This window comes from Mytilus trossulus, chromosome 3 (assembly GCF_036588685.1).
Source record: "Mytilus trossulus isolate FHL-02 chromosome 3, PNRI_Mtr1.1.1.hap1, whole genome shotgun sequence".
In the NCBI taxonomy this organism is placed as follows: domain Eukaryota; kingdom Metazoa; phylum Mollusca; class Bivalvia; order Mytilida; family Mytilidae; genus Mytilus; species Mytilus trossulus.
In genome coordinates this window covers 39,679,253-39,823,431 of record NC_086375.1, presented here as the reverse complement: position 1 = coordinate 39,823,431, position 144,179 = coordinate 39,679,253, and the positions used below count along the sequence as shown (strand labels likewise).

General features: G+C 31.9%; 7 protein-coding genes across 8 annotated transcripts in view; 1 reads left to right on the top strand and 6 right to left on the bottom strand.

Moving 5' to 3' along the window:
• Nucleotides 1-4,384: 4,384 nt before the first annotated feature.
• On the bottom strand, nucleotides 4,385-15,159 carry LOC134709420 (uncharacterized). The gene is made up of 7 exons (XM_063569581.1): nucleotides 14,948-15,159; nucleotides 14,193-14,484; nucleotides 11,955-12,041; nucleotides 10,177-10,404; nucleotides 9,628-9,960; nucleotides 5,618-5,959; nucleotides 4,385-4,681 (listed from the first exon to the last, which is right to left on the bottom strand). Exons 1-7 carry the CDS (start codon nucleotides 15,053-15,055, stop codon nucleotides 4,512-4,514), a joined length of 1,560 nt encoding a protein of 519 aa, XP_063425651.1. The 5' UTR covers nucleotides 15,056-15,159; the 3' UTR covers nucleotides 4,385-4,511.
• Nucleotides 15,160-21,614: 6,455 nt separating this feature from the next.
• LOC134710763 (SCO-spondin-like) lies at nucleotides 21,615-62,471 on the bottom strand. Its single transcript, XM_063571159.1, has 37 exons — nucleotides 62,280-62,471; nucleotides 60,656-60,826; nucleotides 60,290-60,460; nucleotides 59,451-59,621; nucleotides 58,439-58,609; nucleotides 57,936-58,106; nucleotides 57,336-57,506; nucleotides 56,165-56,335; nucleotides 55,609-55,779; nucleotides 55,092-55,262; nucleotides 53,259-53,429; nucleotides 49,271-49,441; nucleotides 47,307-47,477; nucleotides 46,836-47,006; nucleotides 45,567-45,737; nucleotides 44,943-45,113; nucleotides 44,472-44,642; nucleotides 43,887-44,057; nucleotides 41,700-41,870; nucleotides 36,529-36,699; nucleotides 35,595-35,765; nucleotides 35,237-35,407; nucleotides 34,281-34,451; nucleotides 33,014-33,184; nucleotides 32,557-32,727; nucleotides 31,601-31,771; nucleotides 30,923-31,093; nucleotides 29,929-30,099; nucleotides 29,156-29,326; nucleotides 28,597-28,767; nucleotides 26,618-26,788; nucleotides 26,108-26,278; nucleotides 25,369-25,542; nucleotides 24,668-24,973; nucleotides 23,311-23,625; nucleotides 22,499-22,656; nucleotides 21,615-21,815 (listed from the first exon to the last, which is right to left on the bottom strand). Exons 1-36 carry the CDS (start codon nucleotides 62,458-62,460, stop codon nucleotides 22,502-22,504), a joined length of 6,432 nt encoding a protein of 2,143 aa, XP_063427229.1. The 5' UTR covers nucleotides 62,461-62,471; the 3' UTR covers nucleotides 21,615-21,815; nucleotides 22,499-22,501.
• A 2,486-nt stretch (nucleotides 62,472-64,957) lies between these two features.
• LOC134710762 (uncharacterized) lies at nucleotides 64,958-88,762 on the bottom strand. Its single transcript, XM_063571157.1, has 16 exons — nucleotides 87,849-88,762; nucleotides 82,967-83,171; nucleotides 76,583-76,695; nucleotides 75,976-76,043; nucleotides 75,007-75,248; nucleotides 74,502-74,654; nucleotides 72,346-72,458; nucleotides 71,936-72,003; nucleotides 71,222-71,463; nucleotides 70,638-70,790; nucleotides 68,570-68,740; nucleotides 67,799-67,969; nucleotides 67,256-67,426; nucleotides 66,428-66,598; nucleotides 65,590-65,760; nucleotides 64,958-65,010 (listed from the first exon to the last, which is right to left on the bottom strand). Exons 1-16 carry the CDS (start codon nucleotides 88,632-88,634, stop codon nucleotides 64,958-64,960), a joined length of 3,051 nt encoding a protein of 1,016 aa, XP_063427227.1. The 5' UTR covers nucleotides 88,635-88,762.
• An 8,798-nt stretch (nucleotides 88,763-97,560) lies between these two features.
• LOC134711460 (uncharacterized) lies at nucleotides 97,561-114,834 on the bottom strand. Of its 2 annotated transcripts, none has more exons than XM_063572061.1 (9): nucleotides 114,652-114,834; nucleotides 110,304-110,417; nucleotides 103,743-103,901; nucleotides 103,045-103,235; nucleotides 102,616-102,715; nucleotides 101,952-102,052; nucleotides 101,355-101,521; nucleotides 99,186-99,326; nucleotides 97,561-98,297 (listed from the first exon to the last, which is right to left on the bottom strand). In XM_063572061.1, exons 1-9 carry the CDS (start codon nucleotides 114,727-114,729, stop codon nucleotides 98,191-98,193), a joined length of 1,158 nt encoding a protein of 385 aa, XP_063428131.1. In that variant the 5' UTR covers nucleotides 114,730-114,834; the 3' UTR covers nucleotides 97,561-98,190. The 2 variants fall into 2 exon arrangements, with proteins under 2 accessions (XP_063428131.1, XP_063428132.1); XM_063572062.1 differs by lacking the exon at nucleotides 114,652-114,834 and adding an exon at nucleotides 113,864-114,029.
• Nucleotides 114,835-114,857: 23 nt separating this feature from the next.
• LOC134711459 (uncharacterized) lies at nucleotides 114,858-125,169 on the top strand. Its single transcript, XM_063572060.1, has 9 exons — nucleotides 114,858-115,327; nucleotides 116,908-116,960; nucleotides 117,409-117,481; nucleotides 118,746-118,899; nucleotides 119,372-119,509; nucleotides 120,159-120,582; nucleotides 120,927-121,082; nucleotides 121,702-122,551; nucleotides 124,251-125,169. The coding sequence occupies exons 1-9, from the start codon at nucleotides 115,069-115,071 to the stop codon at nucleotides 124,547-124,549; spliced, it is 2,406 nt and encodes an 801-aa protein (XP_063428130.1). The 5' UTR covers nucleotides 114,858-115,068; the 3' UTR covers nucleotides 124,550-125,169.
• Nucleotides 125,170-130,087: 4,918 nt separating this feature from the next.
• On the bottom strand, nucleotides 130,088-137,155 carry LOC134711458 (translationally-controlled tumor protein homolog). Its single transcript, XM_063572058.1, has 6 exons — nucleotides 136,996-137,155; nucleotides 135,780-135,853; nucleotides 135,208-135,392; nucleotides 134,224-134,342; nucleotides 131,030-131,136; nucleotides 130,088-130,437 (listed from the first exon to the last, which is right to left on the bottom strand). The coding sequence occupies exons 1-6, from the start codon at nucleotides 137,021-137,023 to the stop codon at nucleotides 130,435-130,437; spliced, it is 516 nt and encodes a 171-aa protein (XP_063428128.1). The 5' UTR covers nucleotides 137,024-137,155; the 3' UTR covers nucleotides 130,088-130,434.
• Nucleotides 137,156-141,259: 4,104 nt separating this feature from the next.
• The window catches only part of LOC134709419 (uncharacterized), a 7,462-nt gene continuing 4,542 nt past the window's right edge, over nucleotides 141,260-144,179 (bottom strand). The window contains exon 3 of the mRNA XM_063569580.1: nucleotides 141,260-141,988. Coding sequence (XP_063425650.1) covers nucleotides 141,331-141,988 — 658 coding nt within the window. The 3' untranslated portion in view covers nucleotides 141,260-141,330. The remainder of the gene's footprint in view (nucleotides 141,989-144,179) is intronic.

The following is a 144,179-nucleotide window of genomic DNA, read 5'->3' as shown; positions in this document are numbered from 1 at the left end:
GTCAGGTAACATGTAATTTGATGCGAGTCGTGTTGGCAGAGAATGGCGTCGGGTTCTATGAGGACATCAATTGTTGATAAACTACTTTCGCTTTCCACGAGTATCGAATGAAGTCAAGACAATGGCGGAAATTCTTGACTCTGACAACTCAAAGTAAGGTTGAAATTAACAATCAAACTACTATGTTTAAGACATTGGAAGTCATTGACATATCCTGAATAGTTTGTTGACAGTTGATGCCTTTATTAAGAATAACAACATAAAGGTGCATCCTTTTTAAAAGGTAGATTAAGTCCAGCTGTCATTATCATCTGATGGTCAATTTTCACTAATATCAACATGGTCCCATCAGAAAATCATGCGACAAACTAGCTTCAATGACATATATAATATCATCTGCTATAAAACTATCAGCATGTACTTTCATCGTTATTTAAACAAAAAATCTCTTTAGTGAAACCAAGGATTTGTATAGTAACTATACAAATCCTTGGTGAAACATCTTAACATGTTCCGACAGAGAATCTGGCCATTTGCCTTGAGAGCTGGACTTTCATGTACTTGTTTTAAGAATTTTGAAATTATTTGCTTGAAATCGTTATCTATAGAATAAATCTTAAAATCTTTATAGAATTCATTTAAATCATAAGAATATAAAACTTGCTTACTTTATATTATTTATTTGAAAAATTGTGTTTGTGTTGATTACAAATATCACTGACTGTTGTCTCGAAAAAATATTAAAAAGGAAACTGTCTACTAAAAATACGACAAGGACTTCCTATTTCAACTAAATTCAAATCTCCCGATAAAATTCCCTAATAATTATAATACTATAAATGCATTGATATGTATTGTATTATACCGAATTTATAACTTGTAAAGTTTGGTACGTAATACATTGCACTTAAAATTTAAACAATCGAGAACACATTGAAATTCTAATAATAGTTTATTTTGTTCCATTTTTCTGGCATAATTTTATTTCTTTTTATTGATGTTCCTAGCATCTTGTTTTTGTCTATAAGTTGGTCTACTGAGTAAACGCAACATCCCTTTTGAAGCGTATATTCCGGATAATTTGCCATTTGTCAACTTATATCATGATAAGACAGAAACAACATGTTATAATATACGTATTTCTGACATCAAGGGCAAACACATAATATTTAAGGACACTTTCAAAAACACCGATTATTCAATCGCTCCCAGAAGATTTCTCATATTGTTCGTGTTACTGATCTGCTGCCATATTGCGACAACCAACAATCCTCCTGGCGCAGACTATCACTCCGATTTCCGTCTCAGAATGACCAATCATCGTCTTCGTCTCTTCTGGTAACAGAAACCAGACCTAGAATTGGCATTTTTAAAGACAGAATTATGCAGTAACGAGACGTAATGTTTGTTTACAAATTAGTTGATTAAGTTAATAATGAAGGGTTGAGATTTTACAATAGCTCGTCGACACCGTTGTGAATAAAACAATTAAGGAACAAATTCATCACAAAAAAATCCTGATGAATGGGTTGTACCATTAGTTTGCCAAAGATGAATTTCTTGTCAAATTGATCAGCGTAAAAAGTATTGGAATTTAATTATTATATTAAACACCATTTAAACATGGGTTACTCATTGAACTTTTCATCCATTTAACAACTACAATAATTATGAATAACAATGATTTTGTATTTTTATTTGTCAATTTGTTGTCATGGATACCAATGATTATTATTAAAACATCGTTAGGGTATAAATAACACGCATGGTACTTATTTCAATATTCAAACTAAATTTGTTTTACTTTTGTCTTTCGTGTATACATAAAAGGCGAAAAGAGGTATTTGCCAAGTTACATTAACCCAACAACATAAAACTGACATCAAGAGGCAGTGGCGGATCCATAACTTTCCATATGGGGGAGGAGAAGCTCTGACTGACCTAAGGGGGGCCGCTCCAGTCATGCTTCAGTGATTACCTATATAAGCAACCAAACTTTTCCCACGAAAAGGGGGGGAGCCGGGCCCGCAGGCCCCTCGATCCGCCTATGAGAGGTCAACATATAAAGGTTTATAGATGGATCATTGAGAGGCAATCACGGTTGACATAGTAGACGTATTGTTGTTTCGGAGTTTAGTTAAAGACATTGTTGGTACTATATATAATAGCAGCTAGAAATGAGAATCTTGGTATACTTGATATTATTTAAAATTGGACAGAGTCGCGTTATAGAATGGTAGATTGATATATCATAGATTTATTTCTTTCGATTATAGCTTTTAATACGAAACATAAAAGATGATACAAACACAATGTTTACAATGTCATCAAAGCAAAAAAAAACATAATAGTACAACACAAATGAAGCTCTCATATGTGTATATAAAAGTAAATATATAAAAAGATATATATATATATTAGCCATGACGTATTTTTAAAATAATTTACGTCCGGTTGTGGGATTTTCACACTGCGTTAAAGATCCATTTGTGGACTTCGGCTGTTGTCTGCTCTGTGGTCAGGCTGTTGTCTCTTTGACATATTCCCTATTTCCATTCTCTGCTGATAATTAACATACTAGGATAGTTAGTAAGACATGTACAGCTTTTATTTTCAATTGGTAATTGGAAGTTAAATGCAATTTATGATGAAGACGTTTTAAAGAAAACAGAAATTGAATGAAAACTGTAACTCTGAGGACTTAGGAGTTTGCAGCTTTAGACGAGACTAGAGCAAAAGCAAAATTAAAAGTCGCTTTTTATGCTGCCTAATGTTTACTTTTATGACTCGAATGTTAGTTTCATGTTATTCAATGTTATTTTCTTGGCATAATTTTTTTTTACATATTACTTGTAACGGTCATATCAGAATGTTTTTTCCTATTTTCATTTTTTTACAGTATTTACTGGTTTCGTGTTACTCAATGTTTAGTTGTTTGTTCTTTGATGATTGTCATTATTTATTCATTTATTTTACATGAAGTGACGAAATTTTCAAGGGACATGTATTGTCCTAGTGTAAGTGTATCATTCAAACGCACCCTTATTAACGTCGTTCAAGATATCCATCAGAAGACGTAAGATATAACATTTGTATCCAAATACCTGTTAAGGACTTCTTGCATGTTGCTTAACACGCGCTAATTGAATTAATAATCAGAAAATTGGTTTGTAAGTAGCCCTTATTCAATCATACACACTTCTCACAGACATAAGATAATAAATATTTATAATGTTTGTGTAAACTTATCTTCAAGTCGTGATTTAGTTTACCTGACGTTTCCTAAGTTTATTGGCTTGTTATAAAAGATGCATTATGTTTAGTTTAATTAACTTCATGATTTGGAACATTGGATATCCTATCGGCTATCCTCGGGTGATTACGCTTCTCCCCATCTATCTTAGATATAGTGGTACGGAATCGACCGATTTGTTACGAAGGTTTGGATACTGAAAACTAATGGAAGATGCATGGGTACAGCAAAATTATTTGAGTTCTCAATTTAATTTATACTTTCCAAAACGGGTTGGTTGATTTTCTAGTGCTTATTTGTGGTTCGACAATCAAATTATCAGTTTTAATTTCGCAAAAAAATCCTATTAGCGTGGTGTACACTGGATTTACTAAATATTGGAATAACAACCAAACGGAAAAGGCAACTTCTAGACTAACAATGTTACATAGAAAGAACAACACGTTGTCCTATGGTCTATATATGGTAACCTTTTTGTCAACGTTACCGCATTGTTTTATATAATACAGACGAGAAAAAAATCAAAGCTTTTCCTCGGAGTTCAGTATTTTTGTGTTTTTACTTTTTTGATACATGTATATTGCTTTTAAACCATTCAAGAGAATAAAAGGGTCCATCGCTTCATCTTATATGATGCATCATATATCTTTATTTTCAATAAATCTATTCAAGCACCAGCAATTAAAGGTATCGTTTTCACGCTTTTCAATTTACCTTTAAGAGTAAAATAAACAAAATAAACAAAATCCTGCATGTTATAAAATAGTATTAGCATACAAAGGTGCCTACATGCAACGTGTCAACACAAGAGATATCTTAAAAGATCTTAAAAATGTGTAGTTTGACAAAATGTCGGAGAATCAAATGTTAAATTTATTTTTACCATATGAGTTATCTCCCGTTTAATAAGAATAATATACTAATGGGCATTACAAATAATGTATGCGCATGTTTTACGTTGATACTTTTAAGTAAATTAAAAAAAACATATTCGGAGGCCTCTTCTATATTTAAAACTACGTTTTAATGCAATATGAATTTTTATACTAGACTGTATATATATAATTTTATTTGAAAAAAGGAACAGATTTGTAATAGTACTTGTATAAAATCAAACACTATTAAAACGTCTTAATACTGATCTGTTTATTTAAAGCTTAATGAAAGCATGCCACATTTTTTTAATAATCATATAAAACAAGAAATGGTGTTATCACTTTCCCATGATATTTTCAAATGTTTTCGTATCCATGCATTTTTAATAGTACTCATAGTTTATTAGATCACACTGGGACACATCCTCCATAAAGCACGTGTTCTTTGGACATTCATAGACATCCATACGATCAGGGCGACATCGTACAAATTTCTTACAAGTATATGGATGTGGCTTATAAGCATCTCCAGTCAGTTCGTCACAGTAATTTTCTGAAATAGAGAACTTGCCTTTAATATTTTCTTTGTAAATATTAAACGTATGTTTAGAAATTGTGCTATTAAAACCAAATATGATAACACTGGTGCGTTAAATTCTGGCGCCGACAAATATGATTGTAATAATATATTCAGCTCTTCATCTTTGTTTTTATAAGGTCTCTTAAGCCATAATTTTCATTTGCAAAAGACTCAGAAACAAGAATTCGAGGCTTTGTCTAATTAAATGTTTTGAGACAAAATAATAATGGTTGTTTTATTTATACGTCAACTTTCAAAACTATTTCAAATGCTTTTTTTTCCGTGAAACATTCGAGGTCTGAGATGTGTACATTTGTTAAGTCAATGTATCGAGGATGAATCTAATCCGCATGATCTTTACCAAGGTTTGAATATAGCGGTAAATTTATGTTGGTTTAAAAAGCCCGCGTACAAGGATTTACAGCCATAAAACCTTCAGATTCGAGTATCGAACAGTCTCCGGGACAAGTTTGCAATTCCGCTGAGAGCAAAATTGGTCACCTTCATTTTTGGAGTTAAGTCAAAAAGAATTGATTACTTGGTTGGTATAGGTTCCCTAATATAAGTTTTAAACTCTAGCACCACTGTTGAAAAATGCCCCTTTTTTTCAACAATTTCCTTAGAGGAAAGTAGTTTTCCTCAGGGGAAATTGGAATTTCCCTTTAGGAAAAACATTGTTCCTCTAGGAAAATTGTTTTTTCCTCAAGGGAAAAAGATTTCTCTTTGGGAATTTGCTGCATAAAGATTTGCTTTTAGGAAATTATATTTCCTCTGAGGAAGTTTATAGCTTCAAATTTGCCTTAGAGGAAATTTTATTCGAACTCAGACCTAGAACACGCATTTGGTACTCCGAGTACTGTATAAAGTGTTATGATTGAAAGTGCTTGAGATTTTTCAATATAGTTTTACCTGGAATCACAAGTATGTGTTCCATCCCTGCCTGGACACCATCGAATGACGATACAGCGTATAATATGGTGTTGTTCATTTCTAGGGTAGGCTTAAATTTGACAATACTGTTTATGTATGTTTTACAACTATCCTCTCTTATTTTCATTCGCCATGATAGGTCGGCAGCTTTAAACGTCTGTGGTGCATCTGTCAAATTACCTCCTTCATCGTCTGAATACAGCCATGTTATGTTGCCAATCGGAGTGGGATAACCGCCTTTCCATGTAGCCTCGATTTCAACGACCTGTCCTTCTATTATTCCAACAGGGCTTTTCATTTTGATACTTGCTGAAGGTTTACCTATTTATAGAAAATATTTTGGGTTTTATTTTTTTAAGGTTTTTATTTACTTTCTTCTTTTTTTATTTTCTACCTCTTACGTGTTTTACAACTTGTTTCATTTTAACTGCTGAAGTAGACATATTCGCTGTTGTCTGTTCTATGATCGGGTTGTTGTCTCTTCCACACATTCCCCATTTTCATTCTCAATTTTATATTGAAGATCTGGACATGTTATACAATGACTACTACAAAAATAAAACATTCTAATCCTTTAAAAATAGCATATAATCATTAAACAGTGATACAAAAACGAAACATATTTGTAAACCAAAAACATAATATTATAATACATTTATTAAACTACATGTATGCCAACGTACATTGTATCCTACTATCACCATCGTACTATCCAATCAAAAACGGGAAATTGATCAGAAGTATCATAAAAAAATAATTATAACAGAGCACAACCAACGACCACAAACTGGTCAATTCCAAAAACGGGTCCGTATTGTAGGGTGAAAATCAATGGAACAACTGTCAAATATAAAGGTAAAATATGGCCATATGCATGCTTAGCTATTCAAAGGCCCTGGATGGTAAAATGAAAAATAATTCATCATAGAAAATAAACTGCCTGATTTAATCAAAAACATTTGACAAAAACAATACAATACTGGTTCAATTTATTGATTGGTCGTGTTCGACGGCATTTTTAGCACTATTGGCTGTATCTTGGTGGTCAGTTTTCATTGGCTGAAGAAACCAGAGGGTCCAGAGAGAGCATGGACTTTCGGCAGAAATCTGATAATCCTTGTCAATTGACGTTGGGATCGAACGAAACTGCCTAACCCTCAACATAATGGTTGATAAGCTTAGTGATATATCGTTGGACTACATACTAACATAACCCACTCGGGCACCGAATCCTCAATCATGATAAATGAACAGCAAGCAACAAAAACCAATGTACTAAAGTCTTCTATTTTGGGACTTGCAAATAAAGAAAATGTGTTTGTGTAAACATAATAGTGTCTGACCAGCTACGACAGTGGCGTAACAGTATAAAACGCTCCTCAGTTGACACACTGAAATCTATTTCTGTCAGTCAAAAAGCCACAAGATTTCGATTGACAGGTTATGGAAAGGTTGTCTTATTATTAATAATTAATATAATTGAATTATGATCTAACTTCAAGTTGATGTCATATTCAAAAGTTTTTTGATTTACATTGTATATATTTTTTTTAAAGTTTTTCTTCTCACAATGAATTGAACATTCCAAGTTTCAAATATTTAATGAATATATCACTGTCATGTAAAATAAACATATGTTTAATATAGGAAAATCAAAATAGTTGGATGCAAGTTTCACGTTTACCTTTGGTTTTATTTCATTAATCTGTTAACGTTCTTACTTAAAATGATCACAGTATTTACGTGTAGTTCAGTAATTTAGTACCTTGGATAGTTTGTACTTATAGGATAACCGCATCGGTTGTCTCACGGTAACATGGCCATATTTGGATTGCGGGAGGTCGCAATTCGATCCTAGACCGGGTCAAACCAAAGACATGAAATTCAATACTTATTTTGTTCCCATCAGGTACACGACATTTTTTTAGTAAGAGCAAATACTGGTCAGCCAGGAGTCAGAACAATGTGTCCGGATAGTATGAATTGTTTTCCTGTAGGAAGGTTGTTTTCTTGTGAAAAAGCAAGCTAAACATCGCTCAGCGAATAAGTAAGGATTAAAAGACTATACTGGTATCCATGTAATTATGTAAAACACTGAAATATGAAAACAGGCCTTATCAAAAAGGATGTAAATATTTATATTTTTTTTATATTATATTATACATCAAAGGAGCACACTCACAGCGATATGATTATTCATATTACTGTTACAACATGACCACTATACTTAAGAATTGAATGCTTCATTTTGTAAATTTATAGGGGTGTAAAAGCGTTGACCGAAGTACATTTGCGCTTCATACTAAAAATGTGCGCACGGTCAACGCTTGTACAACCCTATAAAGTTACAAAAAGAAGCATTCAATACTTATAATTACATTATTTATCTATGATCATGAAAACACGAATTTTATAATTTTTGTATTTTTTTTTGACTTGTGCACTTTATTGTGGGACCACGTGCTATCATGAATGAAAAGTTTTATTGAGTGATGCAATTTTTTACGGAATAACACGTGATGTGCAGTTAACCAATCAAAATAAAGTATTATAATGAAACATACATCTAATGTAATTATATTTAAATGTTGATATAATTGCTAATGAAACACTATCCAAATAGTGCAAATGACGCTGATGCAAGTACAATGTAGATAGGATAGACTGTTTCCCGAGGGTTCAATCCGCGCATGAACCAGTTCTTCTATATTAACAGCGAATCTTTGATAAATTTTTATTAAATATATTGTCAGTAAACTTTTAAATCGTACTTACATGGCAGGATAGGTTACAACTCAGTGGTTCAAGAGTGTCTATGCACAAGTTTGGCTGTTTGTTGGGGTTCGAATGCCCACATGCAATGTTTTCTTTAGGTAAATTTATCTGCACTCCTTATTTTTTAATACACAATAGGCAATGTTGTCATGCATGCTAAAGTTTGACTGTCATAATTGAATTGAAACACCCTTAATCAAAGTTGACCACACAAAGTTTTGCTGTCCTTTTAGTTTTGGAACTCGCTAAAGCAAACTTCCCAATATACATGTTTTGTTTTCCTTTTGGTTTTGGAACTCCATAAATCAAAGTAACCAATACAGACGTTTGATGGTCCTTTACGTTTTTGGAATTCCACATGCCAAAAAGTTATTTTAAAGAATTTTGTTGAAAGACATTTCAGAAAAGAAAAATGATTCAATTCTGAAGACTATTTGTACTTAAACTAAGGTTATACCTCCCTTAGCAAAATAGGCCTTGCGCAATCGCAACTTTCAAAAAATGTCTTACACTTATCATTCATATAAATGAATAAAAAAGGATCGTAAGCTGTCTTATTAAAAAATTTCCACGATAGTCATTTGCCGTGTATTTCTTTGACAAAGGAAGCCGACAGAACATTTTTTATCTTTTAAAATTATTGGAGTTCATTGTAAGAATTGAATTCTTCTTTTTGTAACTTCATTGGGGTGTAAAAGCGTTGACCAAAGTACATTTTGTTTCCGCGCTTCATTTTAAAAATGTGCGCACGGTCAACGATTTTACAACCCTATGAAGTTACAAAAAGAAGCATTCAATACTTATAAATACATTTTTTAGCTACTAGGATCCTGAAAACACGATTTTTATCAAGTTTTTATTTAATTTACCTGTGCACTTTATTGTGGGACCTCGTACCATCATTGTATTGTGTAATGAAATTGATTTACGAATAACGTGAGATTGCCGTGTAGCCAATCAGAATAACGTATATATTATAACGAAACATGCAGCTAGACGTGTAAATCAATTTTGTTGCACCTTGATATTTTTTTAAAACTATATAAAGTTTATAGAGCGAGACAAAATCGATGACATAAAACCGCAATTAATACAAGAACAACCATGATGGAAGAAACGTGCATACCTTTGCTCAAGCGGCATCCCGCTCAAGCTTATAAAAAAACTGGAAAGGATATAAGCTTAGTTAAATGTGTTTATTCATTACGACTTACGTTGTACTATGAGCTTTCCATGTTTCTCTGTTGTTGTCAAATTATCCGTGAATCCGCAAACAAAATCGTCTTCGTCTTCACATTGGACATCTTGTATTAACACTTTTAGCGTTAATTTTGTCATATTTGAACCATCCATGAGTTTGAAACCATAATCATATGTTTGCCTTGGCTGGAATCCGGAAGCTATAGTTTTATGTGATTTTGTAAAATTCAGCTTAATAGTTTTTCCTTTTAGGTATACAGAGTCCCAATTATTTGTTTGTATTACGCAGGGAAATGTTGCTTGCTTTTTGCCTATAGCTGTTTCAACATCTGATATAAGTACTGGTTCTGTAAAATTATTTAAGAAATTAGAGAGTCATTATTTTAAGGTAAACAAAACGAATCATGCTTATAGTTATAATCTTACTAATGAATGCGGATTTTTTTCTAAATGATAAAGTTCAACTAATTAAATATTACACAAATATTTGCTATCAATGCTTAGAAATAAATCAAAGATAAAACAATAGTCTTTCATATCAGTTTATTGATTCAGAGACCTACCAATTGTTGGAGGCGAAGGCGAAGGAGAATACCATTCCACTGTTTCCTCAGTTGGTGTCGGTGGAATCAGTACTAACTTCGGCTTTTTTGTTGTCGTCGTAGAAGTGGGTTCGTTCTTCCAAAATGACCCTTTTCCTATTGGTTTTGCTGGAGAAGTAAACTTTAATTCATGTTCAGCATCATTTAAATCAGTCATATACTTTTCCTTAATGATGTTCGTGTTGTTATCTGAAATGGTTTTAACATATAAACATGGCAATAGTTCAAAGATTGTGTTTTGAAAATATCAATAGATGTGGTCTTTCTATCAGAATTACCACCTTCTACTGTAACTGCCCCCCCCCCCCCCCCCCCCCCCGGAGGAGTAGACTTTAATTGATTTTCAGCATCTCTTTAATACGCTATATATTTTGCTTTGATTGTACTCGTGTTGTTATCTGAAATAGTATTAACATTGCAATCGTTCAATGTTCGTGTTTAAAAAATGCGCGAAACATGCTAACTAGAAGATTCTAGTACCAAGAAGACGACGAACAAAGGGTAGACTAGGAATGCAAAACGTATCCCCACTTTTCAAGTCAATGTGTTCAAATGAGATTATTATAAAATAGGCTAGATATACGTATTTAAAGTGTTATAAGAAGTTGAAAAAGACTTTTTTAAACATTTTACTCTCTGATCTTGTTATATGAAAATTATATATACGTGGTTATTCGACAGAAAAGAAGATCAACTGGTTCACGTAGGATATAAAATTGCAGATAAATTGATTAAATTAGAGTTTAACCACCATTCATGGCTGGTGTCACAACCATTTTCTTGGATATTTTTGGCAAATATGGAAGTATCTTGCTTATTTTCGATAAGAACATTTTCTTAATCAGGGGTGGTGTTCTCGAAGCTATCTTAGGATTAGGACGTGTCCTAAGTCTATCTTATGACAAGTCTTTGTCCTAAGTCGTGTTCTCGACGCTCTCTTAACTTATGATATATCTCATTTTTCGTCCTAACTTTAGGACACCCAACAAGGTGTCTTAAGAGCATCCTATCTTCATCCAAGTGTAATAAAGTTTGGATTTCGCTTTTTGCTCATTATTTTACGTGAAAATAAACATGAAATGAAACGCATCATCGGTTATTAACTCGTATATAAAGAAAAGGTGCATAATTTTAAACTTTGAACTTCGTGTTTCACGATACGATTTTACTAAAAATTAAATTCTCTTTTCAAAACAAATTGTTTTCCATTTTAAAAAACAATCTTTTTTTATATAATTACATTGGTAATTATGCAATTTATTCTGTACATGTTATTTTAAAATTCGTAAACAATTGTCTTAAATATTTTCGTCATTAATAAATGTTTTATCAACAAATATCTTTAACGAATTACAATTTCGACCTAGGATATGTTTAGGACGTCCTAACATAAGATTCGTCGGAGATAGCTTCGAGACACAACTTAAGAGTGTCCTAAGTTGATCTTAAGTCCGTCCTAAAATTGGTCTTATCTATGACTTAGGACGAATCTTAGGATACTTTCGGGAACACCACCCCAGGTGATGTATTTGTTATAGTAAACGACAAATGTAATTATTTAACCCTAAAATAAAGGTCAATTCAAAAGACATAATGATGATTGATGTGCTCACACTTCAATTTAATACTAAAACGATTATGTGTGCATGTTACTATTTTGATAAATTCATTCATAATGATTCTATTTATATATTATGGGACTATCTTGTCATCATGACTTGTTATTAAAATATTCTTACCTTGAAGTATCGCTAATGTTTCATTTGCTGTAAAATTTCCAGAAATGTGAATAAAATTTTGTCCACTTTCTATTATTTCCCTTTGTGCTAAAATTTAAAAAAAAATACAGTTCATTTGGAGTAATTATATTTTTGAATATTTTCTATGTATAACACTTTATTTTCTTCACACCAAAAAAAACCCCTTGAAGGCCACAATCATTAGGAATGATAAATTATACTTGGGTGGAGAGTTGTCTCTTCGGCACTCATACCACATCTTCCATATTTATCTAATATTAGAAAAAGACCATAGAGACCCGTTTTACGTCTAGTGCCAATTAAGGTCTTGGTGGTACCCAACACTCTGACTAATATTAATTTGGCGCGTTTAATTTTTATCAAAAGTTTCATTAATTTTACCATTTGACAATTATACAAAAATTTCAAAAAATTTGAACCAACTTCTTTTTCAGAAAAAAATTCATTTGTTATATATAGCAGTTTGAGAAACACTAATGACCACTAATTTTGATCACTGAGAAGCTTATTATTTCCTAAAACTATACAACATTATTAAAACGTTTAGTGACTGATGTTTACAGAGTTATCTCCCTGTAGTGTTAGGTACCACCTTAAATGAATAAATGTAATGACGAGATTATTGTTATGTGATATAGACTCGTACTATACCAATAAAGTAAGCCGTTCATAGTAACAGCTCGCAGCAATATAACTCATTCTATCCAGACATATAATTATACTCTTGACTTTTCCTTACTTCTAAATGTGTCATGTTTAGTAGATATAGGAAGATGTGTTATGAGTGCCAATGAAACAACTCTCCATCCAGGTCACAATTTATATTTATTTTTATTTTTTATTTTTATTTTTATTATATTTATTTATTTATTTTATTTTTATTTTTATGTTAGAAGTAAACCATTATAGGTCGAGCACGGAGCCTTGGCTCACACCGAACAGCAAGCTATAAATGGCTCCAAAAACATACTAATACTAGTAACAAACGACAACTACTGAACATCAGATTAGTGCATGTTTAGTAGTGGAGAATTAGCAAAACATAACCCACCAGCACTTTCAAGTCTTATGTTTGACACTACCGGCATACAATTGATTTAAAGCTATCTTGATATATTGTACAGATTTCCGCATATTGGTCTCTGGGTGTCTTTTGATTATATGTGACGTTGGAACCCTGTCTCACACCACATCTTCCTATATCTATGGTCTACTGAAAAGCTCAATGTTTTTTTACAGTAATACTATTATAATCATCAATTTGAATTTATAGATTAAATTATATTTATTAATTATATCCTGGCATTCAATCACATATAATGTAGTTTAACTGTTTTATTGAAACATGTTGACTTCAATTTGATTAAGTTGAATTTAATTTTCAGGAAATATTTAACTCCAAATTGCCAATTTATTCATTTAGAGATGTTTTAATAAAAGAGATTAATCCAATGCTAAAATTCACCGTTTTGCACTTCAGAGTGAAAAAAAAGTAGAAAGAACTTGACATGAAATATTTCTGTAATAAAAAAGGTGCTTTTTTTAACAAGGTTTCAGTTTTTAATTTTAAATTTATGGAAAAAAAATTAATATGAAATTATGTCAAATGATTATTCTTAATGACGTACATATAGATTGAGACTAGAGCATGGACTTCATCAAACTTTATTTACGTTTCCTCCAATAGAGTTGATAATACCGATGATGAATAGTTAGACCTCGAGGCTGAACGATTCTGTTTGCAGATACAAACATAAGGCAAGGGTGGATCCAGTCATTTTAAAAGGGGGTTCCAACCTATGGTCAAGGGGGGGGGGGGGGGGGTATTGGAACTGTTTTTCTATAAATTTATCCTGCAGTGAATTATTTATATATAGAAAAACATTTAAATGAACATTTGAATATGTTAACCAAGAACTTGACGATTTCTGTAATGAGAATTACAAATTAATTTGTCATTCTTACAGCATGTACATATAGTCATGATATGATAATAAGTGTGGTTTAAGCATGATGAATGTAAATTTATTATACAACAGGACACAATTTTAACGTTGGGTTTAATACGATTCCTTTTTCAGTTAATTTGGAATGATACGAAATAAATATCATGCTTTTGTTATCGGTTCTGTATTTTTTGTGTTTTTTGGTTGCTTCCTCATTAAATGTATCCAGTATTTCTGTTTTGTTTATGGTGAATAATTACATATGACTTACTTGCAATGTAGAAATAATGTATAACAAGCGCAACAATTGCTGCCGTCAGTGCAATAAAAGTTATTCCAAAACACACAAAAAATCTAGTTCTGTTTCGTATCTTCTTATAGTCAGTGTCTCGCTGTGATCGCTCAGAAGATACAGATACGGACCGTGGGTGATAAGGAGGTGGCATCTCATCGTCATCTGATTGGAATTTTGGTGGAGAATACCAACTTGTCTCATGCGTCAAAATGGGAGGTTGAATAGGAGTTTTATAATTGCAAGGTAGAGTTGTTCCATTATTAAGCATCTACAATAAAAAAAAAATGGATGTGACTTTCTTTAATTTTTTTTTAGAATTTTTGATATTATATTTTATAATTGGAAAGAGTATGTACGTATGTAAAGACTGTATTCATTAATGTAAATACTCTTTATATTTGAACAACAGAAAAGTTAAAAGAACGAATTAAATGAAGAAACCAATATTTCAGCTAACTTGATGAACTTTCTTTCCTTGAATATGTGTCTGTGTACCTTTGCAGAACTTTGACAACGTAAATGGTTTAAGTGTTCAGTATCTGCAATTAATTGTCTTAAAAGTTAGATGTATGGTGGTCTTTAACTTGTTAAATATGTTAATTCGTAAAAAAATAAATAAGTAGATCTGTTCCCAAAACAACTTCCAAATGTAAAACACGATCATGAATGATTTTAAAAAAGATGTATCATTTCCAATTTTAATAAAATACATGTACAATGATTATAAATACCTGTGATAAATCATGATGCTTCAAGTAGCGCAAATACCTCCTATAAAGTGTACCTTCAAAGAACAAGGTCCAGGCAGGTCGATCGATCTTTTCATCGTCAAAACTCATCAGTGAATATAGGTATTAGTAAATCCAAATTTCAAAATTTTTCTTTGCATGTATGTCTGAGGGGGAAAAAAAGGTGCATTGCTTTATTGGGCGTGACGGACGTGGCAACAAGGTAATTAATTAAGGGAGAAAATTTAACAAGTCAAGATAAATAAGTGTTTTTGAAATTAATTAACTATGTTAATTTATGCAAATGAAAATTACAGATGATGTGTATGTAAACATGCGGAGACTACTCAAGCGTAGGATTTTGTTGTTTTACGTAAAAAGTTTCATAATAAAATATTAAATCTGAATCTTCATAAATGTTAGAATCCGAAATTAACGAGTAATAAATGTGTTCAAAACATTACAAATGCCTAAAATTTGACAGATTGGGTTTGAAATTGTAATGTTTTGTCTTATTCAAATCTGTTTTTATTAATTTGTTTTTTTTCTAATTAATCATATCTTCCACGTGATGACTCTAATTTAGTTACGAACTAATAAAGTTAACTCAGTGCAATGAAAATGAAAAAAAGTTAAAATGACCTTGGATTAAGACATGGGACATGTATAAAGATATAATAGGATAATATCTAATTTACATGGGCGGATCCAGCCATTTTAAAAGGGGTCTCCTAACCCAAGGACAAAGGGGGGATTCCAACTACATGTCCCCATTCAAATGCATTGATCGTCAAACAAAGGGGGTTCCAACCCCCATGCAAACCCCCTGGAGTCTGGCACTGATTTATATACATCTATAAATTTTACCATATCGAACACACAATTTCACAAGTTTATATGGGTCATGTATTTTAATAACAGGATACGGACTTTCCTGAAATCATGTTGCTTTTACATTCTCACAAAATTCAGAACTTGATGATTGCAGTCATTTTAAAAAAGAAGAGGTGGTATGATTGCCAATGAGACAATTCTACACAAGAGACCAAATGACACAGAAATTAACAACTATAGGTCACCGTACGGCCTTCAATAATGAGCAAACCCCATACCGCATAGTCAGTTACAAATGGCCCCGAAATGACAATGTAAAACAATTCAAACGAGAAAACTAATGGCCTGATTTGTGTACAAAAAATAAACGGAAAACAAATATGTAACACATAAACAAACGACAACTATTGATTAACAGGCTTCTGACTTGGAACATGCACATTCATACAGAATAATGCGCGGGGTTAACAACCCTCCCCATACCTGGGACAATGGTATAACAGTAAAACATAAGAACGAACAATAACAATCAGTTGAAAAACTCATCAGATGGACAAAAATACAAATACTACAAATATAAGGGGACGTGGCCGGGTACTTGTACATCTCAACAACAAAAGGGCATTAAATACAGATCTGAGAATACTCGCAGTTACTGACATGTAGTTCAAAACCACTAAAAACTAATAAAAAAAATCATGCATCTTAGACTATAAATTATCAATCAGTTCACATCCATCATCCAATGGATTTAGTGCAAAGACGTCATATACAGTCCGAAAAAAAACACGACCTTGTACAATGCCAAAATACAGGTAATGACAGATTGTAGACCCATGAATGTTTATATGTATATAACAATAATATTAAGTTTGCTTTCAATTTACTGATAACAAAATTAATATCAATACAAATAAAACAATATTCAATGATCTAATACAGTGTTTAATTGGTAACTTTTTAGAATTAGTTTATTTAAAGAATCGAATAATTACCAGGATCGTTTCGAAATATGGAATTTGAAAATGCAATTTTCTAAATATGCTTAATGAATACTAGTGTTTATCTAGATTGAATCGTTGCTTTCCCGTATCATGAATGTATTTACTAGTAATTTTGGGCCCTTTATAGCTTGATGTTCGGTGTGACCTATAATGGTTTACTTTTATGAATTTTTACTTGGATGGAGAATTGTCTCATTGGCACTAATACTACATCTTCCTATACATGTCTACTAGTCAACAACCAGATTCAACGTGATTGTTTCAAATGTTATAACATAAGTGCTTAAAAGACAAGCTATCACCTGAAATCATTATTCCGAATTCTAGCTTTCAAAACTTCAATATAATAGTGGAGAAGCAGCATATACCATTTTTCATATTGACAATGTTGCTACTTTTATTCGAACCATCGACCTAGCGCACTCAGGGTTTACCAAGCAACCACAAAACAGAAGCAGGTAAGGGTTGTCTCCCATTGCATATGATTTTTTTCAGAATTTAACTGCATTTATTCATTTTTTGAGTGATATTAGGAAAATATCTTTCGTATTTGAAAAAGTTATCATATACCTACTTTGAATGTGAATTTGATTTTGGAAATTGTTAATGATGTATTGTGTTAATACTGGTCGAATGCGATAGTTTTTGTCGTTTTCCTTACAAATAAGAGAATCAACTTTTTACATTAGTTATCTAAAACTTCTATGCGTTTCGGAAGATTTTCTTTTCAAATGTGTTTGTATACGTCATTTCGTGATCTCTTCCCTTAGTAACCTTAAAAATGTATGTGTTTGATTTCGTGTTGTTATGAAAGATTTAAGTACCGTTCAACAAAACTGATTAGTAACAATGTATGGTAAAGCAGAAATTGATAAATGTTATGCATTTTAAACTTGTTAAACCTGAACTGTTACACGATAGCTAACCATTAAGCATGTTAAGCATATGCAAATAGTAATGTCTTAGTATAAATAAAGCTAATATCAAAAGTAATAATCACACTCAAACAAAAATTTACAAAATTTATGAAAATTGTTAAAAATTTACTGTAAAGGGCTGAAACTCCTTAAGGGGTCAACTGACCATTTCTGTCATGTTGACTTATTTGTAGATCTTACTTTGCTGAACTTTATTGCTGTTTACTGTTTATCTCTATCTACAATAATATTCAAGATAATAACCTTAAACGGGAAAATTTCCATAAAAATTACCAATTCAGGGACAGCAACCCAACAACTGATTGTCCAATTTGTCTAAATATTTCAGGGTAGCTAGATCTTGACTTGATAAACAATAATATCTCTCTTAGATTTGCTCTAAATGGTTCGGTTTCAGAGTTAAAAGCCAAAATCTACATTTTACCCCTATGTTCTATTTTTAGCCATGGTGGCCATCTTGGTTGATTGGGTCACGCCACATATTTTTTAAACTAAATACTCCAATGATGATTGTGTCCAAGTATTGTTAAATTTAGCCGAGTAGTTTCAGAGGAGAAGATTTTTGTAAAAGTTAACGACGACGGACCAGGTGATCTAAAAAAGAGAACATCGACAAAAAGACCAACAAAATTACACAAAACACAACCCAGAAAACTGGATAACACGAACTTAACCAGATGCGATTACCTTTGATTCAGAAAAGTAAGTAGGTCATGCTCTACATCTTGCACACGTCGTGTTGCTTAGGCAAGTACAAACGCGGGTAAAAAGTACTATGCATTAGGTAATATTCGAGGTGAAAAAATGGAAGGGATTGTCTTTACGACAACTGTTTGAATTTTGCTCATACTATTCTTGTTATTTTACTTTTTGAAGTACAATGACATTGTTGATATTTTATGACTGCCTTGTGGGTCTCTATGTTCCCAGACAGTAAACTTGATTGACACTGATTGGTTTAACATTTCAAGTTTGAAACGAAGAGAAATTTGACTATAGTGGCTCCTGATTAATTCTTGGTAAGTAAATGATGCATAATTTCTTTAGTGAGTTTTTCTCACCACTTGGCGTCCGTCGTTGTTAACTTTTACAAAAATCTTTTCCTCTGAAACTACTAGGCCAAATTTAAACAAACTTGGCCACAATCATCATAAGGGTATCTGGTTTAAAAAATGTGTTCGGTGACCCGGTAAATGTAGGTTTTTGTTTATATCTCTGGAACCAAATATTTAGAGCAAATCTGACAGGGGTAACATTGCTCATCAGTTCAAGATCTTTCTGCGCTGAAATTTTCAGATGAATCAAACAACCCGTTGTTAGCTTGATGCCCCTGAATTGGTAATTTTAAGGAAATTTTGCCGTTTTTGGTTATTATCTTGAATATTACTATAGATAGAGATAAACTGAAAACAGCAATAATGTTCAGCAAAGTAAGGTCCACAAATAAGTCTGATGACAAAAATGGTCAGTTGACCCCTGAAGAAGTAATTGCCTTCTATAGTCAATTTTTAACAATTTTTCGTTAAATTTTTGTAATCTTTTACAAAAATCTTCTCCTCTGAAACTACTAGGACAAAACCCAAACTTGTCCACAATTATCATAAGGGTACCTTGTTTTAAAATTGTGTCCGGTGACTCCGCCCGCAAACCGAGATGGCCGACATTGCTAAACATAGTACAATGGGTAAAATGCAGTGTTTGGCTTATATCTCTTAAACAAATGCATTTAGAGCAAATCTGACAGAATAAAATTGATCATTAGGTCAAAATATGTCTGCCCTGAAATTTTCAGATGAATCGGATAACCCGTTGTTAGGAAGCTGCCCCTGGATTGATTATTTTAGGGAAACTTTGCCAATTTTTTGTTTGGTTATTATCTTGAATATCATTATAGATAGATATAAACTGTAAACAGCAATAACATACAGCAAAGTAATCTGAAATGGTCATTAAGCTATTGCCCTTAATAGTCAATTTTTAATAATTTTTATAACTTGATTTTTCGTAAATTTTTGTAATTTTTTTACAAAATATTTTCCAAAGTAACTACTGAGCCAAGTTCATTATAGATAGATATAATAGATAGAGATAATTGTTAGCTGCAAGTATGTTCAGTAAATTAAAATCTAAAAACACATCACTATCAAGAAAACTAAATTTTGTCATGAATCCATCTGTGTCCTTTGTTTAATATGCACAAAGACCAAAATGAGCGACACAGGTTCTTTAGAGCTTCTAGTTTAGATTAAACTAGAACACACCCGTGATATCGCGGGTCCGTGGCTGAATTAAAGTATATAACTATGCGCAAGACTTATTTTTGTATTAGTATTGTCATCTGATAAAGTCATGCCGATTATAAGATAGTTATCACAGTTTTCGCTGCTTTCAAATCTTTCTGTTTGAATCCGTCTAACTGGAACTTATCAATTAGTGGTAATATTAATTATTTGGAAAACAAAAGGTCCTGGGATGGAGCATTTTTTTTTAATCAACAGCATTGTCCTATATTAGTTATAAATAAAGTTGAATTCTTTGATTCGCTGTTTTACGTCATACCCGCTAACAAATTGAAAACTGTACCTATACGCCTTATTTTTAGTATTCGTATTGTTATCTTATACAGTCTTACTGATTAAAATACTACAATAAGTAACAATTTGACAATTTAGCAGTGTCAACCCTGTGATTATGACCCGTGTATATAGCGTATTCTGAATACACCGTTTGGTGGTGCGCCTGTCAAATGCGGAACGTACAGATAAGGTAATAGGTAACAGATGAATATAATTATTGGTATCGGTATCGGACTGGACCCGGAACTTCTTAATTATTGGCAATATTAATTACGTGGAAAACAAAAGGGCCTGGAGTGGTGTAATTTTTAATCTACACCTTTGTACTATATTAGTTACATATACAGTTGAATTCTTTGATTCGTCGTTTTTACGTGATGACGGCTGACAAATTCGACCTCGTTATTTTAGTATTATAGATATAACAAAAACCATTAAGTGAACTGTTCTTCTAACATATTTTCTGATGGTATAATACTAATTCCATAACGGGAGAGATTATACTTGATATTCATATGATGAAGACATCATTTTTCAATCAGTTTATTTAGGGTCTGGAGCTGGCATGTCAGTAACTGCTAGTAGTCCTTTTTAATTTATGGATCATTGCCATTTTGTTTAGTTTCTTTTGTTGTCTATTCTGACATCGGACTCAGACGTCTGTTAACTGACTTTTACTGTGTGTATTGTTGTGGTTTTTTTTTTCTACATTGGCTAGAGGTATTAGGGAGGGGGGGGGGGTGAAATCTAAAATCATGTTTAACCGCATTTTTATGCCTGTCCCAAGTGAGGAGCTTATAGCCTTTGTTAGTCTTGAATGATTTTTAATTTATGTTTCTTGTGCATATTTCGGAGTTTATAATATGACGTTCATTATCACTGAACTATATATACATTTTCGTTTAAAGCCAGCTGAAGCACGCCTCAAGGAGTGGGAATTTCTGGCGTCGTTGAAGACCCATTGGTGGCCTTTGGTTGTTGTCTGCTCTTTGGTCGGGTTGTTGTCTCTTTGACACATTTGTTATGTCCATTTTCAATTTTATTTTAATCTAGTCGTGCACTCTATCTGTAAGAAATCGCCTTTTCTAACAAGGAATGATGGAAGAAAGACATTAAAGGCTTTCTTAGCTTGTTTCATTTGTTTATAAGTTTTGATATATGCAACATATATTATGAATCTGCTGAAATTTTATAAGATAAATAACCCGAATTATAAATGTCGAACATAAAAATAATTGACACAAGAGATACAATCAAAGTAATTTAAAGTATCTGTTGTGAAATGTCTTTGTTCCTAAAGAATGAAAATGCAGGACAAAAATACAAAAAGGAATCCTTTATTAAAAATAAAATTTGGAATGTCCAATTGTATATATCATTTCAATGTCATATGTTTTGGAAGGCCACATATTTTCTGTCATTTGCATATGATTCGTGTGGCTGTTCAAAGTTGTTCTACACCAGTTGAAGTCGCTGGTTCAATCTGTCAATAAACACTGTATGTTCAATATTGTGGAGTCTGAAAAAAGACAAGAACATATTGAAATATCTTTAATTGAAGCAATATCTTCATAAGAGCGTTTAATCAAAATATAAAGTGGCAGGAATATTAAGTCATTCACCAAATGGTTATGAAGTCCCGAGTTATGTCGCTTTGTGTGTTTAGGAAGAAAACACTTAGTTCATTAAAATAACGAAAATAAAAATATATGAATTAAACATGTTAAAGACAACAGTTACATACATATTAAGGCAACATCCATAATAAGAGGAGTCGCATTCATTTCAAGGGGAAGTCAACACATGTTCAAATGTCGCATGTGACAGTTGCATTCGACCTCAATCTTAATTGACTACGATTGCCAGTTTTTCACTCTTGCTGGAGGTCGGTTGTTCACTCTGACTTCCTTCTTCAATAAAATTTGGCAATGGAGTTATCAGTAATTTTTGTCATTTGAGTTTAAATATATCCCGTTGGTATCTTTCGCCTCTCTTTTACAACAATGCGATTATCGTTTCAATACATATTTTATAACTTATAACTGATTTCCGACAGTGAACATACCAAGTAATTTAAAACATACAAAGACAAATATTTTATTGGCACACACAGTTTATCATTAAAACAACCGCATCAACAACTAAATCACTGCATGATTCAGTTACAAAATGTCACATTTCCAAAACCAGTTACTTACTAACCTCTCACTGGTAAACGCACACTTGTGAGTCCTCACTATAACATAGTCCCTCAGGACATTCCATTACATCAACCTTGTCTTCTAAACATCTCATGTACTTTTTACATGTGTAGGGATGGCGAACCGTCGAAAACAATGGAACAGATTCGCAGTAGTATTCTGAAATAATAATTTATGATTTTTTTCAATTATGGCCAAAAAACAGTTTCACATTAATTATGTCAGATGTGTTTCAATTTGAAGGAATAAATGTTCTGGTGTTTACTGTATAGCATACGAAGACTCGTAAGCTATTTCTCTCTGGCAACTACAATGATGGTATTTCATTTCATCATGATTTATTTCCAACTCCAAAGGAGGATTGAAATAAATTACAATCATCTATAAGATATTTGTTCAGTTCCCATTCAAGACTTATATAAAATTTGTAATTTCCTTTTTGTTACGTACATTTTTATACAACTGTCTTATTACCGACCAATATAGCAAAAAAAAAACAAAAAAAACAGCCAATGAATACCAAAGGGTCTCCAACATAGTGAGAAAATGTATATTTTTTTGGTAATTTTCTCCAAATATTACAACAATTAAATCAATACAGACATTATAATCATTCAAAATATGTTCCTGTTAAAGAGTCACAACAATATATGTGATCAAGATGAACTTATTTTACATATGTATGAATGTTACACCCCAGTTTTTGGTGGAGTTCGAGTTGCTTGGTATTTAGTGTTCTATGTTATGTCTTATTATACCGTACGCATGGCGGTAATGAAACAATGTATTCTTTATCTAATTAAACGTTTGTACCTGATATCAGCCAGATTTCCCGTTCTGTATATTCTTCAGAATCCGGGGCTTGGCAACGGATTTTAGCACCATTCCACTTCATAGGAAAATGGAAGTCTACTTGGACGGTTTCTTGCCGACGACAATTTTTATCTGTTACCGTTCTTACTGCACTATGAAACCTATACTCTTCATACTCTGTTTGATTTCTGAATTTTACCCAAAACTCGAGATGACCTTTCGGATACCCTGGATTTCCTGTACAAGAAAATTGCACACTTGTCTCCCCAAAGATTTCAGTATTTATATCAAATTCCGGTTTGCCGATAGGAGGAGCTGTAATATATATGTGTTTATTTTAACTAATATCAACATTTAAAAATATGATATTGATCCTATAGGAATTTTCATTAAAAATTATCAAAAGCATGCATTGGTTATTTTGTTTCTAACAGGTTCAAGATTATGTCAATATATGTATAAATGATGGTGAAGTCATATCAATCAAAGTGAGTTCATACACCAACGTATTTGAACAATATAACAGGAATTGAATGTAGAAAACTGTTTAATAGATAATGATATGTCTTTTAAAATCATCAAAAGTGATATATCTCCTGTTTTTCACGTTTTGAAAGCTTATGGAACTTTTGATGTTTTGGGTGTTTCTGATTGACATGTTTCTAACGATATTTTTGTTATAATTGAAATAGAATTGAGAATAAAAACGGGGAATGTGTCAAAAAGACAACAATAAAATTGAGAATGGAAATGGGGAATATGCCAAAGAGACAACAACCCGAACATAGAAAAAACAACAGCAGAAGGTCACTAACAGGTCTTCAATGTAGCGAGAAATGCCTGTACCCGGAGGCGTCTTTCAGCTGACCCCTAAAAAAATATATACTGGTTCAGTGATATGAACGCCATACGAATTTCCAAACAACCCGACCAATATAGCAAAAAAAAAACAGCCAATGAATACCAATGGGTCTTCAACACAGTGAGAAAATGTATATTTTTTTCGCAATTTTCTCTAAATATTTCAGCAATTAAAACAATACAGACATTATAATCATTCAAAATATGTTCCTGTAAAATAGTTACAACAATATATGTGATCAAGATGAACTTATTTTACATATGTATGAATGTTACACTCCAGTTTTTGGTGGAGTTCTTGTTGCTTGGTATTTAGTGTTCTATGTTATGTCTTTTGTACTATTGGTTTTCTTTTTTTTCTTCTTTATCCATGGCGTTGTCAGTTTAGTTTTTTATCTGTGACTATGCATGTCCTCTGATATCTTTCGTTTTTTTTTATAAAATGATTGCTTACAAAACAGTTATTTAATTTTAGGGTTCCATATGAAATACATACTTTTAACTACTACATCAGCTGACTGATGAAATCCCCTGTCCACAGAACAAACATACGTCCCTTCATCCTTGCAGCTAAATTTATTGAAAATAAGCTGGATCTCTGCATACGTGTCTTGAATATCACTGGATACATCAACAGTGCGCCCAAGGTTGGAGCTTGCAATTCCCTTAGATTGCAGAATTACCATTTCCCTCGAATTTTTAGCAATTTCTAGCTCCTGCCATGATGTGAAATTTTCAATACGACATTTTGCAAGAACGGCAGAAACCCCTTCGAATTCTTCAGTTGGCTGGAAGAGCAGTCCTACAAATATTATTGAAAAGTTTATTTGATTTGGTTTATAATGCAAATGTTCTATCATAGAACTCATTAAAAACCCATCCTGCACCATCACCTGTCTTTGGTATGTGAAGTTACAAAGTTAATTTAAGTGACTCTGTTTATGAAAAATTAAATGCAAGTGTTTCAAATTACCATCATATCTTCTAGAAATTGAAACAAATTCAAGTTGATAAAATAAAAAAAAACCCAGAAATTCCATGTTTGTTAAGTCCGAAGTTACTGCTGACTACTGAAATATCATGATTGTTTATAAGCCTATTGCTGGTGACTACTTTCTCTCGTTTTACAATACTCAGTTGATTCTATATAATCAATCATGAAAATATTGCTTTTGGGAAATTTCCATGTTAATTTACCTGGACATCCTAAATCGCCACAATCTTGGACCTCAGCATTATTTCCATTACAATCTTTTCCACCATATTTCGCAAGTGGATTACTACAGGTTCGTTTTCTTTGCTGAAATCCACCACCTCCACAACTAACAGTACAACCGGACCACGACGTCCATTCTGACCACTGCCCATCAACTATATAAACAGTTATCTCAAATTAATAAAGATTGATTATATTTTTAAAATATTAGAAATCAACAATAACTTTACATGAAATAAAAATCTTTTTCATAATAATTGCGAAGATGAATAGCGTTGTAATCAAAGATCACCTATTATTGGTTTTGTTTCTAATCACACTAACAATATCAATTTTGCTGCGCAAAAACACTAACAATATCAATTTTGCTGCGCAAAAACACATTTAGGCAATAATATCTCTTTTGTGATGCTGGGGTCAAAATAATTGAAATTCCAAATTTTGTAGTAGTGTTATTTTAGAGTATGAAGATTACCCATATCAGAGGTTGTCTGCTTTTCTTATTTTCTGTTTTGTTTTCATTGCATTCGTGTTATGTTTCTTTTTTTTGTGTTGATCATATATATACTGAAGTGTATATGGTTGTGTAATTTGTTGCTGTTTCATTGACATATAGCTCATACCGTGTTTTATATACAAATCATAAGTAAAGTTATATTGTAATTCAACTCCTCAATGGAAGGTAGTAAATAATACGTAAATATCTCATTTAAGACTTACCTGGACAATTGTTTGTGTTGCAAGCTTTGTTTTCTTTATCTTGCCCTGCACATTTGCTTCCATTATACTGCGGAGCTGGATCTGAGCAACCTCTTGTTCTTGCTGATTCTCCCCCTCCACAGTTCACTGAACATTCTGACCATGCAGCCCATGAAGTCCATTGTCCATCAACTAATGATAAAATAAAATGCACGTAGATAAAAAAAGAAATATACTGTATGTTCTAAATGTTAGTGTTTGTTCTTAATGTTAGTGTTTGTTCTTAATGTTAGTGTATGTTCTTAATGTTAGTGTATGTTCTTAATGTTAGTGTATGTTCTAAATGTTAGTGTATGTTCTTAATAATAGTGTATGTTCTTAATGTTAGTGTATGTTCTAAGTGTTAGTGAATGTTCTAAATATTAGTATTTAGTGTACTTCCTCGCATGTGCTACCATTTAAACTCTCTAACAATTGATGTTTAGTATTTACATTTACATTCTAATTGGGGTTGGTATGTTTTATACTCACTTGGACAATGTTGTGAATTACAAGGCTGGTTTTCTGTTTTTTCTCCTTCACATGTGGTACCACCATACATCGGTGCAGGATTAGTGCATTTTCTGCTTCGTGAGTGATGACCACCTCCACATGAGACTGGACAAATTGACCATTCACTCCAAGTAGTCCAATTACCATTTACTGAAATAATAATATATACTATACTATTGACTGAAGTGATACATAGCATCAATTAACATAACTTGAAATTATTGTGTTTAGTCTAAGCATAAGATGATGATATTTTTAACATACACGCCACGTAGATCGGCACTATAATTAAACACCAAAAAAGTCCTGTTTACAAGTTTATCTTTAACGTATTTTATTGAACACAAATAATATTCAATCACATAGATGTGAACAAAAATACAGATGCCCACTTTGGCTTGAATTCAAAATGAGAAAGTATTCTTAAATGTGCGTATGATACAGCACACTAGGTACCATTGTATGATATAACAACTGTAGAATTCCCCAAATATGTATTATTTTGATTCATAAACTGATATTGTACACATATAACCTTTGTATGAGGTCGATACAAGGATATATTGACCTGAAAGAAGTATATTGACTCAGGACGAAGTCCGAGGTCGATATATCCTGTATTGACCTCATACAAAGGCTATATTTGTTATATTATTAATTTCCGACCATGCTTGTAACAAAATCGTCATTTAGATTTGTTGGAACTTTATAGATATTACATTGTCTCCTTGACAATAACAACATATTAGTTGTTATTTCATTTAGCTTTTTTTGGGACATCTTATGTATTTGAAAAAAAAAATCGTCAAATAATCGATCACCAGTATCATTTGCTTCAAAACGTCAAACAATATCCTGAAATTCATTACACAACGTAACAAAGTATATCGGTTTTTAGAATAACCGTGCAATATGCTTTTTGCCGGTCAATATGCTTTTTGCTATCCGCCGTTTTCTCTCTACCTTCGAAAATATAGTTGAACATGTGACTATCCCTTAACAAATCATATTTGTTAAAATATGCGAATCAATAATATAAATTAATATAAAATATGCTGTGAAAACTCGATAAAACTGATAGAAGATAGCTATTTCATAAAGTGGAAGAAAATCAAGGGGGGTATAAATAACCATCAATTAAATGCAAACGGAGAAAAAAGTCCGAAACGAAAAGGGAAAATACTATCCACAAATCACAACACGAATTTTAAATAGTGAAAACATGAGCCTCAACAGCAACAACAAAACTACAAATTACGAAATAATTCCTTCATGTCATGCTCTATGCTCATTTTAACTTGGGTAGGCATTATATTTGTCGATATTTTACACTGAGCGTTAGCGAGGTGTAAAATGTGGTCAAATATAATGCCTACCCATGTTAAAATGAGCATAGAGCATGACATGAAGGAATTATTTCGATTCTAACATGACAAATACAATATATTTATAGGTCGAGGCGTACGAAAATACCGTAAGAATGTTTGGCTGTTCCCGTTTCCTCCCCGAGGAGTATTTTTTATTACATTTCATATTTGATAAGTTTAAAAACTACGAGCAGGGTAAATATATGTTGTTTGATAAAAATATATGATAAAAGTTTATGTCAGCTGCTTAAATGTAAATATTTCCAAAGGATAACTATGGAAATATTGTTAATATAAAAAGTTTGCGCGCATGTGTCAAACATATTTGTTGTGCTCATTAGAACACGGCTTTGTTAACAAAGCGTAATAAGGACGTCATATTAGAATGACCAGTGTCCCCTCCACTAGTTAGTTCCTACGTGTTCCTCTCTTTTGATAATATAAATGCATATATTTTTCGAAGATGAATAAACCTTGAATTTATCACATGACGATCACTTGTATGTTCAATACCATATTTGATTTCGGAAACGACATTTTTGGATAAATATGATAAGGCATCGACTCAATTTACCAGTTTGCATTACTTACTAGGACATGGCTGAGTATTGCAATTTTCAGTTTGGTTTTCGTCGCCAGGACAATGTTGTCCCCCATATTTCGGTTCTGGTTCTGAACATGATCTGTTTCTACTATTCTCCCCTCCACCACAGGTCTCACTGCATAATGTGAAATCACTCCAGCTTGACCACTGTCCATCAACTGAAAGAATACACACGATAGTGAAAGATACAACTCAATACGCCGCCCAGGGACCTCCCATTACGACCAGAAACATTATTTCTGTGTTCATCAGTGTTTTGCGCCATTTTTCGGTTGTTTTATCAAAGATCAAATCGTTTTTAGGTGTTGGTTTGATTTTTTAGTGGTCTCTGTTTCATTTATTTATTCATTTGTCATTTCTGGTACTATTGGACCTGTCCTTATTATCTCATTGACACATACCTTATACTCTGATACCTCGCAATCTTTTATGTATTTTTATGGATAGACCGTATCATACGACGCTGTCATTTTTACTTAAAACTGACAACCATGTTTTTACTTTTATAAGATATGCACATGTTTCTAACGAGTATACCAAACTAACTAGGACAATGTTGAGTATTACAAATCTGTGTATCAGTGTTATTTCCTTCACAATCATCCCCACCATACTGCGGCTTTGGGTTTGTACATGATCGAGTTCTTGTGTGTGTGTTCCCTCCGCAAGAAACAGGACAATCTAACCAACCACTCCAAGCGGTCCAATTACCATTCACTGAAAAGGTAGTTTGTTTCGGTAAATATAAATTGATTGAAACAAGCTAACCATCAAACTTATACAGTATTTAACTTTAATTACTGCAAAGAGGAAATTATAATTATTTTCACTTAAATTTCATCAGAGGTTTATCTCACTTTCTATTTAAATGACGCAGAAAGATGCTAGAATCATTCTTGAATGCAGAAAGATGCTAGAATCATTCTTGAATGCAGAAAGATGCTAGAATCATTCTTGAATGCAGAAAGATGCTAGAATCATTCTTGAATGCAGAAAGATGCTAGAATCATTCCTGAATGATTAACACATGCAATGCTTCATAGACAATATGTATTCTTAATCTTATAACAGAACTGTTCGAACAAAGAACAATTCAGACTTGTTTTGTTTGTTCAGTAAAATAAAATCGAATTGATCGTAGTCGATTTTGCCTTTTATCTTATTTGGTTTTTCTACCAATTTGTGGTTCTAAAGTCGACGAGACATGCGTTTGGAGTCGTTAAGAATACACCGGATATCTTTGATACGTTTTGGTCATATCATTAGAAATTGTTTTGCAACTGCATGCATTTTTCTATTCAAAACTTTTGTATATTTACCTGGACATGGATGCTTGTTGCATTCATTAGACTCAATCTCGTTCCCCAGGCATTGCTCTCCACCATATTCTGGTTTTGGAACGGAGCATGATCTATTTTTGTATTGCATACCTCCTCCACAAGACTGGTCGCAATCTGACAACTCACTCCAGGGTGACCATTGACCATCAACTGAATTTAAACAATAAAATCGTCAAATTCGAGAGTAAATTATGACAATTGAATTGTGCATATGCTATCAATTTGTTTTTACAAGAAAGTTATGATTCCACTTTACAAAATTCAATATTTGAATGAAGTTGTACTTTATGGTCGTTTCAGAAATCGTTTGAATTTACGTTTTTGTTTGAATTGCTTTATCCAACAATGTACAAGAAGTTAAACATGTATAGAAAAGTAAACAAATATATATCTTAAATATAAGAAACTTCCTTAACCTAGTTTTGTACACTGTAAAGTTGATATGATACAAAACTAAACGTCGATTGAAGAAGAACCTTTTTGATACCATAAATGAATAAATGATGTAGTAAAAAGACTAGGGCTAATCTTTTCTTGAAAACGCATTGCTCTCGTGGACGTTTTGAACTTATTTTTGACTATTTATTATAGACAAGTAACTAAATAATTTTCATGGTTTTTTTTTAATATATTAACAGCACCATATTTAATAACATTGAAAGAAATCCATACTTCCTACTTTGTTTTTGCTGCTATACAATTTTGTAATTATTTTGAACTACAGACGGATCTTCCTCACGCACATCTCTCATTGAGTGTGCAGGTCAAGGCTTACTGTTGTTTTTAAGCCTTTCACCGTTTGCACACAAGGGTTTAGTTGAATAAATGAGGAAAGTCAATTTTAGGAATCTTTCAAACAAAATATCATGCAAGGGCAAGACAGAAATCAATAAATCAAATAGTTAAATCGATTTGACCAAACCAAAAGGCAAAGTATAATTCAAATTGTAAATGAAGTAACGTAAAGACTCACTTGGACAATGGTGGAAATTACAAGACTGTGATTCAGTATCGTTGCCGTCACAAATATCACCACCGAACTCAGGCTTTGGGTTTGTACATGCTCGCATTCTAGTGTGTTGATCCCCGCCACATGACACTGGACAAGAATTCCAGTTACTCCATTCCGTCCAATTACCATTTACTAAAAATAAAATAAATGTACCACTTTTTTGAAAAGCTACAAACAACGAATATTAACATTACACTTCACATCACTTAAATGTAAAAAAAGGCCCAAGTAACAGTAAGACATGTTGTTAAAATATGTTTGTTTATAATAGATAATTAAATCTCAAATGTTTGAGTATGAAGTAGTAGAATATAAATGTTTTGATTAAGAACTATGTATACTGTGCAAAAGTTTTATACTAGGTACAATAACATGTGCAATCTACACACTATATTGTTAAATGTTCAGAGCTCTCCCTATTATCATGAGTGTCAAAAACCCGGCCGTTTTTAAAAGTAAAATGTATCAGGCACATCATTCATTTTTATATTTTCTGTTAAGGAAGAATTGAGACGAACAAAAATGTTAAAATCACTAATTTGAAAACCCTATCTCGTGTATTTCAGGGAATCATTACGGATTTATTGACCTTCTTTTCACTTCATGATAATGAAAATTTTTAGATCACTGCATACATACTTGGACATGGCTCATTATTACAACTGTTTGTTTCATTTTCTACTCCAACACAATAGTCTCCACCATATAATGGTTCAGGATCAGTGCATGATCTATTTCTACTTTGCAGTCCTCCACCACAAGTCTGGCTACAGCTTGTATACTCAGTCCATTGTGACCACTGTCCATTGACTGAAATATAGAATTATGTGGGAATTTAAAGGTATAAACAAAAGGTAAGTTGATACGTATTAGAAATCTTTGCTTTAACCCTAAACAGATAAATCCTCGCCGAACTCTATCTTCCCATCCAATATCTACAAGTTTTCGGCTATTATACATTTTGTGAAAAGGAATGAACTTATTTCGAATTCACGTATATATTTTAAAACATGGATATTAAAATCACACAATCTATCAAGAAAATTCTAAAAGGCCATCTTGACATATAAAGTAAATATACTCTAATCCATCCCCAATCAAAACGTAATTAAAGCAAGATGAAAACGAAGACATACATGGGTAGACCAAACGCGCAAAACATAATTTATTCAAATAAACAAAAATGTGTCCTCAGTACACGAATGCCCCACTCGCACTATCATTTTCCATGTTCAGTGGACCGTGAAATTGGGGTAAAAACTCTAAGTTGGCATTAAAATTAGGAAGATCATATCATAGGGAACATGTGCACAAAGTTTGAAGTCGATTGGACCTCAACTTCATCAAAAACTACCTCGACCAAAAACTTTAACCTGGAGCAGGACAGACGGACGGACGGACGGACGGACGGACGCACAGACCGGAAAACATAATGACCCTCTACTATGGTAGGTGGGGAATAAAAACATCGTTATCACATACAAAAAGTATCAAATTGATAAGAGTATTTTTATTTATATACTTGTGGACTGGAAACATAAAATCTAATCAGATTATTTTCAAATAATAAGAAACCATTTTTAATTTATTCTTACTTGGGCATGGGTCTTCATTACATGTCTCCGACGTTGTTGCATTTCCAACACATGGATTTCCACCATACTGTGGTAAGGGATTTGTACATGCTCTTTCCCTGTCTTTCAAACCACCTCCGCAAGAAACGCTACATTCGTTCCAAGATGACCACTTTGTCCAATTTCCATCAACTGAAATTAACATTTAATAAATTAAATGATGATAAATTAATTAAAATCATAAAATCCTCGAAAATAGATAATGTATAAATATTACCTAGTATTCTAGCTTTCGGAAAAAAAAAAAACACGTTGAATAAACGTCCTAAATGACAATGCTAAAAAACAAAATACTCTTTTAGAAAGGATTATGCAATATCAGTACTAACTGGATAATTATTGAAATTAGTTAAACATGATCGACTAGATGCTTTATATCTAATAAGTCTCCTTGAAGATATACTTGCGAAATACATACTCGGACAAGGATTGTCTGAACATTTAGAAATATGGGTATCATTTCCTGTACAATGTTTGCCACCAAATTGAGATTTAGGATTTGAACATGTCCTGTTTCTAGTCTTGACTCCACCACCACATGTTACGCTACATTCTTCCCATTCACTCCATACAGACCAATTGCCATCAACTAAAACGAGATAAGACCAAGACACTGATAGTGAAATCTATTTTATTGAAATAAAAACTAAAGTCATATGAAACGAGTGAATGCTGAAAATTGAAGTTAATCCAATTCTTGAACAAATGCGTGCATACATCATAAACTTCGTCTTCTGTGCACGATTTTATCATTTTTACGCATCTATCCATTTCGTATAACTTGGTATTATGTGCACTATTGTATCATTTTTTTCGCATCCATCCATTTTGTAAAATCGTCAAAAAGATATTTTACTCCGTCAGTTTTGTTGTGAAAATATGGCAGCTAATAAATAGTAGTGTTTTAAAGCCGAAGTTTATCGATTGTGACCTTTGTAAACAAACAACAAAGAAGCATGGATATTCAAGTAAGCAAGAGTATAACATGTACAATACGATTACTTTGATGACTTAAAGATGTTAACGTTTGTTAACTCTCTCTGCCAATTTTGTTTCCCCCTTTGCACTTGCGTAAATAAAGGCAACAGTAGTATACCGCTGTTCAAAACTCATAAGGCCATGGACAAAAAACAAAATCGTGGTAACAAACTAAAACCAAGGAAAACGCATTAAATATAAGAGGAGAACAACGACACAACACTGAAATGTAACACACACAGAAACGGACCAAGCATCAGACAAAATCCCACGAGAATAACAAATATAACATCAAAACCAAATACATGAATTTTGGATAGACCAGTACCGTGCCACGTCTTATCTTAATATCTCAAAAATAAGAGAGAGTAATTTCGATCTCCGGATTTTAACGAGAAAGGTCACGCTGAGGTAACTGCATACGGAAAACATGTCGGTGAATTGTTGACGATACAATTTCTACTGAATTTGGATAAATTTTAAGAGTTTTCTTTTGAAAAAAGTATATGTACACAAGTTTTATAATGAAAACTAGCCATTTAGTTATAACAAAAACATATGCATCATTCTTTTTTTAATTTGAAGTTTCATATGACTTTAAATTATAGAAAACAAAATGATAATATAAACATGCATTAATGAGTTGATGAACATTTCATTAGTAAAAATTGATTTCACGATCAGGTACATTGCGATTGTTTTCTTACTTGGACATGGGTCATCATTACATGTTTCAATATTTGTGACATTTCCGAAACATGGATCTCCACCATATTGCGGTACAGGATTGGAACATTCTCTGTCTCTGACTTGCATGCCACCTCCACATAAAGCGCTGCATTCATTCCAGGATGACCACTCTGTCCAATTACCATTGACTGAAATTGGCACTTTATACTGTTATCAATCAATCCACCAGCATTAATGGTACAACATGCTGACCACTAAATGTAACATTTGTAACATATGGACCATTTTACAGTAACACACAGATTAAAGAACAATCTAAACATGACATAATTCGCAAGATGTATAGATTACCAATTTCAGAACTTGAAATCAGAAACATATGCTGTTATTATAAATGTGAATATAAAATGATGTTAAGGTTGTCATTTGATGATTCTCCTGGTGTGTGAGAATATAATATGTGTGTGAATACATTACCTTCATACTGAGATAGAGGATAACGTTGATAAATTTTGACTTCCATACACCTATTGTTATTTCCCTTGTAAATAAAAAGCAAAATCACAAAAATTCGGTAGGAAGTATGGTAAAAGAAAACAAACTTTTTAATATTTTCTAAGTCATCGAAATTGTTTTCCTTACTAATCATTGCGAATGTTTAAAATTTGAAGAACACATTTTTATGGCTTACTGTGTATTCACACAGTCATACTTTGATTACAATAACCACTATTATTTCACAAATGTATTACAATCGATGATTATACATGATAATGAAATAAAACGTGGTGATAACATTTACTGCAAATTACTTCTTATTTTTGATTAAGTGAAAAGTATATCAATAGTGCCCAACTGCATATTCGTACAGACAAAAATTGAAATACTTCATTTTATATCGTCCCAAAAGAAAAATATTAACATTGCAAAAATCTAATTCTTTTACATGAAGATGTACTTGCGCAATACATACCTGGACAGGGTTTTTCTGCACAATTAGAAATGTAAGTATTATTTCCTGTACAATATTTGCCTCCAAATTGGGGTTCAGGATTTGAACAGGTCCTGTTCCTATTCTTGAGTCCACCTCCACATGTTACGCTACATTCCTCCCATTCACTCCATTCAGACCAGTTGCCATCAACTACAAAGAGACACGAGCATTACAATAATGACGAAAACTGTAGCAAATTATTGTGTTTCGAAAAAGAAATACATATTTATCTATAGAAATCAAAATAAAAAAAATGTAATAAAAACATGCATTAATCAGTAAATGCGTTTTCCATTAGACAAACATTTAGTCATCAGAGTTTTTAATGTTTTCTTACTTGGGCACGGATCTTCATTACATGTTTCAATATTTGTAGTATTTCCAAAACACGGTTCTCCACCATATTGCGGTACAGGATTTGAACAGTTTCTGTCTCTGACTTTCATGCCCCCTCCACAAGTAACACTGCAATCATTCCAGGAAGACCACTCTGTCCAATTCCCATTGACTGTAAATGGCACATTATAACTATTATGATACAATCCGGATAGTTAAAACTTGCTGATCATACCATGTAACATTTGTAATACATTGCACAATTTAATAGTAACGTAATAGCAATGAAAAATTTGAAAAGACAGAATTTGCTGGAAATAGATTTTCCATTTCAGAAATGCAAATTAGGAATATTTTCTGTTATTATAATTTTGAACATAATTTGATGTCAAGGTTGTCGTGTGAATATGCCATAAATATGTGAAAATGTGATTTTTGTATGAACACAGTAAACTCATACTGAGATATAGACAACGCTTATAAAGGAAGACGTTTATACACATATTGCAATTTCCTTTACATGTAAATTCGGTACAAATTTTGGAAAAGAAAAAAGCTTTTCCTTTTTAAGTCATCTAAATTGTTTTACTTAATCAACCAATGCGAATATATAATATTTGAACACCACGTTTTTCTAGCTTGCTGTATAAACATGAAGACATATATTATTTAAGATAATAACTGTCTTTTCACAAATACATTTCTTATCATTACCTACAAAATAAAAGTAGCACTACTCAACCTTCGTAATAAGATCCCTCACAAAATACATTTTACTTTTGGTTATGTATACAGTATATCAATATTGCCCAATGCATATTCGTACAGACAAAAATGTAATACTAGTACGTCATTTAGTATCTTCCCCTCAGACAAATATTATCACTGCATTAATCTAATTCTTTTTCATGAAGATGTACTTGCGCAATACATACTTGGACAAGGATTGTCTGCACAATTAGAAATGTTGGTATCATTTCCTGTGCAATATTTGCCTCTATATTGGGGTCCAGGATTTGAACATGTCCTGTTTCTAGTCTTAAGTCCACCTCCACATGTGATGCTACACGCCTCCCATTCGCTCCATCCAGACCAATTGCCATCAACTACAAACAGAGAAAAGCGTGGCATAAATGACGTAAACTTAAAAAAAAAAAATTAAAAAATTATGGTTAAAATAAGAAATGAGTATTAAACACCACAATGCAAAAACAAATAATAAGATCATTTAAAACATGAAGATGTGGTATGATTGCCAATAAGGCAAATTTCCACAAGAAACACAATGACACAGAAATTAACAAATATGTGTAAAGGCCATACCTCATAGTATCTATAATAGTCTACTATATGACATTTGTAAAACAATTCAAACAAGACAATTAACGGCCATGAATTTAAAAGATGATCTGATATCGTGTCTGATGATTTGAACATGGAGTTTATAATGCCATATATCAGGCATAATAGTCCGGCGGCTACAAGCATATTTCAGACGAATTGTGCACATCCTGTTACAAGCATGAAATTTGGCATAGACCTTCCTCAACTATTACTCTTTTATTTCAGATAGGGAGGCATTTGAAAAAAATGTCTCACTTCCGGTAAAATCCAAAATGGCGGACGTCATACTTAAATCAGCCAAATATCGAAGGCTAGCGTGTAAAAATGTGTTATTATCATGCTACTATCATAATATTTGGTAGAGACCTTTGTATTTTACTACTTTTGGATAAATTAAATAGATAAGATGTCTTCAGAAATCCCAATTCCGGTTAAAATCCAACATGGCGGACATTGTACTTAACTAAGCTTATTTTTTAGGGAGGGTATTTGAAATGTGTTTTAACGTATTGCTACTATCATTAAATTGTAAAGGAACCTTTCTTTGGTGCTTCTGATGGATACAATGTATAAGACATATGTCTTAAAAACCCTTACTTCTTTAAATACCCAAAATGGCGGACACAGAAATATCATTTTTTTATTCAAATTTTTAACTTTTTTCAAAATGTAAAGAAAAGGATTTTATTTTGTGCTGGCCATTAAACTTTTGGCTTAAAGTTATCACCAAAACCACTTATTCTAGCATGTTGTAAATGTTTAGATATAAAGTTGACACTTCCGGTAAAAATATGACGTAAATTTCAAGGATGAGTCCTCAATCTATTTCTTCGATGTAGAGTTTTGGATAGATTGATTAAAACAAAATAAAATTACCTTATTACTAAAAAATATTTAAAGTTACTACTTTTTGGCCAAGAATACATTTTTTATTCACAGTCACCATGACATGCACACATCGCAGTGCACGGGATACCCGATTTTCAACATTAAAAATAACCGCGGTATCCTTTCTTACATCACCATTGTACAAAATTCTGACAAAATGATGAGGTCTCAAAACGAGTTTTTAAAAAGCTATCCTCTTTGTCCTCGCCTTGAGTGGGTAGCATAAGAGCCAATCACAAGCTCGTCTCCCTAAACACCTACCTAAGTATATTGCATGATTTACATGCTGGAAAAGACATGACCAAGTTGAGGGATAGCATCAAAAAGCCTTCCCTTTTGCGCAAATAGTTATTTTCTTGCTTCGTTAACAATGTTATACCGATCTGTTAAGTTTGTGCGAGCTTACAGTAAAACCCCGATGATTTAGTCTGATTAATCATCATTCTTTTTGTTAAAGTCATATCTTCAAATGCAATCAATGTTTCCCACATAGTCTTTTTCCCCTTTCAAGCAAAAAGAGAACCATATCACAACAGGTAAAGGCATGGATAACAATAAGTGGGTCAGATCACTCAGATCACTCATTACCTAGTGCATTTGAAAGGCCATTGATAGATATTAATCCAAAGTCTTTTGCCCTCCCAAACACAATCCATAGTTCGTCTACCCCTATGTTACAGAATAGCGAAACAGTAGTGACAGCATCATCATTAACGACTGTTCGAATCATGACTTGTTTAAGTTTGTGTTTGACTGCATCATACACATGCACAATGATTTTAGTGTCTGCCTCTAAATGTGAACTTGGTGCTGAACTTGAAATACATCACGTGGTGGATAAGATAGAATATCCTGACCATTTGTTGCTATAACTACCATACGCACCCAAGACTTCATCCACTCGTATTTCAGTTTCAAGGTATTTTATTAAGGTAAGGGCATAATACCCAATCAGCATACTCGGTAGGCCACAATTCACAATCGGAGAGCTGATTTCCAACATTTACAAAGACTGTGGTATTGTTTCTCACATCGTTAAATTCCAAAAACACATATTTTCTTGCCTTGTTAACCAAATCTGTTTCTTTTTTTCGATCTTACAACAAAACCACGTATCGTTTTCAATGACATTAAACTTATCAAATCCATATTGTGATGTTGGCTGGTCAATCATCATTCTAAATGCTATAGTCACATCTTCAAACTCCATTAATGTCACCAATGCAGTTCCTTTTCCAGCAAACGTGTTATCTTTTAATGCCTAGTGCATTTGAAAGGTCATTGATTGATTTATATCTTATACTTTTTCCCTTCCAAATGCAAACCAAAGTTTGTCTGCCCCTATGTCACGGAATAGCGAAACAGCAATGACATCAGTATCTGTTTGAGTCATGACTCATTTAAGTCTGTGTTTCACCGCATCAGACACATCGATCTTGATTCTAGTGTCAGCCTCTTCGTGTAAACATGGTGCTAAACTTGAAACATCATCAAGTATTGGATAACACTGAACATCCTGAGCATCTGTTGCTTCAACTACATTGTACTCAAAATTGTATTGAGCAAGCTGCTGTGAATGAAAAATTAAAAGTTCTTTCTTACTGTCGTCATCTCTCAGAAAACTTTGCCAATTTTGAGGATGTTTTTAATCCTGGATTCGTCTGTGTATTCCCTTTCCCCTAAATGTTGCTCTTGCTTCTTTTAGCAGCTTTCAAACTACCAGTATTGCCTATGTTTACATCCGACACTACATCCACTGTTGTTACAGTTTCAGGGTGTTTCCTAACGAGTATGATGAAAGGGTATTTTGTCCTTAATACCTGAATAAAATACGTTTAAACTGTAACAAGAGTGGATGAAGTCTTTGATGAGTATGGTAGTTGTAGCAAAAAATGCTCAGGATATTCTATATTATCCACCACGTGATGTATTTTAAGTGTAGCACCATGTTCACATAAAGAGACTGACACTTAAATCATGGTGCATGTGTCTGATGCAGTGAAACACAAACTTAAACAAGTCATGATTAACAGTCACTGATGATGCTATCAATACTATTTCGCTATTCCGTGACATAGGGGCAGACAAACTATGGATTGTGTTTGGGGAGGCAAAAATCTTTGGATTAATATCTATCAATGGCCTTTCAAATGCACTAGGCAATGAGTGATCACACACACTTATTTCTGACCCATACCTTTACCGGTTGTGATACGGTTCTCTCTTTGCTTTTAAAGGAAAAAAAGACTGTGTGGGAGACATTGATGGTATTTGAAGATGTGACGTTAACATAAAGAATGATGATTGATCAGCCTTACTCACCGTGGTTTTTATTGTAAGATCGTACAAACTTATCAGATGGAGCTAACATGATTAACGAATCAAGAAAGTCAATTTTTGCACAAAATGGAAAGCTCATTATAAGTGAGGCTATTCCCACGACTTGGCCTAGTCTTTTCAAGCATGTAAAACGTGCAATATACTAATGCAGGTGTTTAGTGAGACGAGCTTGGGATTGACTCTTATGCTACCTAGTCTAGTCATTAAAGGATTGCGAAGGGACAAAGAGGGTCCCTTTAAAAAAAACTCTTTCTGAAACCTCATCATTTTTTCAGAAGCTTATACATTATGGATGTAAGAAAGGATGCCGCGGTTATTTTTAATGTTGAAAACCGGGTCTCCGTGCACTGCCTTATCTGCATGTGGTGGTGACTGTGAATAAACATGTATTCTTGGCCAAATAGTAGTAATTTTAAGTATTTTTTAATACTATAGTGATTTTGTTTTGTTTTAATCAATCTATCCAAAACTCTACATCGGAGAAATAGATTGAGGACTCATCTTTGAAATTTACGTCATATTTTTACCGGAAGTGTCAACTTTATATCTAAACATTTACAACATGCTAGAATAAGTTGTTTTGGTGATAACTTTAAGCAAAAAGTTTAATGGCCAGCACAAAATAAAATCCTTTTCTTTGCATTTTGAAAAAAGTTAAAAATTTGAATAAAAAAATGATATTTCTATGTCCGCCATTTTGGGTATTTAAAGAAGTATGGGTTTTAAAGACATATGTCTTATACATTGTATCCATCAGAACCACCAAAGAAAGGTTCCTACACAATGTAATGATAGTAGCAATACGTTAAAACACATTTCAATTACCTTCCCTAAAAAATGAGCTTATCTAAGTACAATGTCCGCCATGTTGGATTTTAACCGGAAGTGGGGTTTCTGAAGACATCCTATCTATTTAATTTATCCAAAAGTAGTAAAATACAAAGGTCTCTACCAAATATTATGATAGTAGCATGATAATAACACATTTTTACACGCTAGCCTTAGATATTGGGCTGATTTAAGTATGACGTCCGCCATTTTGGATTTTACCAGAAGTGAGACATTTTTTTCAAATGCCTCCCTATCTGAAATAAAAGAGTAATAGGTGAGGAAGGTCTATGCCAAATTTCATGCTTGTAACAGGATGTGCACAATTTTTCACAAAGCCGCCGGACTATAAGTACTGTACCGATTGTTAAATCTCATAACTCGATTTTAAAGGTTAAAATCAAGATAAAAACGAAAATTGAGAAACCTATGAGTGTGATGACTAAAAAGTTGTCAAAATCAAAATGTAAAGTGATAAAACCTAACTTCAGTTTATAAGCATTTTCTGATATAAATGAAACAAATATCTGTAATTCAAGTCCAACGTAGTTGATCGCGGATACTATAATGGAGTTCTTTGTTTAGTAGTTTAAAGGTTATTGCTTCCTTAATGTGTGACGTTATGATATCATTACTGTCATGTAGAACTTTATCCAAGCCAAAATTAATTACACTATATGGTACAAGACAGGAATTGTTTTCTTACTGGGGCACGGGTCTTCATTACATGTTTCAATATTTGTAGTATTTCCTAAACACGATTCTCCACCATATTGCGTTACAGGATTTGAACAGTTTCTGTCTCTGACTTTCATGCCACCACCACAAGCTACACTGCATTCATTCCATGATGACCACTCTGTCCAATTCCCATTGACTGAAATTGACACATTATACATAAAATGACGCAGTCCACCAGTATGGATATTACAACATACTGACCTACCCATGTTACATTTGTAACATTAGGTTCCTTTTAACTTTAACTTACTGTGTAATGAAGTTTTAAAATGGCATACTTCACTGGAGATATTAATTTACCATAATTTAAGAACCGGAAATCACGAACATCTTTGATTAGGATGAATTGCAATAAAATTTGAGGTGATGATAGTCGTGTTAAGATTGAAATGTAGTGTGAAAATATAATTGAAGTATGAACTCATGATACATGCATGCTGAGATAGACGAAAACGTTGGTAAATTTTGACTTTCATTAAGCTAAAGTAATTTCCCTTTTATATTAATTTGTCGAAAAGTATGGTTAAAGAGAAAATAAAATCTCTACTATTTGCTTCGTCATTTACCGGATTTGTTATAACATAAGCAACAACACGGGTGCCACATGTGGAGCAGGTTATGCGTACCCTTCCGGAGCACCTGATATCACCCCTAGGTTTTGGTGGGGTTCGTGTTGCTTAGTCTTTAGTGTTCTATGTTGTGTCTTCTGTACTAATATTTGTTTGTTTGTCTTTTTATTTATTGTCATGTCGTTTTCAGTTTATTTCAATCTATGAGTTTGACTGTCCCACTGGTATCTTTCGTCCCTCTTTTATGTTGTTTTCTAGTATTCATTGCGTAAATAAAATTTGAGCTACACATTTTTCTGGAATTCCGTATAAAGATTATTCAAGACTACCACTATTTGTTTTTGCAAATATATCTGTATTATCATTGCTTAAAAAAAGGACTCCTAACTGATTCAAACAAAAAATTCTCTGAAACCGATATTATCAAGATGCTTGATTTCTTGATTGACAACATATTTGTTACGTTCGGAGGACGTGTTTTTCAACAGACTGTTGGCATCCCAATGGGAACAAACTGTGCCCCTCTACTTGCTGACTTGTTTCTTTATTATTATGAGGCTGACTTCATGCAGGAACTTCTTAGGAAGAAAGATCAGAATTTAGCAATATCCTTTAACTCTACTTTCCGCTATATAGATGACGTTCTTTCACTAAACAATTCAAAATTTGGTGACTATGTGGATCGCATCTATCCCATCGAATTGGAGATAAAGGATACTACAGATACAGTTAAGTCGGCTTCATATCTTGACTTACATCTAGAAATTGACAATGAGGGTCGGTTGAAGACAAAACTTTACGACAAAAGAGATGATTTCAGCTTTCCAATTGTGAACTTTCCATTTCTAAGTAGCAACATTCCAGCAGCACCTGCATACGGGGTATATATCTCCCAATTGATACGATATTCGCGTGCTTGCATTTCCTATCATGATTTTCTTGATAGAGGGTTACTGCTCACAAGGAAGCTATTAAACCAAGAGTTCCAAATGGTGAAGTTGAAATCATCCCTTCGTAAATTTTACGGACGCCATCACGAGTTGGTTGACCGTTATGGAATAACCGTTTCACAAATGATATCGGATATGTTCCTTACGTCGTAACTACAATCCCCTTCCCTTTCATGAATTTGACCTACCGAATTAGACTATTTACCGGATTTGTAATCACATAAGCAACACGACGGGTGCCGCATGTGAAGCAGGATCTGCTTACCCTTCCGGAGCACCTGAGATCACCCCTAGTTTTTGGTGGGGTTCGTGTTTTTTATTCTTTAGTTTTCTATGTTGTGTCATGTGTACTATTGTTTTTCTGTTTGTCTTTTTCATTTTTAGCCATGGCGTTGTCAGTTTGTTTTAGATTTACGAGTTTGACTGTCCCTTTGGTGTCTTTCGTCCCTCTTTTTTTTGCTATGCAATTCAACTAAATCTACCATCTCATATTAGATGAAGATGAAAGTATATCTTTATTGGCCAACTGCATGTTCATGCAGAAACAAATTGTTAAATATATTTTTTTATCTTCACCAATCACTACTTTTAACATAGTACTTTTCAATGTTGATATACTTGCGAAATACATACTTGGACATGGATTTTCTGCACAATTAGAAGTATAGGTATCATTTCCCGTGCAATATTTGCCACCAAAATGGGGTTCAGGATTTGAACAGGTCCTGTTTCTGGTCTTGATGCCACCTCCACATGTGACGCTGCATTCCTCCCAATTGTTCCATTCAGACCAGTTGCCATCAACTACAAGCAAAGAAGAATGTGGAACTTGTGATGTAAAGTATAAAGACTCCATGTGATTTGAAAAAGAAATAAATATTAAAGTAGATAATGCAAAATAACATTGTAATCATGCATTTTAGAGGTCATATAAAATCGTAACTGATGATTATAACTTATAATTTCAGATTTGATGCAACCGTGCTTTTGCAATTATAAGACCTTCTAAATCAATTCAAGAGGTAAATATCAAAACGACAAATAAAAACTAAGTGAATTGGAAGAGCTCAAAAAGAAACTTGAATTAATAAAATCAAAAAGGAAACGAGAAAACTCAAAATTTGTAGTACTAGTAATAACAATAAACTAATGGCCAGGGAACTTTCCATTACACAAAGTAAGTTCACTCTTAAAATCGGCATTATGATCTTTTCTTACTTGGACACGGGTCTTCATTACATGTTTCATTATTTGTAGTATTTCCTAAACACGATTCTCCACCATATTGCGGTACAGGATTTGAACAGTTTCTGTCCCTGACTTTCATGCCACCACCACAAGTAACACTGCAATCATTCCAGGATGACCACTCTGTCCAATTACCATTGACTGAAATTGAAATATGGTATGATATACATAATAATACAATCTGCCACCGTGAATAGTAAAATCATACTGAGATATACAGGGAATTATTTCACATATATATAGTATGTCTCAAAAAAAAAATGCACCACACAACGACAGTTTAAAATACAACATATTTAGGTTGTTAAATTTATGAAAATTTCAAGAGAAAAGAATATTCCAATAGTAAAGGATTTTAACAGATTAATTACAAAAGCAGGGGATTCAAATTTAACTTGAAGAACTGATCAAAAAGTTATTTGTTAAGTAGGATTTTCTTACTTGGGCATGGCTCTTCATTACATTGTTCAGTATTTGAGTAATTTCCGTAACACGATTCTCCACCAAATTGCGGTATCGGATTAGAACAGTTTCGTTCTCTGACTTTCATGCCACCTCCACAAGTTACACTGCATTCATTCGAGGATGACCACTCTGTCCAATTCCCGTTGACTAAAAAGGACATATGATACATACATAGGTGTCTCATTGGCACTCACACCACATCTTCCTCTATCTATTGACACAATCCTCGAACGTTTATAGTAAAGTATATATAGACCCATTGGCCAGCAATGTTAAATGTCATAAATTGCTTTCAAACAAACAATTTATGGTAGCAATTCCTTTGAAAAAATTGGGGCTCTAGATCATTTCTGTAATTATTAACTATAATAAATTTCATTTAAGGAATTCCGTTATAGGATGTGTGTAGTTTTAAAGCTATCTTATTGATTGTTTTTAATCCTAATAATCCTTACAGCAAAAAAATGATATGAAAAAAATAAACTAAATAATTACAAAAAATGATTATTGTCAAGCGTGATTCGATATCTTTACCAAAAAAAAAGGAATTCCTATCACTATTTATTTGTTCAGGTATTTTCAAGGTTAAAAAAAACATACTTGGGCAAGAATTCTCTGCACAGTTAGAAATAAGTGTATCATTTCCTAGACATTGAATGCCACCAAATTGGGGTTCAGGATTTGAACAGGTCCTGTTTCTTGTCTTGATTCCACCTCCACATGTGACGCTACATTCCGCCAATTCGCTCCATTCAGACCAACTGCCATCAACTAAAAACCGAAAGAGCAGTGCATAAATGACGAAAACTATCCTAATGTGGTTTGATAAGAAATAAATGATAAAGTAGTTTAACTTCAGAAAAAAATTTAATCAGATGCTTATGTATTTAAGAGATCACATTACTTGTTAAAGGGGCAATAGCTACTAGATACATAAAAAAACAAGAGTATGACTTGTTTTGTTCAATCATTAATGAAAGTGAAATAGTGAAATAATAATTTGCTTTTATCAGCTAAAATGGTTCAATTTTGTCAAGTTACGCAAATAAACATTCAAAATGACTTATTCACTTGTAAGTGAATAATTCGACCTCATTAAATTCATATTCATGTGAACTCCGATTTAAATCCGTAGAAAGAGATAGAATAACGAATGCATTTGTCCGTATTTGGGCATTTAAAGGAAAAGAATGTCAACATTGAAAGTGAAAACAAGAAAATAATTTATAAGAATGATTCGATCCACACAAAATCATTCTTATAAATTTAAAAACGACGATAAAAATAATGTTTTAATCTACAATACAAAATTTAACATACCTATAAAAATACAATTGCACGAGTTTTTTAATCTATTTATATCTATGTGTATGTTTACATCGTTGTTATGGTCATAGATAAGAAGGTCAACTCGATAGTTAATTAGATGGCATCTTGGCTAAAATCCACACGAAACGAAGTTACGTCCTATAAGTTGTTTATTTTATACTTTTGATAGTTTGGAAAAATGCTTTACATTGTTATAAATACAATATGAGTATTTGAGTCAAATTGGCGAACATGAATTTCCGATTGTAAACTTCAAATCGTGCCTCGTACAACATGAAACTTTAACTTAGCAGAACAACAACTATTAAGTAGAACACTACTGCAATTTGTAATCAAAACAAGAAGGGTTAAGAGCAATATGAAAGTAAATTATGTGCCCTAATTAAAAGTTCTTATCCTATCCATAGAATAATTGTTTTGTTTTGCAGTTTATACGTTGTTTGTACTTTCCTAATTCGTTCAAACGATGGTGGATCATAATTGTAACAAAGAACTTTCAATAAGACACGTCAGGAAACATAATCAGGATTGCTTTCTTACTTGGGCATGGTTCTTCATTACATATTTCCAAATTTGTTTCATTTCCGAAACACAATTCTCCCCCATATTGTGGTTCCGGATTTGAACAGTTTCTATCTCTGAATTTCATGCCACCTCCACAAGTGACACTGCATTTATTCCATGATGACCACTCAGTCCAATTTCCATTGACTGGAATTGAAAAATATTAAATATACGGACATTGTCAACAAACGCTTTGAGCTATCAATTAAAGATTTATTTGTACAAAGTGTGCTAAAGAGTTGCTAGTTGTTAATAAGGTAAGATTAATGAAAGGTTTTTCCTTATTTTCCTTTATGCATACTGAAATATAACATAAATATTATTGAACAGCTATAATAATAGAGAAAAAGATCACTGTCAAACATCACTTGATATCTTAACCCACACAAAATTCTTATCAGTGAATTGAATGTAGTCGTTTTTGGAGAAATGCATTAAAATACATACTCGGACAAGGATTGTATGCACAGTCAGAAATGATGGTATCAATTCCTATGCAATATTTGCCACCGAATAGGGGTTCAGGTTGTGTGCAAGTCCTGTTTCTTGTCTTGAGCCCACCTCCACACGAGACACTACATTCCTTCCATTCACTCCATTCAGACCAGTTGCCATCAACTACAAGCAGAGAAGAGTACAATAATAATGCTGTAAACTATCACAACTTGGGGAAACTCGAATACGAAATAAATAAATTATTTTCAGAAAGTAAAATAATTGTATGATCATGTATACCTTTGTATACTATTTTAATCATCATTGTATGTATACTGTGTACTATTGTATTAAAAACCCTGTTGCATTATCTAGAATCGCTGCTTCATATGACAATAACCAATAATATGTAGATAAAATATTGCAAATAATAAATTGTGAATATGGTGGCTAAAATATTTTTTTATTCTAGTCAATACCGATGCTCCTCATCTTGGGTGTTTTACCCTATAGCATTCAATTTGACGGTACTACAAACATGACTAAAATATATCATTTGTCATCTTCTACTCGGTGAATAGTTATTTAAGGTACCATGATTATAATTTAATACGCCAGACGCGCATTTCGTCTACATAAGAATCGTCAGTGACGCTCAGTTCAAAATAATTATAACAATAACAATAGGCAAACAAGAACAAATTGAAATTGATAAAAATGACCATATGATTGATATTCAATTGCTGACTACCTTCCGGGACGAAACGTCCACCAGCAGTGGCATTGACCCAGTGGTGTAAATAATTATCAGAGGTACAAGGATCATAATTGAATATGCCAGATGTCCATTTCGTCTACATAAAACTATATAAACCTAGAAATTAATACGAAAAATAAGGTTCAAACTCTCTCAGACAAAATGTATCATTTATTTTATTTTGCTGCTTCGTTAGGTCCTTGTTGGTCATATAGTATTTAAGTACTAATACGTTCTTGGTATTACTATTACAATATTACGGTTTGGACGTTCCTGTGAAGGTAACAACAGAAATGTGATTTGGATGAATCACATTTTTAATATGCTATTTCTATTTCCCTTTTAAACTATAACATTTTCATATGCTTAACTTTTCACTTAACTTTTTTTTTCTTAGGAAAGCTGAAACTGCTAACATAGAAAAGATAAACGTATAGAGGAAGTACCCTTCTTTTTTAATTGATTAATTTAGTAACAAGTACAATACACTGTTTCGTTGATAAAGTTCCTGTTTCCTGAAAATCAATGGTATTTTAAAATTCATCTTGTAAAATCGTCATGCGTCATGAATTTACATGAAATTACAATTAGTTCCATTGAATCTAAAACTGCATTCCGACCCATGCATGCACCCAATCTGTCCAACTGTCATTTATTGACATTTAGACAGTTTTATATATCCATTATTTTGTTTGTATAAATGAAAATATGCAAATTGTTCCACAAGCAGTTTAATACGGATTTTCAAGTCAGTTTATCGTTAAATGGTAATTTTTATTCAATTAGAAAGTATTGGGATACATACTATTATTTTCTTATATCTATTTTATCTATCCAAATTCAAATAACTGCTTCCCGTATTCTTACGTTAGTAATTCCTCCTCCACTTACAGCAGTTTATTCATCCCTATAAATGAGTTACCGTAACCAAAGGGTACAGTGGATAGTATACTCAGTATTCTCTTGTTATTACTACTAATTGCATATTACAGTTCTTGTCCATTCGTTTTTGATGCGTTTCGTTATTCGATTTTGCCATGTGATTATGGACTTTCCGAATTGATTTTCCTCTAAGTTCAGTATTTTTGTGATTTTACTTTTTTTCCCAACAAAACAGCTTTTCAACATGAGTATTGTATCTGTTATATCTGAATAAAGACTCAAAATTTGAATAAAAAAAGTAGTGAATTTTATATAACCTTAATTTCATTGGTCTTACCTGGGCAGTAATGTTGGTTACATAAAGTACTCTCTGTGTTATTTCCTTTACAATCGTTTCCACCAAACTGAGGTTCAGGATCTGAACATGTTCGATTTCTAGATTTAAGTCCTCCACCACATACATCAGTACAATTGTTCCATTCGGACCATTCTGTCCAACTACCGTCAACTGTATATAAAAGGAACCATTGAAAATTTGTTTTCGAAACGAAGGTCAAACGTATTTGAGACGTCAACTTCTTTCTGGAGTAAGACTAGACTTTTATCATTCGGACAAAATCAAACGATGAAAATTATATTTGTTAGGCTGACATTACCGGTTTATTGGCTTAATTTGAGTTACGCCTGAGTCATATATCGAACGTATCAATCTCATGCTTGTGTAGTGAATCGTAACTTGTAACATGTGCACATAAAAAGGGAATCATCAGTGTTATTTTGCTATATTTGACTGTACATGAAATGCTGTAAAAAGTAATATCACAAAGATACTGAGCTCCCAGGAAAATTCAAAAAGTAAAGTCCGTAATCAAATGGCATATCAAAAGCTAAATGATAATAAACTATTTACAATTCCACGATGTCTATTTTTACATACTATTGTTTGGACTGGAGGAGCCTGAAGAATGTTATGCTCTATAAAATTTGATTTGAATTCTTTGATCATTGATTGTTCATTACACTGACTGCTTTTTCATACAAAATTTTCATTTTTAAAGACCCGGTTTCACTTTTATCAACTATTTCAGATTAATACTGTGAATATATAGATATAGGAAGATGTGGTGTGAGTGCCAATGAGACAACTCTCCATCCAAATAACAATTTAAAAAATAAACCATTATAGGTTAAAGTACGGCCTTCAACACGGAGCCTTGGCTCACACCGAACAACAAGCTATAAAGGACCCCAAAATTACTAGTGTTAAACCATTCAAACGGGAAAACCAACGGTCTAATCTATATAAACAAAACGAGAAACGAGAAACACGTATATATTACATAAACAAACGACAACTACTGTACATCAGATTCCTTAACTTATTCATATAATAGATAAATGATCTACTGTCTTATGGAAATAAAATCTATTTTCTCTCGACCTTTCATTTCATAAGAATTATAACTATTTTTTATAAAATGTTCTTAAATACTGTGCCATGAACATCGACCTCAACCCGTCCCTTCCACAACTTTTCATTGGAAGTTACAGTAAGAATAACACACTAATGAGAGCATACTTTATTATTGCAATGAGTTACAATACGATTGATAACAGTTGCACATTTTCTTGTCCGTATGTTGCAGTCTCTATGTATTCTTGTATATTCCTTGTTTGGTAATTATCTGTTCTATTCCTTCTAAATGCACTATTTTAATACTATTGAATATTCACAAATGTTAATTCTTGATGCATGCATGATGATAAACAAAAATATGTATCCTGTCAATTTGTTGTATCTTTAAACAAATTATTTAATTGTAGGATAACGACATTTGAATGAATCATATATTTTTCCGGTTTGAAGTTCCTATGTTTACTGACTCCTAACACCGTCATGTGGAGCACCACTTGGTCGTATTTTCATTCTGCAGAATAGTATCATCTTTTACTCTGAAATGTAACACACAGATGAGTTCAAGCCATTCTAAAGGATTTAATCATACGTATAAATTATTGATTTTATCAATAACTTTATACAATATGGTCAGTTAATTTATTTTTATTTACTTTATAATTAAAAGATATATGTGCATTTTCTATTGATATTTGAATTTACAATGATATAATATGAGAGAGATAATAAAATCAAAATCCTTGCAAATTTGTAATTAATTAAGCAAACTAAATACTTCAATTTCAGAAAAGACGACGAAAAATATATATTTCTAGAAAATTAAATAGAAAAACAGATATTAATTGATAATAAAATTAGAAAATAATAATAAAAAAAATTTAATAGCAATATTCCCTCATCACAATAGTTAAAAACGGGTAGATTAAGAGAAGTTTATATCTTATTATAAGTGCTGTTTTAATGTAGATATTATAATCAAGAGTTTCAAATGGACCATATATTTCTGTAACATCACTTGATAGTTTTATTCTTTTATTATACAATAAACTTAATTGTGATTATGGTTATCAAATTAGTTCAGTCAAAACATACAGTGTTTTACAATGAGATTAGAAATTCACGTTTCATATTAAATATAAAAAAATATATTGAAGCATGCTTTATAGTTAGTCAGTAACATTTTAAACTCTTCTAATCATTATAAACTATAGCATTCCAGTGCTAAGTGTTATGTAAACTAATCTTTAGTACAATTTCTTACCTCAATATATAATAAGCCTTTATCTTTTAACTTCCTACGAACAATTGCCAGTGATCATCTATTGAAAAATAACGTGTTTTGTTTTGCGATTGCAAGTTCAAAAACGGCATGACCGCAGGAGTTATTATATTAGCAAGTTTCTGTGAATTTGCATTCTACATATTCATTTTGGCTAGTTAAAGACATCATAAACAAACAAATAATTTTGTTTACATTGAAATAATATATTTTTTAAGTTAAGTTTTCTCATAATATAAAACCGGACAACGGTTTTCATCCAATCAGTTTAGCTGTTTATGGTTTTTGAGATAAGAATGCAATCTCTGAAATATTTAACATCGAAAACCTCCAATAAAATGTGTTTTTTTCTTGATTTATACATGTTATAGGTACGTCTCATGCAGTATCTGATATATTACATATAAAAATTAATATGATGTGGAAAAAAAACCAACTAAATGGCAGTATTTCGAGATAAGAAATATTTATTTTATGAAACCAGAAGAGGGTAACTGTACTCAGTGTTCTTACTACTAGTATATAATATAAATAAATGGAATAATCTTTTTTTTAAGTGTACTTGATTATAATGATATCATCTAATTAAGCCAAGGTTTCACACTTCTTACATTAAAAGCAAAAATGGTCTAATTTTTTTAAATCTTGTAATTCACATTAAGGCTATTTAACTACTATGTATGGAATATATCTTTTTGGGTTAAGATGTTGCTAATATATATTTTAACATCAAACTATGCATGAAAGGACCATCAAAGGTAAAAAAAAAACGTAAATGTCGACTATTACTCAATGGTCAAGTCATAAATCATCTTTAATAAAGTTTCCAGAGTACAAAAACTGGTTTTTTTTCCTAAATAAAATTAGTATCATTTTAAAAAAACTGGAATAATTTTACAATTTTAGCAATTTCAGAAAATAAAACTTGCTCCTATCATATCTCCTACTTTGTTGTATTGTTAAAAAGTATATAACCATATACTTCAATTCTGTTACTTTAAGGTTCATTGATAAACTTTCATTTTTTATTCAAATGTATTAATTTAAGAAAGAAAAAAATCAAGCATCAACGAACATTTTCTTTTTGATGATGGAAGACTCCGATGCAATTTTATGAGTAAATGAAAATGTACAAAAATAATATCATTGTTTAAAAATTTCAAATAGAAAAAAATTGGAATTCAATAGTTCTGTTTGTCTTATCATTATTTTGATTTGCAGAATATCATATTGCGTCTAAAAATCCATTTTCTATGTTTCATCCTCGTGAAGCATTGGTATAAATACATTTTAGTCCATCACACAACCGAAAAAACTTAAGATTCAAGCTAGACATGTTGTATAGACACATGTTTACTGTTGTCACTTCTGAACACATAAGTGGTATTTAAGTCTATGGAGGCCATCCTCTGTAAAGTATAACAACAGTTACTTTTTTTCAGATCCAGGCGTCGAGGCTGCTTCTGATATGTTTGATAATAAATCCAATAACAATTGTGATCATAAATCCTTCTCTTCCAAACCGAAATTAAAAAAATAGTCTCTACCTTCAAATTTGAACTCAAGAAACATAAAAAAAGAGATTTCCTAGATGTAATGTATTAAAAATAATAGCTAAATATATTTTACCTGGACATTCATGTTCGTTGCAAACATTATTGTCTACGCTATTTCCAACACAATCAATTCCACCAAAGTGTGGTTCAGGGTCTGAACATGTTCTTTTTCTAAATTGGAGGCCGCCGCCACATGAATCGGTACAATTGTCCCATTCTGACCATTCTGCCCAACTACCATCAACTGTATTAAAAGAAAATTCCGGTGATTATTAAATTAACATTTAAATTGGATGTCCAAGTCAGGAATATGACAGTTGTCCATTCGTTTTTTATGTGTTTTGTCATTTGATTTTGTCATGTGATTATGGACTTTCCGATTTGATTTTCCTCTGAGTTCAGTATTTTTGTTCTTTTACTTTATTTTTATACACTGTACACTATAGAGGGAAAAAGCTTAAGATATGATATCATAATGAAATCACGAACGTAGAAATATTATAAACAAATTAAAAAAAGTGTTTATCCTCAGTTTTATGTCATAATGAGGTAGGGTCAAATGTCGCGATATTTGTTCAACTTAACAAAGTCAAATTACGAACTTGTTTAAGCCGAGTGGAATTCAAACACAAAACAAAATATAAAGTATACTCTGAAGCAATTTTTACAAATGTTAAATATTCCAATACAATCAAATTGTATTTTAACGCATAATAAAAAAAAAGATAATTTTATTAATCAATTTCTATCTGAAAGACTACAGATGTTTGATGCTCCTCTTTTAAATATTTGGATACAAACTCATATGTACCCAAACATGGTATAAATGCACGTTTAAGCACATTTTGAGGCATTTATAATATGGTTAGATGTTCAAAAATACAAACAAAATGTAAATAGTAATTGGTGTACACATATGCATCTACGATTTTGTTCTACACTGAAGGAGTTTCACAAATAAATGCAACAGTAGTATACCGCTGTTCAAAACTCATAAATCCATGGACGAAAAACAAAATCGGGATAACAAACCAAAACCGAGGGAAACGCATTAAATATAAGAGAACAACGACACAACACCGAAACGCAACACACACAGAAACGGACCAAGCATCAGAAAAAACACCACGAGAATAACAAATATAACATGAAAACCAAATACATGAATTTGGGATAGACAAGTACCGTGCCACGTCTTATCCCAAAAATAAGAGAAACACAAACGACTCAACGTTAAAATGCAACACACACAGAAACGAACAATAATATAACAATGGCCATCTTCCTGACTTGGAACAGGACACTTTTAAAGGGGTGGGTTGAACCTGGTGTTATGGCATGCCAAACCTCGCACTTTAATGGCAAAGTTAAATATAACATTGAAATGACAACATAATATTACAGGACTACAATACAAATAAATAGGAGAACATATTAGACAAAGAAAAACATGATTAATAGATAACAAAAAGCATCAGGTTTAAAATTCAATACGCCAAAACCGCGCCTTGTCCACACAAGACTCACCAGTGACGCCCAGATATAAAGGATCGAAAGTGAAAAAAGTACAAAATAGCTATGCTGTTTAATAAGTTCTGGAGAGACTGAACCAATCTATTTCTTTTATAGTGAATAATTGATTAATTCAGAATACTATATGAAAACATCAAAATATGTATCAAGTGATCACTTCCATCAGACCTTCAACTTCAGAACTCTTACGACTGTAGATGTCTTCTAGACACTTGACAATCCTAACTGTAATGGCAGTACTTGAATCTAACGAGAAAAAAAATGCTATAGAATAAAAAATTTAACGCTTGCTTGTTCGGGGCATTTTTTGTTTCTGTAGCACGGAAGCGATATAATCATTATGTTATTTATTTTTTTGAATTGTATGTATAACCTGGGCAATAATGTGTGTTGCAGGAATCATTTTCGGTTCTATTTCCAATACAGTCAATTCCACCAAACTGAGGTTCAGGATTTGAACAATTTCTGTATCTGAGAGTAAGACCTCCGCCACAAGTATCACTACAACTGTTCCATTCGGACCAATCTGTATAATTGCCATCAACTGCAAAATAAATCGTTAATACAGACTAACTCAACTGATGCCAAAATGTGTCAGAAATGTACATGTATTATCTCAATCTGAGATAAATTGTTTGCTATGCCTATTTGTTTTAAAAATTGTGTTGGTGTTTAATTCAGGCCATGCAACTTAAATCAAACAGCTTCTGACATTATCAACGATTTGTTCAATTTTTTAGTATTTTTTTTTTCATTTAACCGTATTTTTACAAAGTCATATATTTTAATGTAAATGCCTTAAAAAAATCTTGTAAAAACAACGAATTAAGACTACGTTTACTTTCTGTTTAAAAAAAAGTTATATTATAATTTATTATTTTTATCATTACCTGGACAGAAGTGGTCATTACAAATATCACCTTCAGTACTGTTTCCTAAACAATTTTCTCCTCCAAATCTTGGTTCAGGATCCGAACAGGTTCTTACTCTTGACCGAAATCCACCACCACAAGACTGTGTACAATTGTCCCATTCTGACCATTTTGTCCAGTTGCCATCCACTTAATGTTGAAATATTTACAATTTTAAGAATTCAGGAAACAATAAGTAAATATCAAAATGAACTTTATTCACTCGCCTAGCATTTAAAAATGTAACTGTCAATAGTTGAGAGATATCTTATTACACGATATTAGGTAGGTAGAATTTGTTTGCCTTATAAATTTAATAAGAGATGTCTTTTCCATTGCACTGTTCTTCCTTGGTGACATCCTCAGGCATGGCCGTCTTTTATTGTGACGTCATAAGTGAAAATTCAATAGATTTAGAGAAATAATATTTAAGAGACAGATGAAAATCAAATTATTAGACCACAATACATAAATTAAGCTTCAGGAAGGTATATACTTTTCTTTATTAACCATGCAAATGAATATATGTGTTTACCTGGACAATTGTGCACATTACACATATCATCTTCAGTGACATTACCAAGACATTCATTTCCACCAAACTGAGGTACTGGGTTCGAACATGTTCTGTTTCTAGATTGAAAACCTCCTCCACAAGAGTGGCTGCAGGTGCTCCATACTGACCAATCTGTCCAATTACCATCGACTGAAATATATTTAAACTTAACCTGAGCCTCTTGTACCAAATATCACTTTTGTTTCTGGATCCTTATTGTGAATGTGTCCTGTCTTGTACAAGTATAATTCATAATAAAATATTATTTAAATAAATTCTCAAGCGAAAATGTAATGCTTTTGATGATTCTTATTCTTGTATAATCAACACTATGAAATTTGTCACATAAAAAAGTATCTTCTTGTTTTATGTAGTAAATTATTAACTTTATTTAGAATATTTCGCATTCAATTATAATCACCACGGTAAACAATTTAATATTCACAATTTTTTGTTCCATATAAGCTTTTTACATCAAACAAATGAACAGGGAATATTGTACAAAAACAGTAGTTTTTACTCACTGTTATCCCTTACATAATCCCACTGGTATTTAAAGTTAAGGAACACAGGAAGTGGGCGTTTAGCAGATACGAAAAGTGATAAAACGTTACAACTCATTTATGTTCAGAGAATATAATAACTAAATATGTAATTGATCTATTCAGTATTTCTTGAGAACTTGTCAGTTAGACAAATAAACAGACAATATGATTGGTAAATAACAGGTTGATGAGTCCTTATATACTGAATCATTTTATAGCCATGGCTTCCTATGATGATCAAATACATTTTGATATTGACGAATATATTCCAAATTTCATATAAGTACTTCCAAATGAAGACAACGGGTGTTATGATGATTTACTGTGTGTCCAACATGCCATTTGTCATTCCGTTTGCAATTCATATTGTCATTGTCCTACGTTATCCTGTTGTAAGACATGGTTTAGTGTATGTGTGCATGGTTGTGCCATCAAAATTCATTAAGAAAATTGAAATTTAAAGTTGTTTTACAATGTGACAGAGATAACTACAGATATACACGTGGATATTCTAAAGAAGGTAAACAAAAATGAAAAGAGGTATTGACAAACAGTCCATACGATGCTGACATAGGAAAGAAACCTCACTTCTTTCATAATTATACCTGGGCATTCATAAGTGTTGCAGTAATTATTCTCGGTATTGTTTCCAATACAGTCGTCACCACCAAACAGCGGTTCAGGATTGGAACATGTTCGATTTCTAAGCACAAGACCTCCTCCACATGACTTGCTACAAATACTCCATTCTGACCAATTTGTCCAATAGCCATCAACTAAATTTAAGATTCAATTAATATGTTATTATCATATGTCGTTAAATCTGATGCTCATTATGTAGAAAACTGAATAAATAAAAAGAGTTGGAGTTATTTGAATACAGGATAACATTTAGATTCTTAATATGGAAACAGAATTTTAACATTATGTCTTTATCTTCACTAATTGCAACACATTCGTTTTATTTTTTTTAAATTTCATTCTTTCATTCAAGTTACTTCAATACCAGCAAATGGTAGTCATCAGTATTTGAACTATTGATGTAATAAGATAATCAATATACCGTGCTGTAAGCAGCAATGTCATGTCTTGTGAATACAAACTAGTCCGCTTAAAATAACGGCGGTCTCAATTACATTCGGTTCTTAAATGAAATCTTGAAATTTAGAACATCTGAACATAAATAATGCAAAGACTGAACTTACTTGGACATTTATCGTCACTACACGACTTTGTGTCTGTGGCATTTTCTATGCAGTCTTTTCCGCCAAACTTTGGATCTGGATTTGAACATGATCTATTTCTATAGACTATCCCGCCTCCACATGACACACTACATTCGTCCCACGATGACCATGTAGTCCAACTTCCATCAACTACAAATGTAAGAGGTATTACACTTCATTTCTTTCATACTTACATTCCATACATGACGTTATGTCAATTAAAATCATATTTTCGTTTAAAATTCTTTAAGGCTAACATGTTGACCATGATCCATCAACTTAAGAGACAAAATTATCTATTGGTTCATGAAATTGCACAAAAATGCAAACAGTTGAAACATTTAACAAACGAAAGTATGTTAAAATTCATTACAAATAATACTATGTTTTAATTTATAGAGTTTTCATACGCAAATATCATAAAGCATTTCTCTCAATGTCTTCCAAATCCATTGGTAAACTTATCCTTCATACTAACTTACTTGGACAGTTTCGACTTTTACAGACGCTTATTTCTGTATCATTGCCAAAACAGTCCTCGCCTCCAAACTGAGGTTCAGGATTAGAGCAGTTTCTATATCTTGTTTGAATTCCACCTCCACATGATACATCACAGTCACCCCAGTCAGACCACTCAGTCCAGGTACCATGAACTAAATAACAAAATGAAAATTTGCGTTATTTGTGCGTAAAAAATAGTATTGTACATATTTGTGGTAATGATACTGTTAACAAATGAATAGTTGCAATACGGGCCATTAAATGTTAATTTCACATGAACAAGACAGACTTAAAAGAGTTTACATTGTATATTGATAGCTACCTACAAAGAAAACATATTGAATTCTCAATTGTTATCACAGTTATCCTATACAGAGATTAAATTTCATTAACAAGCATAATTTTCAAAAGAAGCTTGCACTCTTTTAAACACTGGTCAGAAAAGACCAATCGGAAACCCAGATATATAAAAAGAGTGACGAAGATACCTTTCCCTGCGAAACGTTTATTTTCAATGTTGCGTCGGTACACGAAATAGTTACGATTGACACACTTAGGTAGGATTGCTACGGATGATTCCAACAGCAAAAGTAGGCGTGTTATACACCATTGTGACGATAAATCAATTTAGATTTACGACATGACAAGTTTAAGTGTGATTGACAGCCGAGAAATCGGCATATAACGGGATTTCGTCACCACCTGACATTTTTTTTTGAAATGCGAGTTAAGTACCTTGTGTTATATTAAGGTATAGAGGGAAAAAAAATTCTGAAACAAGTGCATGTGCTTAAAGCCCGTCTGGAGCGTCTGGTGTTATTTCACAGTCTGAACATTGTGCTAATGACTTGTTAAATATGCTGAACTGTGTTTTCCAGCTTTGTCATTTTACAGAATTTGAATACATAGATGTGAAACACAGTTAATGTTTTAATGTGCAAATAAAGCATGTTTTAAGAATTATTTCAAAACACTGTAATATGTACTTCATACTTGGACAGGGGTCATCGTTACAATTCTGCTCTTCAGTTTTATTTCCAGAACAATGGATACCACCGTACTGTGGTTCCGGATCGTTGCATGTTCTATTCCGTGACTGTGAACCACCACCACAAGATGAACTACAGGCTGACCATTCATTCCAATTTGACCAGATACCATCAACTGGGAAAATAAATAAAAACATAGTAGTTATAAACATAAAGCCCAAAACGATAGTACAGTTAACTGACTCCCGGAATATCCTATCACATATATTGCATAGCGATTTGTTTTGGTACTGTTTATGAAGAGTTTTTTTGTTGTTGTTGAAAGGAACCGTGAAGTGCAATGTTTTTTTTGAAAATGTAACAAATTTGTATACTCTTGAAAATATAAACAGCTTATACAAAATATCGCCTTTTCATCTACTTTCATGATTAAAAGTAAGTTATGTAAGAACTTAAGGTAAAGAGTTTGTAAAATGTATAATAAAATAAAATACCAAACACAAAGCGGCGAGTCCCCTATCAAATGGCAAATTCAAAAGCTGAAACACATAAAACGAATGGAAATCTGCATTCAAATTTCAAGACATTAGAGTGTCGACGAGACATTTTTAAAGTTGAAATTAAACATTGTTTAAGACCAAAGATGTTTAAAATATAGATTTCAAGAATAACAGTATCCCATTTCTCTACATGAGCGCCGCCTTAAAAAAGCTAATTGTAATCGAACCACGAGTGATATCTTAATATCATCACCTTATATTTGATTGAACCAAAGTTCATAAAACTCTTAAATTAACTTGTCTTTAGTTTACATGTAACGAGCAAAAAGTATTACAGTCTTACTTGGACATAACATATCATTGCATATTGCAACTTCAGTATCATTTCCATGGCAATCTGTTCCATTATATTTTGGTATGGGATCTGTGCATGTTCTATTCCGTGTTTTATTTCCACCACCGCATGTTGTATTGCACTCTTGCCAATCACCCCAGGATGACCAATTACCGTCTACTGTAGAAATAAATAAAATGTGTCCTTGCTGTAAAATGTACATACAAGCGACCTTTAAGATATGAAAAGAAACTGTTCGCTGCAATCTCGAATACTAAACAAACTTTAGACTAAGATTCATAACCAGTTAATTTAATGCAGCGTATTTAGATTTTCTTAATGTCAATTAAAATTCATTTCCATTACAAAACATACCTGGACAATTGTTTGTATTGCAGTAATCTGTTTCAGTTTCGTTACCATGACAAACTCCTCCACCAGATTGTGGTGGCGGGTCGGAGCATGACCTATTTCTAGATTTATAACCCTTGCCGCAAGACACTGTACATTCGGACCATTCATTCCATTCTGCCCATTGACCATCAACTACAACATATATTATCACAAGCTATAACCCTTGATATATATTGAGTTAAGATAGAAAAAACGTTATAATTGATTGTCAAAATAGGTGTGTCAAGTACTTCAAATATATTTGTTTGACAGGATATGAACAAAACTTATATTTGTCGGTCAACCTTACCTTAGTTGTATTTGGCAAAACGTTTAGGATTTTTTGGTCCTCAATGCTCTTCAACTTCATTTTATTATTTGTCCTTTTAGACATTTCTTGATTCGAGCGTCACGGATGAGTCTTTTGTAGACGAAACGCGCGTCTTGCGTAGTGTGAAATTTGAATCCTGGTATCTCTGATGAGTTTATTTACGTAATTTGTATCAACTAAAAAAAGATATCATGGATATGGACATGCTTCATTTTCAAACTCCATCAACTAGGGTCGGCTAAGAATGTTAATTATATGACAATTATACTATAGTAACAATAAATACATTTCCTACCTGCTTGTAATCTAAATCGATTTGATTCCTATTTGTGTATTCAAAGGCAATGAAAGTCTTATTTTCTTGTATTTAAAACCTATGAATTTTCTAATGTGATGTAATATTTGTTATTCTAATCGGATTTTGTCTAATGCTAAGTCCGTTTCTGTGTGTGTTACATGTTAATGTTGTGACGTTGTTCTCCTTTTATTTATTTAATGCGTTTCCCTCAGTTTTAGTTTGTTACCCTGATTTTACTTTTTCATCCATCAATTAACGAGTTTTAAACAGCTGAATACTACTGTTGCCTTTGCTTGAAGGCAAAATTAATATACATAGATAAATAGTAGGGATGGCAACGAGTAGTCGAGTACTCGGGTACTCGATCGGAAGGCCGAGTACTCGAGTACAGTTTTAGTAATCGGATACTCGTTTGACTGTTATACATCTTGAGATATTTCTCTAAACATTCCCACTCACTTTAGTTCATTTGAAACACCCCATTCGTAATACTAAATAAAATCAATTAACGACATAAGATGTTTATCTTGAGGCTACGTTTTGTTATAGCAATACCAGCAACGTCCTTTCCTTCCGAGCTAATTTTTTCATATGCTTTAATTGTAACAAAAAATAGAAAGTCAAACAGTCTTTCGTCTTAAATTGCGGTCGGTAATTCATTGTTTTTAGATACACAAAAAACAGAGCATCAAGCTATGTTTGTAGTACGTTTGTCTTTCGTTAACATGTTTATGATAGGTATTAACAAAAATACTGCATCCTACCTAAAATCTAAACTTTTCAATAAACGTTTAAGATTTATCCGAGTACTCGCGAGTACTCGAGTATCATGACCGAGTATCCGAGTATTAAATTTCAGATCTTTTGACATCCCTACATATCGAATCATATGCACCAGAAGACCTGAACTTGAATATCGATTGATACGACTTTTCTACACCCTGTTACACACATCATTAACACATCACTATACATACTTGGACAGGAAATGATGTTACAAACTTTCACTTCGTCGTCACTTCCGGTGCAACTAGTTCCTCCATTTTTTGGCTTCGGATCAGTACATGTTCTATTTCTTTCAGTCTTTCCTATTCCACAAGACAATGAACACTCTGTCCATTCACTCCATCCTGACCACGCTCCATCAACTATGGTCATACAAATTACACATTTTTAGCTCACCTGGCCCGAAGGGCCAAGTGAGCTTTTCTCATCACTTGGCGTCCGTCGTCCGTCGTCCGTCGTCCGTCGTCCGTCGTCCGTCGTCCGTCGTCGTCCGTCGTCCGTCGTCCGTCGTCGTCCGTCGTCGTCGTCGTCGTCCGTCGTCGTTAACTTTTACAAAAATCTTCTCCTCTGAAACTACTGGGCCAAATCAAACCAAACTTGGCCACAATCATCATTGGGGTATCTAGTTTAAAAAATGTGTGGCGTGACCCGGTCAACCAACCAAGATGGCCGCCACGGCTAAAAATAGAACATAGGGGTAAAATGCAGTTTTTGGCTTATAACTCAAAAACCAAAGCATTAAGAGCAAATCTGACATGGGGGTAAAAATGTTTATCAGGTCAAGATCTATCTGCCCTGAAATTTTCAGATGAATCGGTCAATCGGTTGTTGGGTTGCTGCCCCTGAATTGGTAATTTTGAAGAAATTTTGCTGTTTTTGGTTATTATCTTGAATATTATTATAGTTAGAGATGAACTGTAAACAGCAATAATGTTCAGCAAAGTAAGATCTACAAATAAGTCAACATGACCAAAATGGTCAGTTGACCCGTTTAGGAGTTATTGCCCTTTATAGTCAATTTTTAACCATTTTTCGTTAATTAAAGTAATCTTTTACAAAAATCTTCTCCTCTGAAACTACTTGGCCAAATTAATCCAAACTTGGCCACAATCATCTTTGGGGTATCTAGTTTAAAAAATGTGTGGCGTGACCTGGTCAACCAACCAAGATGGCTGCCACCGCTAAAAATAGAACATAGGGGTAAAATGCAGTTTTTGGCTTATAACTCAAAAACCAAAGCATTTTGAGGAAATCTGACATGGGATAAAAATGTTTATCAGGTCAAGAACTATCTGCCCTGAAATTTTCAGATGAATCGGTCAATCGGTTGTTGGGTTGCTGCCCCTGAATTGGTAATTTTGAGGAAATTTTGCTGTTTTTGGTTATTATCTTGAATATTATTATAGATAGAGATAAATTGTAAACAGCAATAATGTTCAGCAAAGTAAGATCTACAAATAAGTCAACATAACCAAAATGGTCAGTTGACCCCTTTATGAGTTATTGCCCTTTATAGTCAATCTTTAACCATTTTTCATAAATCTAAGTAATCTTTTACAAAATCTCCACTGAAACTACTAGGCCACAATCATCTTTGGGGTATCTAGTTTGAAAAATGTGTCCGATGACCTGGCCATTCAACCAAGATAGCCGCCACGGCTTAAAATAGAACATAGGGGTAAAATGCATTTTTTTGCTTATAACTATGAAACCAAAGCATCTAGAGCAAATCTGACAAAAAGTTAAATTGTTAATCAAGTCAATATCTATCTGCCCTGAATTTTTCAGATGAATTGGACAACTGGTTGTTGGGTTGCTGCCCTCCAATTGGTAATTTTTAAAGAAATTTTGCCGTTTTTGGTTATCTTGAATACTATTATAGATAGCGATAAACTGTAAACAGCAATAATGTTCAGCAAAGTAAGATCTACAAATAAGTCAACATGACCTAAATGGTCAATTGACCCCTTAAGGAGTTATTGCCCTTTATAGTCAATTTTTAACAATTTTCATTAATTTGGTAAATTTATGTAAATTTTTACCAAATATAGTTCTCTGTTACTAATGGGCAAAGTTCATGATAGATATAATTGTAAGAAGCAAAATCGTTCAGTAAAGTAAGAACTTCAAACACATCACCATCACCAAAATACAATTTTGTCATGAATCCATTTGTGTCCTTTGTTTAATATGCACATAGACCAAGGTGAGCGACACAGGCTCTTAAGAGCCTCTAGTTTTAGTTATGTAAATGTTGATAGTTGGTTAAAGATCATGATAAGAATATACTTTTTGATTTAAATTTTTGGAAAATTAATAACTGAACTGCACAAATCGCAACATGCATATATGCAAAAATATAGTTACATCTTTCTAAGAACATCAACACCCTCATCTGTTTAATACATAGATATAGGAAGTTGTGGTGTGAGTGCCAACGAGACAACTCTCCATACAAATAACAATTTAAAAAAGTAAACCATTATAGGTCAATGTACGGCCTTCACCACGGATCCTTGGGTCACACCGAACAACAAGCTATTAAAGGCCCCAAAATTACTTGTGTAAAACCATTCAGATATGTATATTTTGGTTTTGTCTTACGGATTTCAAAACTATATGAATACTATATAGACTTTTATTATATGCTGTCCAAGTACTCGTACTATAAGGGCAGTATTGAGGAGCATCAAAACAACTGATGGGAGGAGAAATACATTATAGTGAGGACAGGACACGAACATTATGTAATTAGCTTAACACTTTACAATAGAAAATAGAATAACAAAAAAACAAAACAATGACATTTGAAAATAGCAATACCAGATATCACATATGGCTGGAAAAAATAGTTTCATATCGAATCATATCAGAATTGTCTCGTCGGCTTCACTTCTTGAATATCAATTTTATGTGTAAAGTCTTAAAGATAAAGGTATCACATAAACTTAACAGGATAAATGAACATATTTAATGAATAACCAGAGAGGAAGAAGATTAACACGTTATAAGAAAGACCAGGAAATAAGACCCAATCTTTAAAAGAATAAGAATCAACTTACTCTACATAACAGCATCAATTGAAAAAAGTAAAAGCACAAAAATACTGAACTCCGAGAAAGAGTCAATCTTAAAGTCCCTAATCAAATGGCAAAATCGAAAGCTCAAACACATCAAACGAATGGAAAAAAAACTGCCATATTCCTGACTAGGTACTGGCATTTTCAGATGTAGAAAATGGTGGATTGAATCTGGTTTTATACCGCTAAACCTCTCACTTATATACCAGTCGCATCGAATTCCGATATATTTACAGCGATGCGTGAACAAAACAGACATAATAAATAAAAGTCAAAATATGGGAACAGCAGTCATCACTGTGTTAAAATTTCAAAACGAAAGACATGCAAAAAATGAGCAGAATCTTATTTTCTTCTCCTCTCTCTTTACTTTGATCATTTAGGGATAAAATACTCCCTTTTTGAAAATACAACCACAAACCTGGGCAACTCTTTCCATTACACTCCTTGTGATCGTATCTACCACCAAAACAATCTTTGCCACCGTACTTAGGCTGTGGGTTATTGCATGATCTTTTTCTCTCTTTATTTCCACGTCCACATGTTACTGGACAACCTGTCCATTCACTCCATACTGACCATTCTCCATGTACTATTGAGTTTAACAAATTAATGAAAAGGATACTCATCGTCTTTGTAAAATGTATTTTTTTAGATAGATAGCCAATATGCTACATGTAGTGTGTTGATTGTCAAATACAAGTATATAGAAAGTAAACAATTGCAATGGCTTCAACATTGTTAACCTTAGTACAAATTCAATTAGTTTCAACACTATGATCTTATTCATCGTTAAAATATTTTACATGCGAAATAATACAAGCCAAAAAAAAATTATTTTCACCATTCAACTGATATGGAATGATATATAATATTAATTAGATTAGAGTTTGAGTGGTTTTACAGTAGTACATTTGGGATCCTGTATAGCTTGTTGTTTGGTGTGAGCCAATGCTCTGTGTTGGGGACCGTATTTTGACCTTCAATCGTATAGTTTTATAATTGTGACTCGGATGGAGAGATGTCTCATTGTCACTCATATTACATCTTCTTATATCTATACCTTCCAGTTAAACGCAGATAAGTCGATTTGTGCAATGTTTTAATCTATTATAAATGCGCATGATTCACTGATTTTTATTGATTTTTCATATCCTAGCATTATATATTATATTGTAGTTTGTTCGGAATTTTCTTGAAATGAATGTGTATAAGGACAATATCATCATTTCCCTTAAAAAATCAAATGTAAAACTTACTTGGACAAGGAATACTGTCACAGTGGTTGAAATCAAGATTATTCCCAGTACAATTTTGTCCCCCATACTTCGGTTCAGGGTCATTACATGTCCTCATTCGGTCATGTGTCCCTATTCCACATGTCATGGAACATCCAGACCACTTTGTCCATTCTGTCCACCCACCATCAACTAAATAAACAAATTATTCTAGGATAAATATCGATTTTTTTTTTTACATTTTACGTACGGCTTTGCTACATCTAGATGCGCTTAACATTTTTTTGTTGTCCATCTTCTTATTCTAATTTTAATCTAAAATGAAACTTAAAAATGTATTATGTTTAATTCTATCAAATTGAGTTACACTTACAGACTCTTTCGCTCATGGTTAATTCTGAAAAAGCGGTTCGGACGCACAAAAGTTATTTAATTTTATTTTCGTCAATTACTACCATTCTCGATAGGACTCCAGGTAGACTATTATTTCCAAAGAATATCATCAGATCAGTAGCCAGTGTTTGGTACTAACACGATTAATATGCTATTTGACTAACATTGTTAAAAAATTCTGTCAGAAACTAAGGTTTCTACTTTATCATGCATAGTTGAATTAAGATACAATTATTATCCTGATACGTCCTTTTTTCCTTAATGGTAACATAGTTCTTAACGTGTCGATGTATTTGTAAATCCCTGGGTAACAAATAATTGGGTATGAAGTTTTCTGATGAAGGTTTTACAATTTCGCATAACATTTATGAAGTGTTTGTTATTCTGTAGAAATGAATCCTGCACAATCCCTTTCAATTAAATAACACACTTAGTCAAAATTAATCACTTAAATACCTGGACAAAATTCGACTCCACATTTATCCCATTCCTCTACATTGCCATTACATTCCTTTCCTCCAAACTTAGGCTCTGGGTTAGAACATGTCCTTAATCTTTTCTTGATTCCACCACCACAGGATAGAGAACAATCAGTCCATGCGTTCCATTCTGACCAGCTTCCATCAACTGAAATAACTTTATCAATGAGTAAAAATGCTTCCATTTCAAATACATAGAATGCAAATGAAAATTTTATTTTTAAATTTGAAAATAAGATCTTTAGTATTACAATGGCAAAAAGAATCATATTTTGGAATTATGTGCGTATGCATACTGTCACATAATTTGTGTTCCTCAACTTGAAGTCAATCTTTACGATTTATCAATTTTGTTGTTCTTATATATAATTAATATTATACTACACATTTTTTTTTAAATAGAGGATGTCGAAGAAGCAACATATCAAATAACATAGTTTTTGATTTAGAAAAAAAAAGAAATGAATATCTTGTACTTTTACTAAAATGTTCTTCTGATAATTATTAAACAAAATGTTACCTGGACAAGGTTGGTCATTGCATATGCTTGATGCCATTAATACCCCATAACATGTCCGTCCACCGTATTGAGGACTTGGATTTGAACAAGACCTGAATCTTTTCTTCCTACCTCCGCCACAACTACCAGAACAGTCATTCCATGAGTTCCATTCAGACCACATACCATCAACTGAAATAAAATATATAATTTAAGAAATGAATGCAATTAAGTGTCTGAATCAAACGGGAACACTTACCCTTCCAGAGCTTACACTTATTTATTTATTCAATTTTTTTTTGTATTGCATTTGGTGTTGATATTAGTATTGTTACTGTCAATATATTTTATGCTATATTGAATTTTTTGGAATTGTGTTGGTCATTTTATCATCGTAGTATTATCTCTTTAGTATTTTCTAGTCTGCGTCATACAGGCATACGTAAAGTGCAATATTTAATATACTATTTTATTTGAAAATTGTTTCCTGTAGACTTTAATTTTCAATTTTTTATCAAATAAGTTATTTATAAATCATACATGTCATACATATACATACTTTTATCTATAAACAATATTTTTTTTAATTTCTTATTACCTATTTTTGGCTATATCAATCTTTGGTAGCTCAGCGTTGCAGTTTAAATCAGTAATAATTTCACTTGTCAATTAAAATAATTTTAATAACAACATGCTTCTTCGCAAAAATATTATAAAAAAAGAAAATCAAGAATGTGATATTTATTCGCTGTAAAATTGTATATTTCTTATTATAAATGAAGTGTACTTTACTGGGACAATCTCTCTCTTGGCACTTCTCATTATCAATGTTGACACCAATGCAATTCTGACCACCAGCGTATGGGGAAGGCTTGTTACATTCTCGTCTCCTTGTTTTAACCCCCTTGCCACAGGACATACTGCATTTCTCCCAGTGATTCCACTCTCCCCATTTCCCATCAACTGTAACAGTGTATAGATATTTCATTCATTAAATATGTTTAGTTAATGACTTTTCAAGACTCTTATCAATTAATTTATTTTTATTTATAACATACATTGGTTTTGTTCATTTTTGTAAATCGTGCGGTAGCCTTTAGTCGTTATTTGGAGGACAGTTGTTTCATTGCAAATCACATCAACTGTTTTCATCTATATTTATATATGAACATTAGGCCGTGTTCACACCAAACGCCGTGTAGAGTAAACATGTTTACAATTAGTTTAGTGAAGTGTACACTGGTTTCACATTACATTTGTTCACATCTATACACCTTGTTTAGCTACCTGTACATAAGATTTGCTCCCACTTGTAAACTATATGTCATTTAAATGTTCATTACGTAGAACTAAATTCAAAATTTTTGGAAATTTTTTCTAGCGATAAGGGAACAACCATTTGACTTCAAAAGGGGGGTGGAGGATGGGAATGGAAATATCCGATCCCCAATTTGATAAAAAAAAAAAAAAATGGTTATACAGATGAAAAAAAAAATATTCTGAATCAAGAGTTTCCCCATACATGATAGTGTTAAATATTGAAAAAAAAGTATTTGATCACCAGCATCGAAAAAAAAGGACTAAAAACGTACGCGCGAAAAAAAAAATCTGACGCAGATAAAAAAGATAACCCTCCCCCTTTTTTTAAGTTAAGTGGTTGCTACTTTATGAAAGCCATTTTTATAATTTGCAGTAGTTTGAATATACTAGAGATGTCTCGATAACGCATCAGAAAACGTGAGCTGCAACAGCGTGCTTACAGCCAAAAAAAAGGATTGAGATATTAGGGATCACTACATTTGTATCATTTCTGTTCGTTTCAAATGGTATTTCTTCTCCAAGGAGTATTTGGTAAAGGAATAGGGTAACGTTTTTTTTAAATTTATTTTACGTGTTATCAAACGGAACTGAGATACTAGACAAACATATCAATTACCTCACACTTTTTTTAGTCATGCATTTATGCGTGAATCGTGTTTTGTGTAAAGACCAGTGGCGAATATTTATGTGTACGTCAAGTCGATTCGGAAATACCTTTTCAGGACAAATTTTCGTGACAAGTCGAAATCAATTTTAGCATTATACATAGTGGCAGCTGAGGGTGAAACAAACAATTTTTTTTCAGGGCCAAAAAACTGGAAACATTTTTTGTTTCAAAAACAAAATCCATAGCTCACCACCCCCAACCCCTTGCCTTTATGTTTTATACTCAACTATAATAGCCCCCCCCCCCCCGAAAATCAATTGGTTGCTGCCTTATGGGTTCGGCAATGATGCTGTTTTGAGTCTTGCTTAGGGGTTAATAAAGAACGTTAATTTTTTTTAACAAAAACAAATCTGTAAAATTAAAACTAATAATTATCAAAAATATCAATTTTACTCAAAAATAGTTTCCTCCTTAAATATATACACGATAAAACTAATGTCCTAAATGCCTAGTTTTGTGTACACTTAACCTACACAGGGCCTACATTGACTATCGACTGTGTGTAGGTAAAACATGATTTAAACTATATGTAAACATTGAGTTTTATCAATGGGAACGCAATTGTGTTTAGTTTACGTGTGAGTTACACTAACACAACACCGAATTTAGGTCAATGTGAACACGGCCTTATATACGTAAATGATTTGTTAATGTCAGTTTTGGTTATCATTTTGTTAGACCCCGTGTGTGAACGTATATCCCACTTAAATCTGATGTCGAGCATTTCATATATAGATTTGTTTCAATGTAATATCATAAAAAATGACAACAAAATCCTTTATAAGTAGTATTTCAACAATTTTTATTTTCACTCAATGTCTTTAAAATTGCGAGATAATATAATTTAAGGAAACCTGTTTATATAAAACAAACCTGGACAAGGATCAGATATGCAAGCCTGTACTTTAAATTCATTCCCTTCACATAAGTGATGTTGGATATCAAAGTCCGAGCAATATCGTATACGTTTCTGTAAACCTTCACCACACGAACTACTGCACTTTGACCAGCTTGACCATTCCTCGTCTAATAAGAATTATTTTACATTAAAGACTCTACGTTGAGTGAAGAAGATAAAAACGTGACAATCAACAGTCATTACATTAATGTCATAAACATGAAAAAAAATCAAAGGAAACATTAGTTTTAGCATAAATATTTTGTGCTTTGAACATGTTGAAATGTTTAAAAGAATTGTGCTTTTTTTAGTTTAATTTAAAATTCATTAAACAGACACTCTTTGAGATGTGATTAACATTTTTCTTTTTTTCGTTTAAATACTATTAATCTTCGTACAAGCTTTATCTAATTTCATAATAACATTTTGCAGTAATTGATGAGAATTTTATATATTCTATCGAATATTGGTAAAAAATGGGTATACTAGCTTATATTTACGTATCTATATACATATGGTTGTTAATTTTATCAATTGATATTTTTACCACTAAACTCACTTGTCAGATATTTATGTCTATCTGGAAGTTCAACGGTTCCAGGAACAGAAGCCATTTTCAGTGTTATGTTGATGCTCTTAATGTTCACTAAAAAATCTCGAATCAAGTAGTACAGTTTGTCGGTTTTAACAATTTTTGGAGACTTCTTTTTAATGATGTCCTCTACTATTTTTTCGGTGTCAATCGGTGAGTTCTTTAAGAAATCCAGATTAAAGAAGATTCCAACTTTACCATTAATATTACTGTAAACAAAGCATTCAATATTAAAGTATGGCTGTACCAGTCATTTAAAATTCTATTTAAAATGGGATACCACATTCTAATTTTACGGTACTTTTTTTTAAGAAAGCCCATGCATACATATATTATCAATGTTAATTCATTGAGCCTATAAACGAGTTTTGTCTTAATTGATATCAATTTATAATAGCAAACCGAATGACACCAATATCCTACATCCTTACTATTTTGTATTACACAAGATCATGCATTTGTCAGACTGAATATGACGTGTAAACATTTAAGCCTTTAGTTGTGTACTGATTTATACGTTAGTGTAAATGAATCTAATTATTATTTGTTATTAGCTTTCAGGTACTTCGGGTACTCATAATTTGATACATTGTGTTGTTTGTCTTCATTTAATTGATTTTGAGCATCGTGCCGATTTGACTGACATAGTGAGTTCTGCAAACAAAATACAAAAACACTTACATCATATTAATAACATCACACTTGACGAAATGTGAAGCCAGGTCACTTGAGAGGAAATATCTATACATCTGAAAAAATCAAGACATTTGTCTTTATATTTGTAATGTTAATATTCAGTCGTTATACAGACATGTCTGTGTCATTGCTCTTGCTGCTGAACTTTATCACTGATGTTAAATAAAATTTATAACACCTTCTCATTTCATGATTATTTGTAATAAAATTAAAACTTATTACTAAAATATTTCATATCAGAATTGACATATCTATTCATAATTATTCATATGCCATAATGGCATCACTTTGAGTCGATATGTTGAGACAAACCCTACAGCTAAGATGCACGTTATAGTTAAGGCTATCTCAATAAAATTGTCACATCTTGTCATACTTTTCTAAGCATTTCTTACGATATAGCATAGAGGTTTTGCAATGGAATGAAACTCATCGGATGAATTGTCCTTCAAAACATCATTGAACTCTTCATTGTCAATTATTAAACTGCTGTGTGCTCGAAGGAGGGCTGAAACATTGAAAAGAAATATTTAATATAATGTTATGCAACAATTAATATCACTAAGATTTCTTGAAAATGATTCCTGAATCATCTTTTTAATACAGGTTAACCAAAATACATGAATATCAATGTCAGTAAAATATTTCTTTTACCTCAGATACAAAAATTCATTTTGTCTAAGCAATATAGATCAGTGTTTTCTACAACAGCATTTGACAAAACTGTGAAAACCTCCAAATGAGGGGAAGAAGCTTCAATTGGCTTCTTCTATTGTTTCTTTATTGTTTGAGTATTTGATAATATATAAGGTAAAGAGTATAAATTCAAATGTATTGTTTAAATTTGATGAATAATTAAAGGATCGAAAACGACCCTTTCCTACTTTAAAAAAATGCCTTGCGATAGGAGAAATCTCCAAAATGTCAGTGATATTCCTTTATGAGGTTCTAGGTTGGGGTACTTCATTTCTGTATTTTTTTTTATTTTTTATGTATTTTTTTTTTTAATTTTATACTTTTTGGCCACTTTCCTTTTTTCTTTTACTATATATTCTGTTAAACTTCACACCATCCTTAGGATTATAATTTGATACGCCAGACGCACGTTTCCTCTACATAAGTCTAATCAGTGACGCTCAAATCAAAACAGCTATAAAGTTTTCAAGTGTTGCTTAACAAATGGAAGGAACTAGTGATAAATTGTACACAGAAAAATGTACGAATCTAGTTAGGAAGTTTAAACTTAAAAAAACGTCGGAGTATTAAAGACTGAAATTGTAACAGTCTTAATTTGGCTGATGACATTAGATTAACTAAAGGTAAAAGAAACAATAAACTGTTGACACAGAGATATTTCTTAGTAAAAAGGAATAATACTAAATGTTGAAATGAAATGCTGCAATGTGCAACTAGCTGTAACCTTAGAAAAATGAAATGATTGACATCCAGCATCCAGTGCAAGTATTAAAAGTTATTGAAAAGTGATTTGGGATAGGACCAAATAACATCAACGTTACGGAAATGCCATATGCCATTGCTTATGTACAAACACATTTATATATCATTATGTGACATCCTTTGGTTTTGGTGGTTAAAATACAAGTTATCTGTGGTCTTCGGTCTTCATACAGTTTAGGATTAAAAAATACAAATATCTCGCATTTGATTTTTAAATGAAAAAAGTATTCCATTTGATGTAGTGATTTTTTTAGGTGATAAAATACAAAGATATAGTCGTTATAAACAATGTAAAATAATACTATAACCAAAACAAATAAACTTGTTTTTACTATGATTATTGTTGTGGCTTATCAATCTCCATGAAAATAAATACATGTTTCAAATAAGCAAAAGGGGCTTGTCACAGTTAATGAAAATTGACAATGATAAATATTCGAGGGCAGCAGGAGTATATTTGTACTTTTATTATGATCTGAATGACATTTATTGTTTACGCGTAAGTTAGTGCTGTTGTTTATTTAAGTGTTTTGTCACATACTTCTTTGTATAACATTATACGATTAACATTATGTTTGCTCTTAAGAATAACAATTTAATATGTACACTTTTGATGTGTTCCCTTGTCTCATTTTCAATCTTTGGAAAGGGAATATCTTTCAGTTTGACCTTTTAAAATTGGACAAGATAAAAACTTGATAAAAACACAGTCGGGAAGATAACACTCGTTTTCCATTCGCTTGATGTGTTTGGGCTTCCGATTTTTTCGTTTGATAAATGACTTTCCTATTTAAAATTTTCCTTGTACTTTTTAATTTAATTTTTCATATTCCCAATTGTATGTTTATTGCTCCAATGTAGTCTTTTAGTACATTAAGGACGCCAAACGCCAAAAACTTATCACTCAATCTTTACACAGCATCTTAAATCACCTCAGGTTTTAGTGGAGAACTTTTTGATTTTCATTTTTCTTTGTATTTGGGAATATTCATGCTTTTTTTTTTTTTTTTTTTTTGGTCGTGTTGAGGTATGTTCTTCCCTTGATATATGAGTAATACTTTTCCCATTATATTTGCTTATCTTTAATATTTACCTGGACAAGGATTATGTTGACAAGCCTGATCGTCATGTTCATCCCCATCACATAAACGATTTTTGATATCAAACTCCGTGCAGTTTCTAGTACGTTTCTGGATACCTACACCGCAGGTTTTACTACATTCAGACCATGTCGACCATTCCACTTCTGAATTAGATTATTTTTAATGAATTGATAATACGTTAAGCAGTAGCTTACATCAGGGGAATAAAACAAGAAGAAAAAAATCAAAGACATTGTACTCCAATAAAATAAACGTAACTAAATTGAAATCGAAGATAAAAAAAAATACATCAGCACAAATAAGTAATTTTGAAATTCATTAAACCATTAAACATGATTTTTTTTAAGTTTTGCTGAAGCTTTTTAGCAGCTTTAACTGATTTTCAAAAGACAATTTCAACTTAATGTAATTGAAATAATAGAATATTAAATGAAATAAGGGTATGATTCATAAGTGTGATTTCTATCAACATATATCTATTACTAGTGAACTCACTTGTTAGATATTTATCTCTATCCGGCAGTTCAACAGGTCCAGGAACATAAACCGTTTCCAGTGTTATTTTTAAGCTCTTAACGTAGACTAAAAAATCTCGAATAACAAGGTACAATTTGTCGTTTTTAACAAGTCTTCCAGATTTCATTATAATGATGTCCTCTATAGTCTTTTTGCTATCAGTCTGTGAATTCTTCAAAAAATCAAGGTCAAAGAAAACTCCAACTTTGCCATCAACATCACTGAAAAGAAAAAGTCATCTTGTTTAATATGAAAATACAGTTTAAAGACCAGCAGCGGTATTGACCAAGAAACAGTTATGATAAAAGCGGTACCAATTTTACTTTACCATATGTTTGGTACAATTCATGTGTATTCAGTAATGGTAATGTCTAGAGTGATGTTCGAGGCCAAATAATTGAAATAAAAAATTCTTATACATAAGTTGAGAAATTAGCAAACGAAATTAGATCAAAAATATAGTCACAAGCATGTTTTTATATATATATATATATGTTTTTATATGTCAAGAGAGTGTAGTTTAGTGGTTATTGTTGGTTGCTGTCTATTTGAAAATTTAGAATAGATATCGTGAATGTTTCAAAGAGACAACAACGCGACGAAAGAGCAGAAAACATACTTGCTTTTTGTTTATTTACCTTTAATAACTCAGGCCATGGATTTTTTATTTAATTATTTCTCAAAAATTGTTTTAAATTTTGTAATTTTGGGGCTTTTACAGCTGACAGTATGGATGTTGCCCATTATTGAAGACCTTCCATGACATATATCTACTGAAATCCTTTTCATATGACCTATATATTTAAGATATTTGTAGCATTTGAAACCAAACCAAATCTCCGTTTTCTTATTACAAAAATATGTAAGACTCTACCAAAATAAAAGATTGAGCTACACAAACCCCATCATCCATGTGATATTGATAAACAAAAATACAATAATACTTACACCATTTTTATAACATTACACGTAACAAAAAAGGAGGTCAATTCACTTGTAAGGAAATACTTATGCATCTGAAAATAACAAAATTTCGTCATTATTCTATAACTATAACTAACATACAAGTGGGAGGTTTGGATAGTTATAAAATCAGGCGTAACTCATCATTTTCTTTTGCAAATACCTGTATCAAGTAAGAAAAATGATAATTGTTTTTCTCTAGTTCCGTTAATTGATAGTGTTGATTTCGTCAGTTTTAATGGTATATACATGGACTTTCGCTTTCTTGTTTTGCCTTGGAATTCAGTATTTATGTTACTAGTATACCTTCATCATGTATTGTTGATCTGCAATTGTTAGATTTGTGACACTTATATGTATATATTCAAATTCAAATACTTTGGATTTTTAAAGGTTATTGAGGTAAACAGTTGTTCAAATATTTCTTTGTTATTTAAAGAAATAATTAATCGAAGACCATCTAATCTTATCCATTATTATATCATTGGTATACTATCTTATACAACAATGCTGCAAGCAAGATGAAACGATTACTTTAAGCTATTTTATGTTAATTTTCACATCTTATAATAGTGTTCTGAAAAATCCTTGCCTCATTACATAGTGGCTGCGCAATAGATTGAAACTCATCGGATGTAGTGTCCTTCAAAGCATCATGGAATTCTCTGTTGTCAATAATTAAACTTATATGCGCCCTCAGCAGTGCTGAAAAATAAATATTTATTTGATATATTGTTATCAAACTAATTTCATCAGTAATTGTATACGTGTCTTAAAAATGTATACTAAATTACCATTTAAATCCATGTGAGCTATTATATTATGCAGTTATATTTGTGTGAGTAGAACGAATTCGTTTGTGAAAGACAATAAGCATCCGTTTTTCTAGGCTAAATGTATTGTGCTTTTCTATGTCAGCATTTGACAAGACTGGTATCCCAACATCATTAGAACGGGGAGTGGAAGAGTCCATCCGTCCTCCTATAAGTCTTTTTTAAGTGACGGAAAATGTGAAGGTTGAGAGACGAACTATATCCAAATCTGTAATGAATGGATGAAGGATAGATAAATGCAAAATATATTTCATCCCTTTCAATAATTATTCGTTTTAAGTGAGTCGATGTCTTTCAATAGGAGATATCTCTTATCAACTAAATGCTACTCTAAGTTCTCTAAAGCGTTGCTAAACAAATTCAAAAGAGTCAGTGATAAATTTTACATATATAAAAGGCAAGAAAGTGCTAGATGACATCATAAAATTGTTACATATAAAAGGCCGATACTGCAACATTTTAAGTACTTTGGCGAACGACATTTGGACAAGGTCTCGCCTTTTTTTACGATTAAAACGATGCAAATGCTGAAATTCAAATACTTCAATATGAGACTAGAGATGTGGCCAAATAATCCTCATGGACATACTATATAGTTATGTCATTGCAAATACAACTGCTTACGAAATACCACTAACGTCCAAATAGTCGAAGCGATATAAAAACAATCACGCTTGAAATAGCTAGTACTTTCACGTACATGTTTACACTCTTTCTAGTATAAAAGCGTAATAAAAGGTAAAACAAATATAGAGTAAATCGCATGCAATCTCTACATGACAAAGTAGTCCATTTAATGTGGTGAAAATTCATTCTTAAAATAAGACCTTTCTAACTCATAAACATTATAAATAATGTGAAGTAACAGTTAATAGCCGAAACAATAAAAACATGTTAACTTATTATTATTTTTGTAATGGCTTATCAATCTGCATGACCATAACAACATGTTTGAAATAAGCAAATGGGCTTTGTTACAGTAAATGCAAACTGACAATAATAGGTTTCCGCGGGCAGAATGGAAAATTTTTTACTTTAATTTTTTCTGAAATTTCATAATAATATGTTCTCAGGAGAGAGCAGAAACATATGTTAAATAATGTTTAAAAAAACCCATCAAACGGTATAATCATGGCGTTTTAGTGCTGATCATGATTAGATCTAACAGAGGGTACAATGACATTTATTGTAAACGTGTATGTGAGCGCTGTTGTTTCAGAACGTCTTTGTTAACTAATCATAATTTATTGTATAAGATATGATTCTCTTTAGAGATTTTACGATTAACATTATCTAATCTTTATAAATTAAATGTTATTAGGTATACGATCGCATTTAAGATGTGCGATTGTCTTATCTGTCATTCCAATTAAAAGAATACGTTCAAGTCTGAGCTTAAAAAACTTGTTTAGATCGAAATCTTAACAAATGTACTTTATAGCTGTAAATTCGAAACAACAGCAAATTACAGACGTTCACACTTGATGATTAAATCTTTCCCCTTTGTGTGAATAAACCTTGGAGTTTGGTATTTTGGTTATACGTTTTTATGGGCAAATGGTATTTGAATATCAGTGTCTTTGACGAAAAGACTTATAAATAAAAACATGAATTTGATGTTAAGGGTGGCACCTAGCAATGAAAATGAAAATGCAAAATGGTCGTGCTAAATTTTGGGACAACTATGTCTAAGAGTAATACTACAGAGTTTCGAATGATATTAGGGTTACATTAAAATGTGTTACGGATTCGTGTAACAAGTTTAAACCTTACCTTGATCTAAGGCTACGAACATGCAGTATTTGTTTTAAAGGCAAACTATACAGTTACAGGGGAGGTAACGACCTTGCTAACGTAAAATGTTATTTTCGCGACGCCAAACTGTGACATACCGAGAAAAGATGCATTTTCGACTGATTTTTATCATTCAAACTGATTTAATTTGAAAACGAGTACATGGACCCCTATTTCTTCAAACGACATTTTGTTTCATTTTGCAGGGAGATTATGTGACCCAAATTTTATAAAAATGTAAATAGTGCACTTTTTTTAATTTTGATAAATATATAGCAAAAATTACGTTTCGTTTTGTTCTCAATTCTTGACCATTTGATAAATATGAGTTATTTCTGAATACAAAATGCACAAGTTGTTAGGATATTTACAAAATACAGAAATTACAAATTATTTAACGAAGAACAATTTGTGTTTATCTTTTAAAACAAAAAAAGTTTTGGCTTTCTTTCGAAATGGAAAATAAAGTCACAAATGCGAATTTTGAGCAAATATACAAAACTTCGACCTCATTTAACTCAAAAAGTAGCACATGAAGGTTATTTTTTTTTATTACATATTTGATTTGATCAGGCAAAAAATAGCACATAGTTTCATTTTCTGTTTTTGGATTCTTTTGTTATTTTTTACAAATATTTATTAGACATTTTTAAAAAAGTATATTGTACGACTTATTTCAAATGGTTTTTTTTTTCAAAACTAGAAATACAATGTTGGCTAGTCGACATTGTTGAAGGCCACACGTTATTGAACATCTCAGCAAGTCGTACAGACTAAGGCCGGTAGATGTCCAAAACCAACAATTACAAAACATGCAACTTTTACTGAAACGAATTTACCTAGGTGGGGAAACAATCATTATCGAGTTACATAGGTTTATCACAAATGATCAACTGCCGTTGCATGATCCATTTTGAAAACTTTCTATCGTTGATAGTAAAACACGTTTAATATGTTAAAGATATTTTCTTTCAAAAATTAAATAGTAATTTCATATATATAAATCATTCAAGTTATTATTTATTTTATGGAAACTAACTTCTAAGGTATTATATAACAGTAAATTATGTGAATTTAAGACTGATGTGCGCTGTTAATGCGTCAAAGCACTGCATCTTATCATTCTTAGAAGAACATCAATTACTTAGATTTACAACATGTGTTTTAATGCAAGCATAAATCACCATCCGTCAACGTTATCAATCTTAGTTCTAAGCTTGAAGCACTAGATTTGACATGACCATGCCGAAAGATATTCCAAAAAAAGATTGTAAAACATATTAAGAGATAGTATTTCAAAGTTTGAAATTTGTAAAATTCTACAAGTTGTCGTAAAAATAAAATAACTTTGATTCAATGTAATTTTTCTTCTTCGATGAAATATATCTTGCTGCGAAATGAAAAGATATTTACGTTTAGAGGAGAATGGAATGATAACATGAAGCAGCTGAGTTTAACCCAGTTTGAGATGGCGTTTATATATCGCCTTCTGTGAATTAGGTGTCGGGCTGCTAAAGTTGGAAACATTTATCCCTAAAACAGAAAAGTTTTGATTATTTAAAAAGTGTTTTGAATACATCTTTATCGTGTACGTCTCTATAAAAGAAGGACGAAAGATACAAGAGGGACAGTCAAACTCATAGATAGAAAATAAACTTACAACGCCTGTCTAAAAATGAAAAATGACAAACAGACAAACACTAGAACACATATGACACAACATAAAAAACTAAAACACGAACCCCACTAAAAACTGGGGGGGGTCTCCGGTAGGGTATGCAGATCCTGCTCCACATGTGGTACCCATCGTGTTGCTTATTTTATAACAATCCGGTAAATTATCTAATTCGGTAGGTCATATTCATGAAAGGGAAGGGGATTGTAGTTACGACATTAGGAACATATCCGATATTTGTGAAACAGTTATTCCATAACGGTCAACCAACTCGTGAAGGCGTCCAAAAAACTTACGAAAGGGATGATTTCAACTTCACCATTTGGAACTTCTGATTTAATAGCTTCCTTAGGAGCAGCAACCCGCTATCAAGAAAATTATGATATGAAATGCAAGCACGGGAATATCGTATCAATTGGGAAACATTATCCCGCATGCAGGAGTTTTGTTATCAACCGACTCTCATTATCAATTTCTAGATGTAAGTCAAGATATGAGGCCGACTCAACTGTATCTGTTGTATCCGTTATCTCTAGTTCGAGATATATAAACTGTAACAATGAATTTTATGATGCACATGATTCACCATTATGATTTCCTACAATTGCTTATAATTTTCCTTGTTAAAATGTCATACTTACTTTGAACATCTTTCTTGAAATTATTTAACAGCTTTTTTGCAATTACCGTTAGCGTTAAGGTAAAAAAAAATCATATATATGTTATATATAAGGCCGTACTTTAACCTATAATGGTTTACTTTTTAAATTGTTATTTGGATGGAGAGCTGTCTAATTGGCACTCACACCACATCTTCCTATATCTATATATTAAAATTTTATAAATTATGAACTTTCAAAGACAAAATTTTAATATAAGATATATATCAGGATTTGAATTGTGTATGCCAGACGTCAATTTCGTCAACAAAAGACTCATCAGTGACGTTCAAATCACAAAGGTTAAAATACCAAAATAATAAAAAGTACTAAATTGTTTACCATTAAGGGTACGAACTGTCTTTCAAAAATTATTGTTCTGCATATTAAAAATAATAAATGATAAATATTGCATGTTGAAACAATCATTTATCGCATAAAATTTACACAAATTGTGGGTGAAAGTGTTATGTGCTGTCATAAGATCAGGTTTTAAGTCGAACTTTGTCTAAAAAAAATCAAATAATAAGGTAATTTCACATGTTTAAAAAATGTACAATAGATATAAGAAGATGAGGTATGAGTGCCAACGAGACGACTCTCAATCGAAGTCACAATTTATAAAAGTAAACCATGTTAGGTAAACGTACGGCCTTTGATAGTTATCAAAGGTACCACAATCTTTAACACGGAGCCTTGGCTCACACCAAACAGCAAGCTATAAAGGACCCCAAAAGAATACTAGTGTAAAACAATTCAAACGGAAAACCAAACAGTTTAACCTATATAAAAAATGAGAAACGAGAAACACCTTCGATACAATGTAAATACAAAATAAATAATAATAAGGGATTACTAATAAAAGTAAAAGTATTATTCCACTGTGAAATGTTAAACAATTGCAGGAACAACATCAATCTTGAAAACAAATTCCTCCGTTTGCAGTTATTTTAAACTCAGATAAATAAAAAAAAAATTTTTATAGTTATACTTCTGTCTGTATAACCTTCCGTTTAGGAACACCAAGAAATTTCTTGTAAAGCAATAAAACTATTCTAAAACTTGGATCAAACATGTTCTTGGTAAGAACTGATGAAACAAAATCATTTATCAATATACAAATGAAAATGTATCAAGATAGTTATGTATTCAAATAGATGTTAAGAAGAATAACAGACACTGTTAAAAATATCGGAAAGTAAAGAAACCTTTTAAACAGATAGTAAATCGTGACTTCTTTTTCATAAATCAGGCTGTTACGCTATCTTAAAACTCGAACTAGCTAGATTATTACATATACCAATTAACTATAATAAAGGCAGGCAGTGTGTCGGCTTGCATTCAAACATCGTTAAACTTACTACAGAGATAAATATTGTAATAAAATCACCGGCGTCTAGAGCTTCAAGTAGATTAGAATCAGATACTTTGACAAATAATACTGAAATTAACTTTGAATTATCAAGTATGTATCTTAACAAATGTTTATAGTTATATGACCATGAACATCACACACAAACAATATTATTTTTTTTGTCAATTACTTACTGTCTGGTTGCCGTTTATTGTCTATAGAGATGTTACCAAGAAAGAATTTTAAAAACCTGAAAATCAAATCGACCTTTGTATTTTACATGTCCTGACTTTATGCATGTTTTTGTCTTAAGCCTACACGCAGTGGTAAACGTTTTCACTATTGATTTATTAATTTTTAACAACGGTATACTACTGTTGCCTTTCTTTATCTACACACAGTGGTAAACTAAATGTTTAAAGAAGGAATGTTATTTATTTTGTTTATTCTATATATAGTTTACTAACCAAATTATGGGTACAGGCTCGAGTTAAAAATCAATGTCCATTTTTAAAACTGCTAATGAAATACCAATTTTGAATTCATTTCTTCGTTTTTACTGTTTCGTCGATCTATTTATTGGGGAATCTTCATTTATATATTTGAATATTCGTCAGGTGAAAAATGCTGTGAAAAATAATAACTAATGCATGACACATACCTTTTTCTTTGGTAAAGAAAATCGAGATTCCCACAATCATGGCTAACGCTGCCAACAAAGCTATGGCTATTAAGATTATGACAATAATGTTTCTTCTGTGGTGTTTCTTCTTTTCTGATTTTCGTGAAATTGTTGAAAGTGACTGTCGAGTAGATGAACCTCCAAAACTAGATATCCAGTGGGATCCATGATATCTTATTGCAGGCTGAAATTAAATTATATAAAGAAATAAACATTGTAACTCCTCAAAAACTTGATATCCAGTGGGATCCATTTATATTTCATTACAGTATAAAATTGAATTATATAAAGAAATGAACAGTCTTACTCCTCTCAAACTAGATATCCAGTGGAATCCATAATATTTCATTGCAGGCTAAAATTCAGTTATATAAAGAAATGAACAATGTAACTTTAATAATAGTTTGCTCATAGTGTTTGATTTATTTTATCATGTATACAATATGATATTTGATGATTTAATCTCTTGCCTTTCCGAGAGAATTTGATTTCGCATATGGCTTATACTTAGAATATCTACTAATAAGCTGAACATTTTACATCGATTAACAATAGGGTTATGGGGTACTGCACAATTACGTTATATCTGCAGAAATCAAAGACCAAATCAGAAACTTTTTCAACTCTGTTTAGATTGCTTTCTTATTATAAACTGTTAACTAAGAGAAATGGATTGCCTTTCGAAAAAGACAAATATGATGTGCAGCAACATGATACATTAATTCATTAACTGGACTACTTCCTATTGCCGGTGGGTAGGGCCTTGAAATAATCGCCATACTGATATGTACTGATAGTAATGCAACTTCCAACAAGTTATCTTTGATCTATTACAAGTAGTTCTTATCAAACTGACTTAACATTGAAAATTGCTGATTTATTCAAATTCAGTGGACCATGACCTAAGTGAAAAGTCATCAAATTAATATGTACTGCAACTTTATATTAAATTTAGACACTGTTGAAACCATCACTGGAAAAAATCCCTATGTCTGACTCTCCGCAACTTTCACAGTCGAGACAAAAATGAACTAAATAATTATTTTGAACAGTAATTCGTTCACGATAGAAAAATAAATAAAAAAACAAACACTTTTTTCTCATCAACTATTTTAATATAACAGCATGTTGCTTTTTCCCCATCAGTTCTAAATATGAATTATACTATTTCATTGACTAATCACAATAAAACAAAAAAAAACTTTAAAAAAAATAAAAGGAACGTTTATCATCGAGAAATAACAAAACATCGAATCTGTAATCTATTCTTATTTTCAAAAATTGCTGAATAATGGTTATCTGTTGTTAAATATAAAAACTGTTACATGTTAATGAATAATTCAAATATTTGGTTAATTACTGTCAAGTTATGTCATTAACGAGACTAGTTCGTGAAAAGTTCACATGTCCTACGTTTTATATATCATAACACATGTAAATTTATCATAATAAACACCATATACTAATTGATTTGAAGTCAACTTTTTCATGTAAAAGACATTTGAAATCAATTAGGTTAACATTATCAATTCATATATTCGCAATTTAATTACACACATATAAATACCTGTATCATCGTAAACCAAAGTACAATATACAAATAAATTAACATACATAGTGTGAAAATATCATTCGCGCCCTATGCGACACATGGCGCTAACGGGAGTTGAAGTTGGAGTGTGAAATTTAAATACAAATTTAAAGTATAGACATTAAGAGATTCTAGGCATTCAATAATTGTTCGTATACAATTTTATTTACTTGTTTAACTCAGACGGGTTGTTTCTATTATTAAGGTTTTAAAATTTTAAAATATTTTATCTGTTTATAAAATGATGCTTTTAACGCACTTGTCTACTTTCGTTTATTGCAAACATTCCAAAATAGAAAATCAATCGTCACGAAAACCACGGGATAACATTCAGAATAAATACAGATTCAGCTCTGCATATTTAGCATCTACCAATTTAATTTGAAATTTTTGTGTTCATGCACTTACAATCTTATTAAACGAATGCATGTCTGTCAAACAGTAGTTATCAAAAACACATATCTTAACACCTTATGGCACGAGCAGTCATTTATCATTAGCAAAAAAACTGAAGATAACAGCTTACGTTGTTTTTTAAGTAGTGTTTCCATATGCTCTAATTGAAATCATTAAAAGTCAAAATATTTTCGTTGAGTCATGTTCTATTTTGTAATGTATAATTAAGAAGAATTGCAACTATTAATTTTAAGTTTTCATTAGTATTTAATCTTGTAGTATTGTCTTATTTTTTTAATGTTTGTTATTGAAATTCCCTTATTTCCATATTCATTTATATTCTCGGTATCGAGTGGCTTCGGATCCTCAATGCTCCTCAACCTTTGACTTGTTTGGCTTCATAACTATTTTGATTTGAGTGTCACTGATGAGTCTTATGAAGACGAAACGCGCGTCTGGCGTATTAAATCATAATCCTGTTTACTTTGATAATTATTTGGAAGTCTTATTGCTAAACTACACGTAGTAATCTCACTTTTCGGCTGGGTATTGTGGTTTCCGCCATGAAATTGGTACCGAGACTCGATTTGTGAAGTCATGATTGGGTATGAATTTAATTTGAAACTGGCACTTTGTAACAAACAGCTACCGGGACAGTAGCACTTTCTGATGTTAAGAAACAAATTATATCCCCCTTTTTCAGCATATTTAGGAATAGTTTCAAAGGAGATCGATGTGGATTGAGGGAAACTACGGTTGATCATTACATTACACTTACAGATGCAAACGCCAGAATGACATTATGTTAAAGGACTGTTGGACTAGCTAAAAATTATCGGCATTCATCGATACTTTTTAATTTGCATGATCAAACTCTTCGACCAGAGTTATTGAGAAATTCAGATGTATTCATTATTACGATGTGCAAAGGCGTGTGATGATATATTGCCATTGACTGTAAAAAGTTGATTTGTCATAATAATAAATCACGTTAAAGTGTTCTTTTTAATCCTTCTCTGTTATCTAAATGACCCGCTACCATGAATCAAAATAAACACAATTATTACGATTTGTTTATTTTCTTCTGTTACCTATTTTTACATCTTTTGAACTGAATTTTACTGTGCGCATTGATATGTGTTTATTTGTTCCAAATTGGCTGAAAGCATAGGGAAAGGGCTTTGATCTCACAAAACATGTTTTGCACCTGTCCCAAGTCAGAAGCCTGTGGCCTTTGTTAGTCTTGTATGTTGTTTTTTTGTTTTTGTTTATCTATTTGTTTCGGAGTTTAGTATATATGAGGTACATTTCTACTGAATTACTGTTCGTTAATGTTTAGATGATTAGGGACCACAATGCATTCATATATTTTATTTTTATAAGATCATATGTAATAAAACCAACTATATAGATCTTTATTATTGAATTCCGAATTCCGAAATCATATTAAATCAAGCTGTATGTATCTCCTGCATTCATAGCTCTGGATCCTTGTCCGAGTTGTGTTTTTATTAAACAGTTGCTATTTTGCCGACACCAATTAATATATCATAAATAAAGCCTGCAAAATATCACATTTCTATAGCAAATTCCCATAGCTACTTTGCTGGAGCTGGGCATTAATGATCGGTATGTATATGTAATTGTTAAATTAATAAAACGTCATTTATAAATCCAAATATAAAAATATTAATGTGTAGAATATTTTTTTTAAATACATAGAAATGAAATCATATCAAAACATGTTGAGTTTAAATTATTTCTAGAATCAGTTAATGTAATGCTACATGAATGCATACTATAACAATGTCAGATTTTTTAACTGTATGTTTTAACTAAATATCAGATAAAAATTTTGATGCATAAAAATTTGATAAAACATTATACAATCGAACAAAAACACTCACATGGCTTCAAATTAAAAAAAAAGGTTTTGAATAAAAGTCAGTTCTTTGAATTGTATATTTGTAAACAGAATTATTTTTAATTTCAAAATTGGCACTCCTTGTCTTTGATCAACAAAATAGCATACTTTCTATTTATCGAGCGCCGGCGAATTAGCCACTGTTATTGGTCTAATTTTGATTCGTGTTTTTTTTTAATTTTCATATATATGTTGGTTCCGATCTTTACTGTACAGAGGTTAATTGTAAAAATGCATTTATTGTGCAGAAGCAATGGTACCTTTAATGCTATAAGCCTGCTTACATTAACATTGACCTGTTATTTACTCTCATTAAGATTATTTATGTAATATGTGCAATGTTTCATTATATTCTTAAGTGAATATACTTCAATTCTGACTAATATTTACAAATAACTTGAAGTTACCCTTGTCTTGGATAAGGCTCAAATAAGTACATTGATACTTTAATCATGTACTTTTCAAGCATATTAATAGTGTGAGAAATATTACAAATATCTAGTTTTCTTATTCTTTCTATTTCTTTTTCTTCCCTTCAATCCTGCATGATAGTGACATATCGTGAAATCGGTAACGCTTCTTTTCATATATAAAGCATATTTACAGAAGAAAAATCGAAGTTGAAAAGATATGCACTACAGATTATAAAGTTCTGATCTTTTTAGACTTTTCATTGTACATTCAATATAGGTTATTATTCTCATGAATACGGGAAAATAACAGTTGAAATTCGCTTTCATTTTAGACATGACTTTGAACTTTGAATATATAAAAATATGAACACCATTATAAGTAGTCTTTCTGTCCTAAAATCCTTTTTATTTTTGCATGTGCATTGTGACTCATACCTAACATTAGGGTGCAGTAGATCGTATATCTATACATTCATAGTGTATCTATTAGCAAAACAGCGACAAGTTCTAAGTAATGTATTTAAGAAATTGACCTACCCTAAAGAAGCCTCTATCTATAGATGTAATTGTTCCATTTATTCTGCATCTTCCTTCAGTTGAGCATTCTGATATTGGAGACACACTGCTTCGTGTGCTGTTCTGTGGTGGCTTTAGCATACGGCCACCTATTTTCCAACTGTCCAGTAATTCCATCCATTTTGCTTTACTCACACCCGGGAAATTATCATACCTGTGTTCACTTATTGATGAATTGTCTCCCTGTGATATCTGTTCGGCAGATGGTATCGTTATAGTATTTGCCCCAAGCCTATTTGCAATGTTATTCGTATTTATCATATAGTTCTCAAGACAAAAATCTACTGGAGAGTTTTGTTCTCTTCCATTGTATCTTTGTGCAGTAGGCTCTGTTATTAAATTAGTAGCATCAGGATAATCTGCTGTAGGTACCAAATTTTCTCTCGAATTTTCAACTGGAATTTCCGATTTGTTTCTTGGTAATTTCGGGGGATATGGACAATAAAGCTGCATTGGAGCTGCTTCCCTGTCTTTGTCAATTATACTGTCAGTATCAGTGTTTGAAACAGACGGTGTGGACCCAAGATTCGGAAAATCGGAAAGGTTCTCCCAGTCGTTGATGTATCTAGTGGAATGTTCTTCGGAGGTTTCACTGACAAAAATTGGAATATTTGGCTGAAGATCACTGTGATTTCCTATATTCGACGATCTTTTTATATTGTTATTATCGGTATTTAAGTTAGTCTTTTCGCGTTCACTTTGAAAATCCTTTTTTTTGACAGGATCCATGAAAAAACTTGGATTCATAATGCTATCCTTATCCTTAGAATTGTCATTTTCAACTCTATAATCTGCATTGTTTGTTTTTAAATTCTGAAAATGTTCTGAAATAAACCCTGTTGAGGTGTTTTTGGCATTTACATTGTCAATTTTTCTTCTTGGATTCAAGTTGTCGTTTATGTTGGATCTTGCAAACCACAATGACGGATTCAGTTCACTGTCTCCTGATTTAACATCATCGTGTTTAATTGTATTGGCACATTCGTCTGCATTTAAATCCTCCGCATGAATAGATTCTGTCCACGAAGTTGAATTCGCTATACTGTTTTCCTCTTCTGTTTCGTGATTTCCAACTGTAAAGTCTATGTTTTCCAATTTAGTAGATCGTTTCGGTTCTGAATTATCAGTTTGCAATGCACAAGTTAAATCATTGCCAGACGACCAATTGATTCTATTATCGTCAGTAAAAAGATGGTCTTGTAACAAAGTATTTTCATTAAAGTCGTCTTCAATATCAAAACCTTCTTGGTTTGTTACTTCAGAATTTTCCTCGTCATCATTTTTAGGAAAAGAAAAACGGTGTGTCGCTAAAAGCTGTTTCCATTTTGGAATTTCCTCTCGGTTTGTTTCAGACGAAATTTTTCGTTCGTACCAGCAGCGCCATTTAGATTGTAATTCTTCACGTTGCCCACTATGCAAAAGTTGTACACCTTTAAGATTTGACGGAATGTCATCCATTATCTTTTAATTGACAGGTGTTAATTAAAAATTTATGCATAGATATCCATAAATAAATAAATAAAACATTAAATACTTGTCACTCAATGTGCAATACACAAAAACTAGTGCATCATGGGTAACGAGAAACCCAAGTAGCTTTGTCTACTTAAAACCAGAAAAGTTAAAACCGAACGATAATCTTCCTGATTAAATTGCACTCGTAGCATACAGCGTATTTCAAGAAACGCCCATTTTATATAAAAAAATAAAACACTTGATTTTTTAACTTTAATATTAATTTTAACTTTTTCACCTTAGTATCATTAATACAAATCTTACTTATGCAAATATCACAACCTTTACACCTCTTAGACGTTTAGTTGTTCCCCTCCTTTAGAATGGAATGAAATTTAATTATTCTTAAATGAATCATTTTACGCAACACATGTTAGAATTAAAGGTTTATCTCTCTTAGTTAAACATGCAAAAATTCCGTCACACGCCTGAGAGAGAAGTGCCCTATTTGCATGTTTGAAGTGTAATCCATTTTTTATGATTACTTCAATGCATCATCATATAAAACAAACGACGATTCTTTTACTAAGTCTGAATATATTCAAAAACATAGACTTTTCTTAGGTTTCTTCTCGCAAAATTATAATACCAGGTTCATCAACTTTAGATAATAGATCTTTTTTATATAAAATATGTTGAATCTTTTCATGCTTTGTCATATATACATTTAGTTCATTGAATGTTGGGTCACTTATTAGATCTAAATTGTTGACATACAGTTATTTCATATACAACACAACGTAACGAAAACGGGATTGAATTCGAAGATAAATAGCTCTTTAAAATGCAAGCTTACTGTAACATTTATGTTAGAGATAATATATAGAATCACATAAACACGTTTTGTAAAAAAGAAATTAAAATTGAAAAGTTTATATTTTTCTTCCCAAAATGTATTTGAAAATATATTATATTTATATTGTATTGAAGTGTGCATTTCCTTTGTAAGGAAGATATTTCTTATATATTATAAGTAGGTGTAATCACGTTTGTTTGAGAAATCCGCTTTCAAATAATAAATGATTTTGAAAAACAATGAATTAAGTTATGTGTTACAAATATATGTAGACAGTAAAAAATACTACAAATAAATGCAATTTAAAAGTGTATGAATTCCTACAAGTAAATGTAAAGTAAATGAATTACCACTGTGTCCTTTCAATTGCTCGCTAAGACTTAATCTCCATGAGATCTATTGGCTGAGTGCTTTTATGTTTGGTATTGGTATTTCTAAAATGATCTCTTTTTTTTATTTTGAATTGTCAGTCTTCGCATTATATAATCATCATAAAATAATTACTCCTCACTCAAATGACACAATTTCAAATATTATGTTCTTTCGTATACACAGGTCTATTTATTTTTATGCTAGTAAAATCTTCTTTTTTTAATTTGCAATGTCTATCTTTAAATGTCTATAGCGAACCACACTAATGCGCACAAAAATCTTATATATTTTTATAAATTGGGTTATGTCTTAGTGCCCCTTATATCAATACAATATACAGAATCACATACATCCTAAGAGACAAGTTATACTACATTACGACAATTCTGTTTTTGAAACCAATTGCCCAAAGGTCGTATTCCAGAAATAAAACCAAAGATATACGCCAAGTTAAAAAAAGTTCCATACAAATTTATAAGTTTCTTAAAATATTTTTACCCTAAGGCCTTGGATTCTTAATAAGTTGCACTCTTTGTCCTTTTCATAACATTGCAATATTCTTTGATGTAAATAGCAGGAGAGAGTTTAGATTAAATTAAATTGAAAATTAAGGCTAACTTTGCTGATAGCGTGATAAATCCTGGTGCAAAAAGGTAGGAATATTAGTTTTTAGTACTCCTCTTACCCCAGGAGTAGATTACCTTAGCCGTATTTGGCACAACTTTTTGGAATTTTGGGTCCTCAATGCTCTTCAACTTTGTATTTGTTTGGCTTTTTAACTATTTTGATCTGAGCGTCACTGATGAGTCTTATGTAGACGAAACGCGCGTCTGGCGTATAAAATTATAATCCAGGTACTTTTGATAACTATTTAGTAAGCTTACATTCATTTTAGTTTAAAGATTCTTTCCAGACATAATTTAATGTGGTTCATTGGAAATATCTACATTTTGACATTTAAGTGATGCGTGGATTAGTTTTTGTTTTTATTGATGACAGGTTTCATCAAGGTTTGTATTAAACTTTAATTTTTTTTTAAGAATTTCGAGTTGTTTTAAGCACATAGAATTAAGCAGTCTAAAAGTTTCAAGGACTTTCATGAACAGCATGTATGCATCTTTCACAGCTTATGATGACAAGTGTTGAACATTTATAAGAATACTTAACGAATTCTAACAATCTCAAGCGAAACCACTTAATGCATCTGCTTTTACATTTGACATTATATAGTTATGTCACGTATGCAAATTTATTTGTTTATTTAAAAGGGTGTGGTGTTTTTATTCTTTTCTAGGCTGGTTGGTACTCTAGTATACTTAGCTCCTGATTGTAATACATATCCATATTTAATATGGATTCATTTAACTAACACATTGGCTTGCTTTTAATTTTTTAAAACATATTTATTTATAGTGGATTGGGAAACAAGTTATTGCAACTTATATCAATTCCTTTCTACTTTGCGGGAGCGAGTGCTGCCTTGAATCGACATTAGCCTACTCTTTTTTGAAACTCTTTTGTCTTTGTCTTTTTTGCGCAAGAGATCTGTCAATGATTAAGATGATGTATAAAAATTTGTCTTAGTTGTGATTGTCGATTTCGACGATTTTCTGGATATTGCATGGTTTTCTGCAGGATTGTCTTTTAGCACGGGTCAGTCATTTATTCAGTTTCAAAGGTTGCACCATTAGTTTGTTCATTTGTACTATATGAGTAAAGTCATACAAACACTTTCATCACATTATGCAGCAATTAAATTCGAAAAAAAAAGAAAAATCAAAACAATTATAACAAACATCAAATAAGCGAAAACAATATAGGTTCTTCCAACGTAAGAGATAGGCCCTAAATACCAACAAAACATGTATACACACTTTTTAAAACCACATGCAGGATACATCTCACAACACAAATGTCACAACGTAAACCGGTTAAACAAGATAACTGATCAAAGATAAATAACGAATAAAACTGTGTTATGACAGATGGGTTGATACGAATCATATAAAAATGTGAATACTCGCAGCAATTTCAAACAATCACAAAACCATCCATCTACAAATTAAAGGTATAATTCTTAAACTGATTAAACCTACTGCATTATTATATACCAGTAGAAAGCATATATCAAACATTTCCCGATAGTATGTCAAATAAGTTGCCCCATTAACCGTTATTTTCAATAGAATGTCATTCATATCTTTATAGGGTAGAAGCTTAAGTTACGATTATTGAATTGGATTGAAAATTTAAGTAAAGTTGTTGAATGCGTTGTCAAATCCGGTGCTAAAAGAATTCGATTTTTTTAGAATAGTTGCATCTTAGTATGGTCTAGTATATTTGTGTTTGCAGACAATATTTATAGCGTTCAAGCGAGTTTGAAAGATTGGCAAATCTTTTCACGACAGTGATTCTTGGAATACCTTTTTTATAGCAAGATTCATCAAGGTTGTATTTAACTGTAAAACAAATCAAGTTGTCTTAAGTATAAAGAATTAAGCAGTCTACAGTTTACAAGGACGTTCATGAACAGCATTTATTCATCTGTCAGAAATTATGGTAACAAGTGTTGAAAATTTAAAGAATACTTAACGGATTCTAAGAATCTCATCGGAAACGACATTATGTATCTGCTTTTACATTTGACATTATATAATTATGTCACGTATGATAATTTAACTGTTTATTTAAAAGGGTGTGGTGGTTTTGTTCTTTTTAAGGCTGATTGGTACTCTAGTATTCTTAGGTTCTGATTAAAATGTATAGCAATATTTAATATGGAATGATATAATTATTGTACACATTGGCCTACTATATTTATTTGCATATCATATATAAAAATAACTAATAACTGTAAAAAGTGTCCGAAAATACAGATCCAAAATATTTTCACTAGATGGGACCACCAGGTATGTAGTTTTAGTTATGGTAATAATGAGCAACAGGCTAAAAATTATTTCGAGGACTCTCAAAGATTGACAAAAAATAAAATTGAAAAAATACTGGACTCCGAGGAAAATTCAAAACGGAAAGTCAAATGCTCAAGCACGCCAAAAGAATGGTTAACAATTGTCTTATTTTTTACTTTTCTTATGCAGAAAATCGTGAAATGAACCTGGTTTTGTAGCTACCGTAACCTTTAACTTGTATCACAGTAGCATAAAATCCATTATATTGACAACTATGATTGAACAAAACAAAAAACAGACATAATAGGTAAACATTTCAAAATAGTGGTAAACCAGTCAACATTGTGTTATGATCGTAATCACTATAAAGACATTCAACTATGTAACAAAGAAGCACAAAAAAGACATAGAGACAAAGCATTTTGACAAACAATTGAAAAGACGTTTAACTGTTCCTCTGGTATCTTTTGTCTCCTTTTTTTTGACATTGATGTATTGACGTATATGAAGAATTTGGTGAATATTTTTCTTAATTAAGATGTCGTATGTTTGTAAGTGAGACAAGTCTCCACCAAAGACAAAATTACAATGAAGTTAACTAATATTCATCAACATACAGCCACGAACAATGAGGAAAACCAATACCGCATAGTAAGCCATTATTTTTTTTAATAAATTGTACACTACCATAATGAGCATGATATTCTTTAAAACACTTTAAAATATTTGATTTCTATACACTTTTGAAATTGTATAAGGTAAATTTAAATTAATGCAGCATAAATAAAAGACAATAGATTATGTTAAATATCAACATACAAAGACAATTCTAAACGACTACCGTTTTACGTAATTCCCCTTCTGGAAAACAAATGAATGCTGAAAGTTGAAAAAAAATCAAATTCAGTTTTAAAGGGTTGCAATATTTGTTTGTGCATTTATAACCTGTGAATAAATTAATACAAAAATAAATCACATACTGCAGCAATTAAATTTGAAATAAAGAAAACTGAAAAAATTATTATAAATATAAAATTAGAGATAAACAATTAGGTCTTTCCCGGCGTAAAAGAAAGACCTTTTAAAAAATATCCATAAAATACACTTAGTAAAACCACAGGCAGGATAAACATCACAATACAAATGTCACAATGTGAACCGGTTAACCAAGATAACGGATCCAAGATATATAACAAATAAAACTTTGTTATGACAGATATATGAATCATATGAAAAATGTAAATACACTCACAGTAACTTGTAACAATCACCAAGCCATCACTGCAAATCAAAGGTATAATTCTTAAACTTAAGACACATAGTTATAACCTGATCAAATAGTATGCCCTTATATAGATATAAAGCATTTCTCAATTTATTTTCAACAATGTGCAAACAAAAATATCCATTGTTATTTTCAATGTAATGTCATTAACATCTTTAATATGATGTAGCTGTATTTAAGTGTGTATGCTCTAAAATTTGTTTATTTCTTAAATAATAGAGGGGTTCTATCAGACTCGTTGAAATACAAAGCTGGTAAGAAAAAGAGGGCACAATAAGTACCCGTAGTTGTATGAATTATCTGTCGGACATTCAGCAACCGACAATACACAGCTGTAGTCTTTAATACATGTTAGAAACTTGAGCACACTATGACATTGTGCAACATCATGTTCACTGTAGAAAATGGTGTTCTTTTCAAAATACATTGAATTTTGTTAGAGAGCAATGAATGTGTGGACTTTGCTTATATTTATTTAAACAGGGTTTTAATCTTTCATTTTAGGGCAAGTAGTTAAATATGTAGAGCATTATTAAAGTGTTCAGCTTTCGTATTTTCTGAGTATGCGAAAAATTGACTGAGGTAAAGAAATATATATTGTCAGATTCAATTCTCATATCCCGTAGATTGGATTGAAGATGTTTTACTGATGCTTGGTGTATAGAGATGAAACGCTGTCTGCACATGGCGAAGAACCCTTGCAACTTTTTAAAAAGATACATATATTGGTTGTTTCAATGTTGAATACTTGTAGTAATCCAACTTGTGCTCTTTTACAGTGTCAGGCAAATTTGAATTCAACTCCCAGCAGACCGACTTCACAGAAATTATCTCTTGTTAATGTTCCCAATATGCATGAAATACTTTCAACTGGACAATACCGAACACTAATCAAACGTATTTCTAGTATTCATTTACGGCTCGAATATTGAAGAAGCTCATGAGACTTTTTCAGAACCACATTTGGTTAATGCTTCTAATAGAATTTGATTTCTGATTTTTTTTTTAGACCTGTGACTTCAAGATAATATTTCAATTAGAGCAATTGACAGAGGAAAAGCTTATATGTGTAGTTTTTCGTAAAGAGGTTTATATAGTTTGGGAATTCTATGAATGCAAGATATTTCTTCTTTTTTTTCTTTGCTTATCATTCAAAGAAGCTCTCAGGGATTTATGATAAGTTAAATTCACCTTTAGTCAAAGATTTCTCTTTTGTTGCTGAATTCTCTGAATGTACCCTAATTCCTTTTTTTATTATGTATTTATAGTAACATGCTTTGCAATCAAGAAATAACCTGACAGATGCCTTGTTTGAACTACTGTATATCTATCATTTAAAATAAATAGTTATCAAAGGTACCAGGATTATAATTTAATACGCCAGACACGCATTTCCTCTTTATAAGACTCATCAGTGACGCTCAGATCAAAATAGTTATAAAGCCAAACAAGTACAAAGTTGAAGAGATATAAATGAGAATATATTAAAACCATTTTACACAATCTGTGCTATTCAAATTTAAATAAACTTTCTTACGATAAATACAACATTTTAAAATCAAATCCATGTAATATCCATTTGAAAGACGTAACTCACAGATTTTTAGTTCCAGAGAAAAAAAGTGACAAATATTGAAACTATGGGCATAAATATATTTGATAAATAAGAAGTTGATCAAGAGATGAATATGAAAAGCTTTAAACAGTATAGCATGCCTGGTAATAAAATTCAGAAAGCTCTGATTTGAAGTTCACATGAAGAATGTGATGGTATTGAATCAGACGGACCGATATAAGGGCAGATGGTCAATAGACAAGGGTAAAACACTTTACAACAACCTTCAAAGAAGAGGTTAACAAATACCCACATTTGGAAAACTTTAAATCAATGGTGCAGGAGAGAAAAGCCGTAATAAGAAGATGGTTGCTTTATTCAAAAATATGTTTTATGGATATTTACACTGGCTTTAATAGACAAATGCAATAAATCAGCTGCAATAAATGGCTTTAAGACAAATGCAAGAAATGGCTTTAATAGACAATTGCAATATAAAGTAAAGGGGAACATACAAAAAAGGAATAAAAAAATCAAAAGTCAAAGAAAGACTAAATATATCATGAAAAACAAAAAGACAAACAAAGAATACTACTCAGTACTAGAGAGCAAACTAAAAGGTGAAGAACCACAGCATAATTTGGGCAAAAAATCAACTTATTCATTCTGAATGTGCTGCATTTGAAGTGCCCTCTTTGATTTACATTGACACTAACATGAAATATCAAAATCATGATGCATGTGTTTGGTTCAACAAACAAATAATTCAATTGTAATTAAAGTTTGTGTTGCCATATCATTGCTATAATTTTATTTTTAATATAAACATATAATAATCATTAACAAAATTTAATAACATTCTATGTAGTATCTATATATCTGCACTTAATCGTCAAAGGTTACATAGTTAATATTATTGCATCATATACATTCAGTTATCTCAAAGATTTATGCAAAACCTATATTATAATAAAAGGTAAAATATGCAAAACAAAACTCAGTAAATAAAATTTACGAGTTTATTAGACTTTGAAAGAACATTTCATTTTAACTGCTGTAAAAAAACAAAGGAAAATATTTCATAGACGTTAAATCAAATTCTTTGCAAAGTCAAATGAACTCTTAACTAATAAATAAACAAAGAATAAAACTCATGCAGAATTATGAAGCACCAAAAATTTTGTATAAATTTTGGAAACAAGAGAATTATTCAAAACACTCTTGACATATAGTTGTACATATAAAAAATGAAAAAGTTTCCATGGACTATGATCCTTATATCATTTGCATAAAAACTATTATGAATTCTCATCTCAATTTAGCCTATTTGCACTGACACATCACAAGACAATCATCAGTCAAGGTTTTATTTTTAGAATGACCACAATGATGTTTGACAAATCTGAAAGGTAGATAATATTGATAAGTTCTGACACTTTCTACAGGATTCTCAAAAATCAGTCAAAATAAAAAACAAAATTTGTTGTGTTGAACTTTGCCATCTCAAAACAGTCTTCTTATTTATTAGTACTTTTGAAATTAAGATTTTTTTAATTTTATTCACTTATTATGTTTCAATTAGCCAGCATTCCCCATGTCAGACATAACGTTAATACACTTGAGTTGTGTGCTAAACAGTGGTGTTAAACCCCAATCAATTAATAAAATAATCAACCTTTTTTAAGGCCATGAAGGCAGTGTGTTCATTATCTTTACCTCAACTTATGGCAGACATTGCAAAGGCCCAAGCATTCCAGACAATAAAATATTTGTCTATATATAAAATAATCATTATAAATTATCACAGAGATCAATAAAAATTCAAATTTCATTATATAACTTAGTACCAGAATCTATTATTCTCCATGAATCTATATTAATAAGTCATCCAGTTCTTTCCATAATACCACAGGTTCTGGATGTTTTCTCTCCTTTAAATAGGAATCCATCTTTCCATCGAATAAACCAAAAATTCCACCTGTAAAAGAAATTTCATTCTCAGATATTGACATCTTTTTTTTTTCAAATCAAAAAAGAAAATCAAAACATAACACAGTCGTAAAATTGATTAATTTTCAATAAAAAAATCTTAACATAAAAATAACCTAAGGACAAGTTAATATACAAAAAGACATACCACCACTGAATAGACAATGATGTACATGTAGATATGTAAAATAACTATTTCAGAGAAATATGTCTATGAACATCAGTAAACTAAAGTAAAGTCACAATTACAATATAGATGTTACAAAACTCAAATATCTAAAAAAAAAATTAAAAAAATGTAGTTTTATACAAGAAAATGGAATTAATTAAAAAACAATGATTTGCCATAATGACATTTTTTTAGAAATATCTCATAACTTTTATACCAAATCTGAGATATATACAGTTTATAATGAAATCAATAAAAAAATTATTATAAAACTTCAAGGTAAAAACTCCCTCAGGCAAAATTCACCAAAGATTGCTTTTGATAATCTTTTAAGGTCTTTTTTGGCCATACAGCTATGAACTTGTCTGCATATCTTACCATCCCTAGCATTGAATATTCCAGGTAAATCCAGAAAGGTGTTTAAGACTCAACAAATTTTAAATGAGTTTAAATATGCAAAAGAGAAATACAGTTAAATAAGAGGCTGAAGATCTAAGGTACTTACACATTCAATAAAGATATTCCATCATATATTTAAATCATATAGCCTTATGAATGCAAAAAGACTATATATATATTTATATATCAACCAAATGATAATTTTATTAAACTAAAAACGTTTCAGTTCAAATAAGCCAGTCAGAAAGTTGTTCTCTGTAATATCTAAATGATTGTTATTATTTGGGGAAATTGTAGTTGCGTATTTACCTGTATGTATAAATAAAATTCTGTTTCCTTGGAACCTATCTGGATTTGATGTAAGTTCTTGCACTAGCCCATTAGCTCCTTTACCAGAATAACAAGGATCTAATATTATACCAGTACTTCTACTCACGGACTGTATAAATTCTAAAAAAAAAAATACTATTTTACTATTAAATTTCATTCTTGGCCTGGCCACAAATTTTCATGGTTTTTTGTGAATGGCTTTCTGAATTATTAATTATACAACTGTAGATCACATATTTAACCATTAAAAAAACTAAATTTTGCGACTTTTTAATTCTCATAAATTTGGTTTTAATGAATGAAAGTCAGACATCCTATGATTGATGATATGTGATGATGAAGTGTTCGTAATTATCATACAAAAATTTTATTTCAAAAGAATCAATTTAACAATTGAAAGTACATTTATACCATTTTTTTAATGTTATTGTTTTCTTGGAGTGACAAGCTTATGGCCCAATTAACACCTTTGATGATCATTTCTCCTGCGTAGAACATTTTAGAGCATTGATGAGACATTTTAGCCAAAAATATTAGACGTCTTAGCACCAGAGTAAAACCCATATTTGTGAAAAATTAAAATTGTCAATGCCTGTTTCATGAAGGTCTGGATGATAATCCTTCATTTCTGTTTTCTTTAAAAACAAATTAATTATTTTTTGTCTATTTTCTTTATATTTAATTACATGTCCATTATTCTCTATTCTATATCTAGTGTCCATAATTTTATATTCATCACATTTCAGCACTAGATTATTCTCTTTTTCTTCTTTTTTTTCATGGGGGAGGGGGGTTCTATTTTTCCAGTTTTCATGGGTGGCTTTATGAACTAACAATTCAACAAGAATTTTAAATATTTTACTGTAAGAAACCTAAATTGTATGACTTTTTTTTTATCATGAAAAATTAGTTTTGATGAATGTAAGTCAGACATCCTATGATTGATGATATGCGATGATGAAGTGTTCATTTCTGATTTTTTTTCTCCAGAAAACTTTTAAAAAACCACAAATTCAAGAACCCACCACATTTTGCTCCAACCATAAAAATTGATAACCACAATTAAAAGTACTTTCACAGTATAATGTTCAACATGAAATGAAACATTTAAATTTTGTTCTTGTTTTACTTGTTCTACTAAAAAGATTTTCTTATTACTGTGATAAGTATCTATAGGGTTTTGACATGATAGAAAATAAATTTGGGATGTTTGAAGATGAAGATACGAAAATGTTTTCACACAATCATTAGAAATGTATGTGTTCAGATAGATTTATCTTCAATGCAAAATTACAAGACTCTTGATTTTTTTCCATTTTCTTCCTTATGCACTATCAACATAATAAACAAGTGTTCTGTACTTTTAATCTGTTAATTTCAATCTAATTTTAGCTTTTAAAAACATGAACTAGAGGCTCTTAAGTCTCGCTCACCTTGGTCTATGTGAATATCAAACTAAGGACACAGATGGATTCATGACAAAATTGTGTTTTGGTGATGGTGATGTGTTTGTAGATCTTACTTAACTGAACATTCTTGTTGCTTACAATTATTTCTATCTATAATAAATTTGGACCAGTAGTTACAATGGAAAATGTTAGTAAAAATTACAAATTTTATGAAAATTGTAAAAAATTGACTATAAAGGGCAATAACTCCTTAGGAGTTCAATTGACCATTTTGGTCATGGTGACTCATTTTTAGGTATTTTGCTGTACAATATTGTTGTTTACAAATTATTTATTAAAAGTACCTTCCTCCCATTTAATTAATTCTGGAAAAGCCGTAATATAATACAAATTAGAATCAGTGTAAAAGTGAGTAACTGGTTTCAATTTTTTTATGCTACTGTAGATTCATTATTATTAGTTTCAACAAGAATTTTACAATTTTACCAATTTCCATTGATTTTTAAACCAAGAATTCAAATGTTCAATGAACTACAAATTTTCTATAAGGGTTTATGCAGAAGTATGAATTCAAATATCCATAAAAATGCAAGTTTTCCTCAATCCACAAAAATTGGTATCACTAAAATAAATGTCTTATGAATCAACAGTATTTAGGAATAAAGGCATTTGATATTCTAAATATGATTACAAACTGATAATTGTCCCTCAATATACTATTTAAATTTTATTAACAAACCTTGTTCTTCAGGGGTAGATAAGCCATACCCAAGTCCTTTGTATCCATCAACAATATCTATTATGTCATCAGCACTAACGGAATCACCAAGTCCTACTTCTTTTAATGCGTCGTTTATGTGATCAATAAATGATTGCTTGTTATCAGAAACAGTTATTGCATGGATTCTGTATTCAAAATAGATCGAAATACATAATGTAATTAGGTGGGGCATAAAAATGTGGATTTCTAAGTAGAGTATTGCTTTCTCTTTGAAAACTCTGAAAGTTTGTTATTGCTGTTATAGTAGGTGAGTAGTTATATCACGTATAAACTGGGTATGAGTTGAATAGTTAGTCCAAAAGGTGCAACTTTTGCCCTGAGGCGTGTCAAAAAGGGGATTTAATATCACATCAGGAGCTTTTAATATCACATCAGGAGATGAACAAACTTTTTATTGGAAGTTTCCATATTTTTCTGCAAATATACTTAACAAATTTATTTTGAGGATTGACTTTAACAGTAACTACAACACCTCCATTTCAAAGACAGAACCTATCCTTTTAAATATGTTTAAATTTGATTAAGATTGGTTAAATCAGTAATCTATACCAATACCTGAGTTTTGATTGGTTTAGATAGTTAGCTATAGAAAGTCCTGCTGCTGTTCCACCACTTCCACAGGCAAACACAATATCATCAAAGTCTTCTAAAAGTCCCTAAATAATTAACAAAGATATCAATCAGAGAGAATTCTTGTTCTTTTTGGCAGTTTATTTCCACAAGATATGTATTCATATACAAACCCTGCATATCATTTTCTAGAAATGGGTGTTTTCAAAACACAGATGAATAATTCTACATGGCCTGTGTGTTAAAAAAAAATTTGTGAGACCTTACTATTTAGTAGTTGAATTATCATTAACAAGGCCTTTAAAGAAGATATGTAGGTTTTACCTTTTCCTCCTTTGGTTTTCAGTTGATAATTGACCCTCATTGATAAGGGCTGTACAGTGACCTATAGTTGATAACGTTATTTATTCTCTGTAGGAGAGTTGTATCATTGATTATAAAACTGCATCTTCTTATTTTATGTCAGTAGAATTCATTTCAACTGACATATGTTCTTATTTTATAATATCTTTTCAAACACTGAAAACTCCAAAGAACCAGACTATATCAAAAACATAATTTTTGGTATGTGTTTAGAATGGCTAACCTGTTCTTTGACCATGTTGACAGAAATGCTAAACAAGTAATTTAGATGTTTTAATACATGTACCTGAGAGATCATTTCTTGGAATGCTGTAAGATAACCATATAATCCTACAACATTTGATCCACCAATCGGTACCAAGTAAGAATCTTCTCCTGTTTCCTTCCTATAAAATAAAATAACTGTCAATGGGAGATAATTCAAATTCATAATTTTCTCAGTAACACATTTGTTTCTGATTGATATATATACATTATAATAATAATTTGTTTGTGCAAATGTTTCACAGACACTTGTCTCTGAAAAAACCCACAATACCCCTTTTATTAAGGTATATATACAAGTTTTCAAACTCTGCACAAATTAACCTTATAAACAAAACTGTGTGGTACATTTGCTAAAATTCTCTTATAAAGTAGTTATAAAATGTGTCAAACTTTCAGTGTGTATATAAAGGAAATTTAATTTAAAAAAGAACATACATAACATTCTTACTTGATGTGACCTGCTAGTTTTTCCATCCTTGGTTTTATGTCTTTCACATATTTGCTGGTCTTTGGTATCAAATACATACTAGCACCACTCATTTTGTCCAATAAAACATTTCCTTCAAATATTACATTAGCACTGCAATCTTTGTATTCAAGTTTACCGGTCTTAGTTTCTATTGATTCCATTGTATAAGGCTATCAAAGAAATCAGTTTACAAAACTAGTTTAGAAAAGTGAATTAACTTAGCTGGCACAGGAGATGTAATTTGATTTCATATGAAGAAAAGAAATTGAGGAATTAAGCTTACTTATTTATCATTTTATGAAAGCACTTTTTCATCTTATCTAAAAAGTTGTGTTATGTAATTTATTTTGTTTGCATTGTGTTTTTGGGGATTTTTTTTCATCAGCTGTTTTATTTGTTTGGTGGAGGGGGATTCATTTAATCAAATCACATAAAGTCTAAGCTAAATACTGTTTGTCTCCATAAAGTTATGTTCACAATTCCTTTTAATCTTTATCAATGTAAATCTTCTTTCTCCGTCTACTTTTTGTAAAAAAATTACAAAAACAATCATGAAAATTATAGGTTTATATACAATTTTACCAAAGATAAGGCAGAAAGAACTCTTTCTAGGCCTTATTAATCAGCAGTTTCGACTATTCTATTAATAAATAAAGTTATCAATACAATAACCTTACCACTTCTGGACTTCTTAACAGAAGATGACACTTCAACCCAAGCTGTGCTGCAGCTACTGCTGTAGACCTGGCAAAATTAGACTGAATACTACCACAAGTGATGACATTCTTACAGCCTTTCTCAATGGCATCAGCAAATAAAAACTCAAGTTTTCTCACCTGAAATGAAGCCATCGATAATTAAGTACCACTCTAAAAAATTAAATGTTCAAAATATATATTTATGTCTTTTTCAATAAGTTTTATTTTAGCCAATTTCTTTTCTTTCTTTTTTTTACTTTTTTATTTATAATCAGGAATTGCCTAGATTCCTTTTTATTTGTTTTGTCTATTCTCTGGTATAATCAATCAAAAATTAAATGTCATTTTCATCTGCTTATTCATCAATACCATAATTATCAAATAATAAGCATATTTGAAACTGGTTTTCATGTTGGTTCTTATGTTATGCTGTTACACCAATGTTCTATTTTAGAGGTTGATTTAGCACTTCTTAACATGTTTAAGTCTTTTTGACCCAACTTTCTTTATATATCTGTCCAAATTGAAAAGCCTTTAGTTCATTAGTTTAATTTAGTTTAGTTTGAATTTATGTAGTCCATAGAGTTGCTTGCAAATTATAGTTGACTTGTGACCATCCTTGTCCTTTGGTCTGAGGTTGAATGTTATCTAATTGAATATCATACCACCATGATCACATGTCCTTACTTTTTATCAAAATATGACAATGTTCAGATAACCTTAATTGCAACATACCTTATTACCTGACAATGTTGACCAGTCAATATCAACACACCTTATTACCCGACAATGTTGACCCAGTCAATATCAACACACCTTATTACCCGACAATGTTGACTCAGTCAATATCAAAACACCACATTACCACCAGACAATGTTGACTCAGTCATATCAACACACCTTAATACCCTGACAATGTTGACCAGTCAATATCAACACACCTTATTACCTGACAATGTTGACCCAATCAATATCAATACATCTTATTACCTGACAATGTTAATCCAGTCAATATCAACACACCTTATTACCTGACAATGTTGACCAGTCAATATCAACACACCTTATTACCTGACAATGTTGACCCAGTCAATATCAACAAACCTTATTACCAGACAATGTTGACCCAGTCAATATCAACACACCTTATTACCTGACAATGTTGACCCTGTAAATATCAACACACCTTACTACCTGACAATGTTGACCAGTCAATATCAACACACCTTACTACCTAACAAAGTTGACTCAGTCAATATCAACACACCTTATTACCTGACAATGTTGACCCTGTCAATATCAACACACCTTACTACCTAACAAAGTTGACTCAGTCAATATCAACACACCTTATAACCTGACAATGTTGACCCTGTCAATATCAACACACCTTACTACCTGACAATGTTGACCCAGTCAATATCAACACACCTTAGTACCTGAAAATGTTGACCCAGTCAATATCAACACACCTTATTACCTGAAAATGTTGACCCAGTCAATATCAACACACCTTATTACCTGACAATGTTGACCCAGTCGATATCAACACACCTTATTACCTGAAAATGTTGAATCAGTCAATATCAACAAACCTTACTACCAGACAATGTTGACCCAGTCAATATCAACACACCTTATTACCTGACAATGTTGACCCAGTCAATATCAACACACCTTATTACCTGACAATGTTGACCCAGTCATATCAACACCTTATTACCTAACAAAGTTGACCCAGTCAATATCAACACACCTTATTACCTGACAATGTTGACTCAGTCAATATCAACACCTTATTACCTGACAATGTTAACCCAGTCAATATCAACACACCTTATTACCTGACAATGTTGACCCAGTCAATATCAACACACCTTATTACCTGACAATGTTGACTCAGTCAATATCAACACCTTATTACCTGACAATGTTGACCCAATCAATATCAACACACCTTATTACCAGACAATGTTGACCCAGTCAATATCAACACGCCTTATTACCTGACAATGTTGACTCAGTCAATATCAACACCTTATTACCTGACAATGTTGACCCAATCAATATCAACACACCTTATTACCTGACAATGTTGACTCGGTCAATATCAACACACCTTATTACCTGACAATGTTGACTCAGTCAATATCAACACCTTATTACCTGACAATGTTGACCCAATCAATATCAACACCTTATTACCTGACAATGTTGACCCAATCAATATCAACACACCTTATTACCTGACAATGTTGACCCTGTCAATATCAACACATCTTATTACCTGACAATGTTGACCCAGTCAATATCAACAAACCTTATTACCAGACAATGTTGACCCAGTCAATATCAACACACCTTATTACCTGACAATGTTGACCCTGTAAATATCAACTCACCTTACTACCTGACAATGTTGACCAGTCAATATCAACACACCTTACTACCTAACAAAGTTGACTCAGTCAATATCAACACACCTTATTACCTGACAATGTTGACCCTGTCAATATCAACACACCTTACTACCTAACAAAGTTGACTCAGTCAATATCAACACACCTTATAACCTGACAATGTTGACCCTGTCAATATCAACACACCTTACTACCTGACAATGTTGACCCAGTCAATATCAACACACCTTAGTACCTGAAAATGTTGACCCAGTCAATATCAACACACCTTATTACCTGAAAATGTTGACCCAGTCAATATCAACACACCTTATTACCTGACAATGTTGACCCAGTCGATATCAACACACCTTATTACCTGAAAATGTTGAATCAGTCAATATCAACAAACCTTACTACCAGACAATGTTGACCCAGTCAATATCAACACACCTTATTACCTGACAATGTTGACCCAGTCAATATCAACACACCTTATTACCTGACAATGTTGACCCAGTCATATCAACACCTTATTACCTAACAAAGTTGACCCAGTCAATATCAACACACCTTATTACCTGACAATGTTGACTCAGTCAATATCAACACCTTATTACCTGACAATGTTAACCCAGTCAATATCAACACACCTTATTACCTGACAATGTTGACCCAGTCAATATCAACACACCTTATTACCTGACAATGTTGACTCAGTCAATATCAACACCTTATTACCTGACAATGTTGACCCAATCAATATCAACACACCTTATTACCAGACAATGTTGACCCAGTCAATATCAACACGCCTTATTACCTGACAATGTTGACTCAGTCAATATCAACACCTTATTACCTGACAATGTTGACCCAATCAATATCAACACACCTTATTACCTGACAATGTTGACTCGGTCAATATCAACACACCTTATTACCTGACAATGTTGACTCAGTCAATATCAACACCTTATAACCTGACAAGGTTGACCCAATCAATATCAACACCTTATTACCTGACAATGTTGACCCAATCAATATCAACACACCTTATTACCTGACAATGTTGACCCTGTCAATATCAACACATCTTATTACCTGACAATGTTAATCCAGTCAATATCAACACACCTGATTACCTGACAATGTTGACCAGTCAATATCAACACACCTTATTACCTGACAATGTTGACCCAGTCAATATCAACAAACCTTATTACCAGACAATGTTGACCCAGTCAATATCAACACACCTTATTACCTGACAATGTTGACCCTGTAAATATCAACACACCTTACTACCTGACAATGTTGACCAGTCAATATCAACACACCTTACTACCTAACAAAGTTGACTCAGTCAATCTCAACACACCTTATTACCTGACAATGTTGACCCTGTCAATATCAACACACCCTACTACCTAACAAAGTTGACTCAGTCAATATCAACACACCTTATAACCTGACAATGTTGACCCTGTCAATATCAACACACCTTACTACCTGACAATGTTGACCAGTCAATATCAACACACCTTAGTACCTGAAAATGTTGACCCAATCGATATCAACACACCTTATTACCTGAAAATGTTGACCCAGTCAATATCAACACACCTTATTACCTGACAATGTTGACCCAGTCGATATCAACACACCTTATTACCTGAAAATGTTGAATCAGTCAATATCGACAAACTATACTACCAGACAATATTGACCCAGTCAATATCAACACACCTTATTACCTGACAATGTTGACCCAGTCAATATCAACACACCTTATTACCTGACAATCTTGACCCAGTCATATCAACACCTTATTACCTAACAAAGTTGACCCAGTCAATATCAACACACCTTATTACCTGACAATGTTGACTCAGTCAATATCAACACCTTATTACCTGACATTGTTAACCCAGTCAATATCAACACACCTTAGTACCTGAAAATGTTGACCCAGTCGATATCAACACACCTTATTACCTGAAAATGTTGACCCAGTCAATATCAACACACCTTATTACCTGACAATGTTGACCCAGTCGCTATCAACACACCTTATTACCTGAAAATGTTGAATCAGTCAATATCGACAAACCTTACTACCAGACAATGTTGACCCAGTCAATATCAACACACCTTATTACCTGACAATGTTGACCCAGTCAATATCAACACACCTTATTACCTGACAATGTTGACCCAGGCATATCAACACCTTATTACCTAACAAAGTTGACCCAGTCAATATCAACACACCTTATTACCTGACAATGTTGACTCAGTCAATATAAACACCTTATTACCTGACAATGTTAACCCAGTCAATATCAACACACCTTATTACCTGACAATGTTGACCCAGTCAATATCAACACACCTTATTACCTGACAATGTTGACTCAGTCAATATAAACACCTTATTACCTGACAATGTTAACCCAGTCAATATCAACACACCTTATTACCTGACAATGTTGACCCAGTCAATATCAACACACCTTATTACCTGACAATGTTGACTCAGTCAATATCAACACCTTATTACCTGACAATGTTGACCCAATCAATATCAACACACCTTATTACCTGACAATGTTGAACAGTCAATATCAACACACCTTATTACTGACAATGTTGACCAGTCAATATCAACAAACCTTATTACCAGACAATGTTGACCCTGTCAATATCAACAAACCTTATTACCTGACAATGTTGACCCAATCAATATCAACACACCTTATTACCTGAAAATGTTGACCCTGTCAATATCAACACATCTTATTACCTGACAATGCTAATCCAGTCAATATCAACACACCTTATTACCTGACAATGTTGACCAGTCAATATCAACACACCTTATTACCAGACAATGTTGACCCAGTCAATATCAACAAACCTTATTACCAGACAATGTTGACCCAGTCAATATCAACACACCTTATTACCTGACAATGTTGACCCTGTAAATATCAACACACCTTACTACCTGACAATGTTGACCAGTCAATATCAACACACCTTACTACCTAACAAAGTTGACTCAGTCAATCTCAACACACCTTATTACCTGACAATGTTGACCCTGTCAATATCAACACACCTTACTACCTAACAAAGTTGACTCAGTCAATATCAACACACCTTATAACCTGACAATGTTGACCCTGTCAATATCAACACACCTTACTACCTGACAATGTTGACCAGTCAATATCAACACACCTTAGTACCTGAAAATGTTGACCCAGTCGATATCAACACACCTTATTACCTGAAAATGTTGACCCAGTCAATATCAACACACCTTATTACCTGACAATGTTGACCCAGTCAATATCAACACACCTTATTACCTGAAAATGTTGAATCAGTCAATATCGACAAACCTCACTACCAGACAATGTTGACCCAGTCAATATCAACACACCTTATTACCTGACAATGTTGACCCAGTCAATATCAACACACCTTATTACCTGACAATGTTGACCCAGGCATATCAACACCTTATTACCTAACAAAGTTGACCCAGTCAGTATCAACACACCTTATTACCTTACAATGTTGACTCAGTCAATATCAACACCTTATTACCTGACAATGTTAACCCAGTCAATATCAACACACCTTATTACCTGACAATGTTGACCCAGTCAATATCAACACACCTTATTACCTGACAATGTTGACTCAGTCAATATCAACACCTTATTACCTGACAATGTTGACCCAATCAATATCAACACACCTTATTACCTGACAATGTTGACCAGTCAATATCAACACACCTTATTACCTGACAATGTTGACCAGTCAATATCAACAAACCTTATTACCAGACAATGTTGACCCAGTCAATATCAACACACCTTATTACCTGACAATGTTAACTCAGTCAATACCAACACCTTATTACCTGACAATGTTGACCCAATCAATATCAACACACCTTATTACCTGACAATGTTGACCCAGTCAATATCAACACACCTTATTACCTGACAATGTTGACTCAGTCAATATCAACACCTTATTACCTGACAATGTTGACCCAATCAATATCAACACACCTTATTACCTGACAATGTACATGTTGACTCGGTCAATATCAACACACCTTATTACCTGACAATGTTGACCCAGTCATATCATCTCTCTTGATGTAAACTTTAAAGCCAATTGGTACATTTGGAAGTCTCCACTCATGGATTGGTGTATTCATATTACCCAGCTGAAAAAGATTTGAAAGTCAAAGTCAAATTTTGTGAGTGTTTTCAACAAAATCATAAAAATTCTAGGTTTAAACTATCAATTAAATCTGGCAACATCTGGATGGATAAAAAAAGGATTTATGAATACAACCAGTGTAATTTTAATAGTTGTTTGTTAGCTATTCCCTCACTCTTATGTTTTGCTATAAGATATCATGTGAACGCAGGAATTACGCTATCTAAGTTTAAAACAAAAACTTATACATGTACATATTTGGCGAATTAGGTTGTTATCCCCTTATGACAATGTATGATAGATATTTTAACAAACATGATTTAATATTGGAAAAGAATTCATGTTAAAAATAATATTTCATTAACAAATGCATACTCTCTCTCAAATACATTATCTAAAGCTGGGAAGAATTGTTGGGCTAGTAGTACATATGTAGTATTGATGCTATCTTAAAATTACTTGATTTAAAAGGGTATCAGGTGCTCTCATCTAAAATAAACATAAGAAATATGGTGAAAAAGAAATTATATTTAAGGAGGCTTGCGGGTATAAAATTTTCAGAAAAAAATCGAACTTTTATTTTTCATTACAAATTTTATTAATTACCTTAAGAAGTTGTTACTTTATCATATATATGGTACAAAAATTATTCCAAAAAATCAACACGTGTTGGCACCAGGTGACTTTTAAAATGTAGATATCATTGAAAATGCTCCAAATTATCTCCCTTTGGTGCAAAATGGCCATTTTTTGGCATTAAAATCTAAATATCTTTTTTAACTCATTGGTGACCTATATTTTTTATTGTTATTTTCGAAAAAGCTGTACATAAACTAAATAATTGTAAAATTTTAGCCATTTCTGCATTTTAGTTCTTTTTTAATTTCTATATTACCGCTTTTTCTCCTATTAGTTCAACAGAAGAAAAGGACATTAGCAAAAATGTATGCTTTTTTCGAAGGCAGATTGTGAGCGTAAATGAACAGTGACCCCATTTTTTTATTTCATTTTTCTATTAGGTATAAGATAAAGTGAATTTATAGAAAAATATAGCGAAATCTTATATTAAATAAAAAAAATGATTTAGACCCGCGAGCCCCTTAAAGTATTGTAATATATGGAAGAAAGAATTATTTAAGGCCACACCAATTTGATTCCTTGTTTGACGGACCCGCCCGCACCTATTTTTTTCAAAACGGATTTTTTTAATTTTTATTATATTCCTGCTTCCCGCATTCGGAAATGAAATCATGTCCATTTCCCGCACCGTTTTTTTGTGTAAATATTATATTTAGATCTCAACATTTGTTTTTTAAATCAAAGTCTAGCCTTTATATAACGATTTTAAACCTATCAGCACCCCACAACACTGTAAATATCTGCGAGAATATTTGTTTCAGCATATAACCAATTTATTCCACGCGGGAGTGCTCCGATATAAATAGAAATACCAGCACAGAACAAAACGTTGGTTTCTTTCCCCCTAACTTATATTCCCTATAAAAAAAATTTTCGTTGTTAAAATAATGTACAAATTGCTTCTGAAGGATTTGCCTTCAACTGCAATTATAATGTATGGTGACGGTCATACCCGCTGCAGGTTTGTGCACCTGTCCTGGTTGATTCAGAGACCTGTCGTTCAGCAGTTATCGTTTGTTGATGTGGTTCATTGGTATTTTCCCGTTTGGAAATATAATTTAGATCGTTGGTTTTCCTGTTCGAATTGTGTACAATACTAAGTTGTGGTCCCTTATAGCTTGCTGGTTGGTCTTGATCAAAGCACTATGTAAAAGGCCGTACTTTGACCTATGTTTGTTATTATCAGGTTGGGACCAACCCTCCCTAAGACAAGGGCCTTGAAGGGGTCATTTTACCATTTTTACTGTTCAGTCTGTTGTAGAAAAGAAAATAGAAATACTAAAGATTTGTACAGTGCTACTATACAAAACCTTTGACAACTTTTTTTTTTTACTCAAAAAGAGGAGAAATACATTATATTTTAAACAACTTTTCTAAAAGAGGGATGGGTCCACTTATTTTGAATAATATTAAACTGTTAAAGTAAATGTGTTATAAACATGGTTATTAAAGTCCAGGAATATTACATAATTCTTGGACATGTTTTGATCATTTAATACCAAATATTATAGTTCTTTGGGAAAATATAAGCCCTTTTGTACTTTTTACAAAAAAAATATATTATAACTTTAATATTTTGACCCCTCATAAAAGGGATATTCATAACAGTAAGGGGTTGTTCTGAACCTGATTATGACTTGGATTGAGAATTGTCTCATTGTCAGTCACACATACATTGACCAGATTTAATTATTCAATTATTTCTTGTTGAACAGGGAAAAAAAACTTCATAAATTAAAGAAATGTCAAGGTACAAGTGATAAATCAAGTTTTAATATAGTCAAAACCTACTATTTTATGTTTACAAAAAAAAAATATAATCGCTCGCCTTTCCTTTTTAAGCTTCGCCTCAAAAATTTGCAAATTAAATATTTTTTTATTAAAATTTTCAAATCGCTCGCTCGCCCCAATTTTTGGAGTCCAAAAATTCGTAGAACAAGAAATTAAATTGGTGTGGCCTAAGTAAAAAAAGACAAAATAAGACCTCTGGAAGCAAGCTTATAGATTATTTGAACCAAAATTTAATTTTGAGCCTTACTTATTGAAATTACCATATATATATATTCAAATATGTGTTTTAACAAGATTTAGAATTGGAGCTTACAAACTTGAAATAGAAAAAGGTAGTTACAAATGTACTTTAATATTAAACTAGAAAATAAAATATGCAAACTCTGTAATGAGGAAATAGAAGATGAGATGCATTTTCTTTTAACATGTAAAACTCTGGATAATGTTAGAAATCCCTTTCTAAGCAAAATATATAGTAAAAATAAAAATATTTCAAAACTTGATAACAAATCTCTTTTTATTTGGCTAATGGGAAATAAAGATAAAAACATTTTGATAATAATTTGTTAATTATTAAAGGTTTTAAATATAAACAGAAATACAATATTAAATTAGATTTCTCTATATAGAATATTATGATATGTATGATCAAATATGCATTTACATAAGTTATTTCTTTTACATTTGATAAATTATTAGTAAACTACATGTATGAGGTGTGCTGTCCAATAAAGAGACCAGAGTAACAGACAATTGGTCATATTATATTATATATTTATATTATTACAAATTGCCTACTTCATTTGCTTTTATATTATATCAATCAACTAAATCAAAATCAATCATATTATGTACTTTGTTTAAGGTTCATCATAAGGAATTGAAAAATATGGTGTTTACACCTCAAAAATTACTATGAGTACAGACAAACTGGTACATCCAGGAAAGATTTAAGGCATGGCAGGAACTAGATATATAAAAGTTATACGAAGTCTACGTTTCAGAAAATTTAAAACTTACCTGGATTTTCATGTCCAGTTTTATTAAGTCTGCAGAAGATAGCAAAATAAACAAACACCAGAGTTCCATTTGATAGGGTCCACTCAGTTACACAGTTTAAATCACCTATTGTTTACAGGTGTCTATTGTCCATCCATTGTCCATTTAAATCAATACTACTCACAACATTGATTATATATGAGGGGAGCTTCTCAATCGTTTTCACTACTTAGTTAATTTTTGCACCTTCTGCAGGAACGAAAAAAACTGGAAGTCAAAATCTAGAAAAGTTTATAATTTTCTAAAACATAAAATGCATTTAAAATTTATATATCTAGTTCCTGCCATCCCTTAAAACTGTTGCAGGTGCATAGGTTAGTCTGTACTCAGAGTAAAATTTGGGGTGTAAATACGGCCACATTAGCCAAAAGGTTATGATGAACCTTAACCTATTTTTTATTTACTTTACATTATGTTTCAAAATTATATTGTAATTATTCTGCTCATTTTGGGGGAGTGATTGGCAAAAAAAATATTTGTTTGTTTGTTTGTTTGTTTGTTTGTTTGTTTGTTTGTTTGTTTGTTTATATTGTTATTGATAATAAAAAAAAACATCAAGCATGCAGCTATAGACAACTTTTGAGTTTGATGCATTTCCCTTAAAAACTGATGTTTTAATGAACATCATGCATGATAATTATTTGTACTAGTAGAAGTCCTGAACCATCAAGAGTCTCTCCCTGATTTGTAGTTGTTATCTTTCTTTCTTTTTTATCTGTTGTATTCACACAGTAGATCTAGATGCTTACCCTCACAAAATATTTAGGAATGTGTGACAGTCTATTACACCAGTTTGGTGGTGAAAATGGTGTCAAAACTGAAGCCATGGTGCCAATTGAATGTACAGTTTATTTTGTTTTATGAGGTAAACATCACTTTTGCAAATGCTGAATTTATCTGTTGTCCTGAATAAAATGATTTGTCTCCCTTTAATAGTTTTTCGGATTATCTCTATTTGTCTGGCCTCGGGTCTTTTCCTAGACATTTACTTGAAACCATTCTGAGAGAAAAAATGAGCAATCATCACCTGTGTATGAAGTTGAGACTTATCGGCTGTTGTTTAAGCTCTGAACAAAGTGTTTGAGTAAGGTGTCATGCCACCAACATCCTTTCAAATCAAAGTTCGATAAAACTAAAAACGAAAAGTGAAGCAAAATAGTGACAAGATGGCGGGAAACTTTGAATTGCTAAATTTGATAGGCAGTGGAACTTTTGGCCAAGCATGGCTTGCAAGAAACAAAAAAGATAATTCAAAATGTGTGATCAAAGTAGTAAAAATTCTTAAAATGTCTGAAGGTGAACTTGATCAAGCTTTGACAGAGGTTTCAGTTCTAGCAAGATGTAAAAATACCAACATTATAAAATATCTTGATGCCTTTGTTGACGAAGGGTCTCTTAAAATAGTAATGGAATATGCAGATGGAGGTATATATTGACTGAATGACTCAGAGGTGGATTAAGGAGGGGGGGCGACAAATTTGATTGCTTATAGAGGGAATCATTGAAGCGTGACTGGAGCGGGGGCCCCTCTTAGGCAGTCAGTGGGCCCCCACTTAGGGAAATTTCTGGATCTGGCAGTGTGTCTAGCTATTAATTTAAATGTTCATCATAACACTACCCGACCAAAGAATAAAAAGCAGCTAAAGGCAACCAATGGGTTCAAAACAGCAAGAAAAATCCAGTGTACATGTTTAACCGAAGGGTACATGTAGTCCAAAATAATTATGACATCTTGATAGGCTTACATCAACGGATTCAAAGCAAAAATTTATAATAGCCTTCCCAAGATGTCACAATTATTTGAACTACCTGAAGGGCAGACATCAGTGGCCCCTAAACAATAATGTGTAGTTCAGTGAAAATGGACATCACACTTAATTCTAGTCCAAAATAATTATAACTTAAAAGGTTATTTTATTTTTTGCTTCACTGTTATAGAGACTGAGTGAGTTTGACTGTAAGTAAAAATAAAATATCCTTTCAAGATATCAATTATTTGGCCTAACTGAACTCCAAACATAAAAATGAACTAAATTAAAAAGACTTACATAGACTGGGTACAAAGCTTACGACATGGGACAGGGGCAAAAATGTGGCATGGTTGAAAATGTTTTGTGGAAATACATGAATTATATAAATAAAATCAAACTTGTTTTTAATACTAAGTTTAAAATAAATACTTGCATAACCAGATTTTAATGTGTGGAAATAAAACCATTGTCATCTCAAAATCTGGGGATAGATATGCCATTCATCATTTTCATTTCCCCTGTCATGCCTGTGAAATGTCTATGAATTGCTCATGACTGATAACTTATTGATGAACTCATGAAAAAAGTTTATGAACCATTCAATTTTATGATCAGCAAATGGACCAGAATGATCATGAACCAAGGAATGACAAATATTTACATTAACTCCTTTGCTGTTTGGGACTACCAACCAGAATGCATTGATGTTAAACAGCCATCCATTGTCATCAGTTTTGTCTTGCTTGTGAGATATAAGTGTTTTGCTTTAACATGTTCAGGGGTGGATCCAAACATTTTAAAATGGGGGTTCCCAACCAAGGACAAAGGGGGCGGTTCAGACCACATGTCCTCATTCAAATATATTGAGTGTCCAATAAAATGGAACCTGCCCTGGATCCACCACTGATGTTTGTATATGCTGCATTTGAAGAGATTACAAAAATTATGATGTACAGTTTGTAAATTGTGATAAACTTGCGCATGCATGACAGGCAAGACATATATCAGTGTATTGTGTTTTTTGTTTGTAAAGATTCATATATATTAAATGGTCATGATGGTGTTTTCTTTATAAATATTATCATTATATATGAAAGAATTTGTTATCTTTTTTTTTAACCATTCGTTTTCATGATTAGACATTTATATTGTAGTATATTATTGTCATCTTCTCATGTTTATAGAGATATATGATTTCTAAAGTTTAAAAAGTTAATAAAAAGAAATTCAAAACAAGATATTTTTTATTTGCAGGAGATCTGCACAAAAGAATAGTTAACCAGAAAGGGATACATTTTGGTAAGGAGGTAAGCAAAACCATGTATTATAAGTTACATGCATGTCTGACATGAGCTGTAAATACAGTATATGTATATTTCTTTTAACACAGGGTCTTTCAGCATGTTCAGCAAAGGAAACCATGTGAGGAAAAAAGTTGTTAAATGTTAAATGTTAGTTATATAGCTTTTGACATGTTTAATTTTTATGATTTAAACCATGTATATTGTAACATTAAAGTTGTACATGCTTTTTCGACACAAACATCTTTAAGAGAATAAGTTACATGTAAAACATGATAATATACACTCATAATTTACAGTCTCTCTTATGTAACCTTAACATGTTAGAAAAGGTCATAACCCTCAGTTTGAGATACACGAAAAAAAAATGGTGGTCCAGGAGTACAAATGTATAAGTCATAATTTTTCTATTACATGTAAATGTTTTAAAAAATGAAATTATTTTTCTTTTCAGGCAATTCTTGATTGGTTTGTACAGATCTGCTTTGCATTGAAGTATATACATTCCCAGAATATTTTACATAGAGGTATTCATATTTGATAACAAAAAGTTTGAGACAGTTTGAGTAAAAAAAAAAAATGATGAATGATAGGGATACATGTAATTGAAACTTTTGACTCAATTTGTCCAGTCCATTTTCTAATGATAAATTCTCAAACTAGATGTTGATTTTGTGTTTTTTCAGGCTTTCAAAACCTTTTTTTACTTGTAATTTTTGTTGTCCTCCTTTTAATTGTGAGTTTTATAAATTATTGTTGATTATCTCAACAAGATTGATTTACCCCCTTGAGCCAGTCACGGCGAAAGCGAGAAAAGCAATCAAGTTTAGATGACTAACAATAATATGTTGATCACTATTTTACCTATGACAACATTGTCAATTTCATTTAGCAACGCCATGTGGCTCCTTAGTTTCTAGGGATAATTTTCCATCTCAAGCGAGTAGCATGATATGAAAAATTATCACAAAAAAAAGATCAAAGGAAAAATGCACAAAATAGCGATAATTATAGATTATCGTTGATTATCTCAACGAGATTGATTTTCTCGCTTGAGCTGGTACAGCGAAAGTGAGAAAAGCAATCGAGATGAGATGACCAATGATAATCTGTTTATCGCTATTTTACCTATGACGACTTTGTCAATTTCAATGTCAATTTCGTTAGCAACGCCACGTGGCCTCCTTAGTTTCTAGTAATAATTTTTCCATCTCAAGCGAGAAGCATGATATGAAAATTATCACAAAAAAAGATCAAAGGAAAAATGCGCAAAATAGCCATAATGGATTTTATCAGTAAATATTAACCTTGGAAATTGAAGTCAACATTCCTCAGAATAATAGAATGTGTTCATGTAACCAACAACGTTACAGGACTACTTTATATCAATCAAATATATATATAAAGGGAAACAATAATAATAATTAGATGTTTTAATTTTTAATTTTCCTGTTTGAAGATCATGCACAGAGGATAGAAAGAGATTACAAAAATTATGATGTATGATCAACACCTAATTGCTGAAACTACTATTTTTTCAATTTATAAAGTGACATAACTTGAGATGGCAAACCAAAGTTAGAGAACAAAAACTAATTTTTGGTAAAACTTCATGCCTCCCCTAGGATGAGGACACCAAAACAAATCAACTCCAACTCCTGAAACAACCCCCAAACCCCTCCCCCAGCACCTGCAAAAATTTAATTGGCTTTTAGCTCGGTCTAGCTTATTTTGTTTACCTATCATTCATATAAACCTGTAGACTATTGATATATCTGTTTATAATTGCAGACTTGAAGACGCAGAACATATTTCTTACATCACAGAATGTGGTGAAGATTGGTGATTTTGGAATAGCCAGGGTTTTAAGAGACAGTGCTGATTGTGCTATGACAGCTATTGGAACGCCTTTCTACTTGAGCCCAGAAATATGCCAGAAAAAGCCGTATCCTTGACTATGTTTAAACTTGGGATACTCCCATAGTTATAAATAATTGAGTAAAGAGACTAAATATACATGTATTTATAACAGGTCGCAGATAGAAAATGTTACAAACTTTTCATTAAAACTAACAAACTTCTAAATTTGATAACTTCCAATATAAACTATTCTTACACAAAAATAAAACAAGAAATCTGATCAGTAGTTTAGACATTCATGAAAACTTGTGATTTCAGAAATCATGGCAAAATGTTGTTGCCGTATTGGTTTTTTTATTTTTTTAAACCAATAAATATATAAAAATTTACAACAGCAGGTTTACTTTTAGTTTAATAGATAAATTTTAAATAAATGATGAATTTTAGATGCACTTGAAAGTATGCTGTATTTTGCATATTTTTTCCCTACAAATAAGAATCACAATGAAGATGGTGGTCATTGCAGGTCACTGTTGATTTTTACTTAACTGTATCAGATATAACCACAAAAGTGATATGTGGGCCCTTGGATGTGTTCTTTATGAAATGTGTACCCTTCATGTACCTTTCAATGCCAAGGATTTTGATTCTCTAGTGATGAAGATAATGACGGGCCAGTTTGATCCTCTGCCAAGGTACAGTACATATAACAAAGATTCAGTGAAGGTTGTATGAAATAAGACTTGTTTTTTGTCATTGTCAGGGTGTTTTTTTCTAAAATCATGTCTCTGAGATTAAATTATTTTCAAGCAGAATACATGTAGTATGTATTGATTAAAAAGCAGAATAAGATTAAATGCCCAGAATGACACCTCTCTAAATTATGTGGAAAAAAATATAAACAAATGTTGTGAACATTCTTGTAAACTTGATCAAGCAAAAATTTAATAGATTGTGAAAGTAAATTATCTGAGTTATCTCCCATATAAATTTGGTCAAAATTTAAGATAATTTTCTTTGTTGCAAAAAAAACACCCAAATTATTATGCATTGTACATGCCAGTGTGCATGCTTATGGAATACATACAAACTACATGTCAATAATTGTGCCTTAACATCTCTTGATGATGAGTCATTTACTAAATAATTTTGTCTGATTATAAAAAGGAAAGGCAAGAAATATTTTAGACATAAGTTAAGATTTTAACCAAAGTTTAAAACATAACCATGTGCTTAGCAACCATAAGCATTGATAATTAAAAGGTCTGAGAACAAGAATATTGATGAAAGTAAACTTATCTGAGTATTGCATGATATGGCAATGACATTTACTTTCTATTTTAGTCACTTTGGTACCACCATAAGATACCTGTGTACCAGATTACTTGACAAAGACCCAGATAAAAGACTTTCAGCAAATGAAGCTTTGAATTTTTCACCTTTGAAGACATTTGTACAAAGATATGAACCAATCAAAAGAAAAATACCAACACTAGCTGTGAGACGGTTTTCCAGTAATTCTGAGAATAAAACAATCAGAAGAAGATCGGGGTCAGATAATATTAAACCAATGAAAAAAGAAGAAAAGAATGTCAAGAAGTCAATGAACTTTGTATCAAAAGATAATCAGGACCAGGCGGTTAGAAAGCAGAGTGACCCATTACGTAGCATACAAGTCCAGGAGAAGTTTACCAGACGACCAAGTATTAGAGCAGAATGTCCTAGCCCCAAAAAGAATAGCATTGACTGGATGTCTGATAAAGAAAATGTAAATATCACAAAAATATAATTGAACTTGGAATCGGATTAAAATATCTCTTCTTTAACTTTTATGCTATTTTTTGCATTTATTGATTGTCTTTAGAGAAATCTTTCTCTTAACTAGTGAAATATCTGTTCTCTACAAATATTTGGTTAAAATCTAGTTATGATGTAAATTTTTCTTTATTTTTTCTGATTTTCCCATTGTGACGTCATGAAAAAAGTTACCTTGTCTGATGACGTCACATATAAGGAACACAACTATCATAGCCAAGCAACTGCTCTAAAACGTTAATGTATTTGATTGAAGCAACTATTTATACTATAAATATAAAGATATTTTTGTTGTAGATAGATCCTAGGCGGCTTATTGGTAATAAGACCTATCAAGTGAAATATCCTAAATTCCGAAGATTTTCATTGGCTACTCCAAGGATAAAAAGAATTGTCTCTCAGCAAAGATCTTCTGTTTCAACAGATGAAAAAGACAAATGCAAACAGTTTAAGGTAAGAAAAACAAAAAAGTAGCATGAAATTTTCAAACAACACACGAATCATTATCATATAAAATATCGAATGGAAATGGGGAAATATGTCAAAGAGACAACAACCTGATCTAGAGTAAAAAACAGAAGCCAATGCTTATTTAAATTGAAACCAAAAATTTTGAGGGAAATGTTTCAAAATTGCACATAAATAAAAAGTTAAATTACTTTTGTGCGCACACAAGAAATGTTTGATCTCAGATTTATTTTTTTTAAATTCAATTTATATGTCATCATCTTTTCTGGCAGTTCTAATGAGTGTATACAAAATGGCAACTTTTCAAGATTGTGTTACTAAGAACATATTTGTTTGCAGTTAAAGTCATCAGAAAAAGATTTGTAAATATACATATATAATCTAAAAATCATTTATGAAATACACATTTTGTATTGTACACCATGGAAAAATGCCATGATTGAGATAGGATTGTAGTTCTCACTCACTACTTCACATGGAAAGTAGTCAGTTTTGGTATAACATATTATATTGGGATTTTGATTTTTATGACAATTTTCCTAAGAATTTTTCAAACTCTTTTATTATGTTGTATTTCTCATAAGATGATTACTTTTCCTTTCAGGAAGAATGTGTTAGATCAGTTTTATACAGAAATATAGAAAGAGAAAGTAGACAGTCGTCACATCCTTCTGATAGCAATAAAGAACAAGAAAATACCACTGTCGATGAAAGCATTGATGATGAAGTATTCAGTGATGCTAGCTTAGTGTTGGCCTCCCTGGAGGAAAGTCAGCAAACTGTTGTCAATGTAGCTAAAAGAGTGTCTGTAGAAAATGGAGGCAGAGGTCCAATGGAAAATGGACGGAGGATGTCTAATGGAAGTCATAGAAGAGCTTCAATTGAAAGTAATCTAAAAAGAATGTCTCTGGAGAAGGGAAGGAGAGAATCAGTAGATAATGGTAGAAGGCATTCAGTAGAGAATAGCAGAAGAGCTTCAATTGAAAGTAATTTGAAGTTTTCAAAGGAAAACAGAAGAGTGTCCATGGAAAAGGGAAGAAGAGAGTCTGTAGAAAAAAGTAGAAGGTCTTCAATTGAAAGTGGCAAAAGAGCATCAATTGAAAATGGTCAAAAGGCATTAAGAGGGAATGACCGAAGAAAATCAGTTGAGAATAATCAAAGACCTGGAATTGATAATCGTCCTAAAACCACTGCTAAACTTCAAAGAAGGCCTACAGTAGATAAAAATTATCGTAGAGTTTCTGGGTCAGAGGGATGTTTGGTTGTACCCAACACTGCCTCAGAAGATCCAAAGGTTATAAGAAGGTCATGCTCATATGATGCCATCAGGAATGAAAAGGAAACATTAAATGTTGGAGACAGTTCATCATCCTTAAATAAAAAGAAAAAATCTGAATCAGATACATTTTTAGTTAAAAAGCCACCTTCTGGATCCCTTGATAATTCAATTTCTGGTAAGGAATACAAATATTAATTTTAAGGTAGTGCTTAGCATATGGTTCAGCAGAAAATGTTAAAAGTTTTATGATATGATGATTCTTTGTTTTGTAGTTTGAAAATAAGCATGTTTAATGGAATACCTAAACACTACAGGGAGATAACTCTGTAAAAATCAGCTTATCCTTTAAATCACAATGTATTGTTATAGAAATACTAAGCTTCTCAATTATCAAAATTAGTATTTGTCAAACTGCTATATACCCAATGAAAATTTTCCAAAAAAGTGTGTGGTTCAAGGTCTTTGAAATTTTTATATTTTTGTATAAAAAAGGATCAGAGTAAATATTTTGTCAAAATTTTATGAAAATCAAACGAAACAAATTTCACTAAGTCAATGTGTTTGGTACCACCTTAAATAAAAGAAAGTGGAAACTAAAAAGAAAATTTCTGTCAATTTGGTCTCTTGTGAAGAGTTGTCTCATTGGCAATCATACCACATCTTCTTTTTTATTTAAAATGTCATGTACTACATTATGAGGTGGTAATTGCTATTTGTTAACATTTTAAATTAGAACAACACAATTTGCAAACACTAGTACAATTTGATTCAGTGGATATGAATTAAAAAACAAAACTTTTTCTAATGTGAGAATTATTATTGTGATATCTATACTATTAAACGAGAAGACCTCATTTTTGGTGTCGCTTCTCTTCTTTCCACAATTAATTGATCAACAGGCCTCTGTGTCCTATAGGTACAGTGCATAGTGCCATTTGTCATCCATTCATATGATTATTCAGATTGAGTTATTTTTGGAGAAAAACGAGAAAAAAGACATCCGGATATTGCCCCGTCATTGGACGAAATTTTAAGTCAAATTAGACTTCCGGTTTACGTTTTTCTCTATACTTTGAACATACATATACAAAGAATAAAGTGTATTTTCAGAATTATATTTGTTATCAGTTTTAAGTTTACTATCCACGGCTGTCACAGAGTTTATTAAATGGAGAGGGTCTGTATACTATATCAATGACCACTATGGATCGGATTAGTAAACCTAGAATTGAAAGTAAATACACTATATTTATATAGTAATGAATGTTCATAATATACAGATAAGCGCTAAAAATATTCATAAAATAATTCAAACCAGAAAACTAGCGGCCTTATTTATGTACAAAAAAATGAACGAAAAACAATTATGTAACACATAAACAAACAACAACCACTGAATTACAGGCTCCTTACTTGAATGTTCATAACATACTAAATGTATGTTCATATTGAAATTGATAGAAAACCAAAAAATGGGAATATTGGAAATAAAGGAAGAGGGATAAAAAAAAAAAAACATTTTCCTGTCCCCAATAACCTATGACTTTATCTTATACTACTTTTGCTGAAATTTTCCAGTCATTCAATAATTTACAAAATTCGTCCAACAACACTTTACATACCTTAAACTACGCTCTGAAAGCCCGCGATTTCGCGGGTGTGTTCTAGTAAACTTGAAAAGGTGAATACAAAAATCATGAATATATGTGTCTGATTTCAGAATGTGATCGAGTTTTAATTATTGCGATACTCACCCAGTCCCATTATTCACTATAATAATAATCTGGCAATAATTTCTGAATTTACAGTATTAATTTATGCATATTTTCTCTGAATGTTAATTATGAGTTGCTAATACTATGAGGTCTTTTCAGCTGTCAATGCTAAGGACACATCGTCGTCTGCTGATAAAGAGATGTCTAAGTATATCAACAAAGCATTATACATGTCCCTGCAGGACTATTTACAGTCACCAAATACAGCAAAAAACAAAGTGTTCAAGAGACTTGGGGATATATTTGGAGAAGAAAAATTAGATGAAATTTTGGAAGTTTGTCGAGAATGTCTTTACAACAATGATAATTATGACACATTTCATTCAATGTTGTCTGAGACAGACGTCATATGCCTACCTCTTGTTTTTCAGTATTTACAATTAGAAGGATCTCAGTAATGTGTTGTATTGAAAGTTTCATTATTAAGGATTTTTGAAATTAATTTGGAAGGGGGTGACTCCCAAACCCATTCTTCTAGAAAGATAAATAATCTTTCGTTATATTAGGTGTTTTTAGAAATAAAAAAATAAAAAAATTGAGAAATAATACAAATTGTTCATGATGGTGCTAATTTGAATATTCTGTGCAAGTGTACATGTACTGGTACGGTAATATTGCTTATAGAAAACTTTATAATGTGTAATCTTTACAAGTTACACATGGCATGTAATAAGTTTTCTCAATTTCCTGAATACAACTTAACTTTAAGATGTTTTACTTTCAACAGTTTATAAAACTGTATATGTTGATTTTCAATATTTGCCCTATATTTTGGGTCAAATAAGGACCTTAATATTCCAACATAATGTTTGAAGTATTCATGGGTTTTTTTGTGCAATACAAGCTTTGTATGTTTAATTTCGTTTTCATTGCAAATATATTTTTGATATATGTATTGTAGTCAGAGTAAATAAATATACAATGTCTATATACATATATGTACTATACATTGCCCCTATTGGCATAAGATTTTCCTGTGATCTGAAATTTATATTTACTATCAGATATTCTTATTTATTGTTTATCTTTATTGTAGTTATATTTATACAGTTTGTAGAATTGAGTTTGGAAATTATTAAAAAATTGTTGAATATGTGAATGTTTTGTTTGTATGTTTTAGTATTTAAACAGACATGGGACACATTGGCTTAATTGGGTTGTTTTTCATGTTAGGATTTTGATACAGATCAGGCCTTATATTGGAGAGTTAGCTATTGGCTGTTTTCATTACTAGTGTTGCATGGCCTAGTACAATGAATTTATGTGGCGTAAAATTCACATTATAATGTTGACTGCAAATCTCTTCCAGGTATACAGTATTCGTTTGAAATTTTATCAGGAGCTGAATTCACAAATACCATTTGAAGCATTTGCTCAGTGACTCATGGAAGCTTTACTCACCATTTAGTCTATGTCATCCTAAATTAAGATTCCCATCTGAAACAAATTGTCAATTTTAACTTTAGTTTTATTCTTATATTGGATGCTTTACTGATGTTTGCTAAAGGGCCAGTGGCAAGTATTTCATGCATTTTCTAGACAAAAACAATAACAATACATCTATAAGGTAGCAGGAAATTTGAACTGCCCCTGGCATGGATAATGGCAAAAGATTTGCCTTCGTGCCATCTTCAGACCTGACTGTGAGTTTATATGCAAGAATTCTTAAATGCAAGAAACTGGCATATTGTAAGGTATACACAAATACATGGAAATAGTTACAAAATTTGAACAGAATGACTTAGATTGATACAGTAGAAATAGTTCATAGATTTTCAGATATATTATATTTCAAGATCATCTTTAAATTGCACTGGATGTTACTTTAAGCAAATAACAAATTGACAAAGATGGCATATACATTGTACTGGCAAGTAATATAAACATATCCATGTGTTCATTATACTCCCATTACATTAAGTATTTTATAATCAAAGTGTAAGCACTGAAGGTGAAGATTTCTTAAATTAGTCAGCTGGAAACAAAATTAACATTAAATGGTATTAAGCATTGGTTGGTTTTTTTGGTGGGTGAGGGTTAAAGAATCAATTTGCTAATGTTCAGTTGGAATCAACACTAAAAAGTTTCTTTTGGTGTCAATCCTCTGACTTCTGTTGCAAAAAGCAAGTCATAGGGATATTGATCAGTGGTAACAAAGTCTTTAATTAACTCCTTTCATGCTTTATATTTTGCTGAAGGTTGAAGACCTAGATGCCTTATGATATGAAGTTTTGGTCTGTCAAATGTCCATTGTTCTTGACATCATTTTCATGTTTCAGACTATTTAATAAAGAAGTTAATATGTTTGTAATGTTAATTTCTCTCTTATGAGTAATATGATACTATATTTAGTATACATGACAAGGTCCTCAAACCGGTCAGAACTTTTTCACCTGACCTTGGCCCCTTTTTATGGGTCAGTGAACAAGATTAATAGTCCAGCCAATCTAGCATAAATTTCACCTTAAGGTAATTGCAACAGAACATTTTAAAGTTTTAATCTTTAGCATTATGCCCCAAATATTCACAGAAAAAAGTCCAACAAGATCTTATTTAAGGAAGACTAAATAAACAAGATTTTAAAATTCCTATGGAGATTTGTATTGAAATGGGAGATAACTCTGTAAAAAAGGTAGAAATATCTATAAAAATTGATCCAAAATTATAACTTTAAGGCTTCTATTCAGCAGAATGTATTGATTCTTGATATGTTAGCTGCCTTTAGAGTATAACAAACAACTCTAAAAGTGTTTTATATCTTTTATCAAGCTACAACCTAGATTTCTTAATTCATTGGTTGACCATTTATTAAATTTTTCATTATGTCAAGGTAAAGAATCTCTTTTTGTGGTTTAAAGTTTTTTTAAACAAGATAGATGCTGAACAAATATAACAAGTGAACTGTGAGCTACTGCTCACTGATGATACCCCAGCTGCAAGTGGATAATATTAATAGTGTAAAAATATGCAAGTGTTCGGTAAACAGGAAGTTGTCGAGTGATGAATCTGAAAACGCATCACACGGTATAGCTGACTTATATAAATCCTGAAACCAAATTTCAGAAATCCTTGTATTGTAGTTCCTGAGAAAAATGTGACGGAAATTTTCAACTTGGCTATCATGTGTAAAATCATACAAGTGTTCGGTAAACAGGAAGTTGTCGAGTGATGAATCTGAAAACCCATCACACGGTATAGCTGACTTATATAAATCCTGAAACCAAATTTCAGAAATCCTTGTATTGTAGTTCCTGAGAAAAATGTGACAAAAATTTTCAACTTGGCTATCATGTGTAAAATCATACAAGTGTTCGGTAAACAGGAAGTTGTTGAGTGATCAATCTGAAAACGCATCACACGGTATAGCTGACTTAGATAAACCCTGAAACCAAATTTCAGAAATCCTTGTATTGCAGTTCCTGAGAAAAATGTGACGAAAATTTTCAACTTAGCTATCATGTGTAAAATCATACAAGTGTTCTGTAAACAGGAAGTTGTCCAGTGATCAATCTGAAAACGCATCACACAGTTTAGCTGACTTAGATAAACCCTGAAACCAAATTTCAGAAATCCTTGTATTGTAGTTCCTGAGAAAAATGTGACGAAAAATATTCATGGGACAGACGGACTTACTGACGGAAGGACAGACAGAGATAAAACAGTATACCCCCCTTTTTTTAATACGGGGGTATAACTAACAGATATAAACAATACAAAATTTTTACATTATTTTTTCAAAATGGTCCCAAAGCCAAAAATTTGCAATTACCTTAATGAAAAATGCGCAAAAAAAAATATATACCCATAACACTTCAGTTTTGTACATTTCATGAGCAGAAGATTATATAATATAGTAGTCAAAATCAAACTTGTAACCCCAACAAATATCATATTCTACATGAATTTTATGAAAATCAACCAAAAGCTGACATAAAAAAAAACTCATTTTTGCGGAGTTATCTCCTCTTTCCAATGATAATTTCCATAGGAAATTAAAAATGCTGATTTTGAGTTTTCCACAAGTCAGATTTTATGGGACTTTTTTCTGTCATTATTTGGGGCTAAATGCTATAGATTAGAACTAAAAAAATGACTGTTGCATTTAGTTTCAGGTTAAAACTTAGTTTGACAGATCTAGTATATTTGGTGTATGGAATGATTTAAAATGTACATGTTGAACCAGCAGGTGTCATCTGACATTTCATTTATCTTTATTTTATTAATGTTTAATATGCAAAAGGTCAACTATATTTGGTGAATGGAAATGTTTTATGATGTGCGGGTCATTCTGGCATTTTTATTTGACCTCCCAACCTTATTTTCACGGTTCATTGCTCAATTAAGTTTTGTGACTGTTTTCCCTAAAAGCAAGAAGTAAACTATATTTGATAAATGGAATGATTGTAAGATGTCTGTCTGTCTGGTACATATCATAGGACCTTGTTGATTGGACAATTTTCTAGGTTTTTACTTTTTTCTTGGATACTATTAGCAATTGGTCAGCTGTATTTAATGCAGCTTGATTGTAGGGTGTATTTGTCTGTCTGGCAGGGTTCATCTGACCTTGGCCCCAATTTTCATATTTCATTGCTAAATGTTTAATTTTGGTCAAGTATATTATTTTGACATCAATCAATAGGTCAACTTTATTTGGTGTATGGAATGATTGTAAAGCATACATGTATTTCTGGGAGGTTGACCACATTTTCCTGGATCAAGTTACATTTATGTGATACTTCTAGTAAAGCTTATATTTAGGACTAACAACACAATTTCAATGGTCAGTAAAGCAGGCTTTTAGCAGAATAGTTTGTTCTGGACATTGCAGTAGGTTGAGTCTTCCAATTATGGGTATGCATTGATGAATGCAATTTTTCGAAATACAATAACCAATACTTTGCATGTGGATATTATTGTGTGCGTCATTTGTTGATGTGGTTCATAAATGTTTCTCATTTTTTATTTAGATTAGGATATTGGTTTTCCTGTTGTAATGGTTTTTATACACGTCATTTTTTAGGCATTATGGCTTGCCATTTGGTGGGAGTTGAGGCTCAGTGTTGAAGACCGTACTTTGACCTATAATTGTTCACTTTTACAAATTACGACTTGAATGGATAACCGTCTCATATCACATCTTCTAATTTGTGGTCTTTAAAAGTAATTGTAGGATTTTTTTTAAAACTTTTTAATGGTGTTTATATATGTACCTTTTGTAAGACAGGGAGGGTTGCAATCTTTAGCACAGTGCTATTTGTGGTTGATGTTAGTTTTAAGATAGTAGCCAACAGTTGCAGTTTGACAGCCGTGTTCTATTTTAAACTATGTTGGGGCGCTCAATCTTGAAGAAATTCACAAACTTCATATTTAGCATTTTAAGTGATCAAGATGGACAAATAATTTGAATAATTGTTGTAAGGAGAAGACAAAAAGAAAAGTCTATAATCTGTGCAAGCATTGTGTTTCAAGTTTCAAAACATTTGGTTGAGGGGAAGATGAGTTACAGCAGATATCAATTTTGGGATAAAGGATGGACATGGGTAAATTTAAACTAAATGCCTACTTCACCACCATGGGTCTTTAAAAATGTAATGCCATGGGGTAGGAATGTCCCTCAAGATAAGGTGAGAAGAGCTGAGGGAGCAATATTTATCTATATAAAGAGAATTTTAACATGAAAATCATAATCTCATATGGGCAGGTAGACATATAGACCTCTACCTACATTTTTGTCATTGCCATGGTGGATGAATCCAACTAAAATTATGCAAAATATGGACATGTTTTGTATTTTCCATTTCAATGATTTTTTTTCCATATTAAAGAGTCATGCATCCTTTTTAGTAGTAGTATCCTGAGCCTAGAGAAACCTACTATACATGCAGATAGAAGATGACTGATGTTATATAAAGTAATTCAAAAGCAACACAGATCAATATAATAAATAGCATGTTTTATTTGACATAGAATAGGTAATGTAATCATCGTCGTCATAACAATGTCAAGAAATATTTAGAATGCCAGGTCTAAACCAGCTGTAATCAATGCCACAATTATACACAGTACCAGTAATTATACATAGTATAGTTGGATTAAAAATTTTAAATATGACGGTTCTTTGAAGCAGAGCATGTTGATTGCATGATATAGGATGTATAGATTTTCACAATGAAAATGTTAAATAAGACGTGCTATTTGCTGCTGTTCTATCATTGTCAGGAGAGATGTTCAGCATCCATAGCACCAGTTCGCCGATATCAACTACAGTTCTTAGTTTTGAGGTTCACTGAAATAAAGAGAAAAATTTCTTTACTCCACTTTGAAAATATAATTAGTATTAAAGGTACCAAATTGTAGATTTTTCAGACAAACTCTTTGATTTTTTAATGATAGGAACTTTTTTTTCTTGGAACACATTTGAATGTTTCATCAATATGAGGTCTTTTTTTCATTGTTTTCATATTCAAATGTTTAGCTGAATTTTTATATCAATTTATGGTCACAATCCAACAAGCAGTGTTTTCAGAATCTAGTACCCGTATTAAACATATATATCTCCAAACTGATGTCCACCATTTGCAATTCATCAGAAATGGTGATAAACATGGGCTATGGTCAGTTCTGTATTTTGATTCTAATTATACATTGTAACAGGTTAGCAGATGCAAAGATATATTGGTAACAAGATTTTCCTAAACTAAGGGTTGGTAGGTAAATGATAAATCCTTGTGTGATTGGTATCTAAATTTTTATCTATATTTTTACTGGTGACCTTGGCTACAATTCCAAGTAAACGCACCAATTTTACTTTCATTTCAACATTCTTAAAATAACTAATATTATAAAACCATTTTAAATATTTTTGGAGATTTACTTACATATTTTTCTGCAATAATTCCATCTTTAACAAACCAGAAATAAGGTGTTACTCCGTCTTCCCTGTAATCCATTAATACTATCATGCCTCCATCAGCCATGTTTTCTCCTAAAAAATTATTTCAATTTATTAATACAACACCGAACAACCTGAACAAGAATTATGTAGCAGTTTAATCAAAATTCGAATTTAATGTAGTATACCACTATTCTGGTAGTCGAAACGTAAACCATGGTTTCATATTTTAACTGAAATTTTGTTGCAGAAACACACTTCTTGTGGATTTTCCCTAAAATAAATTAAATACAATCAATCAAATACTACTGAAGGTTAATTTTTTTTAATTAAAATCTTTCGATTGTATTGTTTAAATTTCAACTGCTTGCAATATTGAATAAGACATTTTGCCATTTTATAATTAAGAATGGAAATGGAGAATATGTCAAAATGACAACAAAACGAACAAAGAGCAGAAAACAGCCCAAGGCCACCAATGGGTCTTCAACAAGGCAAGAAAATCAAGCACCCAGAGGCAGGCTCCATCTGGACACTAAAACACAAATGTGTACTAGCTCAGTGAAAGTGGACCTCACACCAAACTCCTTAAATATGCATTACAGTTTGCTTTAATTGGAAGAGTAGAATACTATAAATAACACAAGGCCAAACTAGAGGCTCTAAAGAGCCTGTGTCGTTCACCTTGGCCTATGTGCATATTAAACAAAGGACACAGATGGATTCATGACAAAATTGTGTTTTGATGATGGTGATGTTTGTAGATCTTACTTGACTGAACATTCTTGCTACTTACAATTTTCTCTATCTATAATAAACTTGGCCCTTTAGATACAGAGGAAACTATTTTGTAAAAATTGACTATAAAGGGCAATAACTCCTTAAGGGGTCGTCATGTTGACTTATTTTAAAATCTTACTTTGCTGAACATTATTGCTGTTTACAGTTTATCTCTATCTATAAAAGTTTTCAAGATAATAGCCAACCAGTTGCTTCGCAGGGCGCAGCATTATACGACCGCAGATGTAGAACCCTGAACAGATGGGACAAGTATGGACACAACTTTTAAGTTTGATACAGCTATAAATGTGGATTGTGATTAATTAGTTGACACAACATATGTTTATGTCACATTATGATTTTGGACCCTTTGGACCTTAATGTAGACCAATTTGACTGGACCAAAAATTAAGAATCTACATACAGTTAGATTTGGCATATCAAATAACCCCATATATTCAATTTTTTTATGAAATCAAACAAATTTTAATTTTGGACCCCGATTTGGACCAACTTGAAAACTGGGCCAATAATTAAAAATCTAAGTACATTTTTAGATTCAGCATATCATAGAACCCCAAGGCTTCAATTTTTGTCAAAATCAAACAAAGTTTAAGTTTGGACCCTTTGGACCTTAATATAAATCAATTTGAAAACGGGACCAAAAATTAAGAATCTACATATACAGTTAGATTCGGCATATCAAAGAACCCCAATTATTCAATTTTTGATGAAATCAAGCAAAGTTTAATTTTGGACCCTTTGGGCCCTAAATTCCTTAACTGTTGGGACCAAAACTCCCAAAATCAATACCAACCTTCCTTTTATGGTTGTAAACCTTGTGTTTAAATTTCATAGATTTCTATTCACTTATACTAAAGTTATAATGTACTGATCTCAATTCAAATTTCTAATGAAGTTTGCAACAATAACTGCTCATTTATATACATCATACAATATTAAAATGTAATAAAAAGTGCTTGTTATCACTGAATGGTAAAGATTGTTTTAATTTATCAGTTGGTAGTAAAAAATGAAAATACATTGTATATTGTATAAAACAATGATTAAAGTTGATTCAACTACTATTCTATACAAAGAAAGATAACTCCAATTGAAAATTTCTTGCTATTGCACAATATTGTGCAATTAGATATTTCTTGCTATTGTGCAATACTGTGCAATTGAAAATTTCTTGCTATTGCACAATACTTAATATGATAATTTTGAATCCTGATTTGGACCAACTTAAAAACTGGGCCCATAATCAAAAATCAAAGTACATGTTTAGATAAAGCATATCAAAGAAGCCCAAGAATTTATTTTTTGTTAAAATCAAACTTAGTTTAATTTTGAACCCTTTGGACCTTAATGTAGACCAATTTGAAAACTGGACCAAAAATTAAGAATCTACATTCATAGTTAGATTTGGCATATCAAAGAACCCCATTTATTCAATTTTTGATGAAATCAAACAAAGTTTAATTTTGGACCCCGATTTGGACAAACTTGAAAACTGGGCCAATAATTAAAAATCTAAGTACATTTTTAGATTCAGCATATCAAAGAACCCCAAGGATTCAATTTTTGTCAAAATCAAACAAAGTTTAAGTTTGGACACTTTGGACCTTAATGTAAACCAATTTGAAAATGGGACCAAAAATTAAGAATCTACATACACAGTTAGATTCGGCATATCAAAGAACCCCAATTATTCAATTTTTGATTTCAAACAGTTTAATTTTGGACCCTTTGGGCCCCAAATTCCTAAACTGTTGGGACCAAAACTCCCAAAATCAATACCAACCTTCCTTTTATGGTCATAAACCTTATGTTTAAATTTCATAGATTTCTATTCACTTATACTAAAGTTATAATATGAAAACCAAGAAAAATGCTTATTTGGGCCCCTTTTTGGCCCCTAATTCCTAAACTGTTCAGACCTCAACTCCCAAAATCAATCCCAACCTTCCTTTTGTGGTCATAAACCTTGTGTTTAAATTTCATTGATTTCTATTTACTTATACTAAAGTTATTGTGCGAAAACCAAGAAGATGCTTATTTGGGACCTTTTTGGCCCCTTATTCCTAAAATGTTTGGACCAAAACTTCCAAAATCAATCCCAACCTTCCTTTTGGGGTCATAAACCTTGAGTTAAAATTTCATAGATTTCTATTCACTATTACTAAAGTTAGAGAGCGAAAACTAAAAGTATTAGGACGACAACGACGCCAACGTGATACCCATATACGACCAAAAAATTTTCAATTTTTGCGGTCGTATAAAAATTGATCCTTTGAAATAGAAATGAAGAAAAAAAGTTCTAGGGTTGGAGGGCAACTAGAACCACACATATACTTTTATTTGGCCTGTAATATATATTTCTAAATGTGAATATACCTTGGAAAAATTGCCAATTTTTGAAATTTTCTAAAACTTTTTTTACACCTGTGGCTGCTCGCTTTTTGAATTCATCTGCAGCTTCTTTGCCTTTTTCTTCTTCAATTTTAGCTAATAATCTGAAATATAAATAATATATTTTTTCAAGGATTCAATCATTAAAAGCTAAAGTCTAGAAATCTTGATGATCAAATGCAGCATTTGATTGTGTTATAACTGCATAGCCATTTAATTTTCTGTCTCTAAAATGCATGCACAATTTATCTTTATATACAAAGTGTTTAATAATCATGTGTGCATTATATATCTTTTTTATTAATGATCAATTTCAGCTACCTTCTTTATACTTTCTACAGAAATCTGTGAATTGATCAAACATTTGAAAGCCTATTTGAATTCTGAATGTTGGTTTCCCCTAATACAAGACAAATTTAAAGGGTCAGCACTGCAGACAGGAAAACCTATTATTTTCATTGATTTTCATGAAAAAAGGGAGAGAGGCACATGCAGTACCCTTTTACAAAACATATTCTCAGAAATTATCAGAAACTTAAATCACCATTGATAAAAAATTAATTGTCTTTAAGAAACTCTTGCTCTTTTCTTCTCATCTGTTAAAAAAAGAATTGGCCATGGTGGAGAAAAAGACCCTGCAGGGTAAGGGGAAATCAAAACTCATTATTGTATGGTCTATTCAGTTGAGCTAGTTGTAGTTCTGCAGCAAGGACCTGGAAAGTTTATCAATGATACTCCAAATCAACACAGAAATGCAGACTACTGGGCTGGTGAAAAGTGCACTTATTGAATCCTGCATTCTAATTCATATTCAAGGACATTAAATAGTGTAAATAGAAAATCTTTCGATACTGAAATGATGCAATGAAAAAAAATGCCTAGAAATTAAAATGTTTTAGAAATCATAAATTATAAACAGAAGTGGTAGTATGGAGATTTGTTGAACCTGCATGACAAAATTTGACATACACTTTAATATATTCTTTGATAAATGTCTGGAAACCTTTCTTGTCAAAACTGGTTTCTTGAAGTTTGTGACTGTAAATTACATTAATTTTGGATTCTACTAAGTCTTCTTGGCCTTCTGCTGCCTCCTCTGCTGAAGCGTTGGCTCCAATTGCAGATTCATCAATTTTATTGCTGATAGAAATATTCTACAAAAGATAAAAGTACATTGTAACATGTTGGATTATTTTTTAATTTTTAACATACATTTTAAGCCAACAGATGAATTAATATTATCTCTTCAAACATGAATGAAAGCCTGAAGATTGTGAATTCTATTCATAGAAAACCGGATAACCCGTTTCTTTTACTGGTATTTCCTCCCTCATTTCAAGTGTTTTATGCTGGATGTTTCACACATGACGTTGTTGACAACTTTTCTGCAGACATTGTAATTCACTTATATTGTCTGCTTACACATAAAAAGCCTTGGCAAAGAATAACGTCACACCTCAAAGCCTTGGTACTAGAATAACATAGCAATTGAGCAGGGTGATATAGATGAAGAGAAGGATGATAATGTAAATAATAATTACCTTTCCCTCAATTTCATAGAAGAAGTCTTCTTTCACAATCATTGGTTCAAAAGCATCACTGAACAATTCATCTCCTGAAAAAAAGTAATACAGTAATATATATTTTCTCAGGTAATTTTGAAGAAACAAATTTTAAATCATATTTTCACATTAAACATCTTTAACATGACTGGCAAGATCAAACTGGGACTTTGCAATTGTTTCTATTGACAAGCTTTTCACGGATTATAAACAATAATTTTTTGGGAAATAAGTGCGACCTGAACCTGGGTCGCAATTCCCAATGTTTTGAAATAGGAAAAATCCATAGCTCTTTGGTCCGAAAATAGTCAAAAAGTATCATAAGGACCTAAGAGCTACGGTTCAGCAGCTAGATTAAACAGAAACAACAATGTTTCCATAAGAATTGAAAGGGACACACATCATTTACATGTAACTCTAGAAATATATAAGTGACACCACACAAATAAAACCTTCAAGCTTGTTATCATGTGTTTTATGGTACAAACATTACATGTACATGTAGCTATAGAGATTTAGATGGAAACTAATTTTGAGTGTAGACGAGATAGACAACGATTAAAAACTTTATGTCCCTTCAGCAACAGGGGGTAAATACAAGGATGTAAGGCGATGAAGTTTGCAACACTTTCCCAGAGATGTGTTACACATTTACAGCAACAACTTAAAATCACTATCAAGGGATTAAATTAAGAGTATTAACTGAACCAAAACTCCTGAAGCCAGTAAACAGAAAATCTAATTAACCAGATACATATGATATTGTTCTACCCTTTTCTTTAATAATCTGTATTTCCCACTTATGAATATGGATGGGTACGTCACAGATTCCTTTCGGTTATAATAATTTGTTATTTTTTATAATTTTTTTCTTTGACGAAAAATTATAATAGCCTTTCAAGACGTCATAATAATTTGGACTATGTTAGAACCAAGTTGACCATTGTTGACCGGCGATCTCTACAGGGATTTCTGTTTTATTATCTACATTAGCTTTACAATTAATCATTGAATGAAAGTCACCAGTTTTTCAGCCAGATCCAAACTGGGAAAGTCAAAGGGAGTGTTTGAAATAGCTTTACAAACCAGCTGACTAATACACTCACATAAAAGATTCTGTTTTCTACTTTGATCGTAAAATTCAGCTTATCAAAATGTCAAAAAACATCAAAAAGTGTATAATTTATTAATTTACCTGATATTTTACACCTATAAATAATCATTTTGGCTGATGTTGGTAGATTATTTTCTGTTATAAACAGAAGTGTTGCGACACCGGCTGTCAGAACTGGTAAAAGGACCACTTCCGGTTTTGTTTGTCATCAAAACGTTTTAAACAAGGAAGCTTTCTAAAGTGACAGTTCTTCCAATGTGGACTAACTCGGCCCCGAGACAAGTCGTACCGCTTCAAATCGGACCGACTACTACGTCATAACAGACCGTCTAGGAAGACAACTCGGACCGTCAAATTCATCCAGGAGTAGACATTTCATAAAGACCGATGATTGGTTTGATAGAGCAGCACATGTTTGCAATGTGAATGTCCTTAATCAGATATTTCCAGCTAGAAAATAACGTGAGGTTCAATTTGTCCCATCCCATGCAGACTTTGTGCCTTTAATATAGAAATACAGATGACTGGTCAAAACTATGCCAACAATTATATATCGTCCCAAATATTTCTTAACTGTTAATTTTCATGGTTAAATACAGGATTTTAGGTCATACATGTCATATATAAGAAATCAGAAGCCATTATTTCTTTCCGCTTTTATGAAGTCGGTAGGGAATAGTAATTAATTTAAATAACCGTTTTAACGTTAAAAAATGTTGTTTTGCCAAACGAAATGGTATCCATTTTACAAATCTAAAACTTCCACAAGGTACAAAATTATGCACAAAAATGACATATATCAATAAGACAGTTTCTACCATTAAATGAAGCACATAGAAATATCTAGTGAGGTTTGAAATAACACATATGACGGTGTTTTGCTTCATTACAGCAATAAAGTTGAAAACTATAAATGGGTTTCCAGAGGGGAAAAATGGACGCCTTAAAGATGAAAATTCGCTGCCTTATTATCCAACCAAAACTTTGTTGGCAATTACATGTATAGTCCTTTTAAAAAAAGCTGGTAAGAAATGGGTACTTCATAAATTTTTATTTTTTTTTCTCCATTTTTCTTCTTTTAACATGTTTAATTTAGTATTGGCGAAAGACGAGATTGATGTCGGATGGGGTCTTCAACTGAAATCTAAAGAGGATTTCAAATGTATATTTTTAACTGTAAGTTCAGAACCAATTAGTCGTTCAAGTGGTTTTCGAGATCCTTTAATTGAATATTTTGTAAAATGTTCTATGCTAGTACCATTCAGCAAAGCATGAACATATTTATTCATAAAAACATTTCATTCTTAATAAAAATTGATCCTTCTAAAAAAAAATCTCGTTTTTTTTTTGCCCATGCATTTATTTCCCATAGAAACGTAGAATATATTAGAAATCAGATAACATGCTTAACCCCACCACATTCTGTGTATATGTGCCTGTCCCGAGTAATCTAATATAACCATACCGAGATGACCCCAGAAGACCGCCGACGGTCATATAACCAAATATAAACATACATTTACAGCACATTTCAGTCAGTATGTAGCTAATGGTGATATCTTTGGTTAGCTTGCTTCTTAGTTGAACCGTGAAGTCATTGTTAGGTAAGGTAATCTTCCCTCCTTTAATAGTAGACTAGCCCAACAGATAAAAAATCTATCTCTCTGTAGGACTAAGCTACTTTAAAAGGAGGAAAGTTTACCTTACCTAACAATGACTTCACGGTTCAGCTAACAAGCAAGCTAACCAAAGATGCTACCATTAGCTACATACTGACTGAAATGTGCTGTAAACAAAAAACAGATATATATATAGCGTCCTTGTGCAATTGGATTTTTCTAGATGTGTTTGATATCAAATTGTATCTTAAAAGGTATGTTTATCATCGTTTTTACCATTATGCGAATTTTTTTTGTGGATCGAATAAGTCACCCAAATGGTTCATCCTGGTTTCACTTGACATTTTGACATTATTTTCCCTTTAATAGCTCAATACATGTGTAACCTATATCTAGCTAAGGCCAGGGGTTGATACACATGTTTGACGGTCCGTCTGTCCCGCTTCAAGTCAGGTTAACGTTTTTGGTGAAGTTAAAGTCCAATCAACTTGAAACTTAGTACACATGTACCCTATGATATGATCTTTCTAATTTTAATGCCAAATTAGAGTTTTGACCATAATTTCACGGTCCACTGAACATAGAAAATGATAGTGCGAGTGGGGCATCCGTGTACTATGGACACATTCTTGATGGTTTTTTTTTTATCTTATTTTGACAAAATTGACCAAATCGGCTACTAAACGCGAATTATTATTTCACTATATCACTTTCATTAATGGTTGATCAAAAAAAAATCATATGCAATATTGCGTTTTATTGTATAGCAATATAATATTTCCCACAGAAAGTAACCAAAAGTTAGCGTGCAATAAATTCTAATATTGCACTAGTGCAATAAATCGTCAAAATTCAGGACGTCATCAACGACAAAATTTTAGTTTAAACCAATTTTTCTTTCAAATATTATATTGCTATACAATAAAAGGGTTATTGCATGAATATTGGGGAATATTGTCCCTCGTAAAACATATATTGCACTCGCAAGCTCGTGCAATATAAGATTCTACTCGGGACAATATTCCCCAATATTCATGCAATAACCCTATAATATCTCGTAGCTAATGCCCCTTTAATATTAAAATGGCTCGTGAGTATTCATAAAGTTTACGATAAACGGGACGATTTTTTCATTCCTATTGTTTATTTTCCTTTTCTTAATGTTGATCTTCAGTTGGCTTCTTACTGAATTTACATTTATCAATTTTTTTGTCGATGTATGCGTTTTTTTAAGTAACTAAAAAACAGGTTCCGTTTTGTATACTAAAAGTCCGGAAATACCTGTATACAAAGTCAGACATATGGCAGTTGTTTTCCATTTGTTTAATGTGTTTGAGCTTTTGATATTTTTATTTAATAAGATCATTTTCATTGGATTTTTGTTTTTTTGTTATTTTACTTTTGCAGTGACGTCGCGGCTTTCAATGAACCTAATATTTTCAATACTGAAAATTTATATATAACAAAATTTTATCACAAATGTAGTCAGCTATTATAATGTGGAAGTGTGATTTTACCTTCAGGAATTTGAAATTAATAAAAGCAATTTTATAAACGATTAACAAGTTAAAGAAATTTCCATCAAATATTTGTCTTTGGTGTTATATTGACTTTATGATTAAATGTATATACTGCTATTGTTGTACAATCATCGTACGTGATATTATGTAGACTGGTGTTGTTCTATATATTTGTTTTTGTTGTTGGCGTCATTGGGTTGCTGTCTTATTTAAGTATACTTCACATGTCATTTCATTCGTGTACGCTTTGTTTGTTTCTATAATTGGTCAATGAGTGACGTAGACGCTATTTTAAGACGGACTACAGACAAATGAAATTCAAATTAGGTCAAATACTTTTCCTTGAACCAAGTGAAAAAAGACCATAAGACAGAAACAATGGTATACAAAACACAATATATAAAACAAAATACTGAACAACATTAACTCCAACAGAAATTGGCGTTGATCTCATGTCCTCCAAAGGTGTGAGTAGAAATCCTACTCCACATGTGGTACCCATCGTGTTGCCTATGAAAGTTCAAACCTGGTTATAAGTCTAATTCGGTAAAATTACGATATTGTGGTTACGGTAGTTGTAATATCTCCATTTTCATCTATGATACAGAAATTTAATAACTGTCAACTAAATCGTGATGGCGTACGTAAAATTTACGAAGGGATGATTTCAACTTCACCACTTTGGATCTTTTCGTTTGCCAGCTTCATTGTGAGTAGCAACCGTCTAATGATCAGGATAAAGGAAACGCAAGCCTTAGAATATAGATATAAACTGGGAGATTCTAATTACATATACTCCATATGCAGGCGCTGTCGGAATGTTGGTACATATATATAAATGGAAAGTTCAAAATTGGGAAGTTCTGTTCACATGCTACCAAGTTAAACCAAATGAAATGCAATTAAGTCCAATTGATTCAGGAATAACTACATGATTACATTGTAATTATACAAATGAACATTTCCCAATAGGCTTCTTTAGAAGACCTCCTCAAATTAATTCGTTTTCAACTTTAAAACCAAAGTCTGCAAACTTTAACTTAATGACAATTAATGACAATGGGCTACATGATCCTATACTATAGTTTTGAAAACATTTGATTTACGATTTCCGAGAGATGTTACGAACAAATTCGTATAGCATAGAAAGAAGAAAGAAAAAATATAATAAGAAACGGATCAAATTAAAACAATAAGTCTATCAACTTAATGATCTTTGTCCTATTTATTAATTTAAAAACAGTTAAAACTCAAGTTTCGATGTCTGTAAAATCTTCTTAACCAATCAGATTGCTTGCGAGTGGATCCAGAATACCATACGAGTCTTGAAATGACGTTAAAGCGGAAACTGATGGCACATATTTACGACGGCGATGAGACATCTTATACCCCACAGGCCATGATACTCCGAAAAGATCTTTTCTGAATGAAACCCGGCTTCCTGTGCCAAACAATCTACTCCTGAATGAAAACAAGTTCCTTAAAGACCGCTTGTGTTTACCATGCTTAGACGAAGGTGGACGTTTGTCGTTTGACTGTAAATGATAAATATCTTCCGATTGTTGAGTTGCAGCATTTGCCATGTTTATCGTTTCCGCGACACCAGAAATAATTTTATATGTATTTTCTCCAGATTCTAGTCTTTCTGTAGCTGTCAAATTCTGTGAGTTGAGCGTGTTGCCTTTTTCATCAGTAATTGTTATTTTAATCCCTTTGCTTTTTGAATTTCCAACTAATTTCAAACTCTTAAGTTGCTCAGAAATAAGATATCGCATCATCTTAAATTTGATACTATTTGAAAACATTTCATCATATACGAAAGACTTGTATAATTCATGAAAATTGGAAGCCTGAATTCCAATACCATCAATGCTTTCTAAGGCACTTCTGGTAATCAATTTGCCATTGCTCGTATTCTTTGACTTTGCATTTGCCCTGCAATTAAACATTTTACATATACATATAATATATATATATATATGGAGTTTATGTAAAAAAAAAAAAATAAAGGCAACCTAACGCATAATTAAAACATAGAAGGAAATATCTAAAAAAAAAATTAAAAAAAATATTATAAGATGTATATAATTTATTACACGATGATGCTCAGATCCAACTTTGAGGGTAAAATAACATAACAAGACCGACATTCTTAATTGTTTGGTACTTTGTAGAAAAGCGGCAACAACTGTTATAAATAATTTCCAAGTATTTGGTTTCAACCGGAGAGAGATTTAACAGCTCGGCTATTCTAGAGCACAACTCGGAATTTATGATTGCTGTAAAACAATTTTTAATCATGGATGAATACACCACAGATGTCAAAACTAACCAGGAAGCAAAGAAATCAACTAACGATACTTTTGTCATAGTCAGAAAATTCTGGGAACTGCGAAATGTCAACTTGGAATTGAGAAAAGTCAAATCGTAAGTGAGAAATGTTAGACTTTAAAGGAGAATTTGAAGGAAAAAAATGTTGACATTTATGTTATTTCTAGAAATTAAGCATTCTGTCAATAAATAATTGGCATTACAATAAGGAAGTAACAAAACACGGCTGTATATATATGTTACCTGTGATTATTCAGACATCCATGATTGATTCTTCGGTCATCCCCACACAAAAAAATACAAATTTGAATGTATCAACCTTATTTGAAATCTAACTATAATCATAAGTCAAAAATAATATAATATCCTTTTTTTGTTCCTTGATATATTGCTTGCGTGATTTTTTTTTTTAAATATTTTTTTAAATAGTTAATGATTATTTTTTACAGTTATGATGAAATTGGTGTATACAATTTTCTGTATCGAAGTTATGGTTAATTGATCATTCCTAATACTTGTACAGTACATATATAACGTTGCTGTATAAAATCTAGTCGGAAATACAACGGCCAATATCAGAATTAATTTACACATATTTTATTGTTCAAAATCACAAATGGATCAGACACAAGTTTTACAACTTAGAAACGTCTTATCAAAGTGTATGGTTTCTATTTCTGCAACATTTTGAAACTATTTTTTTAGTAACAAAATATTGTGTGTTTGTTGCCCATAAAACCTGTATTACAATAAGGCTAAGCAGCTAAGTTACTCCACTGGTTGAATCATACCGAGTGGCAAACAAATCTTGCATGGTCGTCGCCAAAATAACCTTGGAACTGATTATCAATTCATCGTATATATATGCAAGTGAAACAATTGGTGTGGCTTCGTGTATTCATTGTGCATGATGCTAGCCTATCAAATATGCATATTTCAGTTCATTTTATATCTGATTTTCGGTCCTAAGGAAGATTGCTGAAAAGGAGTAATTAATTGTAGATATCCATTTACAAATTCTATTTAAAGGTTACAACATAGGAATTAATTAAAATACAAAGTTCTTATATTTGAGATTCAATTCATTTAAAAGAGAATTATTTTAAGTACTATTATTTTATACAACTTAGGACTTTTGTATCTTTAAAGTTTGAAATAGGTCACAAAAACCCAAGTACATGCATACACCATTAATAAATAAAATAGATAGTATATCTAACCGATATATGAGATCAGTTCGACTTCAGTCAGGGTGCCCGCATAAACCAGATAGATTACAATGATATTATGAACTTAAAACTGTTTTATAATTATAGTGCAAATTCAATTAACGGTTCATATTCTAAAAAAACATATAGAAAGATCTGAGCGTCTTTGTTCTAATTGCTCACTTGGTAAAGTTGAAGATGAGCTTCATTTTTTATTAGAATGCCCTCTTTATGATATTCAAAGGGACGATTTTTTTCAAGATATTTCTAACAATTGTTATAATTTTATAAATTTAGATAAATCTTCTAAATTTTTATGGCTCTTGACCCAAGAAAATGTTACTCTTATGATTTTATGCCCTTTATGGGCCCTGTAATTTGGGAAATAAAAATATTCTATTCTATTCTATTCTATTCGTTAACACATTATAAACACAAATCTTTATGTTGGCTTCTGACGTAGGAAGATGTACATGTATTTGGGGCAAAGTTTTTATTTTCCAATGTCACACCTTAACAATTAACAGCCCACAATTTGAACACCTTATAAGCTCACAAATATGTTGGCGTCTGACGAGGGATGACGT

Coding starts and splice junctions, on each gene's coding strand:
- LOC134709420 (XM_063569581.1), bottom strand. CDS start 15,055: ATGAGTTTTGACGATGAAAAGATCGATCGACCTGCCTGGACCTTGTTC. Junction 12,042..14,192: donor ACATTATTTCTACATTGCAA/GTAAGTCATATG, acceptor TTTAAATTTTAG/CACAAAGGGAAATAATAGAA. Junction 4,682..5,617: donor ACACATACTTGTGATTCCAG/GTAAAACTATAT, acceptor TCTCTATTTCAG/AAAATTACTGTGACGAACTG.
- LOC134710763 (XM_063571159.1), bottom strand. CDS start 62,460: ATGACCATAGTTGATGGAGCGTGGTCAGGATGGAGTGAATGGACAGAG. Junction 57,507..57,935: donor TAGTGACGATAAATGTCCAA/GTAAGTTCAGTC, acceptor TCTTAAATTTAG/TTGATGGCTATTGGACAAAT. Junction 44,058..44,471: donor TAATGAAGACCCGTGTCCAA/GTAAGAAAAGAT, acceptor CTTTGCTTGTAG/TTGATGGCAACTGGTCTGAA.
- LOC134710762 (XM_063571157.1), bottom strand. CDS start 88,634: ATGAATCCAAGTTTTTTCATGGATCCTGTCAAAAAAAAGGATTTTCAA. Junction 76,044..76,582: donor CGCAGCCACTATGTAATGAG/GCAAGGATTTTT, acceptor TGTTATTTTCAG/ATGCATAAGTATTTCCTTAC. Junction 70,791..71,221: donor TAGACATAAATATCTGACAA/GTGAGTTTAGTG, acceptor AATTCTTATTAG/ACGAGGAATGGTCAAGCTGG.
- LOC134711460 (XM_063572061.1), bottom strand. CDS start 114,729: ATGGCTTCAGTTTTGACACCATTTTCACCACCAAACTGGTGTAATAGA. Junction 110,418..114,651: donor TTCCTAAATATTTTGTGAGG/GTAAGCATCTAG, acceptor AATCTTTTTCAG/CTGGGTAATATGAATACACC. Junction 102,053..102,615: donor TCCAAGAAATGATCTCTCAG/GTACATGTATTA, acceptor TTAATTATTTAG/GGACTTTTAGAAGACTTTGA.
- LOC134711459 (XM_063572060.1), top strand. CDS start 115,069: ATGGCGGGAAACTTTGAATTGCTAAATTTGATAGGCAGTGGAACTTTT. Junction 119,510..120,158: donor CAGTTTGATCCTCTGCCAAG/GTACAGTACATA, acceptor TTTCTATTTTAG/TCACTTTGGTACCACCATAA. Junction 120,583..120,926: donor GGATGTCTGATAAAGAAAAT/GTAAATATCACA, acceptor TTTTTGTTGTAG/ATAGATCCTAGGCGGCTTAT.
- LOC134711458 (XM_063572058.1), bottom strand. CDS start 137,023: ATGATTATTTATAGGTGTAAAATATCAG. Junction 135,393..135,779: donor TCTATGAAATTGAGGGAAAG/GTAATTATTATT, acceptor TATCTTTTGTAG/AATATTTCTATCAGCAATAA. Junction 134,343..135,207: donor ATCAAAGAATATATTAAAGT/GTATGTCAAATT, acceptor TTTATATTTCAG/ATTATTAGCTAAAATTGAAG.